We start from the raw sequence: 144,179 nt of genomic DNA on the forward strand, positions 1-144,179 counted from the left end.
AATAATGTGAAAAACAAAATGCAGTCAAGATGTGGTGAGTCAAGGCACAAAGGACAATGATGGTCCCTCAAGACTCATGAAACAGCGCCCCCCACAGGTCAGGTCACGCAAGTTCTATCTGAGGCAGTACCTGCTTCACTTAAGGGGCACCGGCTGCAGGATTTAGGTGTACTGCCCTAGAAAGGGACAAGGCCTGGGGGAAAACTGTACCTTATCTGCCACTTATTCCTGTGACTGTCCCCATTCAGCATGGAATAGAAAATTGGTTGTGGTAACCCCTTAACTATGTGACCCCAAGAAACGGGTAGAGTGAGAACTCCATGTGTAAACATGCCAACGTACATGCACATGCAAGCACACACACTCCAGACAACACGGCCACGCACACATGAAAACATATGTATATTGTGAAACAATCTGAGTTAAGAAACTAGGATTGTATTCACCACCATTTATTTATCTAGTTCATAACTAAGTATAGAACACTATGGCAGTGCTAGAAATGCAATGAAGTCCTTGCCCTTAAGGGGCTTACAATCTTATTAGGGAAATATAACAGGCACATAAAAAGTGGGACTACAAGAAAGCATATGCTAAAGAATGCCACAAAAATTCAGAAGGCAGCATTGTATAAGAACACGGGTTTAGGAGTCACAAAGCCCAGTTCTAGTCCCAACCCAGTAAGTCAGTTAACTTGTCTGGGTTTATAACCCAGGCTGAAAATAAAACTGGTAAGATTTAGAGGCTGTCTGTACTTGTTTGCATCATGAGCTGAGGAATGTTTTTTGGAAGAGGTGGCACCTGAGCTGAACGCAGAAGGAAGACAAGGAAAGCGGTGCTGAGGTAGGCCTAAGCATGGGCTTCAGAGGGGAGAAGAAAGACGAGTGTCACAAGGAGCAATGGGAGTGAGGTCACGGGTGGCTGTGGCTGCCCTCAGGCACCACTGACACAGCAATGAGCTGTATTCCTCACATTTACATCCAGGCGGTTACAGTACATAATTCCGGACAGTGGAATTATCAGAGAACAATGGCAGCATTTTATCAAACATTTCACTCAGTTTCCAGAAAATATAAAATAATTTAACATTATACCTCTACATTTAAAACTGACATCAATAAACTGTTCCAACTGCCAAATGTAAACCAATTCAAACTTTACATTCTTAGTAAACATAACTAAATCTCTTAATTCAAAAAGACATTTGATACAAATTATCCCCACAATTCCAAAGTTTAGTTTCTACTATGTTTCATGCACTGTGGAAATAAAAATTTGTAAGACAAGGTCCCTGCCCCTGAAGTGCCTGCAGCCTGGTGAGACAAACCTCAACTATGTCTACCTAAAGTGTGCTATGATACATGGCATGATCAAGGAATGAACATTGGGCCATGGAGTAGAAAAGGTGGATTCATCCCTTCTTAAGTTTTGGCAAGGGTGCAGCGGAGAGAGGTCAATGAATGGCTTAAGGAGAAATGAGTTTGGCAGGGAGAAAGTATCAAGGAAAAAGAAGGCTTCCAGGCAGAGGTCACATGGCTACAGACAGGAAGTAGTGTAGGAATATGGTGTGGCTAGGGCCTAGCACAGGTACAGTGTAGCTGGAGCAGAGTATACAAGGCAATAGCTAGTGATATGGAAGCCAGGACCTAGTCCTATAAAAACGAGAGCCACTGCTTGCTATGAGTTAATCATCCACTAACCCTGGTGTTTATAAGGTTAGGAAGAGACAGGAAAGAAACTGAGCAGTGAGGTTCTGTCCTTGTCATAAGCAATGGCTGTAAGCTCTTCTCAGCAAATTACACAGTTCAGGAAACTGACCCCCACATCACTTCCTTTCCTGTTTTCTCATGATCTGCAGGTCTTCAAAATGGAGCCGGAACTGGAAAGGCACAGGGGAGGAGCAAACAAACACGACTTGAAATACACATATGGCTAATCAAGTTACTGTAAGGTAATGGTAATTGTACTGTACCCGGTCTGCAGATCAAGAAAAGTAATTCTTTTTCAGGAGTTTTCTAAAAGTGCCTAATTCACATCAAGTGATGGAAAATCTCTTTCAACATGAGAAGTATATAAAACCCCTGCAGAAGACTCCATTTCCTAAACTATTTTCCATTAAATATCAGTGTTACAAACACAATACCATAGGCTTTTAAAGCCTATCTTCACACAATTTAGATCTGACCAAAGCTGCATTGCTTGGCTTAAAAAAATAAAAAGATACAAATATATAATCCAAGTTTCAGGTTCTCAGCTACTACCAAATCATGTCAATACATGAATAAAATGCCTAGTGAGGAACATGCAATAAAAGGTATATGCAAATAAGCCATCCTTGCAGAGTAGACACTAAATTCCAATTTCTTATAATAATAATATAGAACCAATGCTATAAAAGTAACACCTTCTTGAAATTTCATTTTATAATGAAGAAAATAAATCTGTGTATTTTATTCAACATTCATTCATAAGTTACAGTTATGCCAAAACAATCTGCTTCTAATGAAAAAAACCTTGGTATAATCCTAACAACATGCATATATATTTAATAGAATCTTCTGCATTTCTAAATAAATTACATGCATGATATTCATTAACCAATAAAGAATACCGATATAAGAATTCAGGACATTTATTTTTCTGCACAGAGATTTAACTACCGTACAACACACACACAAAACAAACCCATAAAGCAACGATGTGTAATAGGTAGTGAGAGACACTTAAGCATATTTAAAATGCCTACAAATAGGCTTTTTTTTTCCTTTTTTTTTTTAGGCAACAAATTATTTTTCTGTCCTTGACACCTTCTCACACTCACCTAGCACCACAGATGCAAGGACTTACAGTAAACGTGTACTATCTCATGCTTAAAACAAAAAACATGCATTCAACAGAATTCATACATTATTATCTACTGTACTAAGTCTTCAATCCATTCTTTTAATACTTTATACATTAAGTTACCCTGCAGCTTTTTGAAATTTTAATATTTATGCAAAACAACTTTTGAAAGATTTATGAAACAAGTTTTCAAGGATCACCTCTAGGCTATTTACACAGGCATTGGTTTGGTTAAGTGGGGAAATGGCAGCAGCCTCAAGGTTCATACTGAATGAAAATGGTGTGAATGTCAATGTGAATGTCAATTCATGTCAAAAATACACAGATGGCACAAAGGTTTGTGCAGTTGGAATCACCAGTGCAAATGCATGCATTTGAGGTACTTATTTCTCCCATGGTCAGGTATAATTATGCATAGTCATGTTCCTTGAGTGCTAAATATTTCAGACCTGATCAAATGAGAAGCTGTAATAAGTGTAAATATGAGATATTTGTATAGCTAATTTCAAAGTGTTATGTTTTTAATGAATATTTGTTTAACATTATAACTTACATATTTAGTTTAAAATATTTACCAACCAATAAATTTTTTCATTGTAAAGAGACTGACTGGTAATTATACCTGGCCAAGTGATTTAAATAGAATACTTGAAATTCTAGCAAGAACTGTAGTGAAATATTAAAATACTTCATTATTGCTTCACTGGACTGAAAACCTAAAAGGCATAGATAAACAATGCTCAGTGATGAAAAGTGAATACCCAGAACAGCGATGCATGCCCCGAATGGTCTCCGCCCAATAAACACTAAGCATTCTCCACATTATCTATGCCATTGGCATCCACATGGATGTCAGGCTCCCCACAAAAAGACGAGGGGACAAAGCGGCTAACAGTGGGACACAAACAGCTCTTAAGCTCTGGCAATTCTTGCTTCAGACGTTCCAACTGCTCCACTTGGAATATATTTGGCTGTTCAGGCATCCAATCATATATCCTGTGATGAAAAAAACACAAAACATAAAATATGGTAATTTTATGGTTTACTTAGGACCTGACTTAACTTTTTCAGGAGAATATGCTTACCGAATGCCTAAAACACCTATACTACAGAGTCCTCTTATTTTTTCTTTAAAAGATATAAGCATCAGTTCTATTCAAAAATATTTCTCTTCTCCTAGTCTTTCCAATAATCCAGAATAGCATCACTGCCTTTTGTACCCCTGAAGCAAAAGAGCTGATTATAAATTGATAGAATGTGAAATCTGTAGCTTATTAGTGATTCTTCAAGTATCTTTTCTCCAAGTTAATCCATCAGCAATGCCTCATTTGACGGATGGAAAGTTACTACATGGTAGAGCTGGAATTCCTATCCAGTTCTGACTTCAAAGCACTGAAGATCAAGATGAAAAGGACTGCTCGGGACTTCCGTGGAAGTCCCAGTGGTTAACACTCCAAGCTTCCGGATTGGTTCAAGATGGTGGAGGAGAAGGACGTGCACTCACTCTCTCTTGCGACAGCACCAGAAGTACAACTAACTGCTGAACAATTCTCAACAGGAAGACACTGGAACTCACCAAAAAAGACACCCCAAAGACAAAGGAGAAGCTGCAATGAGATGGTAGGAGGGGCTCAATCACAATGAAATCAAATCCCATAATCGCTGGGTGGGCGACTCACAAACTGAACAATTACACCACAGAAGTCCACCCACTGGAGTGAAGGTTCTGAGCCCCATGTCAGGCTTCCCAACCTGGGGGTCTGGCAACGAGAGAAGGAATCCCCTGAGAATCAGACTTTGAAGGCCAGGGGATTTGATTGCAGGACTTCGACAGGACTGGGGAAACAGAGACTCCATTCTTGGGGGGCACACACAAAGTAGTGTGTGCACAAGGACCCAGGGGAAACTAGCAGTGACCTCACAGGAGACTGAATCAGACCCACCTGCTAGAGTTGGGAGGGTGTCCTGCAGAGGCGGTGGGGGGGGCTGGCTGTGGCTCACCACGGGGACAGGATACTGGGAGCAGAAGTTCTGGGAAGTACTCATTGGTGTGAGCCCTCACAGAGCCCACAATTAGCCGCACCAAAGAGCCTGTAGGCTCCAGTGCTGGGTAGACTCAGGCCGAACAACCAACAGAGAGGGAACTCAGCACCACCCATCAGCAAACAAGTGGATTAAAGTTTTACTGAGCTCTGCCCACCAGAGCAAAACCCAGCTCACTAGTCCCTCCGATCAGGAAGCTTGCACAAGCCTCTTAGATAGCCTCACCCACAAGAGGCAGACAGCAGAAGCAAGAAGAACTACAATCCTGCAGCCTGTGGAAGAAAAACCAATATCAAAGAAAGACAGACAAAATGAAAAGGCAGAGGACTATGTCCCAGTTGAAGGAACAAGATAAAACCCCCAAAAAACAATTTAATGAAGTGGAGACAGGCAACTGTCCAGAAAAAGAATTCAGAATAATGATAGTGAAGATGATCCAGGACCTTGGAAAAAGAATGTAGGCAAAGACTGAGAAGATGCAAGAAATGTTTAACAAAGACCTAGAAGAATTAAAGAACAAACAAACAGAGATGAATACAGTAACTGAAATGAAAAATACACTAGAAGGAATCAATACCAGAATAACTAAGGCAGAAGAACAGATAAGTGACCTAGAAGACAGAAGGGTGAAATTCACTGCCGCGGAACAGAATAAAGAATGAGAAGAAATGAAGACAGCCCAAGAAACCTCTGGTACAACATTAAACGCACCAACATTCTTATTATAGGGGTCCCAAAAGGAGAAGAGAGAAAGAAAGGACCTGAGAAAATATCTGAAGAGATTATAGTCGAAAACTTCCCTAACATGGGAAAGGAAACAGCCTCCCAAGTCCAGGAAGCACAGAGAGTCCCAGGCAGGATAAACCCAAGGAGAAACACACCAAGACACATAGTAATCAAATTGACAAAAATTGACAAAATTTAAAAATTTAAAAATTGACAAAAATTAAAGACAAAGACAAATTATTAAAAGCAACAAGGGAAAACTGACAAATAACATACACGGGAACTCCCATAAGGTTAACAGCTGATTTCTCAGCAGAAACTCTGGAAGCCAGACGGGAGTGCCACAATATGTTTAAAGTGATAAAAGGGAAGAACCTACAAGCAAGATTACTCAGCAAGGATCTAATTCAGATTTGACAGAGAAATCAAAAGCTTTACAGACAAGCAAAAGCTAAGAGAATTCAGCACCACCAAACCAGCTCTACACAAAGGCTAAAGGAACTTCTCTAAGTAGGAAACACAAGAGAAGAAAAGGACCTACAAAAACAAACCCATAACAATTAAGAAAATGGTAATAGGAACATACATATCGATAATTACCTTAAATGTAAATGGATTAAATGCTGCAAGCAAAAGACACAGGCTTGCTGAATAGATAAAAAATACAAGACTATATATATGCTGCCTACAGGAGACCCACTTCAGACCTAGGGACACATACAGACTGAAAGTGAGGGGATGGAAAAAGATATTCCATGCAAATGGAAATCAAAAGAAAGCTGGAGGAGCAATACTCGTATCAGATAAAATAGACTTTAAAATAAAGAATGTTACAAGAGACAAGGAAGGACACTACATAATGATCAAGGGATCAATCCAAGATCAATTACAAATATATATGCACGCAACATAGGAGCACCTCAATACATAAGGCAACTGCTAACAGCTATAAAAGAGGAAATCAACAGTAACACAGTAATAGTGGGGGACTTTAACACCTCACTTACACCAATGGATAGATCATCCAGACAGAAAATTAATAAAGAAACACAACAGGCCAGATAGATTTAATTGATATTTATAGGACATTCCATCTGAAAACAGCAGATTACACTTTCATTTCAAGTGCACATGGAACATTCTGAAGGATAGATCACATCTTCGGTCATAAATCACACCTTGGTAAATTTAAGAAAACTGTAATCATATCAAGCATCTTTTCCGACCATAACACTATGAGATTAGAAATCAATTAGAGGGAAAATATGTAAAAGCCATAAACACACAGAGGCTAAATACTAGTAAATAAACAAGAGATCACTGAAGAAATCAAAGAGGAAATCAAAAAATACATACAGACAAATGAAAACAAAAACACGATGATCCAAAACCTATGGGATGCAGCAAAAGCAGTTCTAAGAGGGAAGTTTATGGCAATATATCCTACCTCAAGAAACAAGAAAAATCTCAAATAAACATCTAACGTTTTACCTAGAGGAACTAGAGAAAGAAGAACAAACAAAACCCAGAGTTAGCAGAAGGAAAGAAATCATTAAGATTAGAGCAGAAATAAATGAAATAGAAACAAAACAATAGCAAAGGGCTTCCCTGGCGGTGCAGTGGTTGAGAGTCCACCTGCTGATGCAGGGGACATGGGTTCATGCCCCGGTCTGGGAAGATCCCACATGCCGTGGAGCGGCTGGGCCTGTGAGCCATGGCTGCTGAGCCTGTGCATCCAGAGCCTGTGCTCAACAGGAGAGGTCACAACAATGAGAGGGCCGTGTACCAAAAAAAAAAAAAAAAAAAAAAAAAAAGCAAAGATTAATAAAACTAAAATCTGGTTCTTTGAGAAGATAAAACAACCTTGATAAACCTTTAGCCAGACTCATCAAGAGGGAGAGGACTCAAATCAATAAAATTAGAAATGAAAAAGGAGAAGTTACAATGGACACCACAGAAATAAAAAGCATCATGAGACTACTACAAACAACTATATGCCAATAAAACTGACAACCTGGAGGAAATGGACAAATTCTTAGAAAGGTATAACCTTCCGAGAGTAAACCAGGAAGAAATAGAAAATATGAACAGACCAATCACAAGTAATGAAATTGAAAGTGTGATTAAAAATCTTCCAAGAAACACAAGTCCAGGACCAGATGGCTTCTATCAAACATTTAGAGAAGAGCTAACACCCATCCTTCTCAAACTCTTCCAAAAAACTGCAGAGGAAGGAACACTCCTAAACTCATTCTATGAAGCCACCATCACCCTGATACCAAAACCAGACAAGGGTATTACAAAAAAAGAAAATTACAGACCAATATCACTGATATAGATGCAAAAATCCTCAACAAAATACTAGCAAACAGAATCCAACAAAACATTAAAAGGATCATACACCATGATCAAGTGGGATTTATCCCAGGGATGCAAGGATTCTTCAATATATGCAAATCAATCAATGTGATACACCATATTAACTAATTGAAGGAGAAAAGCCATATGATCATCTCAATAGATGCAGGAAAGGCTTTTGCAAAATTCAACACCCATTTATGATAAAAACTCCAGAAAGTGGGCATAGAGGGAACCTACCTCAACATAATAAAGACCATATATGACAAACCCATAGCAAACATCATTCTCAATGGTCAAAAACTGAAAGCATCTCCTCTAAGATCAGGAACAAGACAAGGATGTCCACTCTTGCTACTTTTATTCAACATAGTTTTGGAATTCCTAGCCATGGCAATCAGAGAAGAAAACGAAATAAAAGGAATCCAAATCGGAAAAGAGAAGTAAAACTGTCACTGTTTGCAGATGACATGATACTACACACAGAAAATCCTAAAGATGTCACCAGAAAACTATCAGGGCTAATCAATGAGTTTGTTAAAGTAGCAGGATACAAAATTAATGTACAGAAATCTCTCGCACTCCTATACACTAATGATGAAAAAATCAGAAAGAAATTAAGGGAACAATCCCATTCACCACTGCAACAAAAAGAATAAAATACCTAGGAATAAATCTACCTAAGGAGGCAAAAGACTTATACTCACAGAACTATATGACAGTGATGAAAGAAATCAAAGACAACACAAACAGATGGTAAGATATACCATGTTCTTGGATTGGAAGAATCAATATTGTCAAAATGACTATAGTACCCAAAAAAATCCACAGATTCAGTACAATCCCTATCAAATTACCAGTGACATTTTCTACAGAACTAGAACAAAGAATCTTAAAATCTGTATGGAGACACAAAAGACCCCGAACAGCCAAAGCAATCTTGAGGGAAAAAAATGGAGGTGGAGGAATCAGACTCCCTGACTTCAGACTATACTACAAAGCTACAGTAATCAAGACAATATGGTACTGGCACCAAAACAGAAATACAGATCAATGGAACAGGACAGAAAGCCCAGAGATAAACCCACACACCTATGGTCAACTAATCTATGACAAAGGAGGCAAGGATATACAATGGAGAAAAGACACAGTGTCTTCAATAAGTGGTGCTGGGAAAACTGGACAGCTGAATGTAAAAGAATGAAATTAGAACAGTCCCTAACACCATACACAAAAATAAACTCAAAAAGGAATAAAGACGTAAATGTAAGGCCAGACACTATCAAACTCTTAAAGGAAAACAGGCAGAACACTCTATGACATAAATCACAGCAAGACCCTTTTTGACCCACCTCCTAGAGAAATGGAAATAAAAACAAAATTAATAAATAGGACTTAATGAAACTTCAAAGCTTTTGCACAGCAAAGGAAACCAGAAACAAGACAAAGAAACAACCATCAGAATGGGAGAAAATATTTGCAAATGAAGCAACTGATAAAGGATTAATCTCCAAGATTTATAAGCAGCTCATGCAGCTCAATAACAAAAAAACAAACAACCCAATCCAAAAATGGGCAGAAGACCTACACAGACATTTCTCCAAAGAAGATATACAGATTGCCAACAAACACATGAAAGGATGCGCAACGTGACTAATAATTAGAGAAATGCAAATCAAAACTACAATGCTGTATCACCTCACACCAGTCAGAATGGTCATCAAAAAATCTACGAACAATAAATGCTGGAGAGGGTGTGGAAGAAAGGGAACCCTCTTGCACTGCTGGTGGGAATGTAAATTGATACAGCCACTATGGAGAACAGTATGGTGGTTCCTTAAAAAAACTAAAAATAGAACTATCATATGACCCAGCAATCCCACTACTGGGCATATACCCAGAGAAAACCATAATTAAAAAAAAACATGCACCCCAATGTTCACTGCAGCTCTATTTACAATAGCCAGGACATAGAAACAACCTAAGTGTCCATCGACAGATGAATGGTTAAAGAAAATGTGGCACAAATATACAATGGAATATTACTCAGAGATAAAAAGGAACGAAATTGGGTCATTTGTAGAGACGTGGATGGACCTTGAGACTGTCATACAGTGTGAAGTTAAGTCAGAAAGAGAAAAACAAATATCATATATTAACGCATATATGTGAAGTCTAGAAAAATGGTACAGATGAACCTGTTTTCAGGGCAGAAATAGAGACACAGATGTAGAGAACAAACATATGGACACCAAGGGGTAAAGCAGGGTGGAGGGGGGTGAATAGGTAGACTGGGATTTACATATATTACTAATATGTATAAAATAGATAATAAGGAAATAAATAAATAAAATACCCACCCCTGCAAAAAAAAGACCCCAAGCTTCCACTGCAGTGGGCACGGGTTTCATCCTTGGTTGGGCAACTAAGACCCTGCATGCCATGCGGTGCCGCCAAAAAAATAATAATAAAATAAAGTAAAATAAAATAAAGGACTTCTCACCAGTATGAAAATTATCCTAAAGCTATGCAGTACTGGCAGATGTACCTAGAGTTGAGAGTCCAGAAAAGGCCCCAAGTGACAATGGCAGCGCTAGCATTGCCTATCAGCAGAGAAAGAAAGGTCTTTCATGCTTTAAATGTGAAAGCCAGACAATTTATGTGAGGAACTAACTCTTTATGACCTCACAGTAGGGAAGAATTTCTTAAACAAGATTTTTAAAGTATTGATTCTATTAAGTATTTGACTATTCTAATATAAAGACTTCCTGTTAAAGACATACATAAGAAAATGAAAAGTTACCTCTGGGTCAAGGTATCAGACGGAACAAAAGCATCTAAGTTCACCCCCTATATTGTGTTAAAAATTAAATAAAGGTATTAAAAGAAAATTCGAACATAAGAACCAAAGAGACGGTACAACAGAATTTTGGAAGCTAGAAAACAGATGGATTAAGTAATAACAAAGTGTTTCAGTTAGCAGAATGGATAGGTCAAACCACAAGCCAGTAGTTGAAAAAATGAAAAGGGCGAGTTAAAAGCAGCCCCAAACTTCTGTAGATCTTGAGGGGGAAGGAAGGGGCTCAAAGAGGAACGATGAGATGAAGGCTTGAGCAGCAGCAAGTGGTTCCCTTCCTCTTACTCCCTGCTGCGGAGGCTGCTCTTACCCCACTTGGTTGAGGTTTATTTCCAGAATTAAACAGGAAATCTGGAATGGAGGACAAGACCAGGTTAGAGAGTTTGGGGCATTTTATAAAATGGCCATCATCATCAGGGATATTAGAGATGGTACAAATACAACACATGCTAAATACAGACATGCCCTCCTTCCCCCATCTCTCTTCCCACACTTGACTCCAAGAAACCAGACCTGTATCCTCTAAGAATATATTATAGCGTCTTCTACGAGGAATCTGACTAGTCAAAAAGCAAAGTTTTTTAATCTACTGACAGATGTATGACCAAACAGGTCACCCAGATCACCCCATAGTAAAACCCCATAAGCCCTATTCACACGCTCAGAGCTTCCAACAAGCTTTTTAGATCTTAATTCCTTATCGTAAGAAGCAGCCAAGAATTTCTAAATATCTGAGGAAAGCTTCTAACAGGTAAGATAGTAAGCAAAAGAAAATTTTTTTAAAAAAAGTTCCTTAATGCCTTCAAATAGTACTTTCATCAAATGAGAACAGGATTTCTTAACTATATATAGAAAAGAGAATCCAGAGAAAAAAGGACAGTTCTTGAAAATTAAAAACACAATAGCAGATATGAAAAACTCAATAGCATGAGTGTAAGATAAGGTTGAGGAAATCTTTGAAAGTGGAAAAGACAAAGATAGAAAATATGAGAAAAGATAAGAATTTTAAGTCTCGTCCAGGAGTGTATAATATACAACAAAAGGATTCTATAAAGAAAAAAAACAAACTCAGAAAAATGGAAGAAATAAAAATCAAAGAAATAATTCACTAACTATTCCACATCTTCAAGGACATATATCAATAGACTAAAAGGGCTACCAAGTGTCCAGCATGATGGGTAAAACCAGACCCACAAGACCATCTCTATGAAAGTTTAGAACACTGGTGATGAGAAAAATCTCCAAACTTCCAGAGAAGAAACAAAGAAATCACATGTGAGCGAGTAGGAATCAACATGGTTTCACATTCCTTAACAGCACAATGGAATTGTAAAGAGGATGGAGAAATGCTTTTAAAAGTCTAAAGGAAAATGATTTCTAACATGGAATTTTATGCCTGGCCACAATACTTCCAGACACACAAGACCTCAAAAACATTTACTTTCCATCCTTTCTCAAGAAGATACTGAAGGATGTGTTCCATAAAAATGACAGTAAAGTAAGAGAAAAAGATTTGGACTACAGGAAACAGAAGGTCTGACACAAGAACTGTAGCTCAGCATGGCAGCTGTGCCCAAAGAAGTCAAACAATATGTACTGGAGGAGCCTGCGTGGGTGGACAGGTATGCTCAGGGCTATCACTCTAGGAGGGCCCCTGCCCACCCTACCAGCTTTGAAACCTACAGAGTGCCCTGAGCCATTTAACATGTGTTGATTCAGTGTCCACTCTACCTGACAGGTTTATTATGGGTGGCCTACTCCTGAGAACTGGTAGGAGGCTCCAATGAGCACAGAACAGCCCACTCCATGTACCTATATTCCTGCTGTACATCCAATGACTGACCCACGGACGGATGTCTTGTCATGCTGAGCTAGAGACCTAGTGGGTCACAAATCAGTTCAGAAAGTTAAGAAAAGCATTGAAATAGGTGTGAGCCAGTGGCACAATCATTTAAAAAGCACACACATATAAATAAAATATTCAAGGGGCATTATCTTTTTAATTTAGTTTCAGGTACACACTTGTAGATATACATATCTAAGTGTGCACTGGGCTGCAACGTGAAATGCATTTCTAACTGGTTTTGCGGTCAAAAGGTTTAAGTCACTGCCCTAAAGAAACTTATACACGTACCATAGGACAGCTGGTCAACGATGTTTACAGCAAACACTGTAATAGCAAAAACCTGAAAAAAAAAAAAAAAAGGCTTCCCTGGTGGCGCAGTGGTTGAGAGTCCATCTGCCGATGCAGGGGACACGGGTTCGTGCCCCAGTCCAGGAAGATCCTACATGCCGCGGAGTGGCTGGGCCCGCGAGCCATGGCTGCTGAGCCTGCGCATCAGGAGCCTGTGCTCCACAATGGGAGAGGCCACAACAGTCAGAGGGCCGTGTACCGCAAAACAAAAACAAACAAACAAAAACCTGGCAACCACCTCAGTGTTCTCCAATAGTAAAATAAATTGTGGTAGAATCATACAGCCAGGAAGATGAATAAAGTACAGCTAAACGTTAACAAATGGATTGATTTTTTAAGAATATAACAAGTAGGAAAAGAGTATAAATAAAGCTTAAAGCCATGAAAAACTAAATGTTATATTGTTTAGCGATAGATATAAGAATTTAAAAACTTTTAAAAGAGTAATTGCTTGCTTATCAGTTATATCTACGGGAGGAGGTAGGGGCATAGAATTAGAGAGGAGAACACAGGGGAGTTCAAATCTAATAATAATGTTCTTTAAATGTGGGTGTCTGTTACTGAATTTTTAAAAATAATTTCAGCAGACACAGTATAGAAAGACGAAACATTGCTCAATTTACTCTACGAGGCAAGTATTATCCTCATGCCAAAATTAGACAACCACCATTTGATAAAGGTAAATTAAAGGCCACCCTTACTCATTACTACAAATGCAGAAATTCCAAATATCAGCAAATCAAGCACAGCAGCTTATATCACAAAACCACGATTAAATGCAACATCTGTGTTAATGCCTTTGTAAAAGAGAACAAATTGGTTTTTGATAAACTAAAACACATCACAATGCTCCCACATGTAAAATGAAACAAAGGTTCTGAATCACTATCATTCAAACCTTCTATAGGTCTAAATTTGATAATGAAAAAATAATAGCATAAGCATCTTAAGTACCAAGAAATAGTTCCAAAAAATATTAGGGCACAGGAATTCAGCTAGAGACAATGGAAGGGATAGGTGTAAGGGACTGCTAGTTTGTTTTTTTTAATTTTTTTTTGGCTGCACCTCGTGGCTTGTGGGGTCTTAGCTTCCCAACCAGGGACTGAACCCGGGCCCTCAGCAGTGAAAGCACAGAGTCCTAACCACAGACCGCCAGGGAATTCCCAGGACTGTTGGTTTTTACTGTTAGTCTTGTAGAACTATTTGAAGTATATACACACACACACAACACACACATAAGTGTGGCTGATTATATATACATATGTAGTTCTTTGACTAAAATTGAAAAAACTTCCAAGGATAATAAAGACTGACTTGACTCTAACACAGTCCGCCTCTCCTCTCACCAGGTCTGAACAGGAGGCCAGTGCTGGGCTGCCTCAACATCCTCCACACCCTCAACACAGTCCTGCCCTGGTGCCTGCTTGCACCTCTGCCTAAAATGCAAATCCTGTCAAAGCTGATTTAAGCCCCCCACCCCACCCCACCCCTGCCCAAATCCATCTCGATCCTTCCTCTTTAAAATTATTCTTGTTGACCCTGAGCCAGGAAGAACTTACTTTCTTTAGGGCCTTTTGTATCACATAGTATCTTCCTGTTCTCCCTGCAAGGTCAGTGTTTGGCTACAACCAAGTAAGGCCCTTTAGTGAAGGATCTAACTAAAATTTGTATACCCTACAACTGCCATACCTGGTATAATCTCACAATATACTTTTCTTGCCTGAAAATATTTGCAATCATCCCTTCCTCCTCCTCCAAGAAAGAAATATTCTCCCAAAATTTGCTAAATAAAGTACTTCCATCAAATTGTAATTTAAAAATTTTAATTTTCCTTTAATAAGTTGGAAACGTCTATTAAAAAGAGCTATGAATCATGCCACTTAAAGCAGTATTAACCAAACACTTTAAAAGGCAGGCATTATCCGGGTGGCAGTTTTAAAACCAGACTAATTCAGACAAAAAAGTTGGGGTGGGGAAAAGCTTTATTAAGAAAGTGATATAACTTTATAGAACAAACAGTAATATAAACTAAATCCAACAACTGTATTTTTTAAAGCAGGCCTGGTAACAATTTCATCACTTACTCTTTGTATGATGCTGCTCAAGCATTAGCAAGCCCACTAATCCCCTCAGCAGAACAAATGACATTCCCTCTAACCCAAAATTTCTTTACGCTGAGCAACCTTTTCATCTCTCTGAGATCTCAGACTTACATCCTAAATACCCAGGGAGTTTATTTAAAAAGAAAAGATTAGTTCAACAAATATTTGAGCTTCTACATCTAACCTCTGGTGATACAGCAGTGCACAAAACAGGCAAAGTCTTGCCCTCATGGAGCTTCTGCTTGTGGGGGGGTGTTGGGGGTGGGATGGGAAAGGAGGTTGGGGAGAAAATAAGTAAAATATAGTATGTATATGGATATATCACGTGGTGGTAAATGTATGGAGAAAAGTCAGGAAGTGCACTGTGAGTAGAGGTTTTGATTTGAATTAGGATATTTGGGGAAGGCCCTACTAAGAAGGTGACATTTTAGTCTTTCCTGACATCTTTATCAGAAGAGAAACAGCAGGAGGCCAATTAGGGGTGGGGTCGGGGATCATCTCACGTAGGGCCTTCTAAGGATGTGGGATTTTACACTAGGAGACACAGAATAGGGGGGGAAGGTTAAGCAGTAACATGATCTGACTTCAGTTTTCTGTCCTGCCCGCCCCCGTAATGGACAGCAGGGTGCATGAGTGGACGCAGTCCCAGTAAGCAGGTTACTTTCATAATCCACCTGAGAAATGATGTGGCTTAGTGGAAAGTGATAACAGTAAAGGATTCAGGATATATATCGAAGACAGAATTAACATGATTCTGATTTTGTCTGACTGGATTTGGGTATGAGATAAAGAACAGAATCATGAAAGACTCCAGGGATCTGGCCTCAGAAACTGGAAAGAAAGTTGTCATTTATACTGAAATCAGGAAGTCTATAGGAAGAATAGGCGTTGATAGATGGATATAAAAGTTTAGAGGTCAGGGGAAAGGCTTGAGTTGGGATATACAAAGGTAGGAAAAGGCACAGAACTGGATGAGATCACCAAGAAAGTTGGTGTAGATAGAGAAGAGGTCTAGGGCGGCCACCTTCACCCGCAAGATGACTCAATACATCTGGCTTAGGGCCCAGTCATCTAAATTTTTAAACAAGCTTCCCAAATGACTGTGGTATAACTTCAAAATTTGAAAAATTCCACTGACAAATGTTAAGATAATTCTACTACTTTTTTTCTAACAATCCATGAAAATTTTTCATGAAAAACAAATACCTATCATAAATTAGACCATTAACTCCAAATTCCTTTAATTTCTTTCTGTTTTCAGGATCATTGGTATCATCACCCCAGCAGAATATGACCAGTCCCTTAGCTTTTGCCTCTTGAATATAGGATGGGTTTCTGAGAAGGTCTTCAGTATGTGCATTTATCCCCTAAAAGAAGAAAGATAAGTTACTCATGAAAGAGAAACTTATTATATGTATAAAATACATAACTAATAAGAACCTGCTGCAAAACAGAAGGGACAGGGAAAGAAAATGTTAGAATTTTTTCTTCCAATTTATGCAATCAAACAAGTTTACAGTCTAACCATTTTAGATGATTCATAAAACCCACTCAGAAAACTAAACTACAAAACGTACTTAACCTAGGCCTGCAAGAAAATCTTTGTTGGTGGTGATCATTTAACTGCTTTTCAGTCTGAGATTTAATATCCTCATTTTAAGTAGAGCTACCTGCTCATTATACATAGGTCAAAACTAACCAAGTAGATGTTAAATTAATATATAACTTTATTTACTAGTGCTCTAAAACATTTTTAAAAAACAAATATTAAAATATTCAACCACAGCTTACCAGTAGATTTTCAAACTGTGCAAAGCTCATTGCAATGGGGGTTGTCCGAGATCTGAGATCCATGAGTTCAGGGTAAATATCAGATTTCCCCTGAGTCAAAAATAATATGGGATATTTGTTCTGCTTTTGCCGAACCCTAAAAAAGACAGTTTAAAAACTACTTTTCATTGGGGAGATAATCATAACATATTGTTTTGAAATTTTAGAAAATACGAAAAATATAAAGAAACAAAATTTTAAAAGCATACTCATTACTGAGATATAACCACCATTAATGTGTATTGCCTTTTAGTCAAAAAAAGAAAAATTTAAATTATTCTATACAAGAGTTAAAATATTCTCAGAAATGGGCAAAAAGAAATCCCTTGAGGGCTTACAATTTGGTAAGGAGGATATTATACATCTGTAAAATGAAACACAAGGCATGAGGTGCTATAACCCAGCGGGTGTGGAGGCCATCCCAGTAGAGAATATATACAATGGAACTGAGAAGACAAATCAAGGGTGGGAACTTGATTTGTCTGGGAACTTCCCCACCTCCAACTACAATCTCTGTGCCCTTTGTCCTAGCTACAGTCTAAGCATATAGGAGAAAAAAACTGAATTACTCACATTGTGCAAATATCTGCATCAAATGAAGAAAATACTATTCTCCTCTTCCCAGAATTTTCTAAGACAGTTTTTAAAATTATATCCAAAAACAGATTCATGTCAAAATATGTTGATAAGTTACCATCCCATATTCCATCCTATATGGAAGAATAGGAAAACAAAAGTCATTAAATACCTTAGAATCACAGTGCTAGGAAAAATTCTCGAGAACATTTAGTCCAGCTCTTATTTTACAGATGAGAAAGCAAAGGCCTGTGTGAATTATTATCATAATTAGGTATAGAGACACTTATATACAAAGCAATTATAACATCAAAAGACCTTTGCTTTAATAAGGTTAACAAAATAAAAACTAAAACTCTGTAAATTTGAAATCTACCATGACTTTAAAATATTTTTATGCAATCTTCATAAACTATAAGTGGACAAAAAGACTCCACTTCATTTGCTAACTCGCTACCCCAAAAACCCTGGTAATTAAGAATTACCAGTTAAAAATCTCATTCTTTGAGTCTTAGGCATATCAAGTGCCCTCAATAAATAATAAAAATAATTTTCTAATTATAGCTAAGATACCAAGAGCCCTGTTGATATTCAAATATTAAAAATTTTAATTATTAGTCATTACAATAATTCTAAAAGTTCTGAAAACTAAAAATCACCTACTAGAAAAAGCATGGTTGTGCACTTGATGTTATATGTTAGCCAGGACCGGCTTATCATAAATAGCTACATAGAAGACATGCTTTAAGGGCAGTTAATAGATTATTCTGACCAGAACAAATACCAGGATTGCCCAATCATGATGCCTGGATTAACTACTTCCAATGTCCCCCCACCCCAATCAGCCCTCTTACCATGCAGACTTATCCATTTACACATATCCCCATCTGATACATCCAAGTTGTTTTCCTCGACTAGAAGACTGTTAAGTTTCAGGAAGGCAAGGCTTTATTCTGTTTTCTTCACTATGTAAGCACAGAACTCAGAAAATGCCTGGCGCATAGCAGCTTTTCAATAATTATTGAACAAAAGAATGACTAAACTTCAGAGTGATTTAAAACATGCCTGCAGAAACTTCTTTTCCTGATTAATTATTACTAGCTACTGCCACTTAACAGAAAACTGCTTAGGCACTTATTTAAAGTATATATTGAGACAGGGGGTTAAAAAAAAAAAAAACCCAAAAACTAATCAGAGTTATAAAGTTCTGACTGGCCACAGTTCTCACTGTTCACTTTATAAGTGTGCCCAGAAACCATCCATATTAATGTGCACATGAGACACATGTAAATTAGAATTTCTACTATAATACATTCATCACTACTTTTAAGAACTTAAATATTAGTGTAAGTGTAAGATATGCTTTACTTCAAAGTTCCAACAAGCACTGTGCTTGCTGGAAGAAGCCACAATTTCAGTTTCATTTATTCCATTGAAACAAAGAGACAGGAATGAATGCATTTAAAGAAACGGGGGAGGGAGGAACGAAGAATGTGCCACATGGAAAATGACTTACCCTTTGTTGGCAGATCCATTTTATTTCTATGTTAAACCCTACATCTTCTGGCAAAGACTCTAAAACCTAGAGTTGTGTTTGTTGGTGGTAAATTTTGTTTCATTTTTGGTGAGATGAATGGTAGAATAAGACGGAAAAAAGAAAAATGGATTAATTACAAAAAGCAAACTATAAGAAAACATATCACTAGTAAGGATAAAGTGTTTTGTGCCTTCAGCAAAAACCACTATCTTTTCTTATACTCAAACTGACAACCTGGTTGATGATTAAGTTGGATAAGAAAGTCAAAAGAAATTAAATAGCAAAGGCAGTAGTCTTTAGCAATATCTGTGATAATCGATCACTACTAACCGCAAAGATGATCCTGACCTAAAATCCTTTTCACCATCACTACTGAACAGCTAAAGTGAGCAGTAATAAGATAGGCAGCCTCATGAATTTAAAAAGACATTTGTCATGTTTTCTGAATTGCATTCAGGTATGTCAGTCTACTTTACTAAGATATGCTTATATGAAAAACCATGATTTCTAGCTTGCTGTGAAGGTGGTGATGCTTAACACCACAGTGATAACCTCCTGGAAAGATGTTAACTCCAAATTAAAGAGGCTCATAAATAAATAAGTCTATATCTATATAAATTAACAAATAATATAGTGTCAATATATCTAAATTATCTAGAAACTTTGGACATCCCTGGTGGCACAGTGGTTAAGAATCCACCTGCCAATGCTGGGGACACGGGTTCGAGTCCTGGTCTGGGAAGATCCCACATGCCACGGAGCAACTAAGCCTGTGCGCCACAACTACTGAGCCTGCGTTCTAGAGCCCATGAGCCACAACTGAGGCCCACGCGCCTAGAGCCTGTGGTCTGCAACAAGAGAAGCCACTGCAATGAGAAGCCCGCGCATTGCAATGAAGAGTAGCCCCCGCTCGCCAGAACTAGAGAAAGCCCACGCACAGCAACGAAGACCCAATGCAGCCAAAAATAAGTAAAATAAATTTATTAAAAAATAAAAACTAAATTATCTACACACTTTGCAATAACACCACTTGGGCAGCATAACTAGAAAATCCAATCTAAAATATGAAGCTTGGGGCTTCCCTGGTGGCGCAGTGGTTGAGAGTCCGCCTGCCGATGCAGGGGACAAGGGTTCGTGCCCCGGTCCGGGAAGATCCCACATGCCGCGGAGCGGCTGGGCCCGTGAGCCATGGCCGCTGAGCCTGCGCGTCCGGAGCCTGTGCTCCGCAACAGGAGAGGCCACAACAGTGAGAGGCCCGTGTACCACAAAAAAAAAAAAAAAAAAAATGAAGCTTGGTTATTAACTTACAATCAGCTGGTTTAGTCAGTATTTCAAAGTATAGAAATCACTTAACATGTATAATATATATGGTATTTAATTTTATAATAGCAAATAAAAGAATGCTAACAGAGTTAAGAACACAGCCGGGGACTCTGGTGACCTGGGATCTAGCCCCTGCTGCATGAAAAGTACAGTACCTAAAACAGGTTGTACTCAATTTCCTATGGGGCTTTTTGAATTTCTCCGATATGTTTAGCCTTATTTAGTTAACATACCTTCCACAATTTTACTGGACTAATGTAAAGTCAGAAAAATAAGGACAATAGTGTATATTAGTGTTGAGATTGGTATACATCAAATTTGCAGGATTCCCCTTTATACTAAGATTGCGTTTGGCCTTTCAACAATTTTTTTAAAGCCTGTTTTTCTGTTCTATGAAATCACAAGTCTAGAAATCATGGAATTTCTAAGAACCAAACTATTTCAGAATTTTGGACTAGAAGGAATGACTTAGCTGGGCTTCATAAATATCTGAAAATTTATACAAATCATGCTCTAAATTCACTAAGACAATGTCTATTTTAGGGGCTCTCTTGTAGCATCCTTTTTGGAGGGTGAATAATCATGATAAACTGAAATTACCTATTTTTGCCTAAGAAGTCTATTGTACCTGACACATCACCAGAAAAAGACAGTGGAGAAGAGAAAAAATTAGGAAATGGAGCCAGCAAGAAAATGAGACTCAGCATGGCCAAAGAAGGTATCTGGTATTCACGCAGGCTTGCCTGACGCTGTCAAAGGAATTCCTCTATGAATTGGGTCTAGTTTTTAAATGTTCATGCCAGTTTTTGTTACACATTTTCAGAGTGAATACTTGAAATCTGTATTTCATTTTAAGTAACCAGGGTACTTACTTTCTTTGGTTGGGGAATTTCTCTCTAAAAGCTAAGGACCAGCCTTACATATTGTAAAAATGCCTCTCCCATCGTCACACTCCCCAACCCCTTTTCTGTGCCCTTTCCTTCCTGTTTATATACAGAAATATGTGAATTTCCTATTCTTACCAAATTAACCCAATGAGGTAGGAATTTTATTCATTTGAGCAAATAAGTTTCTCAAAAAAAAAAAAAAAAGGCACCATAGGCACACTTCACAAGAATGTATCTTCTCTAAAAAGCATCAAACATAAGTTTACATTAATGTTGTCTTTTACACAGCCTTTTTAGTGCCCATTTAAAAGACCAAAATAAATTATTCAGATATAACAGAATGATAGCCTGCCCTAGTTTTCCTAAGGAACTTACCATCTTAAGAGAAGGAAATGGCTGATTTTCAGAAAAGGAATTTTCCTCCTCAACCACAGATTCTGAAAATTTAAATTACAAAAACTCAGTAGATAAATGCCATTTTATCACTAAGACCTTTTCCTAAATTCTGAAGGCAAAAAAAAAAAGATGTAGTTATGAGATCCTTTCATATATAGTATTTTTGAAGGCTCCTGTATTTATTAATTTTAACCATTAAAACCCCCATTTTCAAAATAAGCATCCTTTATGAAGACTGGTTTACAACATTTAGTAGGAACATCACAGTTTATGACCTCAACAGTGATTATTTTCTTATAAAAACTGTAATATAATTTTAAGAAAGGAGTCACAAGCAGTGATTTGTTATTTCTCAGTGAAATTAAGGGCTGTGTAATCTTGCTAATACTTCTACTTGAGATATCAAGTTAGAAACTAAGAGAATCTATAGGTACCATTACCATTTAATCCAAAATTGATTATGTCTCAAGGCGCACAAGAATTTTTTTCCAAAAGAGAAAAATTTTTATATCAAGATTAAAAAAAAAATCACCCAGGAACAAGCAAAACAAAAATTACAACAAAAATAACCAACCCTAGTGCATTACAAATTCAAAAACTAAATCATGTAAAATTTTCCAGTCAAATAAAGGTAAAATTGATTTTACTATTAATAGTTATGAACTATTTACAAGCTTGTAAAGTCATATTTATGCTCTGAGAATAATCTTTGGAGTCTTTGGCACCTCAGTAATTTCTTCATAAAGGCATTCCAACTATGCTGTTATCCTAAATGCAGATTAACATCTAATGAGTACCTACTATAACCAGAGTACTGTAAATGTTTCAGGGAATATAAAAACATTTCCCCCACCCTTGAGAGATTTACATCCTCGAGGAAGAGACAGGACATACAGAAAAATAAAGGGTTAAAAAAAGGACACACCAAGGCTAAAATGAATGTCACAGACTATTAAATTCTGTGGAAGTAGAAAGTAAAGTGGAATTACAAAGGGATTTTGTGGGTAGGACAAGCTTTGAGGAAACTGAGGCACAGAGTGGTTAAATAAAGTAACCGAGGTCACAGTTGGTAAATGCTAGAGCTGGTTTCAAATTCCTGGCTCTGGAGCCAGATTCTATACTTGATACATTCTGTACTTTGTAATGCTTAAGAATGTCTGGAAAGAGGGACCTCCCTGGTGGCACAGTGGCTAAGACTCCGTGCTCCCAATGCAGGGGGCCTGGGTTCGATCCCTGGTCAGGGAACTAGATCCCACATGCATGCTGCAACTAAGAGTTCACATGCCACACTAAGGAGCCTGTGTGCCACAACTAAGGAGCCCACGTGCCACAACTTAGGAGCCCACATGCCACAACTAAGGAGCCGGTGAGCTGCAACTAAGGAGCCCACCAGCTGCAACTAAGACCCAAATTAATTAATTAAAAAAAAAAGAATGGAAGGTACAAAATTATAAAGAATTTTTGATCATCAAGCTAAGAAAATTCATAAAAGTGAAAAATCATGCTTACTATACATGACATGTATGCATTTGGCAATTAATACACATAAAGCCTTCATGTCTATAAAATTACATTTATATAAGCCAGTATTATATTAAAGTCACCAAGAGTAAGTTAAAATGGATAAGGAAATTCATGATGCTAATTATGAAATGAAAACAGTGTTTTCACATTGGTACATACCTTTCAGTTCTTTAGATTTTAGTGCAGTCACATGAGTGAGCTAGAAAACACACACACACACACACACACACACACACAAAATGTAATCAAAAAAAGGCCTTAGTTTATGAAGATATGGTTAATAGAACTATAACTTGAAAAGCTAGCAAGTTAAGAGAAATTATAAAATGTAGAATCATCAGTTTAATAAGAATAAGCACTTACCACTGTACATATTTTATATTTACATACATATGCATAAGATCATGATCAAATACCCAAGTAGGGGAGAATATAAAAATTATTAGGTTAGGAAACTGTTTATACTCAATCAACCAATAATTTAGGTATCTAATGAGAATAAGAAGAGGGATCATGTAAAATTACATAGTAAAATACAGGAGGATCTTAGATAGTAACATAGCTATAAAAATCAACAATAGCACAGAAGGCTAAGTATAAAATAAAAAAGAGCTAAAGCAGACCAGAGACAACCTAAGATTATGGCTAGCCCCTATGGCCTATAAAGACTTATAGCCCATCTCCTTCAAAAAAGCAAAAAAAAGATGGGGTCCATAGAAACTGTTAAAGAAGACAGATGGATGAGCACGAACCCATTCTTCCTAACAGAACAGAAAACCAAAGCACAGACTCAATACCTGCTGTATATATCTAGTCATCCCCATGCACAAAGAGAACATTACTATATACAAACAAATACAAATAGTCCTAAAACTAAAAGATAATTTACGTTTTACATTATTATTACTACCTTTAACAACTGGAGTTGGTCAAAGGTTAATTCTTTTACTGGAATTTCAAATAATTCAACTGGATCAGCATCAAATTTCTAAAAGAGAGAGAAAATTGGGCCCCACGTTATTACTCTATACTGACCTAATATCTCAATTTACTGATGAGAATAACAGCTTGGTGGCCACAGTGAGCCCATGCAGGGGAGCCCTTGCTACAGAACACCACCTCCCAGCTCTTAAATTCTGGCTTTTGTTTTTAACGTAGGTGGGAGTGCCTGGAAGAAAACAGCTGGGAAGAAGCTGTAGCACTAAAGACACACTGAGAACCAAGCCACAAGTCAGTCATTTCCCCTATTTCCTGTCATGCTGTATACATTTTGTTTGACACATATCCATGCTACAGGACTAGGAAATCAACAGGCATGCAGGATCTAACTAAGGATTAGTTTCTATCACTAAGTTTCTAAACCTTTTAAACTGAAGTTTGGTTAAAAATAGCCACAGAAATCAACTGTCATGAAAAAATCGTCTGGTTAGCCCTAAGTAGTAATATTTAATAGGAACCCTAATCTATTATAAATGCTTTCCCAAGGAGCAAATCTGTTTTATTAGATTTTAATATCATATCAAATGTCACACTGTTTAGGCACTTCTATCTTAAGAAAATGAGTTAATGTACCACCAATAAATCATCAATCCAACAAATATATTAAAATCCGTTACATTTATATTCATTCATGTATATATAGTATGAGGCTATATATGTATAAATTTCTTCTGGAAGGACACACAAGAAACTATTAAGAGAAGGGAGTACCACCAAGGAGAAAAAGTAAAGGAAGATTTACTTTTCATTTCATAATCTTCTGAACTACTTATAATTTTATAAATGAACATAAATTGTTTTTTTAAGGAAAATACCAACTTAAAAATTAATACTAAAAAATATATAATTTATTGCTTTCATTCCGCAATTAACTGAACCAGGTTCAACTTAAGAGCAGGACGAGTTCTGGTGAAAACTGGGGATCAGTTATACTCTTCAATTAGCCCTCATGAATTTTTAGAAATTACAGCTAGAGTCATTAATCTCAATCTTGGTTAGTGAGTTCCTTCACCACTCCATTCCTTCTCATTTCGCTTTGCATTAACGTTTCCCCACAGCAAAAACAACCTGCCCCAATTCTATTAAGTAATTCTACTTCTGTCATCTAAATAGGTGCATCTCGGAAATTCCCGGGAGGTCCAGTGGTTAGGACTCAGTGCTCTCCACTGCCAAGAGCCCAGGCTGAATCCCTAGTCAGGGAACTAAGATCCCACAAGCCATGCAGCATGGCCCCCCAAAAATAAATAAATTTAAACAAATAAATAAATAAATTTAAACAAATAGGTACATCACCTTCCTTCCTTCTCCTAATACCCTTTCACAGAAAGGGAAGGGTCCTTTTCTATAAATGATAATAATCCAAACTGATACGACTGTTTAGAATCCACTAGCAGGCAGAGCTAGGTGCCTTGTCATAGGTGCCTTGCATACTACACCATGCAGTGTCTGATACATGTCAGCAAATCAAACTTTATTTATCTTGAAGTATACTTAATTTACAATATTGTGTTACTTTCAGGTGTACAGAAAAGTGATTGTTATACTTTTATATATGTGTGTATACATATATAAGTAATTATATATCTATTCTTTTTCAGATTCTTTTCCATTACAGGTTATAAGATATTGAATATTGTTCCCTATGCTGTACAATAGGACCTTGTTTATCTATTTTATATATAGTAGTTTGTATCTGCTAATTCCAAACTCTTGATTTATACCTCAACCACCCCTTTTCCCCTTTGGTAACCATAACTTTGTTTTCTAAGTCTGTTTCTGTTTTGTAAATAAGTTCATTTGTGTCATATTTTAGATTATACATGTAAGTGATATCATATGGTATTTGTCTTTATTTTTCTAACTTACTTCAATTAGTATGATAATCTCTAGGTCCATTCATGTCACTATAAATGGCATTATTTTATTCTTTTTTATGGCTGAGTAGTATTCCATTGTATGTGTGCATATCTTTACACATTCATCTGTATCCATTCATCTGTCAATGGACATTTAGCCATGTCTTGGCTATTGTGAAGAGTGCTGCAATGAACACTGGGGTGCATGTATTTTTTCGAATTATAGTTTTCTCCAGAAATCCCAGGATTGGGATTGCAGGATCATATAGTAACTTAATTTTTTAGTTTTTTGAGGAACCTCCATACTGGCTGCACCAATTTACTTCCCACCAACAGTGTAGGAAGGTTCCCTTTTCTCCATACCCTCTCCAGCATTTATTATTTTTAGACTTTTTGATGATGGCCATTCTGATTGGTGTGAGGTGATAACCTCATTGCAGTTTTGATTTGCGTTTCTCTAACAATTAGAGATACTGAGCATCTTTTCATGTGCCTGCTGGCCATCTATATGTCTTCTTTGGAGAAATGTCTATTTAGTTCTGCCCACTTTTTGATCGGGATGTTTGTTTTTTTGATATTAAGCTGTATGAGCTCTTTGTATATTTTGGAAATTAATCCCTTGTCAGTAGCATCATTTGCAAATATTTTCTCCCAGTCAGTAGGCTGTCTTTTTGTTTTGTTTATGGTTTCCTTTGCTGTGCAAAAGCTTTAATGTTTAATTGGGTCCCGTTTATTTTTGTTTTTATTTCCATTACTCTAGGATACAGATCTAAAAAAATATTGCTGCAATTTATGTCAAACATTCTGCCTATGTTTTCCTCTAAGAGTTTTATAGTATCTGGTCTTACATTTAGATCTTTAATCCAATTTGAGTTTATTCTTATATATGGTGTTAGAGAATGTTCTAATTCATTCTTCCACACGCAGCTGTCAAGTTTTCCCAGCCTTAACTTTAGATCAACACAACGGAAAATGATACCCAACACAGTTTTAAAGAAAATGCCAAAGAAAAGGGTTTTAAAGGACCCTCCTAGTTTAAGTCCCTGAGAAATCACTTGGTTAACTTGTATACTGAAGTCCAGATGCTATATAATTATTACAATTATTTCCGTACAACAGTAATTATAATTTTAAAGAAATTATATGCTTTTTAAATCTCCTTCTGGACTTTCTCCTCTATCATGCCCTCTTTTCCATTCTCACTGTCTCTACTCCAGTTCTGGCTTGTCTTAAGGTTTGGCCCACATTTCCACTCCCCTTGTCTCTAGTCTCTGTCCTCTTAAGTTGTCCTTATATCAGGTATCAAAATATTCATCTGAAAGTTTACTTCTAAAACATTTCCCTACTTGGTTCAAAAGTCTTTCAAAAGAAGTCCCTAGCTCCTAAGTCTAAACCCCTGAGGCTCTCCACTATCTGGCTCCGAAGCACTTCTCCAATTTTATTTTTCACTGTGGCTCTTCCCACTAGTCAAATCATATAAGCTTATTAACTTGAGAAAAAGCTTGAAGCAAAAAGAGAAAGGAGCCTGAAAACAAACACTCTGATAGCTTCCTTTCCTACCTCAACAGAGGGACAGTGGCAGAAGGACACAGAAACCACGTGTAATAGCCTTTTTGTTAAATAACATTAAAAAAAGAAAATTCAGCCATACAGAGAAAATACTCTAGAAAATTAATTCCTGACTCCTCCCTCTCTCTTGATGTTTTAGGAAGGAGCTTGAGAGAGGAAAGAACTGGCAGTAATTCCCTAAGAAAATGAACTAACCAACTCTATTAAATAAATAATTAAATATATAGTCATCCATCAGTATCTGCAGGGGATTGGTTCCAGGACTCTTCACAGATACCAAAATCTACAGATGCTCATGTCCCTTATGTAAAATGGCATAGTATGTGTATACAAAACTTCCTAGTTTTAAAACCTATTGTCTAACTGTAAGAGTTTAAAATAAAGGAATTTCTACATACCTTTTTCATAGTCAAACAGCAGGTCAGATCATGATACACTACAGGCACAAAATCTTTTGAAAGATGTACATCAAATTCTACAAAGGCTGCACCCTGACAGAAATAAAAGAAACAAGTATTTGAAAAATATTATCTGGCCCACGATACATCTAAAACTATAAGAACATGAGAAATTTATTGTTCACCATAAAATTATAGACTTGTACACACAAAACTTCTTCATGAATCATTTAATGCTATACTTCAAGCTTTTCCTAAAAGGTAATTTCTTCTTTTAAAACAATTATAATTTCTTTTTTGCAATAGCACACCAATTTTTTCCTGGCAAAAAAATGGGTTCTGATCCTACTCGAACACACCCTGGGGCCCTTCTGTGGCAGTGGACAGCCTCCACCAGTGTCACCTCTGCTATTGCTATTAGCAGAAATGGCGCCTGGAGCATGGCTACCTCGCACCTCATTGCCCCTACACACCTCAGATGGACAGGGGAACCTCAACGGTGAGGTGGGAACAAGAATAAGCTTCAGTCTCTTAGCTCTGCTCCTTGGTGCACTTGAGCAGTACACTTTACAACCTTTCTTAATAAAACCTCAATAATCAGATTACAGAGGAAACTGTAACTTCTGCTGAAAAGAAAGAGAAAGCAGAAATGGGCAACAAGAATGATGCATATGCCAAATTTCCTAATAGAAGCCTAAACAGAAGAAAGGTGGACACAAATTAGACTTAAGTCAGATCCATCATGACATATGAATTAATCCAAATAAAGGCTGAGAACATAAACTGACATACAAATTTGTGCATTCACTAAAAGAAAGCCAGCTGGGATCAAATACAAGGTTTGAGGATTCTGTAATGTGTCTATGGCCCAGACAAGTACTGTATAAGAATGGATGGACACGTTTCCATCCCTTACCCTAGCTCTAGGTCAAGGAAGATGCCCAACTTTTCAGTACATATGGATCAGAGACTAGAACAAAAGGAGCCTACTTCCTCAATGACTTCTGAAGCAGGAAATAAGCTTAGCTCCTTCTATTGTCAACAAGACAATGACACAAATCATTTTTACCAAAGAGAACAAACCCTATGTCCCCTAAATAGTTACAATGATTAAAAGAAATTATAGTTTTCCAGTTTAAAAGTTTAATTTTACATGATCACCATCCTTTAGAAAGATAAATTTACTAAGAGGTAGAACTTGATCTCAAAATTCATGTGTAAGGGACTTCCCTGGCAATCCAGTAGTTAAGACTCCACGCTTCCATTGCAGGGGTGCAGGTTCGATCCCTGGTCAGGGAACTAATCCCGCATGCCGTGCAGTGCAGCCAAAAATTAAAAAAAAAAGAAAAAATTCATGTGTGAGCAAGATTTAAGAAATAAGCCAATAATAACCAAAATCTCTTCAAAGATGTCTTTAACATTAAAATCAAACCAGATTTTCATAACTAACATAAGATCCATAAAAGTACAAAGGGTTTCAACAGAAGAAAAGAGCTTAATGAAATCCTCTCTCAAAAAGCAGAGACCCTAGGGCTCCCCTGGTGGTGCAGTGGTTGAAAGTCCGCCTGCCGATGCAGGGGACACGGGTTCGTGCCCCGGTCTGGGAAGATCCCACATGCCGTGGAGCGGCTAGGCCCGTGAGCCATGGCCGCTGGGCCTGCACGTCCGGAGCCTGTGCTCCACAACGGGAGAGGCCACAACAGTGAGAGGTCCGCGTACCGCAAACAAAACAAAATAAAACAAAAAAGCAGAGACCCTAAAAATTCTTTATCAAGGATCTTCATCTGTTGACAGCTAATAAAACCACGCTTAGATTACTTAGCTACAATGAACTAAAACTCGTTCCAAATAATGACCTACAGCACAACATACTCACAGATTTAATATCCTTTCAATACAAAGACAGAACTATCCACTAACATTTTTAAATATCAAAATAATTATGATAATCAATCTAATATGTCATGAAATATAAAATGCACCATTATTTTATATACCACTAAGAGGGAGAAAAACAATGCCAATCAAACCATGACAAGCTAAAACAGCTGTAAAACTATCCCAATTTTAGAGATATTAAAATATGAAAAAAGTATGTCTTAGAATAGATGTTTGCTCATATAAGTGATAAAGTTAAACATATGACAAATCAAATTTATTTGGTGAACTATTTTAAAAAAGGCTAAGTTTAAGGCATGTGGAGGACACTGGAAAAAAAAAAACAAAATAAAATGAGATGTTCCTCCATTTTTCCCTTAGTTTAACTTGAGAACATGAGGCTTAACTTGAGGTACAGTGGAATGTGGGGGGAAATAATGCAGGTTCTTGATTAAAAATGTCAAGTTTCAGGTGCTGAAAAAACTAAAAGCTGAAAGAAGAAAAAAGGACTATCTCTGAATAATTACATAAAAGGAGTTAAGAAATTCAACATAATCAAGTTGGTATACAGGATGCAAACTGACAGACTTCAAAAAGTGTTACATAAAATCACTATCAGGGCTTCCCTGGTGGTGCAGTGGTTGAGGATCCGCCTGCCGATGCAGGGGACACGCGTTTGTGCCCCAGTCCAGGAAGATCCCACATGCCGCGGAGCGGCTGGGCCCATGAGCCATGGCCGCTGAGCCTGCGTGTCCGGAGCCTGTGCTCCGCAACAGGAAAGGCCGCAACAGTGAGAGGCCCGCATACCGCAAAAAAAAAAAAAAAAAAAAAAAATCACTATCAAATCCTTCTGTAAACATTATTTCCAAAGTGAGTATCTAAATAAGCATAGTAATTCAATTGATGAAATGCAGTGCTTAATGGGGAATGTTTTTCATGCCTCAAACACTTAAAATGTTATCTCAAAAAAAAAGGATGCTTAAAAAACAAACAAATGGGACAGAATTAAACTTAAAAGCTTTTGCACAGCAAAGCAAACCATCAATGAAACGAAAAGACAACCTACTGAATGGGAGAAAATATTTGCACGTGATTATGACTCATAAGGAGTTAATATCCAACATATATAAAAAGCTTATGCAACTCAACATCAAAAAAACAAACCACCCAAGTAAAAAACTGGCAGAAGAAATGAACTGACATTTTTCCAAAGAGGAAATGCAGATGGCCAACAGGCACATGAAAAGATGCTCAGGGACTTCCCTGGTGACGCAGTGGATAAGACTCCGTGCTCCCAATGAAGGGGGCCCAGGTTCGATCCCTGGTCAGAGAACTAGATCCCATATGCATGCCACAACTAAGAGTTCGCATGCCACAACTAAGGAGCCTGCCTACTGCAACTAAGACCTGGTGCAACCAAATAAATAATTTTTTTTTTTTTAAAAGATGCTCAGCATCGCTAATCATTAGGGAAATGCAAATCAAAACTACAATGAGTTATCACCTCACAGCTGTCAGAATGGCTATCATCAAAAAGAACACAAATACAAATGTTGGAAAGGATGTAAAGAAAAGGGAGCCCTCCTACACTGTTGATGGGAATGTAAACTGGTGTAGCCACTGTGGCAAACAGTATGGAGGTTTTTCAAAAAATTAAAAAGAGAACTACTATATGATCCGGCAATTCCACTCCAGAGTATACAAAGAAAACAAAAACACTAATTCGAAAAGGCATATGCACTCCAATGTTCACAGCACATTAGTTACAACTGCCAAGATATGGGAGCAACCTAAGTGAATGGATAAAGAAGGGGTGTGTGTGTGTGTGTGTGTGTGCGCACACACACACACACACACAATGGAATACTGCTCAACCATAGAAAAAGGGTGACATTTTGCCATTTTTAATAACATGGATGGACTTGGAGGGTATTATGCTAAGTGAAATAAGTCAGAGAAAGACAAATACTGTATGACATCACTTAGGTGGAATCTAAAGAACATAACAACGAGTGAATATAACAAAAAAGAAACAGACTCACAGATATAGAGAACAAATCAGTGGTTACCAGTGGGGAGAGGGAAGGTGGGAGGAGGGGCAGTAAAGGGGTAGGGGGTTAAGTGGTACAAACAATTAGGTTTAAAATAAGCTACAAGGCTATATTGTACAACATGGGGAATACAGCAAATATTTTATAATAACTATAAATGGAGAATAATCTTTAAAAATTGTGAATTACTATATTGTATAGCTGTAATTTATATAATATACATCAACTATACTTCAAATTAATTAATTAATTAATTTTTTTAAGAGGATGCTTAGGATTCCATTAACTTCAATCTTCACCATGAATCTAAATAAAAATGCCTAGAAATACTTTACCTTCACTTAGAAATATATTCAGAAAAAGCATAAATATTCTCCCTTTTAACCTATTAATGCAGACTGAAGGAGGCTCTCCAGGCCTACATTTCTCTACTTTTCTACCTTTGGACCATCAGTCCAAAGTTGTTTAAAGAAAGAGAGATTCACTTACATGACTAGCAGCATTTCTTAAAGAAGCAATAGTATTTTCCTGAACTTTAGCAAGTCTGCGAGGAAAGAAATATATAGAAATATAGTTATCATTACTATAGAAAAAAAAATTTAGTAAAGAAGTCAACTACATTTTAAACAATGGACATAGTACTTATTCTCTATTTTGAGGCTAACTTTGCCATCCCCAAAATAAGACTGTGACCATGACTTGGTTGGTGTGTGCATTCATTCCATCAATCAAGCTCTAACAATTTTAGGTATTTACAAGCTGAATACAGACATATCCTATACCACCCCATACCTCCCCAAGTGAGGTGACCAGTTAAGGAAAACAATCCTTTGCAATGGGCATGAAGTAGTGGAGAAACTTGCTCCCTGCATTGAAGCCTCAGGTGACTTGATACTGGCAGACCAGGGAAGGGTGGAAAAAGGCAGACACACCAACAGGCTGAAAGAATGGAAACTGTACTGAGAACCGGTGAGGAAACTAAGACCCTGAGAGAACAACATGCTGAAAGTCAGGACCACAACACAGACACACTGATGTCATCAGGGTGACTGCATCAAGCTCTCCCCTCCTGGCTTTCTAGTTTTAATGTCTCTCTCATCAATTCAGCAGAATACTAAAAAGACTGACCAGAATCTTACAAGAGAGTTAGTCTCTAATTAATTTGAACTGGAAACCCCAATTACCAAATTACATTTAAATCCCAGGGTAATAATTAAAAGGATCGTTTGACCTTTTAGTTGGCCAAACCTATTTAACCTTATCAAGCATGAGCTACCAAATGCTAGTACTACTCAAATATTCAACCTACTGAGCAGTTGTTGTAGAATTTCCTGCACCTCGATGTCCAACATCCAATGGTATTCTTGGCTTCCAATACTTGGAAAATGAAGATTTCATGTCACAATTGTATCCTGGTAACGGCTTAATAATTATATAGTCAACTTTCATATGAAAAAAGGGGGAAGGGAAATAAAGACAATTAAAAAGGCTATGATGAGCTCAATTACACTTAAAAACCACTCAAAACAGCTTTATCAATCGATCAAATAGAAAGAAATCAAGTCAAAACACATTCAAATTAAAGCTTCCAGAAAATAAGATATGTCTTTATTGTTATTGTATTTGTTAATATTCTAAAACTACTTATTAATTTAATTCTTTACCATTCTCAAAAGCTCAATTTGAAACTAATTAAAATCCTAACTTAATCTGCTTATTTGTAAAGGGTCACCCTGCTTCTCCAGGCTTACCTCTCACTTTGCCTATTGTTTTTCTGGAATTTCTGCTCATGATGGGAAGAGTAAGGATTCCAGCACTCTTCCCACTCTCTGCAATGGTGGATGATAAGAGGCATGCTGTACCCACATGTCCAGGAAGAGTGTCGCCCTGAACTATGTGTTCACTGAGATCTTCCTGAAAAATGAGGTTAAGAATAACCCAAATTCTTATACTTCAATATTTTCCATTTAAAGATCAAAAGACATCCTTTAAAATCAACTCAGAATCTATGGAGGAAGATCAGTAAGAAACACAACCAAATTTATATTCAGGTAATTTAGACAGCTTTGTTGTAATGAGTAACACATTTTCTTTTAGTATATAAAGATATTTAGTATATAGTATATTTAAGATTTTATGTGTTACTTTATTGATCAAAACTGTTGATTTGCACTTCTGATTCTCTAACATGTATTAGGCGAATATAAAGCTCAGATTGAAAGTTTCTAAGTACTTTTTACATTCCAAGACTAAGATATACCTGTAGTGACTTTTAATGTATATTTTATTCTTTAAAAATGCATCTACACAGATGACACAGAGGGATAGGACACCAAATACTCAACTTTGAGATTATACAGCATATTTCATCCTCAGTCTATGAATAAATTTGTATTTCCAAAACTGCTAACCAAATGAAAGGGAAGTTAGGCTGCTCGAGAGATTATTAAGAGGTAGGTACTAAAAGAACAAGGAAATGTTCAACCAAAACCTCATATTTTTAGAATAAAAGTCTCCCAGATCTTATTAATTAGGCAAGATCTAATTATAAGGTTATAACTTTATTATAAGTGTTACTTACTGGATTCTAATCCATCCTGAATCTTGTTATTTTAAGAAACAGTGGCTAGGTGCTACTGTTGGGCAAGGAATATTCCCTACTCTCAAAAAGCTAAACTCTAATCTAGTGGAAATGAGAGTGGAAACACCAAAGAGCCAGGACCTTAGGGGAGGACCCAGTGTTATTCATGAGGAGCAGCTGAACAGCCCATAAGCAGAGAGCTCTAGTGTAAAGTGGCACAAGCAGCTCTGGAAAGTTGGCAGCACAGATTCTGAATAACCTGGCACAATTTTCATAGCAACTATTTTTTCTTACATATTTATACTATCAAGTAAAGTTGCAAAAATGGGTCCACTGTTACAATGAATTCTTATAAAATGCTTCAATAAACCACAGACTTCAGTCATAAAGGACTCAATCATGCTAGTTACATCAGTTTGCCACCAAAAGTTACACAGCCTGCACTTCACTCTATCCTTGGAAGCTCCTCTGGATACAATTCATTTATATTTAGAATAGACACAGACATCAAGACATATGGTCTTGATTTAAAACATCAATTCTGAATTCTGCAGCCTGTGGAATGAAACCCCATTCACAGAAAGATAGACAAAATGAAAAGGCAGAGGACTATGTACCAGATGAAGGAACAAGATAAAACCCCAGAAAAACAACTAAATGAAGTGGAGACAGGCAACCTTCCAGAAAAAGAATTCAAAATAATGATAGTGAAGATGATCCAGGACCTCAGAAAAAGAATGGAGGCAAAGATCGAGAGGATGCAAGAAATGTTTAATAAAGACCTAGAAGAATTAAAGAGCAAATGCCTAGAAGATTAAAGAACAAACAAACAGAGATGAACAATACAATAACTGAAATGAAAAATACACTACAAGGAATCAATAGCAGAATAACTGAGGCAGAAGAACGGATAAGTGACCTGGAAGACAGAATGGCGGAATTCACTGCCATGGAACAAAATAAAGAAAAAAGAATGAAAAGAAATGAAGACAGCCCAGGAGTCCTCTGGGACAACATTAAATACACCACCATTCACATTATAGGGGTCCCAGAAAGGGAAGAGAAAGAAAGGACCTGAGAAAATATCTGAAGAAATTATAGTGGAAAACCTCCCTAATGTGGGAGAGTAAATAGCCATCCAAGTCCAGGAAGCACAGAGAGTCCCAGGCAGGATAAACCCAAGGAGAAACATGCTGAGACACATAGTAATCAAATTGACAAAAATTAAAGACAAAGAAAAATTATTGAAAACATCAATTCTGAAGTTCTCAATTATAATTTTAATAGTACCTGAATCTGTCAACTCTTGCATTTTTAAAATCTGCTAACATGTATAGAGGAGTAAACATCTAAAAATTTGTATGAATCATGCATTTATACAAATTAACCTATGATAAAAATCAAAGCATATGTAAAAATAAGCTCTTGTCTGCGTTGTCTCTCACCCCCCTCAGTGAAATATACTCACCTCAAAAAAATCAAATATTAGTTCCAGGTTATCTGGTTCCATTGTCTGTATACTATACTCTGTCCAACGATCAGGCTGTAAGCCATACCCACACTCTGGCTGTGAATGCCTGCACTTGAACTCATTGTCGCTTATTAAGGATATCTCCAGACTATTGGACATTTTGTGAAGAACAGTGGGAGATACCCTATCATCGTCATCTTCCTCCAGACCCTCTAGTGTCAGCTTTACCCTACATAAAAGGAAAAAATAATGAAATGCAAAAAGTGAAAAAGAAGGAAAATCCATATAAATGTTACCAAAACATTAAATTTAAAAATGCTCCTTGTATATGCTAAACCCTCAAATAAAAATATTACGCAGACTACACATACTACAGGTTAAGGCATTAGTTATACTTTATAAAATAGTGATTTTATCTCCACACATTTCTGCAAAGTATTAAAATGAGATAAATGCTCATTATGCCTAAGGCTGTTTTCATTAATTCTTTAGGTTTTTTAAAATGAATCTAAAAGGGCATTTACTATTATCCATTTATAATTGGCTATCTCAATTTCTTATGAGAAGTTTCACAAATATATATATAAAACAAGTACATATTTGAACCATATTCTGTTAGTGTGCATTAAAAGACTGTTAGAGTTCATAGTTGTAAATTTTTTAATTTCCTCTTTCTTCTCCTCACCACAGTGAGTCCACGTACTTTGTGAACAGTACATCATTAAAGAAAACTATTGTATTAAATATATATATTTGCATGTATTCATGGTTTTTATGTATGTATATTTATATGTATGTACCTTTTTAATGAAACAAATGAATAAAAAAATAAACCAAGAGTCTAAAACTCTTACAGACTCCACAGCAATGAAAACAAAATACAAGTTACCCAAGCTACTGGGTCACAAAGACTAGTTTACTCCCAATGAGAAGCGATTAGTTGCACAGAGCACTTGTAATGCCAAACAGTCAACTCAATTCTAGAATATTTCTTGCACCAACTGGAATGTACATAGATTAAACAACTTTAATACCAGTGATGTAGAAGCAACGTTATTGTACAGAATACAGCTGCGCTAAGAAAACTTTTCATTCTAGATTTAAATGAGATCCACTTAATAATACAAGTAACAGAACTGTATTAGTGAGGCCTGCTCTGTCCAAATGACGCTGCTGCCTTCAACCACAGTGCAGACTTGCCTCATAGGCACACACTCTGAAACCTTCCAGAGGGGATAGGAACACAGGTTATTCAATTAGTAATAATGTTCCGTAATCATACTGTAAAACCAAAAGCAGCACCACTTTAATAATCCAAACAAAAATAATCATCTCTTCTCTCCAAACTCTTAGGAACAGTTCTGAACAACTGATTTTGTTGGTCAGCCTGAAGGAACAAACATTCTCTACCAGGACATATGAAAAGCGACCACAAGTGGATAGTAATGAACAAGCAAGGAAGGAATGGAAGATTAAAAATGGCTATTCTAGGGACTTCCCTGGTGGTCCAGTGGTTAAGATTCCACGCTCCCAACACAGTGGGCAGGGGTTCGATCCCTGGTAAGGCAACCAGAATCCCGCGTGCCATAGCCCCCCCCCAAAAAAAAGGCTAACCTACAAATAGCAATGTGCATCTATGCCCCCCCCCAAAAAATCAAGTTTAAAGGGATCTATGAAAGAATTTAGTTCTAAAAGAACTAAAACATTAAAGGTTTTACTCAAATAGCTATATAAATGTTATAGTCTATCATAAGTAACATTGCTTTCCAAGTTCTGGTGGAATCAAGCGAAAGAGAAACTTGTGTTGTTGAAAACGTGGTGGTAATGAGATAAAACATCATGTCTAGTGTTTTATTTAAAATTTAAATGCTGTTGCTAAGTTTTTAAAAGTCCTGATAAACCTGCAGATAAATTTATTTTCTAGCCACTGAAGGCTTAACCTATCGATAATATGAATTCTGGGGGAAAAAGATGGTCAAAACAACATCGGTTTCTAGCTACGCACAATTATTTCAGTAGGAATCAGTCACTTAATTTGTAGAGCCCAACTAAGTATGGTTATAAAAATCTTCCAATTTAAGCTTAAGCAATACAATAATATAATCAATCACTATTTACACAAGAACAGTACAGGACTCAGGATGCATGTGCAATGCAATCAGAACCCCATTAATTATCTACTAATTTTTTTTTTTTTTTTTTTGGCCACACCGCAGCATGCAGGATCTTAGTTTCCCAACCAAGGATCGAACCTGTTCTCCCTGCAGTAGAAGCACAGAGTCCTAACCACTGGACTGCCAGGAAATTCCCTCTATTAATTTCTTAATTATAGTCAAAGAAAAAAAAAATCCTAATAAGCCCAACCAACCAAGGCTTTATCTTCTACTGCTACCTTTATTTCAGGGTCTTATGCTAATAAACACTTTACAGCGGTTAACACAATTTATTTGCTTCTTTTAACATGTAAATAAAATATTCAGTTATTTATGACTAACTGGTTAGAGAATCTCTGCGATCAAATGGATCTTGCAGATCAGCCACGTGGTCCAATTACCTAGGTTTTTCAGAAGCAAAGCACAGGCCTAGAAAAGCTAATGAACAGAGGCAAGGTACACCCAACACTATTTACTCACAGAATAGCCAATGGAAAGGGCTGTGAAGTGTTACCCACCCTTTCCCTTATGTATTTTATTACTGGTATAGGTAAGTACTATAATATTTTCAGCAGTTATTGTAAAACATTTATGGATTTACAAACTGCAACATCATTATCAATTTTATTCTGAAGATAATAAGTATTACTATTAATTACTTCAGTTACTGAAAATGGCCCTTTAAACCCAGCCCTGACACATTGTCAGAAAAAGCTGCATAACGTATCAAGACTTAGAACTCTCAGTCCCAAAGTTACAAAAATTCAAATGATAGGGCTGCCTCCGTCGTTGAGAAATCAGTTCACTCAAAGATATAACATGGTAGGGCTTCCCTGGTGGCACAGTGGTTGAGAGTCCACCTGCCGATGCAGGGGACACAGGTTCGTGCCCCGGTCCGGGAAGACCCCACATGCTGCGGAGCGGCTGGGCCTGTGAGCCATGGCTGCTGAACCTGCGCGTCCTGAGCCTGTGCTCCACAACGGGAGAGGTCACAACAGTGAGAAGCCCGTGTACCACAAAAACAAAAAACAAAACAAAAAAAACCACAGATACATGGTGACATTACAGAAAAATTAAGTTACTTACTATTTTGTTATTTATACAAAGCTTGACACCTAAATCTTCTTAAATTAAGATTAAAATTAAACTAACCTGGAACTGCTATGATAACTGTGACCTGCTTAACGGAAAAGTTTCTCGTTTTCAAGCCACCAGAAAATTTAGGACACTGAAGTATATTTCCAACAATCATTTTTCTGTTCATGCCATTCTCCCTTCATTTAGCTCAAAATCATTTCGTTATGTCAATTTTAAAACAAAATATTTATTGCTACACTAAGAAATTTTAAATGGTAGAAACTACAAAGATAATAAGCCTAGAAATCACTTATCTAAGTAAAAACAAAATTTTCTTGTTTCCAATTTGGAGATTAAGACTAACATAAGTACATTTAACTGTAGCAATCTTCAGGCAGGGAAGCAGTTCACTCTCACAAGACACCGCATTTATTAGAAAATGTGACATTATCTGTGTGTTATTTTCTTAGTTTATACACATAAAGGCTATAACCAGATGGATCAGAAATCTACACCATTAGTGAAAATAAATAGGCTAAGTAACAAATACACATGGTCATACCTAAATCTAGATTTTTTTAATTTTTTCTTGGTTATTGAGACAGGAGGTTTCTCAGAATAATGCAAACGTAATCTGATTTCAGTCTGACAAGTCAGCCATCCAGAATCCAGAGTCTCAACACCATCTGGCAAAGTAAATATGAAGAACAGTAATTAATATACATATTTTTAAAGCCAATCCAATAAGTACAATATATATTGACAATTCTAGTTCACATTCCGTTTAATATACTCAGGTTATCTATCACTGGTATTTCTCTCCAAAGCAAATATATAAGTAGTCTTACTTGTCATTGAAAAATAACTTTTATATCAAGTAGGAGGGAAAAGTTAAATGAACATTAACAACTAGCCAAACTTTAGCACTAAAGTAAATTAAAATACTCTTTTTGAATATATTATTGAAGTAATACAAATCTATCTCAGAAAGAATACATATTGCAAGATGGCTTCTAACCTAGCATTTGTTCCACTGGCAGTGGATAACTACTACACTTCCAAAGTTTCACATGAAATATTCAGCTGAAACTAGTTATTCCACTAGTGCTGGCAGCGTAGATATGAGGTGGTAATAACAAATGTATTCTCCATTTACATATTCTGCCATAGATAAACTGTATGACTGTGATAGCACTGTTAGCACTGTTTAACTTGAAGTTTCTTACTAACAAAGGTAATAACATTTTCATAAATACCAGGGAGCTGACAACTGTTTTGGACCTAAGTTCTTCATCAAGAGAACTTAAAAAAAAAAAAAAAAACAAGAAACTTTTCTTCTTCGGTATGATTTCGTAACTATCAAATTTCATACATGAAGAGAAACCACTACCATCTCTTAATTTTAAACTGTTTCCAGAAATGGACAGAGTTGGAGAAATGGCTTTCTATCCTGAAGGCCAACTAACGCTGAATTTAGGAAGATGATGACAACAGCAACAGATGACGAAAGAAATGCCATGCATTTATAACCAGGCATAGTAACTAACATATAATAGAAGGATATAATGTCATCATTACAGTTGAAGAAATGAGAAAACAACTTCTCCATTAAAAAAGCTCTCCAAAACATGTAGCATAAATTTTGTGTAGTCTCTAAAACACTAAATAAAACTATTCGAGTATGTTAGACTACCTTATGATGTGATATAAATAATCCCAAACAAAATCAAGAAAAATAAGTTAAATTCCTGCCCAAATACTGCAAAAGCATGTACATTTCTAAAGTGGATAAACATATGTACTTAGTAAAACCACAACCAAAACATTCAGGCCCTATTCCTTCCTGTACTCAACAGGAATGCAAACTGGTTATGAGCAATTATCTCTGGTTCACAGTCAATGCAAGCACGCATTCTGTCCACCCCCTTTACACCTTTTGACTCCTACAGTATAGTATCTAAAATGAAAATGCAGTTTAGCATGATAATGCTGATACACTGTGAGAATTCCAGTCATTGAAGAAAAAACTTGAATCCTTAGGATAAAGTATTTACTGATGCAGAAAGTATATGACTGTAAATTAATTGTTTAAATACTCAGCCATAATTACTAGAACGTTCTGCTACTTAATCTTGATTTTACTATAAATGCACATACTAACACAAAATGCACAAACGTAGCTTATGAGTAACATTTCACACTTTAAATGTTGAGAACAATTAACATCATTTTCAAACATAGTGTTAAGTGATGATATAGTAACAGTTAAGTAAAATACTTTTAAATTGATTATATTAATTCATATACCTAAAGTCAACAGCCAAATAAAAACTAAAAAATAAATAAAATTTTAAAGCATAAGAAGTATACTAGAGGGAATTCCCTGGCGGTCCAGCGGTTAGGACTGCGCTTCCACTGCAGGGGGTGTGGGTTCAATCCTCCTGGTTCGGGAACTAAGGTCCCACAAGCCACGTGGCATGGCCCATAATAATAATAATAATAATAATAATAATAATAATAATGGAAACTATTATTTAACAGAATGCATTTGTTTTTTGGATCTAGTCTTCTAGTCTCTATTTTCAATATCATACTGTCATATTTCCCTGTGCTGTTTCTAATGAAATGTAAGGTAACATCTCAACCATGTGAATAAAAATTTTCAAAACTCAGTCTCACTTACTGTGGATTCCAAATTGTCCATCGTCAATAATAATTTCACTTTCTAAAATTGAAGGAAAATAGAAAATCTAGTTAAAATTCATGATGTATATACAGAATGAACAATTGAGAAATTACCTACCTTAAGGATTTTTTAAAAAATTTAGAATTTAAAAGCAGCCCAAAGTGAATAAGCATATTTATTGTAGCCCTCAATAAAGAAATCCCTTTTAAGGAGGCTATCAAACTAATGGTTCTTATATTCATGGTGATTATTCACAATGTTGTAAGGAAGAGAAAGAAAACTCCTCAGAGAGGTGCTCTAGAGGCACTGGGACAAATGTTTATACCAACCAATGCATGAGACTGACAAGGTGCTGGAAAACAATATCTCCTGGTTGATTTTTCAAACCAAAGGTCTTGGCACAATTAAAATGCTTATTCTTACGTAGTGCGTATTCTGAACTTACCTAAAATATAATGCTCCTCAAACCCCAACTATTCTCTATAGCCAGCTAAAAGCTTTTTAAAACAGCATAAACTTACCTGTATATATAGAGCTATGAGGAATTACCAAAAAGTAAGTGTTTGCACATTGCCTCCTAACAGAAATTTCAACTAAATGAGAAAAGCTGTTAAGCCCCACCCTCTGAGTAAAATACTAATTATCTTCCCTGCTATTTCCTTTCCCAGTTTACTTTAAACATAAACCTGAATTTGTTAAAATAAGTGTGACAGTTCCCAATAAAGATTCTCTGGTATATTTCACACAGCTCTTAAGTTCAGAAGTTTTATTTTCCAAAAGTATAAAATAGATTAAAAAGACCAGAAACAAAATCATCCTACTTTCTCAAAATAAGAAAATATATTTAACTGCAAGATGCTTCAAAATGCAATTTTTAAAATATTCAATTCCTAATAATTTCCAACCTCAGTATGGCACTCTTTTAATTCTAAAGTACACTACATAAAAATTCTAAATATACTATCAAAAATGTATTACAAAAATGTATATACAAAAAGAAAATCCAATAAAGAGGATGGAATGAGATAGCTGTTTAAACGAGATGTGTCCTTGCTATATATAGGGTAAAGCAGAATCTCTCACTACTTTCTAATCTAAGCTAGTAAATAACAAGCCATTTATTCTTTAAATTCTAATTTTCTCTGGAAACTAAAATAGAGTTTTCAGCACTAAGTCAATTTATAGATGAAACCAAGTAGGTAATTTAATGTATGTGAAAAGAACTTCAAATTTTAATCTCAGTATGGAAAAGGAAATTCAAAAATACTTGTATGAAGAGAAATGCCATTTTTAGGCACAAGAAAACTAAATAACGTTTAAACAAACAAACAAACAAAAATTATCTAAATAGCAACTTTAACATAGCCAGCAGGGTATTGGGGGAAAATGTCTGCTACAACCAAGAAATCTGAATTCATTCATACAAGTTTATTCAAGTATTTACTAGTTTAAAAAACACCCACAAATAGAATAACTTATTCTATTACTATTCAAAGTTAAAAATGTAAGAATCATTGTTTTGGATTAATTCTTTCCTCAAATGTTCTAAGTTCTCTGAGCAAGTAATATCAAAGCCACGGATGGATGCTCAGTTAAAAAAAATGCTATTTTATAAACTTTTGTAACTACTCCAAATATAAATATATATTCCACCATAAACCCATCTAATTCAAGAAATTAAAAATAACTAGGCAAGCATTTCTAATAAAGTTTATGAAGAAAGGCAATTAAGAACTGTTTAGTTTTGAAAGTAAGACCCATGATATGCTCAGTGAAACTTGTAGTACTGACAATGCATTGACCTTAAACTTTAAAATAAATATTTATTAAATCCCACTAAGCCATTGTGCAGCATATTAGTAACTTTATGCATATGCCTCAAACAGATGCAGTTAATGCCCATACCTAAAGGGGTTATTGATCGTGGTTGTAGATGAGTCTCCCACTTGTGAACTATGACTTGACATGGACCACCGATAGTCTGCAATTTAAAAGTTAAACGTCTGCAATAATTTCTTGTATCTTATTTTCTACCCATGACGCCATTAGATGTTTGTGGCCTAAGTCTTATACTAATTATGAAACCAAGAGATTCATCTTGTTAATATCAATATTATATGCGAAAAAATCAGGAATGTACCAGGTCAAAAAACATGATGAATGCTGGAAGAAAATGAGGGTGAGGTAGTAAACAAAAATAAGATGAACTGGCAAATAAAACCATTTTAAACCCATTGTTAAATCTACCTACAATACTCAGTTTTAATCTTTAACTGATACTCTGTCGTAAGTTAAAGTTAACAGCAAATATACTTTATGTTTGGTATGTCGGAAGTCAACGAAGTATTACTGGAAGATTGAAGTAACTCCTCAAGTGTTCAGAAAAAGCCTAAACTCTCTGATAGTAGAAATACTGAGAACGAATACTTCAAGATCAATTATCACAAGTTACTCAAGGAACTAGAGGGCATAATAAAGTTCTTCATTACATATATTTAACTAGTAAGTAGGTAACAGGAAGAATATCAGATTCTCGTATTTTAGTAACCAGTGTTTCTAAGGAGCACAGGAAGCCCTTTCCTTTAGGAAAGGACACATGCATGGCTAAATCTGAAGAACAAGTTTGATTAAAGGGGAATGAACATCCAGTTTTACTCTTACTGCCTTAAAGTTTATAAATTCATACAGTGTGAAAAATTTTAATACTGTCTTCTGTTATCAAATTCTCTTACTAAAAAAGAAAATAAAGCTTTATGTATTGTTGATAATGTCTACAGCAATTTAAACACAAGAATGAACTACCACAAGGATTCTCTTGTGTGTTCCTAAAGTACTGAAGTATATGAAGTGTTTCCTAATTTTCCTTGAAGTATCTAAAACAAAACAAAAAACCCTACACTTGTCTAATTAAACTTATGTGCCAAAATACAATCCTTAAATACATATTTTAAAAGAAAATGTTCAAACTATATCCTTACAAGGTATTTTTTTTCTTCTGAAGAAGAAATTTAGTAAAATACAGAGAAGCAAAAAGAAACAAAAATCACCCATTATCACACTACTTAGGGATAATCACTATCAATATTTTCACGTATCTTTAAACCCTTGTCTAGGCACATATATACTCTTAAGTCTGGAACATATAAGCTTCTCTCTTTATTACATCTGTAGATGACATTAAATACTCTTCTATAACATTTTATAGGATTTCAATATTGATTTTATTTAATAATAAATGATCCAAATGATAACAAATAAGTATGTAACAAATTAGGCAAGAGATAATTCTGTCATTTAAAATAACCAGAGGTTAAAATCTTTTTTTAAAACTTGCAAACTTTTGAAGTTTGAGAACTAAAATTGCATTAGATATACATTCAATTCCTTAATCCTGAGATAATACAGGAACTCATTTTCTCTAGCTGAATACATCCTTGTTATAAGGGTTCACTTGTGAATTGATAATATACTGTGTAGACATTTTAAAAAATGTAAATGTGAAAGTACTAATCTTAAAATATGGTGAATTACACTAAAAAAACAAGAAACATCTGATCCTGCATCTGCTAGATGTTTTTTACTACAACTTTTTGCTGTCACTTTTTTGAATTTGTTTTCACACATCAAACTTTCTAACCCTCAAAAGATACAAATGTATATAATAAAAATAGGAATGCTTCTTAGCAATAATGGGCAACCAGAAATAACTAATCTATTCCCTTCTTCCACCCCTCCCATGTCCCCTGCACTCCCCTCAAAAAAAAAAAAAATCCTCTTTGCTACAAAAGTGGTGTAGATCCATATTCTTATAAAAGTTACTAATCAAATGTGACTTGAAAGGGTGCCATGAACATAATAGTATACATCAGCAGGGATTAAAAGTGGGTAGAAGAAAGGAGAGACTTTGTTTTAATTTTTTGTTTTAATTCAGGTATCAGGGGAATTTCACAAAAAGTGTTGATTACAGTATCTATACTTAATCATGTAAGAATAGTCCTGTGGATTAAACACTTGAGAGGGAACAGTAATTTTTAAAACTCCACTCCTGTTTACAAACCCACTAACCATAGCATAAAGCAAACTAGGCTTGAACAGAATGGAGTCTTGAGGAGCAGTCCAAAGGGTCAATTCAACAGATGGCTTATAATTGTGTCTACTGGAGTTCACACTACAAATTCATGGTTGGTACATAAAATGTGATAATATTGACAAATGAACCAAGTTTTAAAACACACTGAATTTCCAAAATTGTTGTGACTACTTTATTAAACTTTAGTAGGTAATCTTAAATTTTAGCTTACCAATGTTCTTTAAAACAAAAAAAAACCTTAACACCTGAGCATTGGGAAATTAAAGATCTTAGCAACGATTCCAAAACATACAATCCTTTTTAATATGCTAAATGCAGTAAGTCATTCTTCAAGATCTTAGGAAAAAAACAAGAGTTCCATTCTGTAAAAGACTGCCACAATTTTAAGCACTTCAGAGTCAAGCAGAAAATGGCTCTTTGGAGACAAAAGTAACAATATCAGTCCAAGATAGTACTCCACTAACAGGACTGGTAGAGTTATTTCACATTTTAGCATGTATTAAATCAGAAGATTGCTGGAATGTTTCTCATACAAAAAACCTGTTTCTACAAAAAAGTCATAATGACTGCTTTCTTAAACAGTTATTGATTGACATCACTCAGCTGTATCAAGCACTGAGAAAAAGAAACAAGATTATATAAGAGGTAGACTGGGGGTTTTGTTTTTAACAGACCACCAAGCAAAACTATCACTATCATGGAATATCACTGCTTTCAAATATCATAGAAACTGTTAAGCGTAAACTGTAAAAATTTCAGTTTCCTTTCTACGATTTTGAAAAAAATGGAAAAAAAAAATGCCCATGTGAAAGGGGCTCTGAATTTTTAATCTATGTCAGAGGCCAGAACCAGTTAGTTAAAAATCACTATTTTTAACAAGACCAGGAAGAAAAACAGTCACTTAGGAGTGAGTAAAGCAAAGAAGGCTAGGCCAACATACATCTCTCAGATGGTTCAAATTCATAGTTAACAGCTGAGGGTATTTAGCATGCAGAAGAATTTTATTAAGAAACCACTGTACAAAATGACAACCTGGGCTATTATGAAAATAAACAATTGCCTGCCTACCAGATGACTGATTCTTTTGTTAAAGGATTTAAATAAAAATCAAGGGACATTAAGAACAAGGTAAAAGAATTTGTAATGAATCTAATTATGAGTGAATGTTAACACCTGTAAAAATTAAAAGCAGATGTTACTGAAAAATAAGCTATTTCACTGAAATGAATGAAAAATTTCAAAGACAATATAATTAAAAAGTGGCTAACATCTCAGTATGAGACAACAATCCCTAATTCCAGCCACAAATAAAAAGGGGTGAACATGGATTAAAAAATGTTTAAATTACACATTAATTCAAAAATTATCTTTGGTGAAGATGTGAAATTAATGGGTTATCTGCAGACTCACAGCAATGTTTCCATTCCAGGAATATCTACTACTTTTGTTTGCTATGTTTAAATAAGATAATATTTGTCACCTGTAAAAAATTATTTTAGAATTTAATATATTAACACCTTATTCTAATTCTACAAAGCATAAGAACATACAGCTGTGAGAAATTAAAGAGAAAAAGGACTTCAAGAGTCTTTAACTTCTAAACTAAAAGGAATATGCCAGAAAGAGCAAATTACGGAAGAGAAATTATGAATGGTAAAATTTTATTCATAGAAAAATTTTAGCAATCGAAGGGATGTAAGAAATCTATAGTTCAAACCCTTCATTTTATAGATGAGTAAGCTGAATTCTGAAGGTCAAGTGACAAGATCACAAGATTTTTAGCTTAGGTTCTACAACTGCTTGGATAACCTAAAACTTTTGACCCAGTAAAATTAACCTTATTACCCATTTCAGTTTTTCAATGCTTTCATAATCATTTTGCTTTCCAATCATTCTTTATATTCATAAAATATATACTCCAATAATTTACATCATTTCACGATTTAAGATTCCTTGCACATTAGTTCTATCATTTGACAGTGCACAATTGAGACAAAGTTTCTAATTACGTCTATTAAAAATTATGATTCATTTAAAAAGCGCCACCAACTTTAAAAAGAAGTGTCACTTTAAGCTGGCGTGTGGGAAAAAAAAAAACCTCTAGCCATATGCATGGGATTTTATGTGGCTATTTACTCTATTCCATGAAAAACATACTTACCATGGCAGCCCCTGCATCACACGGTACATGTGTACACGATACAGAGCACCTACTTAAAGAAACACACTCACCAACACATACTGTAAACTTTTGCAAGTATTACAAGGGGAAAAACTTGTTTCTTACTGTAAGCAGACTTCGTGCCAATTTTTTGGAAAAGGCATTTTGGAAGGATTTGCTGCTTTTGGTTACATTTTCAATGAAAAGAGAAAATACTGTAGGTTGGCTTAATTTGACCTGTGTTGACAACAGTCTTACTTTAGGAAACTACGCCCAAAGGACTCATGATTTTTCTTGTCCAAACACCCCCGTAAGTAAAATTTAGTTAATTTCACATACCAGGATCCTCAAATATGCTTTCAAACTCACAAGTGCTATGATCTACATAACTCTGTACAAATGGTCACTTTATACTAAAGAACTTTGCCACAAGGTACAACCCCTATGCCAAATAAATGATCTTTTCCTTAGTCATTAAAGTGAGACTATTGTCAAGATAAGCCAACATAATGATCAACTATAATGTAATTTAATTTTAATTACTGAGTATATTCACAATATATTCTTGGAATAAGAAACGTAATAGGTGCAAAAGACAGCTGAAGTGGGTTTGTCAGTTTTTCTCTTTTATATAATGGTGGCTAAGAGACTGAGGTAACAGTGGCTGCTTGCATTTTTTTTTTTTTAACATGTAACAAGTATTCAAGGACCCCAAAGGGAAATAAATTTTTAAAAAGATCTAATCCATGTTTGCTTCCTAGACTCCTGCCTAAGCCCTTGTTCACATGCAGCCCAAAGTGTGCTCAAAGGTAAAAATCTGAAGGAAAATAATCCTTTCAGCAAATAAGTATCTTTAAAATAAAGAATCAACTTTTCTAAATATGAAAATGTTCCCAAAATAATAAATAAATCATTGTGAGCAAGCAGATTTAGATCTAACTGATATTCCAAAGGCCTTCAGAAAAGATCCTGGTCTATCAACACTATCACTGAAAAAAAATCTAAAAGGAATGACTTCAATTTTTGATAGGAGTTAATGCAGCCACTAAGAGATAGCTGCGTTGAAATAATTTTTTCAAAGTTACTCACTTAAAGCTGGCTATATACACCTCTAAATATATCTTTACCACAGATGAATTAAAAAAATGAAACAAAAAGAAAAACCTTTACTACTGGTTACTAACTAGTTTACAAAAGTTATAGAAAATGCACACCTATCAAGAACACTTATCATTAAAACCAATTTCATGATAAGAATATTGCAGAACATACTTACTATTAGTCTTTTAAAAATTCCATTGCACACACTATTTGCCTCTGAAGAGGCTACTTCCTTTCTTTTTGGTGCTAAAATATTATTAATCCAGAGTTCTTTTCTCCTTATTTGATCTAAACAAACTCATTTTACTTTTAATGTTTCCAAACTTAAGTTAGTTGCTTTTGAAAGAAGTCTTCTAAAGAAACTGGAAACTAGATAAAGAAAACATACCTTTGGTTCTAAAAAGCACCCTTTGAAGTAGCGGTACTGAACTGATACTCCTCTACTAAGTACAATGGTTGCTTTCCATAACATGCTGTGAGAAAAAAGAATTAAAGCAGCAGCATCAGTATCAAACTAAAATGCATAAAGTCTTCATTAATTCATAAAACCCCTCAAGTAAGGTCTGTGATCAATACCATTTATTTATTCCTACACAAAATTTTACTCCAGGCCTAATCTGAACCAGGTACTGGGAACACAGTGATGAATAAGGCAGAAAGAGCTCCATCTTCAAGGAGATTGCTTGCTTATGTGGATAGACAAATATATAAGCAAACAGCATACATAGGAAGGGCTAGCTGACCTTTCTGAGGTGACAAGAAGTTTTGGAGCGAGATCTCAACAAGAAAGAACTGTCTGAGCTGAGACCTAAATGATGAGCCATACAAAGAAGCAGGAGAAGTAGTATTCCAACCAGAAAAGGCAAGCAGTGCAGACCTCTGAATCTCCTCTCACTTTCCACTTAGCTAGGGATGTTACATGGCTGCTAACAGGCTTTGAGGCCAAGGTCACAAACTTAAATGCCTGTTCCCAACTATCCCTTATTCTGTCCTGCCCAGCCTCTGGCTATTTCCCTAGCCAAGCAATCAGTGTCTGTATCTTACTTGTACTTGTATCTTACTCAACGTCTTCCTCTGAACTATGTCATTCTACATATTCTAATGCTAATTCTAAAGCTTAGACTCAACAGTGAAAGAATTCACTACAATTCATGATTATAACTGATTTTTAGCTTCAAATCATAGGCCAATGTTATTCAAAGTGTGGTCCCAGGACCATCAGTATCAACTGGGAGCTTGTTAGAAATGCAAAATCTCAGGCCAGGGCTTCCCTGGTTGCGTAGGGGTTAAGAATCCACCTACCAATGCAGGGGACACGGGTTCGAGCCCTGGTCCGGGAAGATCCCACATGCCGCGAAACAACTAAGCCCATGTGCCACAACTACTGAGCCTGCATGCCACAACTACTGAAGCTCACGCACCTAGAGCCCGTGCTCCACAACAAGAGAAGCCACTGCAATAAGAAGCCTGCGCACCGCCATGAAGAGTAGCTCCTGCGCAACGCAACTAAAGAAAGCCTGCATGCAGCAACGAAAACCTAATACAGCCAAACAAAAAAAAAAAATCTCACGCCGCATCTAGACCTATTGAATTTGAAACTCTGGGGGAGGGCCCAAGCACTCTGTAATTTAACAAGTGTCCAGGTGACTCTGATGATGAACACAAGTTTGAGAGCCCATGTCAGAGACCATTACCCAAACGTTAATTCAGCATGAATAGTTCAGTGACTAAAGGGCAGCTCCAAATATTCTTCCATGATACCAGATGGCTAGCACTGCTCCCCACCTGGCTCTGCCAAGACAGACTTAGGGCATTATCCTCACTCTGACTCAATTTTGGTTTCTAACAAAATATCCACAACCAGCTGTCACCCCTGGTCCTAGCTTCAACAATCAGATTAACCTGGTAATAATAAAATACATATGCCCTGGCTCCACCCTGGGAAACTCTGGTTTCATAGGTCTGGGGTGGAGCTTTGTCTCGTGGAGTTTGATAAACTGGACATATGTGATTGGTTGAGAAACACTGCTGCACAACAAGGACAGCCTAAATGCTCGGAACATGTGCCCTGACTACTTCTCCCTGATAAGCCTCAGAATCCTTTTCAACACAGGGCTCCAGGCAGATTCTACCAACTCTGAGATGAAATTTATTTCCCATCTCTGCTACCCAAAAAGAAAAAGGCAAATTTCCAGTATTATTTCACCCATAAAACCAGCCAGAGTATGTGAAACTAGCCCCAGATGTGCACAGTAGAATTAGTGGGAAGCTTTAAAAATGTGCTGGGGCCCCTCTCTCGTGCACTATTTATCAATCTTACAGGAGCAGGGTCTCGGCATTTTTTTAAAAGCCCCCTTTTAAAGTGCTTTAAACCAGTTAAAGTGCTTTTTAAATCATTTTTTAAAGTGATTCCAATGTGCTCCCCTGGTTAAGAACCACCAAATGAAAAGATCAGATGGTGAGAGCAATAAAATCAGTCTTTTTACTTTACTTCCCTAAGCAACTATAGCAAAGTTATAAATGAACCAGAGGGACTTCCCTGGTAGAACAGTGGTTAAGAATCCGCCTGCCAATGCAGGGAACATGGGTTCGATCCCTGGTCCGGGAAGATCCCACGTGCCACGGAGCAACTAAGCCTGTGCACCACAATTACTGAGCCTGCGCTCTAGAGCCCGTGAGCCACAATTGCTGAGCCCATGGGCCTACAGCCCACGCTCCACAACAAGAGAAGCCACCGCACCACAACAAAGAGTAGCCCCGGCTCAGTGCAACTAGAGAGAAAGCCTGAGTGTAGCAACAAAGACCCAACACAGTCATGAATGAATGAATGAATAAATAAATAAATAAAATTACTTAAAAAAAAATGTACCAGAACTGTTCAGTGACGTCAAGAATGAACGTAACCTGATGAAACTCAAGAAAAACCAGGAACGAGGGGCAGTGAGAAGGTTTAGTGCACCTGTCTGATTTTGAATTGCCCTAATATCCTCCCCACAAAAATACCATGAAAATCTCCAAGAAGGGCAAATAAAATCATAAGTGACCCACATTTTCTGCATTATTAGGAAATGACACCACAACCTTCAAATTGTTTGTAAGAAAAAAATTCCAACAGAGCTCTTGTCACCACAAACCTGTAGGTACAGAGAGACTTAAGAGACTGAAAAGGAGGAACAGAGGACTTAAATGCAGAGTACACTGAAATCCCAAAGAAACACAGTTCTAAAACACAAGACTGGGGAATTTCCTGGTGGTCCAGTGGTTAGGACTCTGAGTTTTCACTGCAGCGGGAAGGGTTCAATCCCTGGTCCGGGAACTAAGATCCAGCACGCTGTCAAAAACAAACCAACCAACCAAAAACCCCCATGAGACTGTTGTTTACAGGCAAACAGATTTGTTTACCTTTTGTATCATCTTGTATCAACTACTTTTATCAACTGTGTCATCTACTTCCTTTCTCTTTGTGAAGCACTGTTTATCTGCCATATATGAATCAATTATACTTCATTGTACAGCGATGTCAAAATGGCTGCTTCCTTAAAATTAAGAAGTTAACTGTTCTCATTCTGTTCACATCACTTTGACCAGGTTGGCTAGAATGGACTTAAGACAGGTAACAGGGCAGCTCAAGAGTTCAGAGCAGAGGTAAACAAGTTTAGAAAGACATGAGGTTTCACTTCAGACAGGAGTGACTAATCCACAAATCAAGGAAAAAATAGGCACTAGAAGAGAATAAACATCTCGTTTTTCTGTGATCCCAATATCATTTGTCAACAGAACTTAACTTATAAAAACAGAAGAGAATTGGCTGAGAAAACGTGTCACACTAATGACAAAGAGAGAAACGGGTGTTCTATGTATGTTTTTTGTTTTTTTTTTCCTGAGCTTACATTATGGTATTGTTTTACTTTCCTTGTTATTTCCCTCTGCTTTGCCATCAGTGCTCCTCAAACTGTCTGCTGTGAAGGACCAGTTTCTGTTTACTTATGTTACTCTACTTGTCCCATGACCAATACTTCTGGTCTATGATGTACCCAGTTCAATGAGATAAGTCCATGACATGCATGGGTATCCCAGCAATGTCAAACTGTCATAAACATTTCTAAATGCTTGCTCTCAATCTTTGTATTTCTCACATCGTGCACTGATAAAAAAATGTTTTTTGTCTAGCACTGAGTCCACAGGCCACATTTTTAGTAGCACTGCTTAACAATCATCTAATCTGATGTTTCTCCCTGGGGGCACTGCATGTATTTGTATACTATTTAGAATCTCCTCATCTTTCCTTTACCCCCACGCATACATCTTGACAATCCATAACACTTCAAAATATCCATACAGAGAAGGACCACCTTTGTTGACAACACTGATTCTATCCTAACCCCTTTACCATGCAGATAAAGGAACCAAGGCTTAGAGATATGAGATCTGCCCAAGATCACAGCTAACTGCGGAACTGAAACTGGCACCCAGATCCTCCTTTCCCCACTCCAATGCACCAACACACCCATGCTAAGTTTAGTGCTGTATTTAATGTCAGTAGTAAACTTATTTCACTACATTAGCTAAAATTTCTAAGGATGTGTTCCACCCTCTGCTACTTTTAAAAGAATATATGTCTCAAAAAATTATTTCATAAGCTAAAGCAAAAATTAGATCTTTTATCAAGAATAGTACTGAGAAGCAAAAAAATGCCTTAATTTTTTAAAAATAAGAAATAACAATATAAGCCTGTTTAGAAATATGGTATTAAGCATCAAAAGAACCAGCCAACAGCCAAGAGTTGAAAATGACTTTTTGCGAGGTGGAAATTGAGAAACAGAGGAACTTGTTTTTTCACAGCAAACTCTGTAAAATGACTTCACTCTTTATACATATGTGATAAGTTTGATAAAAATTAAAAGAAAAATATACCAAGGTATCTTAGAAACCCCCAAGTTTATAATCTGAATGTCACAATTATTCAGTATTATGACATGTCCATGCTTACCTTTCACCTGTCTCGTTCTCTGGAAGAAGAGCCACAGCATTTTGAGGATTCCAGTTTCCCAAAGCATCAGAGCTTCCACATATTGCAAAAACCTCTCCTAAAGAAACATAACGAGTTATAGTGGGTTAAGTAGGAACATCTCATTTTAGTTTTAGGAAACTGCACTAATTTAATGGGATGCAGAGTCCCTTTCAGTGGAGATGGAAGAGCTTCAGTGGAGAAATGGGTTTCGACCCAGGTGCCACTCACACTAGCACCTACGTTATTAACCTGACCCACCTCTATAGAACCAAAAGCAGAGAAAAGGAAGGATGTACAGGGACAGACTTTTCTTCATTTTTCAACTACTTACTGAGCCAATAATGAGCACCAAGACAAGGTGATCAAATGGCAATCCTTGCCTTCAAGGCAGCTTCCAATTTAAAGGAGCATATAAGTATCCTACAGAACCAGTACCTGATATTTTCCAGGAACTCAAACAGCAGCTACCAAGAAGCTAAAGATCAAGAAAATTATCAATGGGAAATGAGCAATGTAACAACAACAAAGAAAAAAAAGTCCCCAGAACAAAGACTAGTGAAAAACTAGACAAAAATCTCATATTCCTTACTAAAATAAAAATATCACACTTCATCTGAACACTTGTCATCAACACACAAACCAACATATAGTCATCACCTATATTTGCTAAATTCCATATATTTAGCAAAAGTCTACAGCTTCTTGAATATAAGTATGCAGATATCTTTAACTTATATATCAATACATTCTGAATTACTATAATTAAAATCCATAAAGAAAAAAACAAGGAACTGAGCCCAAGTGAACAAACTTCAGGACAAACTCCTCCGCACTCTGAGAGTAGCTTGGTTTCCAAGCTCTGGGCACTACTATAGTAAGACTCGAGTTCTAATTGGCTTTAGCCACCTGCATGGCATTATATATGCTTGGACTGTCTAAAACTTAACTAAAATCCCAAATGTGGTAGTCGTTCAGGAGTTTTCAGGGTTCTAAACACATGTCTGTAAAAACATAAAGTGGTTATGTATAAAGATTTCATGTTAAAATACTCACCAATCCTTTAAAGTAACCAGATTTTTTTTTTGCAATTAACTTAGGTTATCACTACCTCTTCGCATTAAAAAAAAAAAAAAAGATAAACACTTGCTAAATACAAGGCACAAATATTTATTCTCAAGATCATATATGTTGCTCTGCATATGTACAGCATATGCAGCGGCTCCTAGCTCAAAGTCCAGATTACCATCAAATCACTGATTCAGGCCGGTTACACTTCCTTTGTAAAGGAGAGTCTCATTAACCTTCCTCATGGAGTCAGTTATTTCTTATCCCCATACAAAACAGCAGCTACTCTCTGCTCTGGAAAGAACATGTAACCCACATGGAAAAAGTGAAACTTGGACAATCTGTGGTTACGTTCCTTCTATATAAGTGCTCCTGCATTTTACCAATTCCCTCCTGCAATGTTACTCTGTCTTTCTGCTGATTGCCTTTGAATATGGTTTCTATGAGGAAAAACCGGAAACTTTTTACCAGAACAGACCTATTTCTTTAATTGGATTTCATTTATAGAAGATTATAAAGACCTGAATGCTAACTAAAGGAATCTGCAAACAGCACCCCCACATATTCTTTTTACTTGTTCCCTCTTACTTCACTTCTCTCTGCAGTCTTTCCACTTTCAGCAGAGAACACTTCCTCCTTGCTTTGGGGAGGAAATCAAGGTGACCTGAGATCTGGGGGGGAGGTGAGAATCCACCCCAACATCCCCTCCCTGTCCCTCTACCTCCCTTCCTTCCCACCTACATTCACATCTGCCACTAGTCCTTGAGAAGGCGTTCCACCTTGTCAAGCTGATCCTTCTGTGGCTAACTCTGTGGTCACCACATTTGCCTGATGTGGCCAGCTCCTTCTAGCTTAAACTGCCTATGCACAAAAGTATGATATAGGTCTGCAGTCTTCTCTCCACAGAAGAGGTTACACACAGGACAAGAGGTGAGTACTAGACATAAGGGAGCAACCCCATCAACTGACTAGCAATCTTCAATCTGCAGAATCTTGCCTAGAGGTGGAGCTGTACAAAATCATCCTGGCTAAGAATCTGAACTTGGACAAACACACACCGTCAGGTGCTGTGATGGATGCTGTATCAAAGATGCCTGACATACAGAATGAATCATTTATTCATTGTTCGAACACATACTTACCCCTGCTCTGAGCCAGGTACTGTGCTAGGTACAGGAATTCAGCATGAATAAGATAAAGTCACATTATTTTTCATAGAGCTTACAATCTGTCCACAAGAAAAATTACTCATATGACTCCATAAAACTCATAAGAGGTACTACAAAAAAGAACCTTGAATTTCACAGGGACCTTAACCTAGTTGAATACAGGAAGCTGGGATAAGGAGAGTTAGGCGGGTGGGGGCACAGATCTAAACAAAGGAAACAATTTGAGAAAGCCCCAAAGGAGGAAAGGAATGCAAAAGATTTGAGGAACTGGCCAGCATAGCCAGAGTGTATTAAACAAGGAATTTTTAACCCAGGTGTGATACTGTTTTTTTTTTTGTTTTTGTTTTTTGGGCCGCACTGTGCGGCATGTGGGATCTTCGTTCCCCAACCAGGGATCGAACCCGTGTCCCCTGCAGCAGAAGGGAGGAGTCTTAACCAGGTGAGTAGCAAGGTGTGATACTGTTTTGACATGTTACCTTACACTAAAATTATTTCACACTGCTTCAGTAGACAGTTAAAAAATACAATAAAGCTTAAAAAAATAGATGTACAAGTAAGGAACAAATTTACCTTCACCAAATATTTCACCAACTCCTCAACACTAGAAAAATTTCCTTCATTTTCATGACTTAAAAATCATAGCTCAGAGAATTCCCTGGCGGTCCAATGGTTAGGACTCCACGCTCTCACTGCCAAGGGCCCAGGTTCAATCCCTAGTCAGGGAACTAAGATACCACATAGCTTGCAGGAAGTACAGCCGAAAACAAACAATAAGATACCACAAGCTGCGGTAGTACAGCCGAAAAACAAACAAACAAACAAATTACAGTTCAATTATCTGTCCTGTTTCAAAATTCACAGCTTTCCTGGAACAACATGAGCCTAAGGACACTTACTATTTGGGAAGTTTTTTTTCTTGAATTTGTTATACTCCGAGCACATTTCTGTTATCAGGCATGTCCTAAAGATACTTTCATCTAATAATTAGGCTCATTCTAGTAACAACTCTATATTTAAGATAATCCAGATAAGAAAAACACTCATTTATTTTTTTTTAAATGTTTAAAAGTAAAGTTTTACAATACCTGGTAAAGAGCTCCTCTTATTTCAAAGGTAACCTGAGAAGGTGTCATTCTGATGGATTTATTTTAGGACGTTGTGCTAGAAAGAAAAAGATGTCATTTATAGTACATGAATATCAGCTCTAGATAGCTACCACCAAGAAACAAGTTAAAACACACAAAAACAAAAATGAATCTCAACTGTGAGCAAAAGATTTCAGATACCTTATATATAGAATTATTTAGGAAGTACCTAGCAAAGTTTTAGGACCTAGTGTTACACAACCTATTCTGTAAGAATGTATGGACTAGAAAAATCTGCAAAACAAGTGTGTCCAAACTTTTTTTAAGAATTCAAGATTATCTTGTCATATACCTTCTCCTCTAATAAGCAGCTGTTCTGAACTCAACCTATCTTTCCTGACCAGGCTCATGTTTATAGTGGAGGGAAACACACACAACCAACAACTAGAGACAGAAAAAAACTTGGCTCAAGAGAGCATTTCTACTTTAATTAAGAAGGTTCCAATTTTAATAACAAGAAAACAACCAAAGAACTTAAGTACCACCCACTGAAACAAACTAGTTAAGTTCTGAAACAAGTTTGAGAACCTGCTTCTAAGTGACCTAACCAATGGCTTAAAAAATACAATAACAAAAACCCCTTCCCCCTCAACAATCACTCTTTTTCAAGTTTCTCTTATTAACCACAGGCCCATCATTACTGTAGTTCCTGCAGACTTGAATTAGTCTCAACTCTGCAATCTATTGGGTTGGCCAAAAAGTTCGTTCGTTTTAAGTAGACATTTTTAAAATATATTTATTTTTTGGCTGCACTGGGTCTTCATTGCTGCGGGCGAGCTTTCTCTGGGAGTTGCTGGGAGCGGGGGCTACTCTTCGCTGCAGTGTGCAGGCTTCTCACTGCGGTGGCTTCTCTTGTGCGAAGCACGGGCTCTAGGCATGCGGGCTTCAGTAGTTGTGGCTCAGAGGCTCTAGAGCACTAGGCTCAGTAGTTGTAGCACACAGGCTTAGTGCTCTGCGGCATGTGGGATCTTCCCGGACCAGGGCTCGAACCCATGTCCCCCCACATTGGCAGGTGGATTCTTAACCACTGCGCCAGCAGGAAGTCTTGCCATTTTTCATTTTCACCAAGAACTTTATTGAACAACATATTCATTAACCGAACGAATTTTTGGCCAAGTCAACATTACCAAATCCTGTAGATTTTAATTGATCTTATATACATGCCTTTCTTTCTAAGTTTAAACTTCATTAAAAACCCTAAGTCTCCTACTTATATTTTGGTTTCTCAATCACTTCCCAACAATACATTTTATGTCAATTAGAATATCCCTCACATCCCTGGCTTGGAATCACTTCCATTACTTATAGAAATCTAAATCCCGAAGTCTTTGATGTCCTTTATTCCTTACCCACATTTTCTCTCCAGCTTACTTTTCATTTCTTCACTGTTTTTCCCAGCCTAACCAACCTATTCACCTTATTATCCCTTAATTTAAGTACTTAAGAAAAGACTGGAAATTTAAAATTGTTTTTAGTTTTATTTATTTTTTTATTTATTTATTTTTGGCCACGGCACACGGGAACTTAGTTCTCCGACCAGGGATGGAACCCCATGCCCTCTGCAGTGGAAGCACGGAGTCCTAACCACTAGCCCACCAGGGAAGTCCCAAGATAGGAAATTTTTTTAAAAAATTAATGTACATCAATTCTCATGCAGTTTATAGAATTTAAATATAGAAAGAATATATACTCCACACAAGGTCACATCATATTGTACATAACTTCTCCAACACCTCCAAAAAAACTTTCATACCCCCAATCCATCAATGTTCCTAAAATAATTCCAATGATGTCTTTACATCATTTCCTTTAATTTACCAACTGAAATTGCTTATCTTCATTTACACATTATTTTATTCAAAAAAAAAAATCCTCAAGTACCTTTCCTAGCTATTCTTTCTTCCATTTTCGCTATGTTCCCCTCCCTGTGAACACATGCACAACTCTGCAATGGTCATTTAATGAACACTAATACCCACAGTTAACCACGCTTCCAAGTCAAGGCAGATAGATCGATAGCAGCAGTTGCCACTGGAGGCAATTTTGTCCTCTAAAGGACATTTGGCAATGTCAGGAGACATTTTTCGTTGCCACAACTGTGGGTGATGCTCCTGGCATTTAGTGGGTAGAAGCCAGGAGTGATGCTCAACACCGTACAATGCACAGAACAGCTCTCCACAAATAATTGTCCAGCTCCAAATATCAAGTGGGCTGAGGATGAGGAATCTCTAATATCTAACCACAGGGGGGCTGCAACGAGGATCATAGTTTATAGCCAATGTTAGCTATAAACTATGCATCATCCCACCTACATCAATTACAAAATGTAAATACAGTATATATACTAAGCAAGAACACCAGTCAATGTGGTTTCATGTCACTTGGCTAAAGAATTCCGTATCTGGCCACTCTACCATTTCAGTTAGAAAACCCAAGATTCCACACTGGAGGAAAAAACACCTGTCCTTGATACCTTAATCTACTTTCTGTGTCTAAGAGTAAACATGATCTATTTAAAGCATATACATCCAGTTGTAGCATGGCCAAAGAATGTTCCAAATCTAAAATTAGCTCTAGATTGTTACCTCACCTTTTACCTATTTAACCCAAATATCTTAATAGTTGTCTTTTAATATGACATCTGATATGAATCTGAGTATAACCCTAAGATAATAAGACTATTTCCTTTCCTAATAAATAAAATGATTCATTGAAGCACTGCAATCTTACATTTATCTATATCTTACATTTAATTTATCTGTATCAATCATATCAAGAAGAAACCTTACGGCTAGCAAAAAGGCTTGGTTTTTTAAGTTACTGAATTAATTTTGAGACATAGCAAAAAGCCCTATCATCCAGCAAATTGCTTAATAACCAACCACCATCTCAACATATAACCTGTACTTTCACCCAGTGTTTACTGCCAGTTACTAAGAACAATCTCATCTACATCATTAAAAGCTGGTGTTCAGTTATTTGTTGATCAATTTTAAGTAACTATTTTAACCAATTTTAGGGAAATCAGATGTAATTATTCCTATGTATTAAAATCAACACCTAGTACAAAATTATCTCTAAATTTCTACTGCGTTAAATGTGAAACATGTAAATTTAATGAAAAGGAAATCAACTGATTAAAATTGAGCTTCTCATTCTTAAGGTTGCTTGTAAAAGTGGCTATAGTAACTTGACTGGAACCAGCTGCAGTATCCAGTATTTACTACACCAAAGCTACATACACAAGCACAAAATTACCGCCCTCCCCCCAACCTCTCCAGTCATCAACAAAGCATCATCTCCAACTTGGATTGCCTTAAGTCATATAATCTGGTTAATTTCCATTCCCCCCATTGCCCAAATTTAATACCGTACCAAATAAGAGCGCAGAGCTGCTCCTACAGCAGTTTACTTGATCGTGGACAGAGGCCAAAATTCTGGTGCAGAATTGAAGCATATAATTTTGGCACCCTGCTACCACCAAAGTAAAATACTGTTCTGTTGTGGAACGAAAAATTTATACAACCAACACTTCCTCTTCTTCCAAACAAGCAAAGAAAATCTCAACTTGGACAGGGGAGGTCTTCTAGATATACATACAAGAATAAGATGAAAAATGCTAGTCATTTTTACATACATGAGCTGACTGCCTATGTAATTTAACCAATTCACCTATAACCTCACGTACAGACTTTCTGAGATAGGTTTTTGGTTTGGTCTGGTTCTTAAACATAACCTCCACTTTGTGCTTTTTGAAGATAAGCATTAAACAGCATTCTCATCTGGGACTTTAAATAGCATTTTACACTACTTTAACTTTTTTAAGGACTCACATAATTTGCAAAATGACATTGTAATTTACATTTAAAAAATATTTCAGAGTTTACACTACCTGAAATAAGTTTTATTCTATTCTTTTTGTCAAGTAAACTATCCCAACACATTCCTTTACTGGTTTGCCAGCTTGGGGAACAAAAGGGAGATTTAAGCAAACAAAGGTACAGGAACATTTACTTTAGAGCTAAACTGAAGTCACAGATATTTTCAGCTAAAATGTGTTTTTTTCTAGCCAAAAAATTTCACCGTTTTCCTTCAAATACTTTTTCAAAGAAAAAAGCTGTTTCCAATTCTCCTTGCTCTTTCCTAGGCTCCAACAGCCTAACTGACTATAGGAAAACAATATGTGAAATGCCGGTATTTTCCTGAGTTAATTCCTGCGCATCCTGTTGGAGGATCATTATGACCCCACTATTCAGACCCCAGTATATTTTGAGCCAGTATTTTAATCAAAGGTACACAGACATGAATGGATTTTTATTAAGAAAGCAGTTCTGGAGATTTCACTAAGCCGGTTAATTCTTTAATCACCTTTCTAAACAATGCCATAAAACTATTCCAAATTTTTTCCATTTCATCTTGATATTATTTTCATATGCATTTCGTTTATTTTTCCTGGTTAAGTTATACACAAAGATTTGATTCATCAACTTACTTTTTGTACATTTCAAATTTTACTCACTCTGACACTGAGATTTCCTTTGTGGTCATTATTGGAGTCCAACTTTCCTAATCTTATTTTGTCTAGAATATTGGTTCTCCCTAACGAAGTTGAGAACCACTGAACCATCGTGTAGTTTTACCTGTTTGTTTTATCTTGTGTTATTTGTATCCAGAATGTTAGGAGCTGGAAAAAGGACTGATAATTTGTATTTATTTCTTAGCTAAGTCACAACTGTCAGAAACGTAGCAAGACACACAAGGGGGTAGGGGGGTAGTAGTGGATAGGAACTGGGCAGAAATAGGAAGGGCTAAAGAAGAGTATGAAGAAAACATCAAATCCAAACATCCTGCTTCGTTCTATCAGTTCCTCTATGTGTTACAGACTAGGCAGCTGCCTCAATGGTGAAAGATTTCTCTACAATTCGTGGCTGAATTCACGCCTAATTTCCTTCTAACCGGGCAGTGGGATAAGAGGGGGCCGATGAAGCACCTGATGAAGGCTTTCTCCCAGAAGTCATCAAGGCAATTTGAAGAGCTTTGGAAAAAGAAGAGCTTTATAAGACGGGGAAAACTGTCTTAAATTGTATCAAGGGCACTGATGACTGTCCCTGGAACCTTTTCCTACGAGACTAAGGCACTTCGGTTTCTTGGAATAACTGAATTATACAAGCACACCCTAGACTACTTGGTTAGGCAATTCCAGAAAATAAGCAGTTGTCAAAACACTATGAATTACTTATGGATAAAGCCAGAGAGTGGTGGTGAGCGAGACCTCTTTGAATACTCATGGTGGTCCTACGGTTTATGCATTCTCGTATATCGAAAACGCTGCAAAATTTTCGGAGGGGAACGAAGCACCAGCAGCCCAGCGGAATCGCGGCAGCAAGGATAAATACAGTAAACATGTGTCACCCACCGACTTACCGGGGCGAACGTCCAGGCCGCTGTTTCCCCGACGGGCAGAGCCCGCCCGGGCTGGGGAACCCTGCCCATGCCTCGCCCCCCGCTCCGCCCGCGTACCCCAGCCGGGTCGCCCTGACAACTCAGCCGCCACGTGAGCGGCCACCACGGCCCTCGCACCGCGCGGCCGGCCCCCCGACCTCCCGCCTCACCTGCCGGATCCGCGGGTCCGCGCCGCCACCGACGCCGCGCCCGAGAGGCAGTGCCGCGGGCCAAGGTGCCGGGCGCCCGCTGTCCGCGCCTCGCCAGCGCTCCCCCAGGCGGCCAACCGCGGCGCTCAGCGGCAGGAAACGGCTCCGCTCAAACCGGTTTCAGCTGCTCCAGACCAAACCGCCAGGCCACTCCGCGGGGCGGGGCCGGAGAAGTGGCGGGGCGGGGACTGACGTCACGCCCGGCGCCGTTGGGCCAATGGGCGGCCGCGTGCGGGGGGCGGTCCCGCGCGTTCCTGGAAAGGGCCTGCGTCCGAGGCCGAGGGCGGCCGGGCCTCCCCGCGATACCCGGCGCTGGGTTTTTCTCTTGGCCGGGAGCCGCCGCAGAGACCTGACCTGGGTTCATAGATGCCTACCTTGGTCCCCTAAGCCGTCTTAGGACAACCTAGTTTGGAAGGTGGAGCTGCGATCCTGAACTGCGTTTTTTTCCCATTGGAAAACGAGGGAAATTAACAGGCCTGACGTTCTGTGGAAACTTTCTTTCGTTACAAAATAACAAGCACACTTGGATCAAATCTTTAGCGTTAAGAAGGAGAATTAGGTGACCTAAGATGGTTGAGCGTTTATACCTCTGCTAAGCAAAGTATGGTGTTCGGACCGGCAGTATCATCTGAAGGCTATCAGAATTTGCTCTCTCAGGACCCTCTCAGACCTGTCTATTGGAATTGCGTTTAACAAGATCCCCAGGTTATTTGTACGTAAAGTTTGAAGGAAGCTTTCTGGAAACTAGAAAGAACCTCTCTGCAAAAGTTGTAGTCATTTATTTTCTGGGAAAAAAATTGGCCCTACCAAGTAAAAAAAAAAAAAAAGGCAAGAGTTGTTCTCTCCTTTGACGGTTCCAAAAAAATTAATCAGCATTTGCTACTCACCCAAATTAAACTGTTACTTTCCAGCATCAAGGTTAACCGCTGGTTCACCCGTAATAGAAGATTGTTATCAGATTTCATTTAAATCGAGTGAGATACTAAAAATTTAAAAAGAGATGTTGAAGGACTCTAAGAGATAGCTCGAGCAGCAAGTTGTGGTCCTATTGAAAAGGCATTTGAGTTAGATAAGCTCTAGCTTTTAGACAGCTTCTAGTTTTATAAATCGGATCGTTCATGACGGAATTTGATATTTGAGCTTGGATTAGATCCCAGAGCATGTCTGTTATCCATTCAGTTAATAAATAATTACTAAGTGCCTGCTTTGTGCGAGGCACAGAATGCAATGGTTTCTTGATGGCACTCGTTTTAATCCCAAATTTCTTAAGGAATTAAAAATTCCGTGGCGCAGTGGTTGAGAGTCTGCCTGCCGATGCAGGGGACACGGGTTCGTGCCCCGGTCCGGGAAGATCCCACATGCCGCGGAGCGGCTGGGCCCGTGAGCCATGGCCACTGAGCTTGCGCGTCCAGAACCTGTGCTCCGCAACGGGAGAGGCCACAACAGTGAGAGGCCCGCGTACCACAAAAAAAAAAAAAAATTCCTCCCAATTATGTACTATAAAGTATGCTGTTGTACATTTCATAAGAGCTTGGAGTTGATTTCATTCCTCTGCTGTTAGTCACACTTCAGTGACGAATTTCTTTCATATGAGTTTGCTTCTTTTAAATGTTTATAGTAGATCTTTATTTTCCTATAATCACCATTTAATCAAGCTATTATTTGCCTAATGTTTATAGTCCAAGTTGATGATCTAATCCATGCTCCTTCCCCAAAATCTGTTGAAATAGCAGAAGAATTACACATACTTGAAAGTTGCTATCAGAAGGCCAGAAACTGAGAAATTTCTAGAAGATATAAAACAAGCCAGCAGCATTGGATAATTGAAAAAATGAGAACAGAGAAACCTGGACCCATGCAGGGGAAGAAGGGACTCCTGGAGCTGCCACTTTACACAGCCTTGCTTAAAAACTCTTTAATAATGCAATATATTTTAGATTATATCATGTGTACCCTGTTTGGTTGAGATATTGGAGTAAAATATAAACAATAAATTCCTTCTTCCTACCTCTGTGGAATGTTATAACTATTCCGAGAAATGTTTAATGAGATTAAATTGGATCTTACCTCATTTAAAAATATTTTACATTATCTTATTTGATTAAATAATGAAACATGTTATCTCGTTTGTCTAAAATCAGCTGCATGATCTCACTTTATACCTTCATGTTTTAAAGGTGGCAGTGGCATTGGTGGAAAAACCTCTAAACTTAGGTCCCAGACTTGAACGTAAATCCTACCCCTCACTATCTGTGATTAAATATAAGTCTTTGGAAAAATTTTTACCACTATTGATGAATTTTGAGGCTTTATTCTGGAGAAAACTCTATCAAGCCCATTTACTTTCTTACTTAAATTTTCTAGAAGGTAGAGTTAAGGTGTTGCTAGTTCCATTTTTATTTTATTGAAATTATTTTAATTGGGTTCAGTTTTTGTTTTGGGGGTGTTTTTTGCGGTACACGGGCCTCTCACTGTTGTGGCCTCTCCCGTTGCGGAGCACAGGCTCCGGACGCACTGGCTCAGCGGCCATGGCTCACGGGCCCAGCCGCTCCGCGGCACGTGGAATCTTCCCGGACCGGGGCATGAACCCGTGTCCCATGCATCGGCAGGCAGACTCTGAACCACCACGCCACCAGGGAAGCCCTGGGTTCAGTTTTTTTCATATAAATTTTACTGCAAAAAAAAAAGGTTTATGTTGGTATCATTTTCTTTTTTGTTTTTAACCAGCTATAGCTTCTACCATTGTGAGTTTACTTTTGTGGCCCTTATTTTACCAAGTCTAGTTTTGCAAGCCTATATTTTTGTCACAAAGTATTGGTTCTTCCAACAATATTTACACTAAAGCACATTTTACTTTGGTGATTTTAAACAGCTTTGTTTTGTGCTGAGTCTTTTCCCAGAAATACTCATTATGACTTGGATAAAAGACTGATCAGTTCATTTGTACTTATCTCTTGATCAACCCATGAAAATATTATGAATATTCTCCTGAGATACTTCACAATTGCTGTACTGTCAGAATCTTTTTACAGACTCAAAAGGCTATCAATTTTGTGTTTCATTCACCTCACCGGTGGCCCTGTTCCTCAAAGGTAAGGTCCACGCCTTTCATTCCTTCTACATGAGTCCATGAGCAATTCCCAAGTTATAGGAGGTGCCACTTATTCATCATATAAGTGACACAATTGTTATAGTTCATTTTTGCTGTTAATTTTTCTTTCATATGAGATCAACCCTACATGGAGGAAACCAAGGAAATTGCTGATTTCCAAAGAAATTTAAGTGCTGCAAATGTGAACCTTTAAACCAATTTCAAATTGGCTGCAGCTTTTGTGGTGTATACATTCCAAGCTCTCAACTGTACCATTAGATCAAAATGTCTGTAGTGGGAAAGATTCAAATGGGAAGCTCAAAATGCCTTCTTTGACCTGTTTTTTCATCAATGAAGTGGAAATTTAAGTACCATAGGTTATTTCAAATGAAGTTTGAGAAGGCACCCAGCACACAGTACACAGTACCTGCTGCTACCTAATGCCTGTGTCCCTCCTAGACTTTCCCTGTGCCTCTATTCTATGAAAGAGCTACCAATTTCATCAAACCTAAAAAGTTGATTTGTAAGACAATACTAAGAATCAAAAAGTGCTGCCCTTTAAACTATGCCAAAATACTTATATTTTATAATGTTTCATTTTACTTACTGAAAGTGTTCTTTTATACCTTTTTTTTTTTTTTTTTTTGCCTTTGGCTGCTTTCACATTGCAACAAGATAGTTGGGTACTGTCCTGTCAACAAAGACCTTGGCCCACAGCCACTACCTGGCTCTTTTATACCTGTTTAGACATAAATTTTATTACATATTATTCTTGTGCATATATACGAGAAGGAAAATATAGGTGAAATAAATGGTTTAGGTATTTTTCAAACTTCTTCACATTTATAGTTCAACCATAAATAATATTGTAATGCCCTTGTTTTCTAAACAATATTATCCAATAACATTAGTGACACACATTTTTCTAAGTGCTCAGGTATTATCTCTAGGACGTAAACCACTGATAGCCATTGGGCAAGTTTTGATGCCATTGTTATTTTTGATCCTAAGAGAAGTTATCAACAAAGGTCTACAGATAATAGCCTGGACACCTACTCCATCTACAAATGGTATTCAGGGAAAACAACCGCATTCAAGTGTGTCTAAGGCATGACAACAATGTCAGGGCTGCTGCCTAGCCATCAGTGATTTGAGAGGTTATATTTTAAAAAGGGGATGGTAGAATGGATGAAATAAGGTAATGTCCACCCTAACTCACAGAATTGTGGCAATTAAGCTAATTGTTTAGATAGATACTATTATTTACCCATTAGCTTTCCTTATCCATATTTTATTGTTTTTTTTGTTTGTTTGTTTGTTTGTTTTGCGGTATGTGGGCCTCTCACTGTTGTGGCCTCTCCTGTTGCGGAGCACAGGCTCCGGACGTGCAGGCTCAGCAGCCATGGCTCACGGGCCCATCCGCTCCGCAGCATGTGGGATCTTCCCGACCGGGGCACGAACCCGTGTCCCCTGCATTGGCAGGCGGACTCTCAACCACTGCACCACCAGGGAAGCCCTCCTTATCTGTATTTTAAATGTATGTAATCAAAAAGGGAGAGCTTCAAAAAATCTTTTTTAATTTAATGGAAGAATCATCGAGAAAGATTTGTCAATTACTACATAGAGTCTCCTCCACAAAAAGGGACAGTAGAATAACCATTTTTTCATGAATGACTGGGAAAGTCTTTCATTCGATTTTGACTAAATTAACTTTTCATCCATAAATAAGTCATCTGTGGACCAGCAACCCCATTCAAGGATTAGTTCAAATTTTCATGTTTAGCTACTGTAGCATGCTACAGAAACATCCTGAGGAGTGAAGTACTGTTTGTAAATGACTAGCATATTGGTAAAACTGGATATAATGAAGCAATCTCTAAAGAAAAATTACCATGTGTAACATAATTGTAATTCTGGAAGTCCTCTGTCCTATGGAATCTTCAGGAGGTAATACCTTGTAAAGCTCAGTAGCAAAAGTTATATCATATTGAAACCACAAAACTCCTAGAAGAAAATAGGCAGTACCTCTGACATATGTCTTAGCAATATTTTTTTGATCTATCTCCTCAGTCAAGGGAAACAAAAGCAAGAATAAGCAAACAGGACTACATCAAACTAAAGAGTTTTTGCACAGTGAAGGAAACTATCAACAAAACAAAAAGGCCACCTACTGACTGGAAGAAGATATTTGTAAATGATATATCTGATAAGGGGTTAATATCTGAAATACTTAAAGAACTCATACTACTCAACATCAAAACAAAACAAATAAACAAACAACCCGATTAAATAGCGGGAAGAGGACATGACTAGACATTTTTCCAAAGAAGACATACAGATGGCCAACAGACACATGAAAAGATGTTCAACATCACTAATCATCAGGGAAATGCAAAACTACAGTGAAATAGTGCATCACACCTGTCAGAATGGCTATTATCAAAAAGACAAGAGATAAGTCTTGGCTAGGGTATGGAAAAAGGGAAACCATTGTGCACTATTGGTGGGAATGTAAATTAGTGGAAAACAGTATGGAGGAGTCTCAAAAATTAAAAATAGAGCTACCATATGATCCAGCAATTCCACTTCTAGGTATTTACCTGAAGAAAACAAAAAATACTAATTCAAAAAGATACATGCACTCCTTTGTTCATAGCAGCATTATTTACAATAGCCAAGATATGGAAGCAACCTAAGCATTCTTCAAGAGAGGGACAGATAGGGGCTTCCCTGGTGGCACAGTGGTTAAGAATCTGCCTGCCAATGCAGGAGACACACATTCAAGCCCTGGCCCGGGAAGATCCCACATGCCGTGAAGCAACTAAGCCCATGTGCCACAACTAGTGAGCCTGCTCTCTAGAGCCTGTGAGCCACAACTATGGAGCCTGCATGCCACATCTACTGAAACCCGCACACCTAGAGCCCATGCTTCACAACAAGAGAAGCCACTGCAGTGAGAAGCTTGTGCACCGCAATGAAGAGTAGCCCCCACTCGCCGCAACTAGAGAAAGCCCATGCACAGCAAAGAAGACCCAACACGGCCAAAAATAAAAGTAAATAAATAACATTTTTAAAAAAGAGGAACAGATAAAGATAATGTGGTATATATACATACAACAGAATATTACTCAGCCATTTAAAAACAGAAAAAAGAAATCTTGACATTTGCGGCAACATGGATGGAACTGGAGGGTATTATGCTAAGTGAAATAAGTCAGAGAAAGACAAATACTGTATGATCTCACTTATATGTGGAATCTAAAAAACTAAGGAAACAAAAACAAAAACAGACTCATAGATTCAGAAGGGGAGAGGGTGGGGATGAAATAGGTGAGGGGAGTTAAGAAGTACAAACTTCAAGTTATAAAATAAATATGCCATGGGGATATTAATGTATAGTATAAGGAATATGGTCAATAATATTGTAATAACTTTGTATGGGGATGATGGTTACTAGATTTATCATGGTGATCATTTCATATCATATGCAAATGTCAAATCACTATGTATTACATCTGAACTAACACTGTATTTCAATTTTTTAAAAAAATTATTTATTTCTTTATTTTCTGGCTGCGTTGGGTCTTTGTTGTGGTGTGCGGGCTTCTCATTGCAGTGGCCTCTCCCATTGCGGAGCATGGGCTCTAGGCATGTGGGCCTCAGTAGTCGTGGCATGCGGGCCTAATTCCTCCACAGCATGTGGGATCTTCACAGACCAGGGCTTGAACCCGCGTCCCCTGCGTTGACAGGCAGACTCCTAACCACTGTGCCACCAGAGAAGTCCCTCAATTTTTTTAATACACACAAAAATGTTATATCAGAAAACACTGAACATTTTGTCCTCAGCCTGTTCCACTTATTACTATTTTTTGTCTTTCCAAGTGACTCTCAGTCTTGTGCATTTGGCACTAAAATGAATCCCCCAGAGGAGTTCCCTTTACTGCTCAAATTGTTCCACATTTGACTGGCTATCATCATTTTACCATTTTAGTGAAAATATTGATGACTCTCCACAGAATGAGCTGCTGTTTTCAGGGCATATTCTTACTCTGAACAAAATAACACTAACAGCACTACTACCACACACCAGGCTCACAAGCCCAGCTGCTCACTTCAGGCTGGCAACAGGCCAAAGAATGCTGGAACTGGAGTCAGGAAGGCAGAGGTTCTTGGCATTGGTGGTGCATTTATTATGTGAGTGATTTAGAGTTGATGATTCTACTCTCTGTTATGCTATCTCGCACCATACCTTTGTTATTTTACCTATAAAATGAAAACAAGCCTGAGAACTAACACTTCATTGCTTTTATCTGTTGCATTTCTGTTTTGCCCTCCTGTAATCAGGCCTTCAAGAGCAAGAATTATTGATCCCAGCATAATGCCTGGCACATAGTAGGTATAAACATGCTTGTAGGAATAACCGAAAAGTTCAGGAAAAAATATTAAGTAGTTTGTCAAGGCAGATGTCAATATTTAATAATAAACAATGTCATGTGTACCCATTGGAGAAGTAGGGACTCACTGCTACATGTTCCATACCATGACCTCCCCTTGCACCCATATCACCGTGTCCAGTTACCAATAATGACATTTAGTCATATGATATATTTGACCCACAACTGTAGATATATAGTGATTTTTTTAAATTTAATTTTGAATGCACACCCTAACCCAACACGGAGCCAACTCCCTGTTACTCACCCACTGTACTAATCAGACATGTCATATGTCCTGCCTGGCCCAGATAGGCCTGGAGTCTGGGTTCCAGGACAACAAAACAAACTACTGATTATCCTAGTCCTGCTGGGTTAAAGAGATCCTTATTTTCCTTTTATGAAAAGAGGCGGATGCCATAGCTATGCTCCTTACTGCATTTTCCTGCTAAAAGAACAAATGTAAATCCCAACCCATGGGGCATGGAGAGAGGGTGGAGATCATCCACTTGGAATTCATCAACATGGCCATGCAATCAATTAATGTGATTATACATAAAAATGCTAAGACATCAAGAATAAAAAATAAATCAAAAAACAAGAAGAAAAATAAAAGTAATCAAAATATTTTCCTTAAGGAAAAGAAGAAAACCCCAAGGACCTATGAAAATGATGGTAGAATCCTGAGGCCATCTTTTTTTCACCAGATTTAGTTAACTACCAGGCATTTTTTTAAAAATCTGAATAAATGACCTTTAACACAAATATTATATCTATGATTCATGGTTAGAGGACTCAGTTATAGTGTGTGGAGTCAACCAAAGTCCATCAGAAATGGAAATAATCTCCCAAGTTATTTTATTACCCAGCCAACTAAAGAAATGAGCATTAGTAAATACAACTAATTAGTTGGTTTCAGAGATGTTTATTTTACTGGATTTGGGGAGAGAAGTTCCCAGTTGGGAGATTATTACAGAAAGGTTCTTTAAGAAAATGGCACCATGGTCTCATAAAACTTATTAAAATCAGTGATTATTTTTTTAGATCCCAGATCCCTGTCCAGAGAATCCACTGTCAAGTCACCAATGCATGTTTCAAGTCATAGAATTGAGCAGGACCTTGTGGGGCACTCCCAGGTACAAATCCTTTCCATGTCCCTTTTATTTATTTATTTATTTATTTATTTATTTATTTATTTATTTATTTATGGCTGCATTGGGTCTTCACTGCTATACGTGGGCTTTCTCTAGTTGCAGCGAGTGGGGACTACTCTTCGTTGTGGTGCATGGGCTTGTCATTGCGGTGGCTTCTCTTGTTGCAGAACATGGGCTCTAGGCACATGGGCTTCAGTAGTTGTGGCACGTGGGCTCAGTAGTTGTGGTGCACGGGCTTAGTTGCTCAGTGGCATGTGGGATCTTCCTGGACCAGGGCTTGAACCTGTGTCCCCTGAATTGGCAGGCAGATTCTTAACCACTGCACCACTAGGGAAGTCCCATATCCATTTAAGGGAGGGAGTGCAGGAACAAAGGAAGGGCAATCAAGAAACAATAGTGCAGGGATGGAGCAGGGTCCTGGTTCCTCCTTAAGGAATATACATAACAATATATCTTTGAGTTCTTCTGTAGGAACTAAGGGTCCCACCCAGGTAGAGGATGGTAACTTCCTCTTTCAGTAACATTAATGCCAAAGCAGGCACCCACTGTATAAGGCAAACAGCCAAAATTCCTTTTGTAGGAGATCAAAGCTCATCTTGGAAATGTTAAGGAATTCAGAGACCTAAGAATTCTGTAATAGCCAGAAATTCTGTTTGTCTTCAAGACAGAGGAGCCTTCCTCTTTGCTTGCTTCATGTAATTCTCCACTTTTATGACTTAAATGAAAGATGAGGAGGAAGAGGGGGAGGAGAAGACAAAGAAAGGGAAAGGGTAGGAGATGTATTCTCATACTCTGCCTCTCTGGATTAGATTTCAACACCACCCCCAATTAAGCACTCCTCTTTTTAGTATCCCAATGGCTCTCCACAATTAGCTGGATTCTACCTAACACTAAAGCTTTATCTCTGATACAAGCCACCCCCTTCCCTCCCACTTATACCAAAGGATTTAGGGCTACCTCAGCCTAGAAATTTGCCATTCTAAGTATGGTCCTTGAACCAGCAGCACTGATGTTTCCTGGGAGCATGTTAGAACTGCTGAGTCTCGAGGCCCCACCCCAGACCTGTTGAACCAGAATCTGCATTTTAACAAGATCACTAGGGGTTCACTGAACACAAAGTTTGAGAAGATCTGCTCCAGAGAAACCCTCTCCTCTGCCCATCCCCACCCACTTGAACCACTATAAAATTAGCTTCAAGAAGCCATCAAGTTATCTGCCTTATCTTGGAAGCCTTTCCTTACAAGCCTTTTCTTTCCTCCTGCTTTCATCTTAGTTATTGTTTTTGTGGGTGTGACAAAAATGTATGTGGGTAAATTTGCATAGGCAAATGTCAACCACAACTTGATTGGTATAGCTTTTGGTTTTCAGTCTCCCCCACCCTCCCCAACTAATTTGTAAACTCCTTGAATTTACTGAATCTTACCTTATTCTATTTGGAAGCCCAGTGTCTAGAATGATGCCTATCAAATGGACTTGATAACTTCTGTTGCCTGAGTAAATAAATAATTGACTTCTAAAGCCCACTCTTTCTTGTAATTAGACTCAGCCACCTGAAGGGCCATCTAATCCTTAGTAGAGTTTGAAGGGATTTCAGAATCACATACCTTTAATCTCGCATGACTTTTAAAATTTGGCACTAAATTATTCTTAGAGATGCAACCCCTCCTCATCCTGTTTCTAGTAGAAAGGATGCTGCCCTGAGCCAAAATGAAGGGGTCTGCCATCTTACTATGCCACCACAGGCTTACACTCTGTATAATCCTTTGGTCTAAGGGCAAGCATGAGTCTCTTTCTGCCCAGACCCCAGAATGGCCCTCTTTGACTCTGAAGCCAAAACTCTCCTAGCAGCCAACAGAGCAATCCATTCCACCACATCTAGTTCTGTGACCTTCAGCCTCCTGGGTTTCCAAGAATCCTTAATAAGGAGAAATCACAGGAACTTATCAATAATAGAAGTAAGAATTTATAACACCCAGTTTTGGAAGGATGTGAGAAAATGAATAATCTGGCACATTAATGCTAAGGGTGTTCATTGATAACACTCTTGGAGAGTATTTGAATCATAGCTGTGAAAAATTTGTGTGCATAGCTACCAACCCAGAATTTATATTTCTAGAAATATATATTTACAGGCATATAAAGATATACCAAGAGTATTCATGTAACGTAGCTTGAAATTGCCACACACACACACACACACACACACAAATCCACGAAAACAAACAAACAAAAATTTAAAAAGTAGAAACAAAGTAGACATCCCTCAATGGGATGTTTGACAATGGTTACATAAACAATGCTCATTTATTTACATGAGAAATAAACAGCCATGAAAAGAATTTGATTATTCCTTATGTACCCACTTAAAAAGATGTCCACAGTCTATTGTGGTTTTTTTGTTTATTTATTTATTTACTTGGCTGCGTTTGGGTCTTTGTTGCTGCGTGAGGGCTTTCTCTAGTTGCTGCGAGCAGGGGCTACTCTTTGTTGCGGTGTGTGGGCTTCTCATTGCGGTGGCTTCTCTTGTTGTGGAGCACAGGATTTAGGTGTGCGGGCTTCAGTAGTTGTGGCTTGCAGGCTCTAAAGCACAGGCTCAGTAGTTGTGGCACATGGGCTTAGTTGCTCCATGGCATGTGGGATCTTCCTGGACCAGGGATCGAAACAGTGTCCCCTGCTTTGGCAGGTGGATTCTTAACCACTGCACCACCAGGGAAGTCCCTCATAGTCTATTGTTAAGTAAAAAAATCAAGTGCTAGGTTATATAGTATGAGCCCACTTTTTAATAAAAGTATTTGTTGATGTATGTATATATGTGTTTATAGAAATATATTTTTGGTATACTACTTTTAAAAGGCTGAGTGAATGCACAAAAAAGTAGTGGAAATATGTGAGGTTGTTGCTTTTTTGTGTGTTTCTCAGTTTTTCAAATATTCTATGTGAATATGTGTTAATTTTTTAATCATGCCTGAGAACAATAGAAAAGACATAAACAAGCAAACTAAACTACAAGCTCATCTTCTACTGAATTACAGAAACAAACTGTGGTAACAAAGATAAAATAAGAAATTTGTTTGTTTTGTTTTGTTTTTTGGCCGCACCACATGGCTTGCAGGATCTTAGTTCCCGAAACAGGGATTGAACCCATGCCCTCAGCAGTGACAGCACAGACTCCTAACCACTGGACTGCCAGGGAAGTCCCAAGAAATTTGTTTTGAACACAAAAAAAATTGTGAAACTTTCAGAACAAAAAAAGTATCACTTCCTGGACTTCCCTGGCAGTCCAGTGGTTAAGACTCCACACTTCCACTGCAGTGGGCACAGGTTAGATCTCTGGTTGGGAAGTTCCTCGTGCTGCTGCGGTGCAGCCAAAAAAATCACTTCTTGTTTCCCCTGAAATCCACTGAAAATCCTCAGTCAAATCAGGAAGATAACTGTGATTTGAAAATAGCCCACAGCTCCCCTGCACCCCCTCCCCACCACCCCCAGAGGAGAGGCTCCACTATCCTTTCCAACACAGTGCTCCAGGGAGCTCTTACAAATGACTCGGCTTGGAAGAAACACATTAGCTCTCCTTAACTGTGAATCTGTCTGACTCAGTTCTCTCCCCATCTTTCTTGCAGCATTCACCAGGGATATAATTTACAGCCACATTGTACACCCATGGATGTCCCATCCATGGTTATTACATGGCCTGGACCTTGGCTTCATGTTCTTTCTTAGGACTCCCACTCCAGAGAGAACATCATATCATACTCAGAGTGACAATGACATTATTGTTCTTACTCTAATTTATTTTTAGAAGTAATTTGCATACATTCATATGCAACTTAAGCTTCCATCATGATCCAAACAGAATTGCACTTAATAATTGCTCAAATGTTTCATCATTGAAAAAGTATTTTCTATGCTTGGATTGCCCTTCATAAATCATATTAAGCCAGAACCAAAATTCTGCACCAAGATTGCTAACAGTGAGAAGTATTTTAAATTTTCTTCTTTTTTGCATATTGGTACTTTTTAATGTTCCACACTGAATATTTATTGCATTTGAAATAGAGAATGACTGCACAGCAGGCAATGTGCTAAGAATTTTACATGCATCATCTTAGAAAATCCTCCCAACCGTGTTTGAGGTACTATTATTAACCCACGTTGCAGAAAAGGAAACAAAAACCACTGAGGTTAAATAACTTGCCTAACATCCTTACCTGACTTTATACTCATTCTCTTAGGCTTTCAATTTTATAGCCTATAAAACTAAGATAGTATCTACCTCATCAAGTATAAGAATTTAAAAAGAATGACAACTGTGAAGGAGTTCTTATGTGAGACACCTGGTATAAAGAAAACAAATTCTGGGAGTTTCCTGGTGGTCCAGTGGGTAAGACTCCACACTCCCAATGCAGGGATCCTGGGTTCGATCCCTGGAAAGGGAACTAGATCCAGCATGTATGCCTCAACTAAGAGTCCACATGCCACAAGTAAAAGATCCCGTGTGCTGCAACTAAGACCTGGCGCAGCCAAAATAAACAAATAAATACTTTAAAAAAAAAAAGAAAGAAAACAAATTATTTTAAGTTCTCTAAAGATGTCAGGTACAACTATTAAACAACCCCCTAAGGAATCCTGTGCAGGAGCTAGCTGTGTGTAGGTGGTACACATCTCCCAACTTCAAGTTCACTGTCTTCAGGTTGGTGACTTGAAATCAGCCATGGCGGGAGTCTGAAACCAGCAAATGCTGCAAATCAGGGCCTTTCTCCCAGGAGAACTGGTTTTGGGTTATTTACCAACACACCACAGCTCCCAGATTGAAAGAAAATGGAGTTACTGGTCTGGCTCAAATTCAGGTTTTATTTATTTATGTAGGAGGAATGATTCATAACTTGGATCTGCAAGTCATGAGGCCTATTTTCCCAGCTGCAGTGTGAGGGAATTCCAAGAACGGCAAAAAGTCTCCAGAAAGTGATTTTTCCCATTTCAGCTGTTTCAATCTGATTAGGAAAACACAATATGCCAGACACATCTTTGGGTGTTGGTGTGGGTTTTTTTGGGTTTTTTAAATCTCTATTCTGTTTATTACTACCATAAAGGTCCCAGATTAATAATTTTATGAATAGCCCATTTTGTTTGGCATACTTGTGTCTTGGAGTAGTTAGTAGTAGTCATTAACTAACTAAGTAGTAGTTAGTAGTCATTAACTAACTAAATAGTAGTTAGTAGTCATTAACCAGTGTTCCTTCCTCTGTAGAACCATATCTTGCATGGAGAAACTGAGATATTTTGTCAAAATAAGGCACTATTGGTCAACATTATTTCAGTGGTTGGTGTTCGACCCCAGAAAGTTTCCCTTTCCTCCAGGATAAAATAATGAGACTACTTAATTATGGCTGAAGAAATGAGAAACTTTCTGTTGGAGTTCACTGTGCCCTCCTGAAACTCAAGCTTCAACCCAAGGGGTTACTGAAGGTAAGTCCTGCTTCCCCCTCTACGTCATCCAGGAATGGGCACCTTCACTGGCCTTTCTCCCATGAGTCCTGCCAGCTTTCCTGTATTAGACATGTAGGTCAGAGTGTCCCACTCATAGTTACCTAGGCTGGGAGGCAAAGCTAGGCTGGCCTCTGACTGGACTAGGGTTAGGCACCCAATCAGAGGCAAGCTTCTCTCAGCAACTTCAGTTAGGATGCCACATGTTTCCTAGGTCTTCTGTAACAAAGTACCACAAGCTTAGTGACTTAAAACAACAGAAATTTATTCTGTCACAGTTCTGGAGGTCAGAAGTGCAAAATCAAGGTGCCAGCAGAGCCATGCTCCCTCAAAAGTCACTAGGAGAGAATCTGTTCCATGACTTTCTCTTAGCTTCTGGTGTTGCCAGCAATCCTTGCCATTCTTTTCTTTCCTTTTTTCTTTTTTTGGCTGTGTCGGGTCTTAGTTGTGGCACGGGAGATCTTCATTGCTGCGTGCTGGATCTTCATTGAGGCATGCAGGATCTTTAGAGGCAGCATGCGGGATCTTTGTTTTTTTCAGTTGCAGCATATGGGATCTTTAGTTGCGGCACGTGGGATTTACTTCCCTGACCAGGGATTGAACCCAGGCCCCCTGCGGTGGGAGCATGGAGTCTTAGCCACTGGAACACCAGGGAAGTCCCAATCCTTGGCATTCTTTAACTTGTAGATGCATTACTCCAATCTCTGCTGCCATCATCCTGACCCTGTGTGTCTGTCTTTACATTGTCTTCCCTCAGTGTGCATCTATCTGTTTCTTCTTCTCTTCTAAGGACATCAGTCATATTGGATTTCCCACCCTAATGACCTCAGCTTAGCTTGGTTGTATCTGCAAAGCCCCTATTTCCAAATAAGATCATGTTCAGAGATACAGGAATTGGACTTGAACATATCTTTCTGTGGGACACAGTTTATCCAATAACAGATACTAAGAAGGAAGTCCTCAGTGAGTGATCTGTAGGCCAGGAGTTTGTAAATAACCAGGCCAAGTCGAGATGAGTCAACAGGGGAAGGCAATGGGAAGAGGAAGACACAGGCAGAACAGATATAAAGAGGGAAACAAAGGGAACAATCTCTGAAAGATGGACAGTATGGCCTCCACTGCATCCCTTCCATTAACTCATTCATTCCCTCCTTTGGTTTTTTTTTTTTTTTTAATTTACTTATTTATTTTTGGCTGTGTTGGGTCTTTGTTGCTGCACACTGGCTTTCTCTAGTTGTGGGGAGCAGGGGCTACTCTTCATTGCAGTGCACATGCCTCCCATTGCAGTGGCTTCTCTTGTTGTGGAGCACGGGCTCTAGGCATGCGGGCTTCAGTAGCTGTGGAATGCAGGGTCAGTAGTTGTGGCTCACGGGCTTAGTTGCTCCTTGGCATGTGGGATCTTCCCAGACCAGGGCTTGAACACGTTTCTCCTGCATTGGCAGGCGGATTCTTAACCACTGTGCCACCAGGGAAGTCCCCCCTCCTTTGTTTTTGTTCACTTGAGAGACTTTCTTTTTCTATACTGTAAACCATCAGAACCTTGATGAGAAGAGAGATTTCCCCAAAGTCCATGTGGATTCCTGAAGACATGTTTACCAGCCACAAGAAAAGTGAGAAATGCAAAGGAAATGTCATTAGTTCTTCATGAAGCCAAGTTTATCTCATAAAAACATATCCTATGATGAATGACATTTATTTCTACTTTTTAAAGGTTAAAACATCCTTTGAAAAAACAAGAGTTTGTTTCATTTTATAAAGTTCTCTTTGGAGCAAAATGATAAAATGGCAATCCTCTGTCTAAATCCAGAATTTTTAAAAATTTACTTTGTTAGATCAAAATTTCTAAAAGTCTGATAAGCACTGACCTAAAGCACACTGAAGCCCGTGAAGTTCAAACACAACATCCACAAGCTTTGCTGAGTAGGAGATTCATTCCCTTTCTCTGATGAATTCCACATCAGCTTCTTTTCCCCCAAATGTCTCACTTCATATAAATTTTCACCAGGCTGAGAGTTACTTCAGGTTCCCTTTCAGTGACTATGGGGCTCACGACAGTTCTTTGTTGCTTAGAAACTGCACTCATCTATAAGGGTGGATATTCAATGGCCAGCTCTGTGCTAAGAGGCCAGCCTCCCTGACTATAGCTCATTGTTCCAACAGCAGTGTCAGCTTGGAATCACCTGATTTTTCTTTCCTATTGTTTTAGTTTGCATTTCTCTGAGACAAAGAATTGTGTGCGAATGGCTTATTTGCAAGGTGATCTCAGAAAGTATTGTGAGGGAGGGGGAAGGGGACAGGGGAGGGAGAAAAGCCAATAAAGAATATATAAGTCCGTGCTTTAACAGTTGGCTATCCAAAAAAAATTCCGATTTGTAGCATTTTCCAGTTTCCATGGTACAAATACTTTCACCCACCGTGGCCATTTTCCATCTACCTGTGCAACATGACTGAATGTTGAGTTGGGATGAGATGCATAACTGAGGACATTATACAGTATTTCCACCATGCAAATATAGTAGTATATGCACCCCAAAATATGCCGCTTTATTTTGAATTAAAGGTACTTGAGAAACGGTGGTGCAAGGAGGACACTCTTCTTTGTCCCCCTGAAAGCAAGAGATGAATCTCCGCTGTGAAAGACACCTTCCCTCTATCAGGAGGGTAGATGACATCCTTATCAGCAGAGATAGGGAATTTAGGGATGAAAGCCTATATTAAAAAAATTGTTACTTCTTCACCGATTTACTACCCAAGGCTAAACCCCTTTGTCTTGTCAATTCTTCACAAATTTGTTGTTTCTTTGTCTAAAAGGTAGTCCTGCTCTGATTACTTCTTTGAGTCTTATATCTTTGTGGGGCTCCCATATGTAGTGTTGACAAAAAAATTAATCAGTCCATGTAGGAAAGAAATGAAAAATTTTATTTAAGCCAAATTGAAGAGAATCTCCTTGTTCTTAGGAAATATACACTGAAGTATGAAAGGGTAAGAGGCATGATGGATTCAGCCTGCTAACAAATGGTTCAGATAATAATAATTTGCATATATGTGTATGTGTGTGGAAAGAGAGAGAGCATGCAAATATGGCAAAATGTTAAAAATAGTGAATCTGAATAAAGGATGTATAGGAGTCCTTTGCATCATTTTTGCAATTTTCCTTACGTTTGAAATTATTTCGAAATAAAATGGTAACAAAAGAAAGCAAGGGGGGCAGAGTCACAATGTCTAGCCTCCTCTTCAAAAGCTTCAGTAAGGGCTTCCCTGGTGGCGCAGTGGTTGGGAGTCCGCCTGCCGATGCAGGGGACACGGGTTCGTGCCCCGGTCTGGGAGGATCCCACGTGCCGCGGAGCGGCTGGGCCCGTGAGCCATGGCCGCTGAGCCTGCGCGTCCGGAGCCTGTCCTCCGCAACGGGAGAGGCCACAGCAGTGAGAGGCCCGCGTAACGCATAAAAAAAAAAAAAAAAAAAAAAAAAAAAAAAAAAGCTTCAGTAAGTGATGAGACCTCAGTGACCGACCTCAGGCTGATTTTGGACATATGCAGCAGTAAGCGGCAGCTTGCAAAAAGCAGCAGTGAGCAGTAGCCGGAAGCAAGATCTTAGTTCCTGGACAGGGAGTCCTAACTGCTAGACCACGGAGGCCACCGGCCAGGGCCTAAACCCCCAGTTCTTGCCTGGCTTGTTGGGAAAGAATTCAGGCGAGGAGGCAGAAAGTAATGAGAAAAGTAAAAAGTTTATTGGAAAAGCAGTGTACATGCGGAAAGATGCACAGGCTAACCCTGAGAGAGAGTTGTGCCTTTAGGAAGTTTAAATCCTTTATAAGGAGGCAATTTTCCGGGTCTTTGTCTTCCTTCTGGCCAATCATTTTGTTTCCTCCCCCACACCTCCCCCACCCCCTGGTAATTTGTCTCAGGACCCTCCCCTTAGGTGCGCACCTCTCAGCCAAGATGGATCTTGACATGAAGGCGTCTGGGGGAAGCAAGGCTCACTACGGCCTGGCATTGTCCCCTGACTTTTGATCCCCAAGGAGTCTTTCTGTGCATGTGTAGTGTCTCCCTTGCCTCAAGGAGGGGGGAAGTAGAGATCCCTTGATCCTTTATTCAAACAAGGTTTTGTCCCTCTTTGCTCTTGTCATGATGGCTATCTTAAGGTGTCCATAGGAGACAAAGGCTGGCTATTTACCCTGTTTCTGTTGTTACTTCCATTTCGGAGAGCAAACAGGAGGCTGATTGTAAATGCCTAACCTGGAGTCCACCTATCTTCTGTCTCAGGAAATACAAACAGGAGGCTAGTTGTAGGAGTCCAGCCTGAAGCCCACATTTTTTCTACCTCAGGGCTGGGAAAGAAGGGAGGCAAACCCCACACCTTCTGGCTTCTACCTGTCATTCTCCTTCCTCACTCTGTTGCACTGAAGAGAGAGCATCTCAAACTCAGTGGTAAGAAATATAACCCCACATTCTTCACCACTGTTCCAAGACCCAGTCTCGGCTCCTTTACAGATTCATGTTGCATATAAGCTGAGTTATTTGATTTTGTGAATATGCATATGTATGCGTGAGTTAAAAGTCTCTATTTTCCTAGCATATATTCTATAGATGAGAGAAAGAGGAGAAAGAGGATGGGGGTGGCAGGGGGAAGAGAGAGAAAGAGGGAGGAGGAGAAGAGGGAGGAGGAAGAGAAGAAGGAAGAGGAGGAAAAGAAAATGGAGGAGAAAGAGGTAGAAGAGGAAGAGATGGAGAGAACAAAAGAGAAGTGGGTAGAAGGGAGAGAGAGAGGGTTGTCATGGGTCACTTGAATAATTTGCAGAAATCAAATATAATTATGAAATGCCCTAGAATCTAGGACCTAGAGCAGTGCCTCTCAAACTTTAACTTACCCTTGAATCACTGGAGATCTTGTTAAAGTGCAGATTCTAATTCAGCAGGTCAGGGATCTGAGATTCTGAATTTCTAACAAGCTCCCATGGGATGCTGATGTTACCAGTCTCTTTGAGTAGCAAGTACTCTTTGATCAGCAAGGCTCACCACAGTCTAGACACAGTGGATCAATGCTCAAAGAATACATCATTCTGTAGGCCTTTGGCATCTGTGATCCATCTCTCATCTGATGTTCTTGGGTTAGTTCATATATTTTCAGGAGTTCTATCAATAGATGGTAGAACACTAACCAAACTTGAAGGTGAAACCAAGACAAGTCATCAAAAATTACAGGCACCTAAAATCGTAGGGTCATTTCTTAAACAAAACAATTTGTCACTGCACATGACCTGGTGCTGCAATACTGAGTTTAAATTGCCTCCCAGCAGGCAGAGACTAACTGATAATTCACACCCCACTGTTATGCAGTCACCTTAGCATAATGACTCATGAAAGCAAACAAAATGTGGGAAAATATTTACACAGAAGGTAAATAACAAATATCAGGACTGTATTCAATATCTTTGCTTCCAATTTCATTTACTTTTTCCCCACATTACATTTGTGGAGAACTTAGATAAATCACCTAACTGCTTATGTTATTTCTATAGCTAGTAAGCAGAGATAATGATATTTACAACCCATCAAAGATGTTGGAAGCAAGTGGGTTGTGTGCTCTCCCTCCCCCACCAAAAAAAAAAAAAATTGTAAGAGCTGGATGCAGAAGTCACAAATTCAGAGATAAATTCTAAAAATTTCCCAAGTCAAGTAGAAATTAGGGTGAACTAAATTATACCATGTCATTTTTACCTATACAAATCTTTGATATGAGCTTGCAGATCCCATACATCTTGCTTATTTGGGGAAAATGTCCTCCTATTTACAATCTCAGTTGCTAAAAAGGATAGCTATTTGCATTAAATATATATAATCAAAACACTAATTTGGAAAGATATACGCTACGCAATGTTCATAGCAGCATTATTTACAACAGCCAAGATATGGATGCAATCTAAGTGTCCATTAACAGATGAATGGATAAAGAAGATGTGGTATACATATATACACACAAAATGGAATACTACTCAGCCATAAAAAAGAATGAAAATTTACTATTTGCAACAACACAGATGGACCAGGAAGGCATTATGCTTAGTGAAATAAGTTGGACAGAGAAAGACAAATATTGTATGTGATCACTTATATGCAGAATCTAAAATATAAAACAAATGAGTGAATATAACAAAACAGCAACAGACTCACAGATATAGGGAACAAACTAGTAGTTACCAGTAAAGTGAGGAATGATGGGGGGCAAGATAGGGGTAGAGGATTAAAAGGTACAAACTACTATTATAAAACAAATAAGCTATAAGGAGATATTGTACAGCATAGGGAATATAGCCAATATTTAAAGATAACTTTAAATAGAGTATAATCTATTAAAAATTTCTATGTTATACACTTGAAACAAAGATAATATTGTAAATCAACTGTACTTTAATAAAAAATAAAATATAAGGTTTTATATACAGTAAAAAAATGTATAATCATAGCTTAGAATCTAAACAATTGCAATGTAATGTATTAAAAATATTATTGATCAAACAAATGGAAAGCTAATTAGGTGAAGTTTTATTTGAACATTTAGTTCATAACTATTAAGATTCATTTTAATTAATGAGGATATCTAGCTTCCAGAGGTATTTATCTGATTTGTGCTTATTGCCATTGATGTGGTTCTGGGCAGGCCACTCCAGAATATGCCACTTTGGCATATGGATTGTTTCGATCTGAAGGCAATCAAGGCCCAGCAGACTCAAGAACAGCTTTATACCTTTCCTTAACTGCATAAAAGAATTTAGATAGAGAGCCTGTACCAGGAAGAGTGTTATTACCAAACATAACTTTAAAATTTTTTCATCATAAGGACTTAACTGTAGAGAGCAGCCAAGATGGCAAAGTGGGAAGACCCTGAGCTTCCTTCCTTCCATGAGCACACCAAAATTATAACTATTTATAGAGCAGCTATTGATAAGAAAGACCAGAAGACTAACAGAAAAGATCTTCTAACACTAAAGATTTAAAGAAGGAACCACAATGAGACAGGTAGGACAGCAGAGGCATTGTATAGTCAAGAACCATAACCCTGGGTGGGTGACCCACCAATGGAGGGATAATTATAATTGCAGAGGTTCTCCCCAAGGAGTGAGGGGTCTAAGTCCCACATTGGGCCTGAGAGTCCTGAACAGGAAAGACAAGTCCCCAGAATATTTGGCTTTGAAGACCAGCAGGGCTTACTTTTCAAAGAGCCAGAGGGCTATGGAAATAGAGACTCCATCTTAAAGGCACACACAAAACTCACACACTCTGAAACCCAGGTCAGAAGCAATAATTTGAAAGGACCTAGGTCAGACCCACCTGCTGATCTTGGAGCACATGCCTTCTGGAGTTCACACTGGAACTCACACTGGGGATATGAACACAGGTGGAAGTCATTGTTGGGAACTCTTTCTACCGAAAGGACACTGGTCCTGAGAAGCACCATTTTGGAATCCTCCCTCTAGCTTATTAGTATCTGGACCCAGCCCCACCCATCAGCTTGTCAGCACCAATACTGGGATGCCTTAGGTCAAGCAGAAAGCTGGACAGGGACACAGCACTACCCACCAGTAGGTAGTTGCTTTAAGACCCCCTGAAACCACAGGCACCCCAAGACCTGGCCCTGTGTACCAGAGGACCCAGGACCTAGCTCCACACACCAGTCCTCTGGCACTATCCTTGGGACTCCCCCAGAATCCTGCAGCCAGCCATTGGGACCCTGTCCCATGAACCACTTGGCCAATACCAACTCCTGGACACCCAGGGCCCTAGAGTTTGAGATCTCAGGACCCAGCTCCACTCACCAATGGACCAGAACTAGCCCTGGAACCAGTATCACCCACCAGTGGGCACGCACCAGCCCCATGCCCCATGCACCAGTGAATAAATACATGAATTTCAGGATACCTAGCACCCAGCATCCAGAGATCCTGGAACCCAGCTCTGCCCACCAGTGGGTTGGAACTAGCCCTGAGACCAGACTTATACACCAATGAGCTGGCAGTAGCCCCAGGAGTCCCTGGGACTTGGCCCTGACCACCAGCAGGTTGGCACCAGCTCAAGAACCCCTGGGCCCTCTAGGCAGAGAACCCAGAACCTAGCTGTGCTCACAGTGGGCTGGCACTAGGCCAAGGACCTGTCCACACTCACCATGACAACAGCAGCCCCACGGCCTGCCCTATCAGGACCAAGCCTACCCACTAGCAGGCCAATACCAGCTCTGAGAAAACTTGGACCTCTCAGTCAGTGCCCCCAAGAACCAGCCCTGCCCACCAGCAGGCTGATACTGGATCCAGAAACTCAGCCCCACAACCACCCACCCCAGAACTTGGCTCTGCCCACCAGTGGGCCAGCACTAGCCCCAGGACACGCCCCCACCCCCAGGCTCTGCAACCAGCTGCCTCATAACCCAGCCCTGCCCACCAGTGCTTGGCAGCCCCTGCAGAAGGTGGGACCTGGCAACCAATCAAACCAAGGGCCAGTCACAATTACCAGGTCACCCACAATAGTAAACCCACCCCAACAAAAGGACCTATGCTATCCACATAAGGGGCACCCCTAGAGCATACAGCTCTACTGACTTGAGGGGAGTGTGCTACAGAGATGCATAAGATGTCTCCAAGGATGGGAAATGTAACCAACCTCCCAAATACATAGAAATAAAAACAGCAAATTAGGCAAAATGAGGCAACAGAGGAATATGTTCTAAATGAAGGAACAAGATAAAACGCAAGAAGAAGAACAAAGGGAAGTGGCAATAAGCAATCTACCCAATAAAGAGTTCAATGTAATGATTCTAAAGATGCTGAAAGAATTCAGAAGAAGATTGGATGAACAGAGTGAGAAGTTAGAAGTTTTTAACAAAGAGTTACAAAATATAAAGAAGGTCCAGACAGAGATGAAAAATATAGTAACTGAAATAAAAAATACATTGGAAGGAATCAGCAGTAGATTGGATGATACAGAGGAACAGATCAGTGAGCTGGAAGACAGAGTAGTGGAAACCACTCAAGCTGAACAGAAAACAGAAAAGAGAATAAAAAGAAATAAGGACTGTTTAAAAGACCCCTGGGACAAGATCAAGCATACTAACATTCACATTATAGGGGTCCCAGAAGGAGATGAGAGAGAAAAAATGGCAGAGAACATATCTGAAGACATAATAGCTGAAAACTTTCCTAACCTGAGAAAGGAAACACACATCCAGGTCCAGGGATCACAGAGAGTTCCATACAGGATTAACCCAAATAGGAACACAGCAAGGCACATAGTAATTAAAATGGCAAATTTAAAAATGAAGAGGGAATATTAAAAGCCAGCAAGGGAGGGACTTCCCTGGTGGTGCAGTGGATAAGACTCCATGCTCCCAATGCAGGGGGCCCAGGTTCCCTGGTCAGGGAACTTGCAACAACTAAGAGTTCACATGCCACAACTAAGGAGCCTGTGAGCCACATCTAAGGAGTCCACCTGCTGCAGCTAAGGAGCTCACGTGCTGCAGCTAAGAAGCCAGCAAGCTGCAACTAAGGAGCCTGCCTGCTGCAACTAAGATCTGGCTCAACCAAATAAATAAATAAATAGTTTTTTAAAAATCTAAAAAAAAAACCCCAAAGCACTTGACTTTTCAGCAGAAACTCTCCTGGCCAGAAGGGAGTAGCATGGTATATTTAAATTGATGAAAGGGAAAAACCTACAAGCAAGGCTACTATACTTGGCAAAGATTTCATTCAGATTTGATGGAGAGATCAAAATTTTTACAGACAAGCAAAAACTAAAAGAGTTCAGCACCACCAAACCAGCTTTAAAAGAAAAGTTAAAAGGCCTCTCTAAGCAAAAAAGAAAGGGCTACAGCTAGAAATATGAACGTTATGAAAGGGAAAACATCTCACTGGTAAAGGCAAATATACAGTAAATGTAGTAAATCATACACATATAAAGTTAGTAGGAAGGTTAAAAGACAAAAGGAATAAATCATCTGTATTCTCAATAAGTAGTTAAAGCATACACAAAACAAAAAAATAGAAAATATTAGGTCAAAAACAGTAAGTGTGGAAAGGGAAAGTAAAAATGCAGTCCTGTTAAAATGCATTTAAACTCAGAGATCAGCAACTTAAAATAATCATGTCATAGAGATTGTTATATATAAACCTCATGGTAACCACAAACCAAAAATCTATAATAGATACACACACAAAAAGAGAAAGGAATCCAAACATAACACTAAATATAGTTATCAAGGACTTCCCTGGTAGTCCAGTGGTTAAGACTCCACAATTCCACTACAGGGGGCAAAGGTCTGATCCCTGGTCAAGGAAGTTCCACATGCTGTGCAGTGCAGAAAAAAAAAAAAAAAAAAGATAGTCATCAAATCACAAGGGAAGAGAACAAAAGAAGAAGGAAAAAAAAAAGAATCCCAAAATAGTTAACAGAACAACAATAAGTACATACTTATCAATAATTACTTTAAATGTAATGATGAATTAATGTTCCAATAAGAAGACATATAGAGTATCTGAATGGATAAAAAACAAGACCTGCCTACAAGACTCACTTCAGATCTAAAGACACACAAGAACTGAAAGTGAGAGGATGGAAGACAGTATTCTATGCAAATGGAAATGAAAAGAAAGCTGGGGTAGCAATACTTGTACCAGACAAAATAGACTTTTAAAACAAAGACTGTGACAACAGACAAAGAAGGACACTACACAATGATCAAAGGATCAATCCAAGAAGATTTAACAATTGTAAATATATATGCACCCAACATAGGGGCATCTAAATACATAAAGCAAATATTAACAGACAAAAAGGGAGAAATTGACAGTAACACAATAATAGTAGCTGACTTTAACACCCCACTTACATCAATGAACAGATCATTCAGACAGAAAATCAATAAGGAAACAGTAAAACACTGGCCTAGATGGAGATTTTATATATATGTATATATAATTCTTTTCAAGTGCCCATAGAACATTCTCCAGGATAGATTACATCTTAGGCCACAAAACAAGTCTCGGTAAATTTAAGAAAACTGAAATCATATCAAGCATCATTTCTGACCACAATGCTATGAGACTAGAAATCAACTACAGGAAAAAAACTGCAAAGAACACAAACATGTGGAGGCTAAACAATATGCTACTAAACTACAAAATGGCTCACTGACTAAATCAAAGAAGAAAATTTTAAATATCTGGAGACAAATGAAAATAAAAATACAATTATTCAAAATCAATTGGATGCAACATAAGAGGTTCTAAGAGGGAAGTTTATTGTGATACAAGCCTACCTCAGGAAACAAGAAACATCTCAAATAAACAACCTATCCTTATACCTAAAGGAACTAGAAAAAGAAGAACAAAGAAAACCCAAATTTAGTAAAAGGAAAGAAATCATAAAGATCAGAGCAGAAATAAATGAAATAGAGACTTAAAAAGCAATAGAAAAGAGCAATGAAACAAAGATCTGCTTCTTTGAAAATATAAACAAAATTGATAAACTTTTATCCAGACTCATCAAGAAAAAAAGATAGGGGGCCCAAATCAATAAAATCAACAATGAAAAAGAAGTTACAACTGATACCACAGAAATACAAAGGATCATAAGAGAATACTACAAACAATTGTATGCCAATAAAATAGACAACCTAGAAGAAATAGACAAATTCCTAGAAATGTACAATCTCCCAAGACTGAACCATGAAGAAATAAAAAATATGACTAGTAAAGAAACTGAATTAGAAAAAAAAAGAAAAACCCAGCAAACAAAATTCCAGGACCAGATGACTCTACAGGTGAATTCTACCAAACATTTAGAAAGAGTTAACACCTATCCTTCTCAAACTTCCAAAAAACTGCAGAGGAAGGAATGCTTCTGAACTTGTTCTATAATGCCAGCAGTGCCCTGATATCAAAATCAGACAAAGATATCACAGAAAAAGATAGGCCAATATCACTGATGAATATAGATGCAACAATTTTCAACAAAATATTCCAGATTGAATCCAACAATACATTAAAAGGAGAATAAACCATTATCAAGTGGGATTTATCCTAGGGATGAAAGGATAGTTTAATAACTGCCAATCAATGTGATACGCCACATTAACAAATTGAAGAATAAAAACCATATGATCTTCTCAATAGATGCACAAAAACTTTTGACAAAATTCAACATCCATTTATGATAAAAACCCTCAAGAAAGTGGGTATAGAGGAAACATGCCTCAACACAATAAAGGCCATATATGATAAGCCCAGAGCCAACATCATACTCAATGGTGAAAAGCTAAAAGCATTTCCTCTAAGATCAGGAAAAACACAAGGATGCCCATTCTCACCACTTTTATTCCAACATAGTATTGGAAGTTCTAGACACTGCAGAAAAGAAAAATAAACAAAAGGAATCAAAATTGGAAAGGAAGAAGTAAAACTGCGATTATTTGCAGATGACATTATACTACACATAAAAAACCCTAAAAATGCCATGAAATAACTACTAGAACTTATCATTAAATTTGGTAAAGTTGCAAGACACAAAATTAATACACAGAAATCTCTTGCATTTTTTCTTTTATTAGATTCTGACTGTTTCACTTCTGTACACTAACAGTGAACTATCAGAAAGAGAAATAAAGAAAATAATTCCATTTACTATCACACCAAAAAGAATAAAATACCTAGGAATAAATCTAACTAAGGGGGTAAAAGATCTCTACTCAGAAAACTCTAAGACACTGATGAAAGAAATTGAAGATGACACAAACAGTTGGAAAGATATACTGTGCTCATGGAATGAAAGAATTAATATTGTCAAAATGAACACACTACCCAAGACAATCTACAGATTCAATGCAATTCCTATCAAAATACCAATGACATTTTTCACAGAACTAGAGCAAATAATTTAAAATTTGTATGGAAACACAAAAGATCCAGAATAGCCAAACAATCTTGAGAAAGAAGAAGAAAGCTGGAGATATCACGCTCCCCAACTTGGAACTATACTACAAAGCTACAGCAACTAAAACAGTATGGTACTGGCACAAAAACAGATACATAGATGAATGGAACAGAATAGAGAGCCCAGAAATGAACTCACACTTATTTGGGCAATTAATCTATGACAAAGGAGGCAAGAATATACAATGGGGAAAAGACATCTTATTCAATAAATGTTGTTGGGAAAACTGGACAGCTACATGAAAAAGAATCAAACTGGACTAATCTCTCACACCATGCACAAAAATAAATTTGAAATGGATTAAATACTTAAATATAAGACCTGAAATAATAAAACTTCTAGAAGAAGACATAGGAAGAGCACTCTTTGACATTGGTCTTAGTAATAGTTTTTGGATATATCTCCTCAGGCAAGAGAAACAAAGCAAAAATAAACAAATGGGACTACCTCAAACTGGAAAGCCTTTGTACAGCTAAGGAAACTAAACAAAATGAAGAGGTTGCCTACTGAATGAGAGAAGATATTTGCAAACTTTATGTTTGATTAGTGGTTAATATTCAAAATATATAAGAACTCATACAAATTAAAAAACAAAAAAAATAATTGAGAAAACAACCAACCTGATTAAAAAATGAGCAAAGGATCTGAATAGACATTTTTTCCAAAGAAAACATACAGGCATATGGAAAGATGCTCAGCATCACTTCCTTTCCTTGCATTCAAGGAAATGAAAATTAAAGTCACTATGGGATATCATCTCACACCTGTCAGAATGGCTATTAGCAAAAAGACAAGAGATAACAAGTATTTGCAAGGATATGAAGAAAAGGGTACCCTCATGCACTGTTGGTGGGAATATAAATTAGTGCAGCCACTATGGGAAACAGTATGGAGATTCTTCAAAAAATTAAAACTAGAATTACCATCATGATCCATCAATTCCACTCCTGCGTATTTATCTGAAGAAAATGAAAATTAGAAAAGATAGCTCATTGCAGCATTATTCATAATAGGCAAGATATGGAAGCAACTTAAATGCCCATCAACAGATGAATGGATAAAGAAGATGTGATACACACAGGAATATTACTCAGAGATGAAAAAGAACGAAGTCTTGGCATTTGTGACAATATGGATGGACCTAGAAGGTATTAGGCTAAGTGAAATAAGTCAGACAAAGACAAATAATGTGTGAATGTCACTTACATGTGGAATCTAAAAAATAAAACAAAATAGAAACAGAGTTATAGATACAGAATTCAAACAGGTGGTTGCCAGACAAAAGGGGTGAGAGGAGAAGAAAGAAATAGGTGAGGGAGATTAAGGGTACAAAATTCAAGTTGCAAAATAAGTAAGTCACAAGTATGAAATGTACAGTATGGGGAATATCGTCAATAACTGTGTAAGATCTTTGTATAGTAACAGACATAACTAGACTTACAGTGGTCATCAGTTTGAAATGTATAGAAATACCAAATCACTATGTTGTGTAATACAATGTTTTAAGTCAATTATACTTAAAAAACAAACAAACTCATAGAAAAAGAGATCAGCTTTGTGGTTACCAGAGGTGGGGTTGAGGGAAGAGGGAATTGGATGAAGGCAGTCAAAGGTACAAACTTCCAGTTAGAAGATGAATAAGTACTAGGGATATAATTTACATCATGAAAATATAATTAACACTGCTGTATGTTATATATGAAAGTTAAGAGAGTGAATTCTAAGAGTTCTCATCACAGGAAAATTTTATTTCATTAATTTTTTATCTATATGAGATAATGGGTGTTCACTAAACTTATTGTGATAATCAATTCATGATGTATGTGTGACAAATCATTATGCTGTCCACCTTAAACTTATACAGTGCTGTATGTCAAATATATCTCAATAGAACTGGAAGAAAAAAATTTAAAATAGACTTAAATGCATGGCATGGTGGTTTACCAAACATTAGCTCTTCCCATATTTCTGTGAACTGTTTTCTTCCCATTTGAAGTCCCAGACTCCTACTTCCTTCTCCTTAGCTCACGATGGCATGTAAACCTCAATAGCCTGACTGTCGGAAGGTCTCTTATCTTTGGGCTCCCCCTATGTACAAAGTTAAATTAAATCTGTTTTTCTCCTCTTAAACTCTCTTTTATTACAGGGGATGTCTCAGCCAAGAATGTAGAAGGGTAGAGGGAAAATTATTTTTCCTTCCCCACATGATAAAAATCTACCTGTTTTAATTTCACAATGCCACTTTTTTCAATAACAAAAGGATTAAAAGCTACTAAAAACTACATATGGAAGAGACATATTGGTACATCTTTAAAGTGTTCTTTAAATGACAAAACACAGAGTTTTCCGAGTTGAATGAGAGATTCACAAAATATCCTACACATTTATTTTATCTGAGATTATAGAATTATGGTTGATTTGGTTTTCAAGATAAGTTATCTATAAAAACTTTTTTCAAGGTATGTAGAAAATAACGTTTGTCTTTTACCTTTTTAATGAAATGAAAGCCAGTTTTCCCTACCCCTAAGCTCTTGGTGGATGTGGTAGGGTATTTACATTTGATTGTTTCTGCTCCAAATCTTTTCTGAGTTTCTGGGTATTTAGTGAGATTAAAAACCCAGCTCTGTAGACACCTGTAGTACTTATTTTATGCCCAGTCAACACAGTCATAGGATGAAATCTTGGGCTTGGTCTGCATTTACTTTTCTCACTTTTGTTTTGTGAAATTGTAGCTACTTGCAAGATAGGATGGGTTTAGGCCTGTTTAAATCATTTGGGAGTGGTTGTTGTGGAGTTTGTAACTTATTTGCCAACACAGACTGCTTCTACAGAAACACCAGACAATAAGTCTCACACTTTGTTCTCCAAGTAGAACACCCTCAAAATAGTGGGTGGTACAAGTCAAGAAAATAAACTTCGGTCCTATGGACTCTCTCAATAGCATGTCCGTGCATGTTCTGATAATAACCCCCCTTATTCTTGACTATCCAGTAGAAACCATCCACTTGATAAGCCTAGGGACACTTAGCTCCAAAACTCCTTCACTAACCTCTCAGGTGCCATCCTGTTGCCAGCCAGAGGCCCTGCCAAAGGCTCATATTGATAAAAACCATCCTTCCTTTCCCTACCTCCCTGAAGAATAAGCATTTTCATTATTAAATGGTATACTTAACATCCAAGTCTGAAGTATTTTCCATTAAAAGTCTGCACCAAAGTCAAGAGCTACCTCCAGACTGAGGAGGTTAACCTGCCCAAGAAAAGTCATCATAGTTACCAATGACAGTGATGGAAAGCATATCTTTAGTTGTTTTGAAAGCTTCCAGCACTCCGCTTCATGATCAAGAAAAATATTAATAAGAGCATGTTGATACTTCTTCTTAAAGACCAAATACCTAGCAGCACTACAAACTTTTGTTGAAGACCTGTTTAAAGCATAGGGCATGAAGCTACTATGATGTTCAAAAGAATAAGACAGCCCTTGTCCTATTGGATGTCACCATTTCATAGCTGGGATAACTCAAGTGCCCAAGTAACTATAATAGAAGACACAGAAGTGTGGATGAAACAAGAGTTCAGAAGAGAAATGCTAATGGTCTGTGACTAGCTTTTTTTTTTTCTGTAAATCTTGTAAGATTTTATTTTATTTATTAAAAAATCATTTTACTTTCAGCACAGTTTTATTTATTTTTAAAATATAGCAGTGTGTACTTTTTTTTTTAATAACTTAATTCTTTGGGCAACACTGGCTTTAGACAACAAGTCTTTGGGCACCACAGCTCCATTTTCTGGATTCCTTTTCTCCTTTTAAAATCAAACCGAGTCTTGTTATGTGCCCATTTATCACTCCTTCGGTGTTTAATGTCTCTTCATGCCATTGGCAAAATAATAGTCTTGCAAAGCCTTGCAGCTTCTGCCTGTGTCTCATAGAATGTTTGCTCTGAGGGATGCTAGCTGCTATGTAAGAAATCTGAGTACCCTGAAACACTATGCTGTGAAGAAGCCCAAGCTAGCCATGTGGAGAGATTGGGTAGAAAAAGAAGCCCTCTGACTGCCACCATCTGAGACACTCCAAGTAAGAACTGCCCTGTTGAGCACATCAGGCCCAAAATTCTAGAAGATAATAATAAACTGTTGTTTTAGCTACTAAATCATCATCATCTTTACCATCATTATCATCATCATCTTGCATAAGTGCTACTATCAATTCCCTCTTCCTGAAACTAAGAAGCGAGCTAGAGAAAGTAAGACACAGCCAGACAAATGGCATCATTATAAACTAATGATCACCAGAATAAACAGGCATTCCTAGTGTTCTCTGATCAATTTCCTCTTTCAGTGTTCTAATTATTTTTGCTGCAGAACAAACCATTCCAAAATTTGGTGGCTTAAAACAACCATTGTATTATCTCTCTAGTTCTGTCGGCTGACTGGGAGTTTCTTGCTCAGTTTCTCATGCAGTTGCAGTCAGTTGGCAGCTGGGGCTGGAGTTGGCTGAAAGGCTGACTGGACCAGATACCCAAGATGGCTTCTCCACTCGCGTGCCTGGCACCTTAGCTGGGATGACTGAAAAGCTCAGGCACCTCTCTCTTTTCAAGTACTTCTCCAGATAGATAGTTTGAGCTTCCTCCCAGCATGGTGGTCTAAGGGTAGTCAGACACCTTACATGGTGGCTGACTTCCCTAGAAAAGACTATGTTTAATCTGCCATGATAATCTACTTCAATGAAATATTTTTTTAAAGGGAAGGAAGGAAAGAAGCTCTGACAAGAAGTACAGGTTTTATTAGAGGTTTGATCTAAAAGCAGGTTATCAGGACCTAATTAACTATATATTAGTATCTTCTGCCCTCTCCTATTTCCCAAAACATACATATGCCCAGAAAATTTATCTTCTCTCCTTTTTCCTTGCCTTAAATCTTTCATTGTACTTTTTCTGTTGTCTGAAAGTGGATTCAGTAATTCAGTTTCAGTATGCATTAGTTATCTATTCCTATGTAAACTCAAAACTTAGTGTTGTAAAACAATTTTATACCAGTTTTGTGGGTGGGTAACTTAGAAGCAACTTAGCTAAGTGGTTCTGACTCCAGGTCTCATAGGAGGCTGCAGCAAGGTGTTGTCTGGGGCTGTAGTCTTCTGAAGGCTTGGCTGGGGCTGAAAGATCCATTTCCAAGATGGCACATTCGAATAGCTCTGCTTATAGGCAGGAACTTTTAGATCCTCCCAATGGGCACATCTCCATGAATTGCTTTACTGTTCTCATTACGTGGTGGCTGCCTTCTCCCCGAGTAAGCAGTCCAAGAGAAAGGAAGGGTGGAGGCCACAATATTTGTTGTGACCTAGCCTTGGAAGTCATCCTCTGTTGTTCCCATAATATTCTGTTGGTTACAGAGGTCAGCCTTATTAGTGAGAGAGGAGACTACACACAAGTATGAATACTAGGAGGTGGGGTATCATTTGGGGTCATCTTAGAAACTGAGCTCAGTTAAGCAAAGGAAAAGATAAGGTTCAAAGGAGAAAAGAAGAGACAAAGGAGATATGTAATATTGGAACCAAGAGCATTTTAAGGAAATGTCAAGTAATAATTGGGTCCTGGAGCTGGGAATGGGGTAAGGAGTCTTGAGAGCTTATAGTCCCTGACACATCTTGCTGAACAGAAGCTAGAAGAATGACCAATTTCTTCTCTTCCAAAGTTATTCCTGCACAAACAACAGGAGACAAACTGCTCCATGACCCTAAAAGGTCATTTTCAATTTCTTGGCTGAACTATAAGGGGAATATTTCTTCTGAATAATTAATTGGTTTTCTGAGACAGAAAGATATTTTAAGCTTCTAACAAGAAATCAGGGTTGCCTAAATGACATCTTTATTCAGCAAGGACACAGTCTTTCAGGAAGTTTACTTTTGCCAGTGTAATTAGTAGTTACTTTACAGGACAATAATGTCCAGGTTTCATGCTGTGATGAAAGGAGGTGATTTTCCAGTTAGTGCTAATTGAAAATTGAAGCAAAGAGAACTTTGCAATCAAAACAGGAAGGGAAAAGCAGATTGTAATGTGGCAAGAACCTTAGAGCTTTGTTCTTTCATAATATGTAGGGAAGCAAAGAGTTTTTAAACTACTTTCAACAGAGTCAAATTTCTTGGAAAAATGCCCACTACATGCTGTTTCTACTTCTTCACCTCCCCCATTCCCTCTGACCTGGCTTTTGCCCCCACCATTTCATCAAACCTACCTCCTTGTTGCCCAACTTGATGGACATTTTTCTGTTTTTGTACTTACTGATCTCTAAGCAACATAACCCAGTTGACCACCCTACTGTTTCTGGAAATACTCTCCTCCTGGTTTCTAAGATATCATTTTCTCCTTGTTTCCCATCTCATTGCCATCTATGTAAGTTCTTTTTCCAATATCCAACCTCTAAATTTTGGAGTTCCTGATTATTTCTCTTGTTTTTCTGAACTCTTTGTGCATAATCTTATCCAGTACCATGGCTCCAATACCATCTAGATGCCAACATTAATATCTCCAGCAATGATCTCTTCCTGGAACTCAAGATTCCTATATCCAACTGCCTTCTTGGTATTTCCACTAGAGAATTTCAGAGATATCACAATGTATCTCCTGGTGCTTTTGGTTCCTCACCTACCAACTTGTTGCCCCAACCTAAGCCTTACCTGTCTTGTAAATTGCATCGTCTCTCATTTAGACACCCTGGTGAGAAACTTCAGTGTATCTTGATGCATCCTTCTCCTCGCTCTCTATATTCGGTTCACCGGAAGTGCTGTTGATTTTATCAACCTGTCCTTCATTACCACCCAATCTCCTTGCCCTAGCCAACCCATTCTCTACATAGACAATAGGTGCATCTTGAAATAAAAATTTGTTCATGTCATGGTCTATTTAACCTCCCTCAATGGATTCCTACTACACCCGGAATTAAATATAAACTTGCAGTGCCCTCCAATCTGCTACAGGACCTGGCTCCCACCCACCTTCCCAAGCTTATTTCAAACCACTCTCTCTTTGGCTCATCACACCAGCCTGTCCAGCCTCAGGATCTTTGCATATGCTGTCTTTTCTTCCTAGAAGCTCTTCCCATACTTTTCTTATTCTGGCTTTCTCTTCCTTTAGGTATTAACTGAATATTGTCCACTCAGAGAGGCTTCCCCTGACTATCCTACCTGAAGTATGCCTCTTTGTTCCCTTTATTCTCTTTTTAGCGGCTTTTTCCTTTCCACCATCACAGTTATTCCCATAGTTATAATGCCAGCCCAATTTTTCCAAAAGGAGGACATTGGAAGACTTTTATGCAACTTGTTGGATTTGAAACAAATCAGAGGCCACATAAACAATGAACTACTTCTCTCCTAACTGGGGATCCTGCTGGATGTGACCAAGCCCACACAATAGCACCCACATCTGAAAATGGATAAAGTGACTCCACATCTGAAACCAAAAGTAAAGACATTTGGGGGACCTCTTCAGTGGAAAGTGTTTAGCAAAACAGTTCCTGTTTTGCTGTGGTCATGGTCCTCTGTGACACAGCTGCAGTCAACCTAACATGCAGGGACTGGAAGGATTTTCTCACGACATCTCATTTCCTGTGTTTCTCATTGGAGTTTATTATTGTTCTCTTTTTTCCTCCTCTAAGACCAAAATCCCATGAGATGGACATTGTCTTGAAGGAGTAGGAAAAGAAAGTTTGAACTCAAATTCTTCTGTATGAGCACATGAACAAAACTCCAGATTAGATCTTGGCACTTTAAAATTCTTACTTTCATAGAAAATATCAACATTAAGAAACTATAGTCTTTAGAGTAAAACTTCTCACTTTTATGTCTACGGCAAAACTTTGTGTCATCATATACACTGAGCTGAAAATAGATCTTCTAATAATTGTGCAATTGAAGTTATCATTTACTTGGCTAAAACTTAACCAGGAATTTGAATTCTGTTCTAATACCTTAAACATCTTCTCTTTTATTTTGTTAATAAATCACAAATCACCAGCAAGTTTTCAGTAGAATTTAATCCACTGAAGCTCCTACTTTCCAACATTCATAAAAGCCATAAATCACTTTTACTGAGTTACAGATCCTGACATTCTAGCTCACAAAGGGGCCTGTATTCTGTTAAGTGAATTCAAATCATCCCCCAAGGAACCAAAACTGTTTCAAGTCCTTCAAAATAAATCATAAAACAGTGAGTGGATAGATAAAATTCTCTGGGAAGAAATCTATTTTGCAGGGAATAGACCTGTATTGGAAAATCTTCTTCAGACAACTAAAATGTTTTTTGAATATAAAGAGTGAGTCACAAGATACCACAAGGGTCGAAGATCCCAGGTTCATCTGTTCCTGAGGAAACTATGAGGAGGAAATGTTCTCAGTTGTTCACATTTGTTTCTATGAGGAATAAAGCTTGTTTTAGAGCTAAAATACCTTTTATATTTTCTCCTGACAGTTTACTAGTCTCTATTCAAGACTCAATTAAAAAATTTATATGATATCAAGAGAAGCAGTTTTGTTTGGTTTTTTAACTATAAGGATCTAAGAGATTGTCCTAAACAATCCAAGCATGCTGTATCTGTTAAGACCATATTCTTGGCTGCTTCTAAAGGGAGCTGTTTATATTGAGCCCTGCATTGAGTTGCCCAGCTTAACTTCTATGTAGAAAATTACATCAGTTCCATCTCTAATTCACAGTGTCTGCTGAACTTCTGGAAGAAATTATGAGATGCTACTAATTATAAGACATAGCTCTCCTTTTATTGCTCAAAAAATTCAGAGAGGGTGCATTTCTGCTCTTGATGAGTCAGCCAAATTGGCCAGCCCTGAGCTTGGTGCCTTTTCCTTTAACTGGGTCCTGTGGTCATGACCTCCTTCAAACAACTTCACTTTCATGAAGTAAGGCATGACACACAACCAAAATATTTCAGAACTGGAAGAGACCTAAAGGATTACATCCTCAATGCTCTTTTTGGCGGGGGCGGGGGGCTGCACTGGGTCTTCATGGCTGCGCATGGGCTTTTCTCTAGTTGCAGCGAGCAGGGGCTTCTCTTCGTTGCAGTGCGCAGGCTTCTCATTGCGGTGGCTTCTCTTGTTGCAGAGCATGGCGTCTAGGGGCACAGGCTTCAGTAGTTGCAGTATGCAGGCTCAGTAGTTGTGGCACATGGGCTCTAAAGTGCATGGGCTTCAGTAGTTGTGGTGTACAGGCTCAGTAGTTGTTGCTCACAGGCTCTAGAATGCAGGCTCAGTAGCTGTGGCACATGGGCTTAGTTGCTCCGTGGCATATGGGATCTTCCTGGACCAGGGACTAACCCCATGTCCCCTGCACTGGCAGGCGAATTCTTAACCACTGCACCACCAGGGAAGTCCTCTCACTTTTAAAAAAAAAAATCATTGGCCAATCTTTTACTTTGGAGTTGATAAAACACTGTAGAACTTTCTTACATTCTCAATAAATGACTTAATTAGAAAATGATCATCAGACATACATTTTAAAGGGGAAATCTGAAAGAAAGGAATTAATTTTCCTACTCTGAAGCATAACTGGCAATCACACCACAACCCAGGAAGAAACCCAAGGATGATAATTTTGTATTCCGGGATTTTAATCAGCACAGCTAGCAATTGCTTTTCAGTGGGACAAATATTTAGTAAAACTCAACTCTTACTGTGGTGACATGTATTCCCTCTTACCTTGACAAGGTAACACTGTCAAAACTCTTCATTTTTTTTTCCCTCTTAGCTGATTAGTTCTAATGAAAAATGTATGTTGGCTTGACCGTCCTCCTCTTTCTGTGCTCTTTCTCCACATCACTAACCCTTTCCAAAGCCTGTTCTTGAATAAATTCACTTTACCATAAATACCTGATAGTGGTTTCTGACAACACTCATAGGAGTATGTGTATTTTAGCAGGAAGAAACACTTTAGGCCAAAATAATGAATCTCTAATGGTGGAATTTTCAAAGCTCATTTTAAAGAGAAATCTGAGGCTCCAAGAGGCCAAGGAGATATGCCCAAGAGTACCCTGCTGGCTGGTGGTGGGTTGAAGTTGTAGCTCTTGGCTTCCTATCCCACATCACTTCTCTTTCTTGTTACCTAAACGCCCAGGCACGCAACAACATCTACCAAAAAATATACTTGGATTTCATTGAACTGGTACATAAAGAACGCTTCCAGATAGTGATGTTGGACCCGTGTGTAGTAAATTTCTCTCTTTAAGAAATACACAGTTCCCACAACTTCTATGATCAACCGCTAAAATCATTTCACATTTTCACCACAGGAAATATTGAACAAATATTTTCAGTTCTGTATAGCAATATTTAGAATGGACCCTTAATTACTCTCTGCTAAAAAAAAAGTTTAACCAAACCTACTTATAACTCAAGGTCAGTGTTTTGGACCCTTAAGGGCAACCACTTTTGTTTTAGGACCCTCAAGAAGTTCCTGGCATCCAGATCACTGGAGCCCAGCAGCCTGCTAAGTCTGAGAGGCCTGCTCTTCTTTTCTCTGCCTTTGACCACCACATGCTTTTTCTGTCTCTCTCCCACATCTTGTGCCCCCATATCACTACCACTCTCAAGGTTTGTAGGTATATCAGATTTTATTACACTGTTGAGGAAAATTTAGACCACATAAGAAGGAAGCCATTTATAATGAGGCTAAGAATTTTCCTCTAGCTCATAGAAAATCTTTCCGAAAAGTTTAATTCTTCAATGGGATTTCTTGTTGGCACACCCCAGTTCCTAAATCCATCCCACCAACTCATATGCTACTCTTTGTAAAAGATTCTCTTTTGCTGCCATGCATAGCTCTTCTGCTTGTTCAAAACCCCAGGCCCTGCCCCTAGGACTTATTTTTGGGTCATCATCAGTGTTCTTCCCTGAGTGGTACATGGTCCAGAGGATGATTTATTTGGCCTGGGTCAACATCTTTGGGGCATGAGTGTCAGCTCAGTTCTTGGAGGTTTTGGTATTCTAGGTCTCTTTGAAGAGTCCAGAATGGCCATGGATCCCTAAGTCCTAACCCTGAACTCCAATCTCCCTACCAGTGTAGTTGCAGATAAAATCTCTTAATTTCCTAGCTGCCCATTAGGGAACTGAAAGCTCACACACACAAACAGAAATACACAGTCTCCCAATGACAGACATTAACTGTCCCTACAGTCTAAACCCAAAAGGAGGAAGTAAACCATTTTCCTAACACACCCTGTAATTCTCTCTCCGATGAACACAAAATTTCATGTTTTTGTGTAAAGTAGTATGCATTCCTTTCCTTAATCTTCCTTCCCCTTCCCCTTTCAAATTGCTTTCTCAGGACTATTTGGAATATGAAAGAATGGTTGCATTTCTCAACAACTGTTCTCAGCTACACAGCTAAAGCTTCAAATGAATATGTTTGTGTGTGTGTGTGTGTGTGTGTGGTTATTACTTTAGATTATTTGTGCTACATATATTCTATTTACTGCTTTTTAAAAAATATCTTGTGACCCAAAGCTGCATTCAAAGTATCCATTATTCAGAGAAAATAGTCATAGTCATCAAATTCCACCATCTTTTGTACTATTGTGAATGCACTGGAGAGGTTTTTTGCAAGAAGTACAAGAGATGATAGTAGTGTATGCATCACAGGGTTGTTGGGAAGTTTCAGTGAATTCATTATTGCACAAGCATGCACATATATCCTAAAAGTAAAGTGCTAATCATGGTACCTGGCACATAGCAAGTGCCCTATACTTTTTATTTATTATTATTATTATGTGTATACATATCTATGGTTTCCACATGAGATTTTAGTTTTTAAAAATGCCACTGCTGGGCTTCCCTGGTGGCGCAGTGGTTGGGGGTCCGCCTGCCGGTGCGGGGGACGCGGGTTCATGCCCCGGTCCAAGAGGATCCCACATGCCGCGGAGCGGCTGGGCCCGTGAGCCGTGGCCGCTGGGCCTGCACATCCAGAGCCTGTACTCCATGACGGGAGAGGCCGCAGCGGTGAGAGGCCAGTGTACCGCAAAAAAAAAAAAAAAAAATTCCACTGCTTACAAATTGAAAATCTCAGCTCTGGATCAAACTTCAAACTACAGGTTGAAGGACAGTCCCGGATATTGTCCAATAAAGACCTTTGTACTTCTGAGGAACCCATGCTTAAGGGAAATGCAATGCCTTCCATCATGTAAATCAGCCAAGGATTTTGAAAGCCATGTGAATCGCTAATATCCATGGTGTACTTCTGATGTGCTGGATACGCTGATAATATATTCTCCAAAACATCTTTATGAGAAAGGTTCTAGTATTATCAGTGCTAGATGGGTGAACCTTCAGAGGGGTCTGGAGTTGGAGCAAGGTGGGTGGGAGTGAGGGACCCAGGCTTTCATAGCACCCCTTCTCCCCATTGCCCTCCCGTGAACCAGATGTTTGTGAGATACCCAGGAAGGAAGCATGGCCCTGAGGGGTTCGCTCTTTTTAGGAGAAGGCAATTTCTGGAGAGGGTCCCGGCTGTTAGCTGTAAACACTTCCAGCAGCTGGGAGTCCTTTTGGTCTGAAGAGGAATCTGGGCAGTGCCTCCCAGTAATTCTGAAGCAGTTGTGCAAAGGAAGCAAATCACCCAGCTTCTAAGCAGCAAAGCCCAGGTCTGCACACAGCCTTTTAGAAAGCACTGCCCCAGCTCCCAGCTATTTGCTACTGTTCAGTGTGTGCTGATTTCCGCACACTGACTGCTGTAGAGTGTTTCTGGAAAGAATCCCGGATACATAGTATCTGTCAGCTTCCTATCCATGTGTGTCATGTGAGTAACTAAGGGAGCTGAATATGAGGAGAAAAGCAATGTTGCTACACCTCATTAGGTGGTTGGGGAGACGAGATGTCTGGCCAGACTCTCACCAGAAAACTGCCGATTTAAACAAATGAGAGATGTGGAGATCTTGGAAAGGTAACTACAATGTCACTACACTGATGAATGTTTTTCTGAACCAGCCCAGTCCAGAAAGAAAACACTGCAAATCAGTGATGGCCTTAGTGATCTTACAAAGTGAGATGATCCCTTTTACATTGTGATGCAAAATTCAGCGTGCACACATGTAAAATTTACAACTACAGCCTCCTTCTGGCAAATACACTAAATTATTTTATTTCTGACAAAATAACCAAAATCCTACAAATATTAGGTTCATGAATTTTAGCCATTTTATCTCAGATGTTTTGGGTGTACATTGATAGTGAAATAAACACACCTGTTGGAAGAAAATACCTTGGTACCTTCGGAACACCTAAAGTGAGGGTGAAACCCTGACCCAGATTTAGAACATCAGTCCATGGAAGCTGCATCCAATAAACTACTTAATCATGTCTGGTTCCCATGGCAACAGCCACTGAAGCAGCTTCACTGAATAAGACTGAATGTGATCAACTGCCAACATGGAAACATAAATCCTCCCCTATTCTCTCTGTTTTTCAGCATTTCTCTCTCCAGCACATTCTGTGTACCAAGCTGGACTTGGTACACTGCCTGTACCTCCCTCCTACACTCACCAAATTTCATTGGCAAAGCCCCCTCTCCACTGTGTTTCAATGTAGAACACAGAAATGGGGGGAGGGGAGCATTCTGTACATTCTAAAACACAAGGACAATAAATAGTAAATAGTTCAGATAGTTCCTTACCCATCCATGTCCCTCAATAAGATCTCTGTTTTTCTTTTGGTCAGTAATGCCTTTTTATGTTGGAATCAAATCAAAGCATATTTGTGTTCAGGAGCAAGACAGATTTCCTAAGTAATAGAGAAGCTATTTTTAGAGGATTTCGGGAGGGGAAAGAATTTGGAATCCACCTAAACTTAGATTCAGCTTTTGGAACAGTAAGTATCACGGGGTGCATTGCACAAACATTTCATCTGGCTTATTATAAACTTTCTGATAGTAAATGTCCTCAAAGCCTGTGCTGGTAGAACCTAGAGCTGCCAAATGGAGCATCACACATCCTTTCCTTTCTTTTCCTTTAGAGCATATTGTCAATTTTCTAGTTCTTGAAGAACCCTACAGTGAAGTCAGGTTGTGCTGAAAATGACATATTGGAGATATATCTGGGCTGTCTCTTAATTTGAGTGAGTTAGCTTTGTGAGGATAATGTCAGTAGTAGTTTGTGGTTAGGGGTTAGCTCTGTAGATATGAATGTGAACTGGAATGTTTCATCCCAGGTAGGTGGCCTGGGGGTGTGTGTTCAGAGGCAGGTAATAACTTGTGGTTCAACCAATGTGGTAAGGGATGGGCAAAGGATAAATATTATATATGTAATAATTCAGTGGAATAACTTTATTATTTGCAAAGTGTGAACTTTGTATCTTGATTCATACAAATAAACTATTAAAATTATTAATGAGATGATTAAGGGAATTTGAACACTGGCAGAATATTTGATGATATTCCATTACCAAATGCAGATGATGACAGGTGTTCGAGGGTTCATGATGCTGTCCTCTCTGAGGTTTTCTGAGGAAGCGTCCTCTAAACTGAGACCTCAAGGATGAGGGGAGCTGGCAGGTACAAAATGATATGAGAGGATGAGATGTGAGATGTTGGGTGGATGTCTTCCGGGTAGAGAGAACTACATGGGCACAGTCCTAAAGGTGAAGGAGAGTTACTTGGGACTGAAAGCAGCTCAGTGGTATTGCATCAGAGGGTGGCAAGAGAAGAGGCTAAGAGGTAGAACTGGGGGGTTGGAAGGCAGGGCTAAAAGAGTCTGGACATTTTCTTTACAGCAATGGAAGCCATTGAGCAAGGGAATCCTGACTGAATTCAGGGTTTAGAAAATCTGCAAGTAAGCTTGAAGGTCCCAAGGGAGTCTCAGGTTTAGAAAGTCTTCTTTGAGTACTCCAGCCCTCCTCTTTCTGAGCTTTGGATTCTACCTTCCTTACTCACTGTTATTGCTTCATGCATTACCGGCTCTCTGGTGACTAAATTGAAAGTTCCATGCAGAGAAGAGAGAGGGGCTGCTTACGTTTTGCTTTGGACTAAACTGTGTCCTCTGCAAGTTCCTATGTTGAAGCCCCAACTCCTAATGTGACTGTGTTTGGAGATGGGGCTTTTAGGAGGCAACTAAGGTTAAATGAGGTCATAAGGATGGAAGTCCTTGCCTAATAAAATTGGTGGCCTCATAAGAAGTAGAAGAGAGAGAGGGCAGACAGCAGAAGCAAGAAGAACTACAATCCTGGAGCCTGTGGAACAAAAATCACATTCACAGAAAGATAGACAAGATGAAAAGGCAGAGGGCTATGTACCAGATGAAGGAACAAGATAAAACCCCCCAGAAAAACAACTAAATGAAATGGAGACAGGCAATCTTCAAGAAAAGGAATTCAGAAAAATGATAGTGAACATGATCTAGGACCTCGGAAAAAGAATGGAGGCAAAGATCAAGAAGATGCAAGAAATGTTTAACAAAAAGACCTAGAAGAATTAAAGAACAAACAAACAGCAATGAACAATACAATAACTGAAATGAAAAAATACACTAGAAGGAATCAATAGCAGAATACCTGAGGCAGAAGAATGGTTAAGTGACCTGGAAGACAGAATGGTGGAATTCACTGCTGTGGAACAAAATAAAGAAAAAAGAATGAAAAGAAATGAAGACAGCCTAAGAGACCTCTGGGACAACATGAAACCCAACAACATTCACATTATAGGGGTCCCAGAAGGAGAAGAGAGAGAGAAAGTACCCGAGAAAATATTTGAAAAGATTATAGTTGAAAACTTCCCTAACACGAGAAAGGAAATAGCCACCCAAGTCCAGGAAGTGCAGAGAGTCCCATAAAGGATAAAACCAAGGAGAAACACGCCAAGACACATAGTAATCAAACTGGCAAAAATTAAAGACAAAGAAAAATTATCGAAAGCAGCAAGGGAAAAATGACAAATAATATACAAGGGAACTCCCATAAGGTTAACAGCTGATTTCTCAGCAGAAACTCGACAATCCAGAAGGGAGTGGTGTGATATACTTAAAGTGATGAAAGGGAAGAACCTACAACCAAGATTATTCTACCAGGCAAGGATCTCATTCAGATTCGATGGAGAAATCAAAAGCTTTACAGACAAGCAAAAGCTAAGAGAATTCAGCACCACCAAACCAGCTCTACAACAAATGCTAAAGGAACTTCTCTAAGTGGGAAACACAAGAGAAGAAAAGGACCTACAGAAACAAACCCCCAAAATTAAGAAACTGGTAATATGAACATACATATTGATAATTACCTTAAATATGAATGGATTAAATGCTCCAACCAAAAGACACAAGCTTGCTGAATGTATACAAAAACAAGACCCATATATATGCTGTCTACAAGAGACCCACTTCAGACCTAGGGAAACATACAGATTGAAAGTGAGGGGATGGAAAAAGATATTCCATGCAAATGGAAATCAAAAGAAAGCTGGAGTAGCAATACTCATATCATATAAAATAGACTTTAAAATAAAGAATTTTACAAGAGACAATGAAGGACACTATGTAATGATAAGGGATCAACCCAAGAAGAAGATATAACAATTATAAAAATATATGCACCCAATATAGGAACACTTCAATACATAAGGCAACTGCTAACAGCTCTAAAAGAGGAAATCAAGAGTAACACAATAATAGTGGGGGACTTTAACACCTCACTTATATCAATGGACAGATCATCCAAACAGAAAATTAATAAGGAAACACAAGCTTTAAATGACACAATAAACAAGATAGAATTAATGGATATTTATATGACATTCCATCTAAAAACAGCAGATTAGACTTTCTTCTCAAGTGCGCATGGAACATTTTCCAGGATAGATCACATCTTGGGCCACAAATCAAGCCTCAGTAAATTAAAAAAAATTGAAATCATATCAAGCATCTTTTCTGACAACAACGCCATGAGATTAGAAATCAATTACAGGGGAAAAAATGTAAAAACCACAAACACAAGGAGGCTAAACAATATGTTACTAAATAACCAAGAGAATACTAAAGAAATCGAAGAGGAAATAGAAAATACCTAGAGACAAATGACAATGAAAACACGACAATCCAAAACCTATGGGATGCAGCAAAAGCAGTTCTAAGAGGGAAGTTTATAGCTATACAAGCCTACCTCAAGAAACAAGAAAAATCTCAAATAAACAATCTAACCTTACACCTAAAGGAACTAGAGAAAGAAGAACAAACAAAACCCAAAGTTAGCAGAAGGAAAGAAATCACAAAGATCAGAGCAGAAATAAATAAAATAGAAACAAAGAAAAAAATAGCAAAGATCAATAAAACTAAAAGCTGGTTCTTTGAGAAGATAAACAAAATCAATAAACCCTTAGCCAAACTCATCAAGAAAAAGAGCGAGAGGACTCAAATCAATAAAATTAGAAATGAAAAAGGAGAAGTTACAACAGATACCACAGAAATACAAAGCATCCTAAGAGATGACTACAAGCAACTCTATGCCAATAAAATGGACAACCTGGAAAAAATGAACAAAGTCTTAGAAAGGTATAAACTTCCAAGACTGAACCAGGAAGAAATAGAAACTATGAACAGACCAATCACAAGTAATGAAATTGAAACTGTGATTAAAAATCTTCCAACAAACAAAAGTCCAGGACCACATGGCTTCACAGGTGAATTCTATCAAACATTTGGAGAAGAGCTAACACCCATCCTTCTCAAACTCTTCCAAAAAATGGCAGATGAAGGAACACTCCCAAACTCATTCTATGAGACCATCATCACCCTGATACCAAAACCACACAAAGATACTACAAAAAAAAGAAAATTACAGACCAATATCACTGATGAATATAGATGCAAAAATCCTCAAGAAAATACTAGCAAGCAGAATCCAACAACACATTACAAGGATCATACACCATGATCAAGTGGGATTTATCCCAGAGATGCAAGGATTCTTCAATATAGGCAAATCGATCAATGTGATATACCATATTAACAAATTGAAGAATAAAAACCATACGATCATCTCAATAGATGCAAAAAAAGCTTTTGACAAATTCAACAACTTTATGTTAAAAACTCTCCAGAAAGTGGGCATAGAGGGAACCTACCTCAACCTAATAAAGGCCATATATGAAAAACCCACAGCAAACATCATTCTCAATGGTGAAAAACTGAAAGCATTTCCTCTAAGATCAGGAACAAGACAAGGGTGTCCACTCTCAGCACTATTATTCAATATAGTTTTGGAAGTCCTTGCCACAGCAATCAGAGAAAGAAAAGAAATAAAAGGAAAACAAATTGGAAAAAAAGAAGTAAAACTGTCACTGTTTGAAGATGGCATGATACTATACATAGAGAATCCTAAAGATGCCACCAGAAAACTACTAGAGCTAACCAATGAATTTGGTAAAATTGCAGGATACAAAATTAATGTACAGAAGTCTCTCGCATTCCTATACACTAACAATGAATGATCAAAAAGAGAAATTAAGGGGAAAATCCATTCACCATTGCAACAAAAAGAAAAAATACATAGGAATAAACCTACCTAAGGATATAAAAGACCTATGCTCAGAAAACTATAAGACACTGATGAAAGAAATCAAAGATGATACAAACAGATGGAGAGATATTCCATGTTCTTGGATTGGAAGAATCAATATTGTGAAAATGACTATACTACCCAAAGCAATATATAGATTCAATGCAATTTCTATCAAATTACCAATGGCATTTTTTACAGAACTAGAACAAAAAATCTTAACATTTGTATGGAGACACAAAAGACCTCAAATAGCCAAAGCAGTCTTGAGGGAAAAAAATGGAGCTGGAGGAATCAGACTCCCTGACTTCAGAGTATACTACAAAGCTACAGTAATCAAGACAATATGGTACTGGCACAAGAAGAGAAATATAGATCAATGGAACAGGATAGAAAGCCCAGAGATAAACCCACACACCTATGGTCAACTAATCTATGACAAGGGAAGCAAGGATATACAATGGAGAAAAGACAGTCTCTTCAATAAGTGGTGCTGGAAAACTGGACAGCTATATGTAAAAGAATGAAATTAGAACACTCCCTAACACCATACACAAAAATAAACTCAAAATGGATTAGAGTCCTAAATGTAAGACTGGGCACTATAAAGCTCTTAGAGGAAAACATAGGAAGAACACTCTTTGACATAAATCACAGCAAGATAGTTTTTGATCCACCTCCTAGAGTAATGGAAATAAAACCAAAAATAAACAAATGGGACCTAATGAAACTTAAAAGCTTTTGTACAGCACCGGAAACCATAAACAAGACGAAAAGGCAGCCCTCAGAATGGGAGAAAATATTTGCAAGTGAATCATCGGACAAAGAATTGATCTCCAAAATATATAAACAGGTCATGCAGCTCAATGTTAAAAAAACAAACAACCCAATCAAAAAATGTTAAAAAAAACAAACAACCCAACCAAAAAATGGGCAGAAGACCTAAATAGATATTTCTCTATAGAAGACATACAGATGGCCAAGAAGCACATTAAAAGCTGCTCAACATCACTACTTATTAGAGAAATGCAAATCAAAAGTACAGTGAGGTACCACCTCACACCAGTTAGAATGGGCATCATCAGAAAATCTACAAACAACAAATGCTGGAGAGGGTGTGGAGAAAAGGGAACCCTCTTGCATTGTTGCTGGGAATGTAAATTGATACAGCCACTATAGAGAACAGTAGAGAGGTTCCTTAACTAACTAAAAATAGAATTACCATATGACCCAGCAATCCCACTACTGGGGACATATACCCAGAGAAAACCATAATTCAAAAAGACACATGCACCCCAATGTTCATTGCTGCACTATTTTTAATAGCCAGGTCATGGAAGCAACCTAAATGTCCATCGACAGACAAATCATAAAGAAGATGTGGTACATATATACAATGGAATATTACTCAGCCATAAAAAGGAACGATATTTGGTCATTTGTAGAGACGTGGATGCATCTAGAGACTGTCATACAGAGTGAAGTATGTCAGAAAGAGAAAAACAAATATTGTATATTAATGCATATATGTTGAACCTAAAAAATGGTACAGATGAACCAGTTTGCAGAGCAGAAATTGAGACACAGAGGTAGAGAACAAACATATGAACACCAAGCAGGGAAAGCGTTGGGGGTTTGGGGTTGTGGTGTGATGAATTGGGAGATTGGGATTGACATGTATACACTGAGGTGTATAAAATGGATGACTAATAAGAAAATAAATAAATAAATAAACAAAAAATAAAAGGAAAGGAGATCCAGGCAATGCCTCACAGTATACACCTATTCCACACACCCATATGCATACCTAGTGCTGTCAGTGTTTTTCATTTTAGTTATTCTGGTGGGTGTGTAGTGATATGCCATTGTGGATTTTACTTTGCATTTCTCTAAGGTCAATAACATTCATATGCTTATTGGCCGTTGGTTATCCTCTTTTGTGATGTACCTGTTCATGTCTTTTGCCCATTGTTTAAATGGGTTGTTTGTCTTTTTCTTGTATATAAATATTAGTGCTTTATATTTTCTGGATGTATATTTGTAAATATACTATCCCAGTAAAAAAAAAAAAAAAAAGAAGTAGAAGAGAGAGAGGTCACTCTTTCTCCACATGTAAGCACTGAGGAAAGGCCATGTGAGGACACAGCAAGAAGGCAACCACGTGTAAGCCAGAAGAAACCTCTCACTAAAACTGGACTATTCTGGTACCCTGATCTCAAGCTTCCAGCCTCTACAACGATAACAAAATAACTTCCTGTGGTTTAAGACACACAGTCTATGGTGTTTTGTTATGGCAGCCCAAGCAGATGAAGACATTCTTCCAGGCCCCACTCCATCCAGTAATTCTGGTCTGGGACAAACCTTAGACATTACAAAATCTCTTAAGTCACTGATCTTGATCAATCATTAAAGACTGTCAATATTATACTCCCATCATAATCACAGTTTCATATTTATATACACAAGTCCTTTTCTCAACCATTATGAAGCCAAGATAATGTGTGAGGAAATGGTTCTCCTGCAGCAATAAATATGTATAATAATCTGATGTTAACATAATCACCCATCTCTCCAGTTTACTGTGAAAAGACATGTCTTAGGTCTGTTGGGTTTTTCCTACTTGAAAACTCTCGATCATTACATCAACATGTAATTGCTAACTCCCAAGGTTGGGTGAACTGCATGTGGTATCTTGGGCACGTGTTTATAAGAAGATAGCCTTTGTTTATGTTGATAGTACAATGTTATCTTCTGCTGGCTGCCTTTCATAGATAAGGCAACTGTTCAAAACAAATTGCTTGGCAAATGCAAATTGTTTTGAACAAATTTTGCAAATTTGGATATGATGCTTAAGTTGACTTTCAATTTCCTACATAACAGACTATTAAAGTATGTTTCTTTGCAAGGTCTCTAAGCCCAAGTAAGTGAGTCTTTCAAGAAAGCAGGGTGAGAAGTACCAGCTTCTCTGGCAAGATCCCAGGGGAACGAGGAGCCCTGTTGCTGCCAAAGGTTTGTCTCACCACTTCTGTCAGTGCCAAAACCACCTTTAGTGTCCTTTTCTCTGGCTATTACATCTTCTCTAACATCCCTCTATTAATATGATTTTATGCTCACACACATGAATCTCTATGAATTTGTTCCATGAGAATCAAACACAAGAAGTGTCAACTTATTTTATATTATTTTTAAAAATTTTTTTAAATTTATTTATTTTCGGCAGCATTGGGTCTCCGTTGCTGTGTGTGGGCTTTCTCTAGTTGCGTCGAGTGGGGGCTACTCTCTGTTGTGGTGTGTAGGCTTCTCATTGCAGTGGCTTCTTATGTTGCAGAGCACGGGCTCTAGGCGTATGGGCTTCAGTAGTTGTGGCACACAGGCTCAGTAATTGTGGCATGTGGGCTCTAGAGCACAGGCTCAGTAGTTGTGGTGCACAGGCTTAGCTGCTCTACAGCATGTGGGATCTTCCCAGACCAGGGATCGAACCTGTGTCCCCTGCATTGGCAGGTGGGTTCTTAACCACTGTGCCACCAGGGAAGTCTCTTACTTTATATTCTTAAATGAAACTAAATCTGGCTCAACCTCTGTTGGCTTTAGTAGTAAAGAAATCCAATCCCAGATTTTTGGTGAAAAGTTTCCTCCCAGTCCATTCAGATCATACCATCACCCAGGGTTTACTCAATCCAGGTATTTTGCCATTTGATTTGGAAGAAGTGGAGTTGCACTTTCCTCCTCCATCATATCCTCCCCTCATTTGGGTGAGGGCTCTTTGCCAAAGCCCCTGAGTAGCAGCCAGGATCCCAAACTCTTTGCATACTTATAGTCAGCCCATTCCAGAGTCCCTGTCTCTGCAGATCTGTAAAGAGTTCCTAATATCCTCCATTCCAAGTCTACCCCTCATCCTTGTGCAATATACCTCCACTTTTTAACACAGAGTTCCCTTCCCTGACCCCAAGCCTCAATCAACTACTGACTGATTTTCTGTCTAGGATATACTATGCTATCCATTCACCAGTTGGTCAACAGTTAGATTGCTTCCAATTTTTAGCTGTTATGAATAATGTTTATAACATTTCCATATAGCTTTTGTATGAACACGTCTTTATTCTCTTGATGAGATGTTTAGGAGTGAAATTAGAGATTATGGATAATTGTATAGGTATATGTTTCACTATAGTAAAATTTTGTTTAACTATAAAAAAGCTGCCCAACTATTCTCTAAAGTGGCTGTACCATTTTGTAATCCTACCAGCAATGTATGAAATTTTCCTTTGGTTCACACCCTTGCCAACAACTGATATTGTCAGCCTTTGTATTCTTAGCCATTCTAGGGAGTGTGTATTATATAAAATTTTAATACATTTCTGGGCTTCCCTGGTGGCACAGTGGTTGGGAGTCCGCCTGCCGATGCGGGGGACGCGGGTTCGTGCCCTGGTCCGGGAGGATCCCACATGCCGCAGAACGGCTGGGCCCGTGAGCCATGGCCGCTGGGCCCGCACATCCGGAGCCTGTGCTCCGCGGCGGGAGAGGCCACAGCAGTGAGAGACCCGCATACAGCAAAAAAAAAAAAAAATTTAATACATTTCTGTTCTAAATATACATAGAAATAACTCCATATAATAATACTAATGCCTTTGAGAGGGATATCAGTCATCACAGGTTATCACTCAGTGTTCTGTGATAACCTGTCAATTAGTTTAAGATGATATAAGCTAACATCTTAGCTAGTACTTGTTCATACAATCATTTCAACTTGGGGTCTTTGAAACTCAGTGACTTCCTAGAGGCCAAAGCAATGGTTCTTAAATTTTCATTCAAAAAATTTAATGTTATTTTATAGGAATGGGATGGCAGGAAATGGGAAATGAATTATTGCTATTACTAGAGAAGACAGACTCTTTTCAAACATAGGAAACCAGTTAAAGAGATTCTTTGTTGGGAATGTTAGGAAAACCATTAGAGATAATTAAGGTGAGAACTAGTAGAGAGCAAAATCTGGAGGAAAATGTTGTTTATTCTTATCGCTACTTTGGAATTACTGTAGTTAGGTCTGCCTAGGTCTTGTCGAATGAGTTCATGTAGAAGCAACAAATATTTTATCACAAACTTGTTTTAATATTTTAATTTCTCTCTTCCACTATAAGTGAATTCCATTGTAAATGTAGGGTTTTTTCTTATTTTATGCCTTTTAAAAATGTTATTCTGAGGAGGAGTCTATAGGCTTCATCAGATGGCAACAATGTCCATGGCAGATAAAAAATTCCAGTGCATGGGCCCATCCCTAGAGATTCTAATTGACCTTGAGTGATACCAGGAAGTCTGTATATTTGTTTAAACCTACTGTCATGCCAGGGTGAAACTCTTTGGGGTTAACACATGTTATACATGGGGTAGGGACCAGTCCTACAATGTCATACAGAATGGGTTAATGTGATATTGTGATTTATAATAAATATATATTTGTGGTACAACTACTATAGAGAACAGTATTGCGGTTCCTTAAAAAACTAAAGATAGAACTACCATATGATCCAGCAATCCCACTCCTGGGCATATGTCTGGAGAAAACCATAGGTTATCCCGTGTACCGCAACTAAGACCTGGCACAGCCAAAATAAATAAAAATAAATAAATAAATATTTTTTAAAAAGAGTGAATATATGTATATGTATAACTGAATCACTTTGCTGTACACCTGAATCTAACACAGCATTGTAAATCAATTATACTCCAATAAAAATTTTTAAATGTATATATTAATATATATATATGTGTAAATATATATATTTAGTCTTCATCTCCACTTCTGGCACAGCTCCTGAAACTCCTGGATTTTCTGAAATAATAAGAGTGACAAATGTATCTTTTGTTATTCTGATAAGGTAACTTTTAGACTACACCTAAGGCTGGGGGCTGGTTGCCAGTTAAACCAACCATGTGACTGGAAAGATGGAATTTTGAGTCCCTCCTCCCTCACCTCCAGAGAGGGGAGAGGGGCTAGAGGTTGAATCAATCACCAGTCATCTGTGTAATGAAGCCTCCATAAAAACCCAAAAGAACAGGGTTTGGAGAGCTTCCATGTTGGTGAACACGTGGTGATTGGGGAATGTGGCTCTCTTGGAGAGGGCATGGAACTTCAGGCCCTTTTCCCATACTTTGCCCTACACACCTCTTCTGCCTGGCTGTTCCTGAGTTCTATCCTTTTATAATAAACCAGTGATCTAGTAAGTAAAATGTTTCTCTGACTTATGTCAGCTACTCTAGCAAATCAAACCTGAAGAGGGGGTCCTGGGGACCTCTGATTCATATCCAGTCAGCCAGCAGTACAGGTGATAACCTGGGCTTGCGATTGGTGTCTGAAGTTGGTGAGGAAAGGTAGTCTTGTAGGACTTCACTCTTAACCTGTCAGAATTGAGTTGAATTGTAGGATACCCAGCTGGCGTCTGGAGCATTGCTTGTTCGTGGTATGCCCCCCACCATGACCACCTCCCTTACCATGAATCAGAATTGGAGGCAGAACCCAATTAGTTAAGGAAGCATCTTGATTAGGGAAAGGAAAAACAAGTAAACAGAGAAGTAGGCAGTCCTACCTTCTTTCATACCTCAAAGAAGGTATGCCAAGACCAGGGCTTTGGTGGACATGCTGTGAGTTTTATTCTAGTGGAAAAACTTCCCACCGTCTCATGGCACAGACTAGTGCCGAAAGGTCTGGATTTGAGATGTCAGCTGTTGAATGAAGTTGTCTGGGAATGCCAAATGCTTTGCAGCTAGGGCAGGTGGGGACCTTGTAGTATGAGAGCTATTGTGTTCTTCTCATGGCCAAATATCCTGGTCCAAATAGCACTAGAGCTTGGGTGCTTTCCTTTTGCTGAAGTGGGTCCACGATGTGTCCAGCTGCTGTCCTGCCTCTGGCAGATTGCTCCTTGATTTAATGAGAAACTAAAGACCATGCATCTGTCTTCCTCACCCTGGTCTTGTGGATTTTGCCTTTTCACAATAAAGACTTTTTCTCAACTGATGCTGTGTGGTGTAGTAAAATGTGTCCAACCCTTTGCAGGACAAGTGGCAACACTAAAAGGACCCATCTGGCACCACAGCTGATTTTCAACAAGCAGCCAGGAGTGAGATAACCAGGAAAGCATGGAAAGCAGGCATACATTTAATGATCACTTGGGTCCAACTTTACATTTTACTGATAATATACTTTGAGAATCCGTTGGATTCCCAAGACTTATCACTCATTTCTCGTTTGGGGTGGCAGTTTAGCAGCAAGAAGATTGTGTCAAGGCTCTGAGCCCAGAGAACTTTGTCTCTGAGAGTTTTCAAGGTTTGAGGGACTGCTTTGGAATTTTGAGAACATATTCCAAAGGCTTTTTCTTTTGGCTGTTTGTGATCTGATATTGTCTGTTTGTGATCTGATATTCTTGTGTACAGGATGTATCAGTTCATTATTGCCCCATTAGCAAACTACCCATTTTACTTGCTGATGATTCTGTGGGTCAGCCTTTGAGATGGGCTTAGGTGTGTGGTTCTTCTGATGCTCTCGTCTGGGGACACTGTGGTAAGTAGAATAATGTCCCTCCTCCAAAGATGTCTATGCCCTAATCCCTGGTGTTAGGCCTGTGTATTTTACATGGTCAAAGGGACTTTGTAAATGTAATTAAGTTTATGGACCTTTGGATAAGAAGATTATCTTGGATTGTCTGGGTGGGTCCAATGTAGTCACATGGGCCTTTAAAAGTGTAAGAAGAAGGCAGAAGAGTTAGTCAGAGAGATGCTATGGAAGAGGAGTCAGGAGAGATTTGAAGTATGAAAGGGACCTGGCCCATCATTGATGACTTTGAATATTGAGGAAGGGGTCCATGAGCCAAGGAATATAGGAACAGCTCTCACTAATGGGCAACAAACAGGGGACCTCAGTCCCACAGCTTCAAGGGACTGAATTCTGCCAACAATCTGAATGAGCAAAAAAAAAAAAAAAAGTTTCTCCCCCTAAAACCTCCAAAAAGGAATGCAGCCCTACTGACAGCTTGATTTTAGCCTGGTGAGACCTGTTTTGGACTTCCAGAACTGTGAGGTGATAAATGTGTGTTGTTTTAAGCGACAAGGTTGTTAACTTGTTCTACAGCAATAGAAAACCAATACAGTCTCTCACATTGCTACAACAGGCATGATGGGCGGGGTGACCCTACCGTCCCATTTGCATGTCTGGTGGTTGGTGCCAACTGTTGACTGGACCACTCTCTCCATGGTCTCTCATGCTCAAGGAGATGAGGCTGGCCTACTTCACCTGGCAAGAAGGTGAGAGCAGCAGCTGCAAGTGTTCTTGAGGCTTTGCTCAGAACTCCCCACAATGTCACTCCTGCCACATTTTATTGATCACAGCAAGGTCTGTCCAGATTCAACAGGGTAGAGAAATTGTTTCCACTCTTTGAAAGGAGGAAATGCAAAGGCACAGTGGGAAGGGGCAGGTAATAGGAGGAATATGAGGCCATTTTTCACAATCTGCCAGACAGGAAACTCTTGTGTGACAACATCTTTTTTGTTTTTGTTTTTTGTTTTTTGTTTTGTGGGACGCGGGCCTCTCACTGCTGCGGCCTCTCCTGTTGCGGAGCACAGGCTCCGGACGCGCAGGCCCAGCGGCCGTGGCTCACGGGCCCAGCCGCTCCACGGCATGTGGGATCCTCCTGGACCAGGGCACGAACCCACGTCCCCCGCATTGGCAGGCAGACTCTCAACCACTGCACCACCAAGGAAACCCGCGACAACATCTTATAAGAGAGATTTCTTATGTTGCCACCCTGTTGGCATTAGGGGGCACAACTGAAAACAACAAACGCAAGCACCTCATGTTCTAAGGAGAGCTGTCAACCTCTGGGGCTGGATGCTTCCCTCTGGTGAGTGGTGTTGGTAGGAACTGGCTTAGTGGGGAGTGGAGAGGAGAAGGGATGCTTGCCCCCTGTCCCTAAATCAAATGATTGGGGAGGCTCCTAAGAAATCACTTAAACAAAATGATGGATTTGCAGGAAGTAGAGACCAACATCTTAATCCTGGCCACCTAGATTAGGAATCTGTAGAGGAGACTGATGATGGGAGCTCATCCATTTCTTAAGCAAATGTTTCTTGGGCACTGTAATGATTAATTTTATGTCAACTTGGGGGGGTCATGGGTTGCCAAGATATATACTTAAACATTATTCTGTGTGTGTCTGTCAGGCTGTTTCTGGATGAAATTAAACTTGAATTTGTAGACTGAGTGAAGACCGAACAACTTAATCTGGATGGGCCTCATCTAATCCATTGAAGGTCTGAATAGAACAAGCAGCCTGAGTAGGAAGAATTTGCTCTCTCTCTGCCTGACTGTCTTTGAGCTGGGACATTGGTCTTCTCCTGCTCCTGAACTCAGATTTTGACTGGAACTTACAACATCAGCTCTCCTTTTTCTCCAGGTCTTGGATCTCAGACTGGAACCATTGGCTCTCCTTGGTCTCTAACTTGCTGACTGCAGATCTTGATACTTCTCAGCCTCCATAATCATGTTGAAACAGGAGGGAAGGGGGCAGGGCACTACCTTTAAAAGAATGACATTGCCTGAGGACATGACATAAACTGATTAGAACTAAATAGGTCCAAGATGGCGGGCGAGTCAACTTCCACTAGACCTTAAATCTCAGGATACTCTCATTATAACACATCAGCAAGCTAAATGACACACCCACAAGCATCATGACAGTTCCAAAGCCAACCATAAAGGTCAAAAAGTAGGCGGTGGGGCTTCCCTGGTGACGCAGTGGTTGAGAGTCCCCCTGCCAATGCAGGGGACACGGGTTCGTGCCCCAGTCCGGGAGGATCCCATATGCCGCCGAGCAGCTGGGCCCGTGAGCCATGGCCGCTGGGCCTGCGCGTCCGGAGCCTGTGCTCTGCAATGGGAGCAGTGAGAGGCCCGTGTACCGTAAAAAAAAAAAAAAAAAAGTAGGCGGTGCCTCAATTTCTGGAAATCCCCACCCCTTCCCAAAAATAGCTGGAATGCTCCTCCCACTCTTTAGCCTATGAAATTACCCACCCCTATAAAAACTGACAACCCCATACCGTGGTGCCACTCTCGCCTTCTGAGATGGCCCACACTCTGTCTGTGGAGTATGTTTCTCTCTAAATAAATCCACTTCTTACCTATCACTTTGTCTCTCAGTGAATTCTTTCTGAGATGAGACATCAAGACCCTGAGCTTCATTAAGTCCTGAGACCAGGTGTGCAATCTCAGTTAAAAGGCCATGGGTTCAAGTCTCAATCTGGGTTTTGGCTGGGTTCAAGTCCCAGCACATTGGTTCAAGTCCCAATCTGAGATGCACGGTTTCAATGTGAGTCAACTTCTTATAATACATCTCTTTATATATGTTATGGACTGAATGTTTGTATCACCCCCCACCCCAATTCATATGTTGAATTGCTAAACCTCAATGTGATGGTATGGGGGAGTGGAGCCTTTGGGAGGTGATTAGGTCATGAGGGTGGAGTCCTCATGAATGGAATTAGTGTCTTTACAAAAGAGACCCCAGAGAGCTCATTCACCTCTTCTGCCATGTGAGGAGATGGTGAGAGGACAGCTGTCTGTGTACTCGGACGGGTCTCTTACCAGATCTCTTACCTACTCTGCCTTTACCTTGGGTTTCCCAGCCTCCAGAACTGTGAGAAATAAAATTTCTGTTGTTTATAATCCTCCCAGTCTAGGATAGTTTGTTATAGCAGTCTAAATGGACTAAAATATATATGTCCCAATATATATATCATAATCTCATTCTATGTATATATACACACACATATTCGTTGACACTTTAACAATGCAGGGATTAGGGTCATAGACCATTTTCTCAGTCAAAAATTCAGATATAACTTTACAGTCAGCCCTCTGTATCTGAGGTTCTGCATCTGTGGATTCAACCAACCATGGACCATGGATTGTGTAGTACTGTGTTACATATTTAGTGAAAGAAATCTTAATATAAGTGGAACTGTGCAATTCAAACTCGTGTTGTTCAAGGGTCAACTGTATATATAATTGACGTTATTTCTCTGGCGAACCTGACTAATACAGGTTCTTACTGTGCATCACATACTGTTTTAAGTTCTGGGGATTCAGCAGTAAATAAAACAGACAATAATTCCTGTCCTCATGGAGGTTACATTCTACTGGGGAAAACAACAACAAAACCACAACAATACAAATAAGTAAAATGTATGGAATGTTAGAGACAAAAGTTAAGGGGAAGGCTTCTGGGAAGATGGTGGAAGAGTAAGATGCGGAGATCACCTTCCTCCCCACAGATATACCAGAAATACATCTACACGTGGAACAACTCCTACAGAACACCTACTGAATGCTGGCAGAAGACCTCAGACCTCCCAAAAGGCAAGAAACCCCCCCACGTACCTGGGTACGGCAAAAGAAAAAAGAATAAACAGAGACAAAAGGATAGGGACGGGACCGGCACCAGTGGGAGGGAGCTGTGAAGGAGGAAAGGTTTCCACACACTAGCAAGCCCCTTCGCGGTAGGAGACTGCGAGTGGTGGAGGAGGAAAGCTTCAGGGCCGTGGAGGAGAGCACAGCAACAGGGGTGCGGGGGCAAAGCGGGGAGATTCCCGCACAGAGGATCGGTGCCGACTGGCACTCACCAGCCAGAGAGGCTTGTCTGCTCCCCCGCCAGGGCGGGCGGGCCTGGGAGCTGAGGCTCGGGCTTCGGTCAGAGTGTAGGGAGAGGACTGGGGTTGGCGGTGTGAACACAGCCTGCAGGGGGTTAGTGCACCATGGCTGGCTGGGAGGGAGTCCGGGGAAAAGTCTGGACCTGCCGAAGAGGCAGGAGACTTTTTCTTCCCTCTGTTTCCTGGTGCGCGAGGAGAGGGGATTAAGAACGCTGCTTAAAGGAGCTCCAGAGACAGGCGCGAACCGCGGCTAAAAGCGCGGACCCCAGAGACAGGCATGAGACGCTAAGGCTGCTGCTGCGGCCACCAAAAAGCCTGTGTGTGAGCACAGGTCACAATCCACACCCCCCTTCCGGGGAGTCTGTGCAGCCAGCCACTGCCAGGGTCCCGGGATCCAGGGCAACTCCCCTGGGAGAGCGCATGGCGCGCCTCAGGCTGGTGCAACGTCACGCCAGCCTCTGCCGCCTCAGGCTCTTCCCGCACTCTGTGCCCCTCCCTCCCACGGCTTGAGTGAGCCAGAGCCACCAGATCAGCGGCTCCTTTAACCCCGTCCTGTCTGAGCAAAGAACAGACGCCCTCCGGAGAGCTACAAGCAGAGGCAGGGCCAAATCCAAAGCTGAGCCCCTGGGAACTGTGAGAACAAAGAAGAGAAAGGGAAATCTCTCCCAGCAGCCTCAGAAGCAGCGGATTAAAGCTCCACAATTAACTTGATGTACGCTGCATCTGTGGAATACATGAATAGACAACAAATCATCCCAAATTGACGAGGTGGACTTTGAGAGCAAGATTTATGATTTTTTCCCCTTTTCCTCTTTTTGTGAGTGTGTATGTGTATGCTTCTGTGTGAGATTTTGTCTGTATAGCTTTGCTTCCACCATATGTCCGAGGGTTTTATCCGTCCGTTTTTTTGTTTGTTTGTTTTTTCGGTTTTTTAAAAAATTTTTTTCTTAATAATTACTTTTTATTTTAATAACTTTATTTTATTTTACTTTATCTTCGTTCTTTCTTTCCTTCCTTCCCTCCTTTAGACAATGAATCATCCCAAATTGAGGAGGTGGACTTTGAGAGCAAGATTTATGATTTTTCCCCCTTTTCCTCTTTTTGTGAGTGTATATGTGTATGCTTCTGTGTGAGATTTTGTCTGCATAGCTTTGCTTCCACCATTTGTCCTAGGGTTTTATCCATCCGTTTTTTTTTTTTCTCTCTCTTAATAATTTTTTTATTTTAATAACTTTATTATATTTTATATTACTTTATTTTATTTTACTTTATCTTCTTTCTTTCTTTTTTCCTTCCTTCCCTCCTTCTTTCCTTCCTCATCCCTCCCTCCCTCCTTTCTTTCTTTTTTTCTTTCTACTTCTACTAATTCTTTCTTTCTACCTTTTCTCCCTTTTATTCTGAGCCGTGTGGATGAAAGTCTCTTGGTGCTGCAGCCAGGAGTCAGTGCTGTGCCTCTGAGGTGGGAGAGCCAACTACAGGACACTGGTCCACAAGAGACCTCCCAGCTCCACATAATATCAAATGGCAAAAATCTCCCAGAGATCTCCATCTCAACACCAGCACCCAGCTTCACTTAACGACCAGCAAGCTACGGTGCTGGACATCCTTTGCCAAACAACTAGCAAGACAGGAACACAAACCCACCCATTAACAGAGAGGCTGCCTAAAATCATAATAAGGCCACAGACACCCCAAAACACACCCCCAGACGTGGACCTGCCCACCAGAAAGACAAGATCCAGCCTCATCCACCAGAACACAGGCACTAGTCCCCTCCACCAGGAAGCCTACACAACACACTGAACCAACCTTAGCCCCTGGGGACAGATATCAAGAACAACGGGAACTAGGAACGTGCAGCCTGCAAAAAGGAGACCCCAAACACAGTAAGATAAGCAAAATGAGAAGACAGAAAAACACACAGCAGATGAAGGAGCAAGATAAAAACCCACCAGACCTAAAAAATGAAGAGGAAATAGGCAGTCTACCTGAAAAAGAATTCAGAATAATGTTAGTAAAGGTGATCCAAAATCTTGGAAATAGAATAGAGAACATGCAAGAAATATTTAACAAGGACCTAGAAGAACTAAAGATGAAACAAACAACAATGAACAGCACAATAAATGAAATGAAAAATACTCTAGATGGGATCAATAGTAGAATAACTGAGGCAGAAGAACGGATAAGTGACGTGGAAGATAAAATAGTGGAAATAACTACTGCAGAGCAGAATAAAGAAAAAAGAATGAAAAGAACTGAGGACAGTCTCAGAGACCTCTGGGACAACATTAAATGCACCAACATTCGAATTATAGGGGTTCCAGAGGAAGAAGAGAAAAAGAAAGGGACTGAGAAAATATTTAAAGAGATTATGGTTGAAAACTTCCTTAATATGGGAAAGGAAATAGTTAATCAAGTTGAGGAAGCACAGAGAGTCCCATAAAAGATAAATCCAAAGTGAAATACACCAAGGCACATATTAATCAAACTGTCAAAAATTAAATACAAAGAAAACATATTAAAAGCAGCAAGGGAAAAACAACAAATAACACACAAGGGAATCCCCATAAGCTTAACAGCTGATCTTTCAGCAGAAACTCTGCAAGCCAGAAGGGACTGGCAGGACATAGTTAAATTGATGGAGAAAAACCTGCAACCAAGATTACTCTACCCAGCAAGGATCTCATTCAGATTTGATGGAGAAATTAAAACCTTTACAGACAAGCAAAAGCTGAGAGAGTTCAGCACCACCAAACCAGCTTTACAACAACTGCTAAAGGAAATTCTCTAGGCAAGAAACACAAGAGAAGGAAAAGACGTACAATAACGAACCCAAAACAATTAAGAAAATGGGAATAGGAACATACATATCGATAAGTACCTTAAATGTAAATGGACTAAATGCTCCCACCAAAAGACACAGATTTGCTGAATGGATAAAAAACAAGATCCATATATATGCTGTCTTCAAGAGACCCACTTCAGATCTAGAGACACATACAGACTGAAAGTAAGGGGATGGAAAAAGATATTCCATGCAAATGGAAACCAAAAGAAAGCTGGAGTAGCAATTCTCATATCAGACAAAATAGACTTAAAAATAAAGACTATTAGAAGAGACAAAGAAGGACTCTACATAATGATCAAGGGATCAATCCAAGAAGAAGATATAACAATTGTAAATATTTATGCACCCAACATAGGAACACCTCAATACATAAGGCAAATACTAACAGCCATAAAAGGGGAAATCGACAGTGACACATTCATAGTAGGGCACTTTAACATCCCACTTTCACCAATGGACAGATCATCCAAATTTAAAATAAATAAGGAATCACAAGCTTTAAATGATACATTAAACAAGATGGACTTAATTGATATTTATAGGACACTCCATCCAAAAACAACAGAATACACACCTTTGTCAAGTGCTCATGGAACATTCTCGAGGATACATTATATCTTGGGTCACAAATCAAGCCTTGGTAAATTTAAGAAAATTGAAATTGTATCAATTATCTTTTCCGACCACAATGCTATGATACTAGATATCAATTACAGGAAAAGATCTATAAAAAATACAAACACATGAAGGCTAAACAATACACTACTTAATAACGAAGTGATCACTGAAGAAATCAAAAAATACCTAGAAACAAATGACAATGGAGACACGACGACCCAAAATCTATGGGATGCAGCAAAGGCAGTTCTAAGAGGGAAGTTTATAGCAATACAATCCTACCTTAAGAAACAGGAAACATCTCGAATAAACAACCTAAACTTGCACCTAAAGCAATTAGAGAAAGAAGAACAAAAACCCCTGAAGTTAGCAGAAGTAAAGAAATCATAAAAATCAAATCAGAAATAAATGAAAAAGAAATGAAGGAAACGATAGCAAAGATCAATAAAACTAAAAGCTGGTTCTTTGAGAACATAAACAAAATTGATAAACCATTAGCCAGACTCATCAAAAAAAACGGAAGAAGATTCAAATCAATAGAATTAGAAAAGAAAAAGGAGAAGTAACAACTGACACTGCAGAATAAAAAAGATCATGAGAGATTACTACAAGCAACTCGATGGCAATAAAATGGACAACCTGGAAGAAATGGACAAATTCTTAGAAATGCACAACCTGCCAAGACTGAATCAGGAAGAAATAGAAAATATGAACAGACCAATCACAAGCACTGAAATTGAAACTGTGATTAAAAATCTTCCAACAAACAAAAGCCCAGGACAAGATGGCTTCACAGGCGAATGCTAGCAAACATTTAGAGAAGAGCTAACACCTATCCTTCTCAAACTCTTCCAAAATATAACAGAGGGAAGAACACCCCCAAACTCATTCTACGAGGCCACCATCACCTTGATACCAAAACCAGACAAGGATGTCACAAAGAAAGAAAACTACAGGCCAATATCACTGATGAACATAGATGCAAAAATCCTCAACAAAATACTAGCAAACAGAATCCAACAGCACATTAAACGGATCATACACCATGATCAAGTGGGGTTTATTCCAGGAATGCAAGGATTCTTCAATATATGCAAATCAATCAACGTGATACACCATATTAACAAATTGAAGGAGAAAAACCATATGGTCATCTCAATAGATGCAGAGAAAGCCTTTGACAAAATTCATCACCCATTTATGATTAAAAACCCTGCAGAAAGTGGGCATAGAGGGAACTTTCCTCAACATAATAAAGGCCATATATGACAAACCCACAGCCAACATCGTCATCAATAGTGAAAAACTGAAAGCATTTCCACTAAGATCAGGAACAAGACAAGGTTGCCCACCCTCACCACTCTTATTCAACATAGTTTTGGAAGTTTTAGCCACAGCAATCAGAGAAGAAAAGGAAATAAAAGGAATCCAAATCGGAAAAGAAGAAGTAAAGCTGTCACTCTTTGCAGATGACATGATACTATACATAGAGAATCCTAAAGATGCTACCAGAAAACTACTAGAGCTAATCAATGAATTTGGTAAAGTAGCAGGATACAAAATTAATGCACATAAATCTCTGGCATTCCTATACACTATTGATGAAAAATCTGAAAGTGAAATCAAGAAAACACTCCCATTTACCATTGCAACAAAAAGAATAAAATATCTAGGAATAAACCTACCTAAGGAGACAAAAGCCCTGCATGCAGAACATTATAAGACACTGATGAAATAAATTAAAGGTGATACAAATAGATGGAGAGATATACCATGTTCCTGGATTGGAAGAATCAGCATTGTGAAAATGACTGTACTACCTAAAGCAACCTACAGATTCAGTGCAATCCCTATCAAACTACCACTGGCATTTTTCACAGAACTAGAACAAAAAATTTCACAATTTGTATGGAAACACAAAAGACCCTGAATAGCCAAAACTATCTTGAGAACGAAAAGCGGAGCTGGAGGAATCAGGCTCCCTGACTTCAGACTATTCTACAAAGCTACAGTAATCAAGACAGTATTGTACTGGAACAAAAACAGAAAGATAGATCAATGGAACACGATAGAAAGCCCAGAGATAAACCCACACACATATGGTCACCTTATCTTTGATAAAGGAGGCAGGAATGTACAGTGGAGAAAGGACAGCCTCTTCAACAAGTGGTGCTGGGAAAACTGGACAGGTACATGTATAAGTATGAGATTAGATCACTCCCTAACACCATACACAAAAATAAGCTCAAAATGGATTAAAGACCTAAATGTAAGGCCAGCAACTATCAAACTCTTAGAGGAAAATATAGGCAGGACACTCTATGACATAAATCACAGCAAGATCCTTTTTGACCCACCTCTTAGAGAAATGGAAATAAAAACAAAAATAAACAAATGAGACCTAATGAAACTTCAAAGCTTTTGCACAGCAAAGGAAACCATAAACAAGACCAAAAGACAACCCTCAGAGTGGGAGAAAATATTTGCAAGTGAAGCAACTGACAAAGGATTAATCTCCAAAATTTATAAGCAGCTCATGAAGCTTAATAACAAAAAAACAAACAACCCAATCCAAAAATGGGCAGAAGACCTAATTAGACATTTCTCCAAAGAAGATATACAGACTGCCAACAAACACATGAAAGAATGCTCAACATCACTAATCATTAGAGAAATGCAAATCAAAACTACAATGAGATATCATCTCACACCAGTCAGAATGGCCATCATCAAAAAAATGTAGAAACAATAAATGCTGGAGAGGGTGTGGAGAAAAGGGAACCCTCTTGCACTGTTGGTGGGAATGTAAATTGATACAGCCACTGTGGAGAACAGTATGGAGGTTCCTTAAAAACTACAAATAGAAGTACCATATGACCCAGCAATCCCACTACTGGGCATATACCCTGAGAAAACCATAATTCAAAAAGGGTCATGTACCAAAATGTTCATTGCAGCTCTATTTACAATAGCCAGGAGATGGAAACAACCTAAGTGTCTATCACCGGATGAATGGATAAAGAAGATGTGGCACATATATACAATGGAATATTACTCAGCCATAAAATTAAATGAAATTGAACTATTTGTAATGAGGTGGATAGACCTAGAGTCTGTCATACAGAGTGAAGTAAGTCAGAAAGAGAGAGACAAATACCGTATGCTAACACATATATATGGAATTTAAGTGAAAAAAATGTCATGAAGAACCTAGGGGCAAGACAGGAATGAAGACACAGACCTACTAGAGAATGGACTTGAGGGTATGGGGACGGGGAAGGGTAAGATGTGACAAAGCGAGAGAGAGGCATGGACATATATACACTAGCAAACGTAAGGTAGATAGCTAGTCAGAAGCAGCCGCATAGCACAGGGAGATCAGCTCGGTGCGTGTGACCGCCTGGAGGGGTGGGATAGGGAGGGTGGGAGGAAGAGAGACGCAAGAGGGAAGACATATGGGAACATATGTTTATATATAACGGATTCATTTTGTTTTAAAGCAGAAACTAACAGACCATTGTAAAGCAATTATACTCCAATAAAGATGTTAAAAATAATGTTAAGGGGAAACAACAAAAGCAGGGCAAGCGAGGGGCTGACAATTTTAGATAAAGTAGTCCAGGTAGGACCTCAATGCCAAGGTGACATTTGAGAAGACATTTGGACATTTGCAATTCTTGGGAGAGTTGACATATTTCCCCTGAAATTTGGGGATGCTCATGAACTTAGAGATTGACAATGTTTCTTAAATTTTCTAATTTTGAAACAGGGAGGCCCTGATGAAGCAGCCTCTGCTAGGTGAGCAGTGACCACACTATAGCATGCCCCAAGAGGAGAGGATGGGGAGCCTTTTCCTCACCTTGTTTCTCTTAGCCTGAGGACATGAAAGAGAACATCAAGCGGTCCCCAGGCTCCTTATGAAGGAGCACAGGGTAGACTAGAAGCCAACGCCAAGGAGCTGCCCTAGTTGTCCAGCAAGGAGATGCTTCACCTTGCAGAGGGCCTGCAGCCTGGAGGCTGGCAGAGGCTGAGGGGACACATGACTGTCCCTGCCTGAAGGGGGTCTTCAGTGGAAAAAATGTTCTAGATGAGGTTATGTAGCACTTCAAAAGTATTACATATACCATCTCAGCAGAGCCCAGCAGAGTGCCCACCAGCTGAAGGAGTCCTCCCAGGAGGCCAGTCACAGGAGGAGGTCATAAGTCAGAGCCTCATCTCCTCATGGGAAATGTACAGGGGTGGGGAGGGGAAGAATCTTGGAACATAAATTTCCAGCTCTCTGAGAGGGTGAGTCTAACTTCTGTGTTATCTCATTGTTTGGTAGTATGTAACAAGTTAATCTAGTTTAAGAGAAAGAGGGGAATTTATGACACTTATATTGGCATAACTCACAGACTAGGAACCAGATGTAGGAGGGCTTCAGGAAGGAAGGGAGCCTGGAATAGCTGTCTCTCATCTCTGATTCTCTTGTCCATTCTTTTCTCTCTCTTTCCCTTTCTCCATCCCTTTATCTCCCTTCCTTCCTCCATCCCTCTCCCTCCCTGCAAACTGACTTTTTCTGCTTCTCCTACCCATTAGTACACTATAACCCCACAAGTCTCCTTAGTTCACATGAGAGAGCCTCCAGCTTCCTGCAGACAACAAGCAGCATGTTCTCTCTCCCAATACAAGATTCCAGGGAGAAAAAATGTGATCGGAGCAGGCAGGTGCCCAGCTTGGGTCCAGCCAGCTACAGCCAGATGTTGGGAACGGATTGTATGAGCATTGCTGCAGGCTTCCCATAGAAGCAGACCAGAAGACAAGGATGTGCATGCAAGTAGTTTATTTGGGAAATGATCCCTAGGAAGCACCTGTAGGGGTGCTTAACATATGGATATGTTAGTAAAGGGTGGACAACTGTGCCTTAATTCCACAAGGATCTCTGGGAGAGTATGAAGAGCACACCTCAGAGTGTGCGGTGAGGGAACTGGGGTATTTATCCACCACCTCTCATCAGTTACTGGTTGAGGGCTGCTCCCAGAGGTATTAATTCCCTGCCCTCCCTGGAATTAGCTCAGGTGGAAAATCCAAGCACTGGCATCCAGAAGCACTCGGTGTAAATGGTGAGAGCCATATGGTCAAGGCACCAATAGCATCTGCTACAGATAACATTCAGGAATGGGAAGGGAGTCTCAAAAGAGCGTTGTTGAGAATGTGATCAGAGAAAATAAAAATTTTAATACCTCTCTGCCTTAGATTTCCTGATGAATTGACAGTACTGTGAGGGACTTACTGGCCAGAGAGAGGTCACATGTGTAGTAGAAATGGACAGAAGAGAGACAGAGAATCTGTCCTGTACTATGAGTGATTTGAAGTGAGAAGGAGGGAATTGAATTTTTCTTTTAAACATACTGCTTTTGCTGGAAGGTATAAAAATGTGAAAACAGGGCTTCCCTGGTGGCGCAGTGGTTGAGAGTCCGCCTGCTGATGCAGGGGACACGGGTTCGTGCCCCGGTCCGGGAAGATCCCACATGCCGCGGAGTGGCTGGGCTCGTGAGCCATGGCCGCTGAGCCTGCGCATCCGGAGCCTGTGCTCCGCAACGGGAGAGGCTGCAACAGTAAGAGGCCCGCGTACCGAAAAAAAAAAAAGTGAAAACAGATGGTAGTGGAGCAATGAATGATTATTTTCTTTCCTTTACATTGTCTTAATGATGTTTGTGTAGTAATTGGACTTGAGAGTAAAACAGTGCTCCTAAAATGCTTTTTTGTTTTTTCTTTTAACTAAAACATGCCTCCCATCTTTAAGTTTAGAAGCTCAAAGTCACATATTTTTCTAATGGCCTCAGGAGCTCAGTTTGTGCAAAATCTCCTTTGAAAACAATGGAAACTTTGTGCTCAGCCTCCTTAGTGTCTGGAGCAAGACAGCAAATGGGACCCATGAGAATTTAGGGCTTAAAGTTTAGATAAAATGGCTTAAGTGCTCAGATGGGGCCTGTGATGGAGCGAGGAAGGGTTGCACCCGAGGGGTCTTGGTTACCTGTTTACAACACAAGTGTAACTAGAGATATCTGGGGATAGAGGGTCCTGGTGGGAGCAGAGGCATCTCCCTAACAAATGGCGCTGCTTGTGCTCCTCTGAATATCCTCTCCTCATCTTGAAATAAAACTGGTAAATTCTACCAACAGCTTGGAAATATTCCCTCTGCATTTCTCCAGCCCAGATTGTAAGAACACAGAACTTTCCTTTGTATATAATAATTACCCTACCATCTTGAAAGTGTCTTAAAACAGGTCACAGACATTAAAAAATAGTTACATCAGAACCTTCTTTTAAAAATGGCCCTTAAAAAAAATAGTGTAGGGACTTCCTTGATGACACAGTGGTTAAGAATCTGCCTGCCAATGCGGAGGACACAGGTTCGATCCCTGGTCCGGGAAGATCCCACACGCCGTGGAGCAAATAAGCCTGTGCACCACAACTACTGAGCCTGTGCTCTAGAGCCCACAAGCCACAACTACTGAGCCCACATGCCACAACTACTGAAGACTGCATGCCTACAGGCTGTGCTCCACAACAAGAGAAGCCACTGCAATGAGAAGCCCACGTACTACACCAAAGAGTAGCTCCTACTCACTGCAACTAAAGAAAGCCCGTGCACAGCAATGAAGACCCAACACAGCCAACAATAAATAAATAAATAAATAAATTTAAAAAATAGTGTAACTATATCTGTTCTCCTGTTTGAAATATTAATGGGAAATACCCAAAACATTAACAATTTTTATTTGTATCTGAGGGATAGAATTATACTTGATTTTTACTTTTTATCTGTAGTGCCTATATTTTCTACAATAAACATGTATTATATGCTTATACATATTTTTCTAGAGGTGTGCAGTAAGAAAGATTCAACTTCAAAAACCAAAAAGAAGACTGATGAATTTGTCTTTATAAATATTAAATACTTCTTGAATCAGAAGACACCAAAAATAAATTTGCAAGACAAGGGATAGACTGAGGGAAAATATTTGCAATATGTATAGTAGAAAAAAGAATTTTAATAATTATATACATATATATCATACAAATCAAAAAGAAAAAGAAAAGCAGTCTGATAAAAAATTAGACAAAACATAAAAGCAATTTATAGAAGTTGAAATTAAAATTTCCAATAAACAAATAAAAAGGTCTCAACTTCACTAAATATCAAGAAAATAGAAGTTACAACCACTAAGAAGTATCATTTTTGCCTATCAGCTTAGGAAACACTTTAAAAATTGGTATCTAGAACTTGTGAGAATGTGAATTCTCCTAGAAAATTTAAAAGGCTAATAGTACCCATTAGGATACGTACTATTAAAAATTCTCCTCCCGAAGAGAACTTAGTGTTATATGTCAACACTTTAAGTGTGCATACCTTACATTCCAATTTTAGGTACCTAGCCCAGAGAAATAGTTATCCTTGTGCGCAAAGAGTTATGTACAAGAAGAGGCATGAGTCACAAAACACTGGAAACAATACAAATGCCCAGCATGTGAGAATGGTTATGTAAATGATGATTCATCCATGCTATTGAAAGCCATGCAGGATCTAAAAAAATTTAGGAAGATTTATATGTAGTGACATGACAAGATCTTAAAGATGAGGGCAATATAGCACAGAGGTAACCAATGATGGTTCTGACACTAGCCTGCCTGGATTCAGATCTTGGTGCTGGCATTTCCTGCCTGTCTACACTCAGAGAAGCATTCCAGTCTTCCACTTTCCCATTTGTGAATGGCAAAAATAATAGTATTTTCTTCCCAGCATTTTCCTTTTTCTAACTTTTTTTTTTTTTGAGAATTAAATGCAGGTCAATGCATGTAAAGAATTTTAAATTATACCTGTCTCATAGAAATTTAATCAATACTTTTAGCTGTCATATATTATTAGTTGAGAAAAGCAAGTGGTAGAAAACCAAGAATGATATCAAAGCTTTAATAATAAAGATAATATTTCTATAGCACATGCCTATACTCGCATAAATAACTGTCTAGGAGAAAACACACATTAAATAGCAATGTTTATTTCCGGGAAAAGGAGGGGCTCGGGTGGGGCTGAGACAGCCAAGGACTTCATTCTGTCAACTCTACACTTTGTACTGCTTACTTTTATTTTTTTTTTTTTTGCAGTATGCGGGCCTCTCACTGTTGTGGCCTCTCCCGTTGCGGAGCACAGGCTCCGGACGCGCAGGTTCAGCGGCCATGGCTCACGGGCCTAGCCGCTCCGCGGCATGTGGGATCTTCCTGGACCGGGACACGAACCCGTGTCCCCTGCATTGGCAGGCGGACTCTCATCCACTGTGCCACCAGGGAAGCCCTGTATTGCTTACTTTTTTACAGCAATAAATGTAACTTGTGAAAATACCATAGACAGCAATTAAAATATTTTAAAATCTTAAAACCACAACCTTGCACATGAACACACACACACACACACACACACACACACACACACACAAAGCTGTACCTAAGGCAAGGCAATACAGGCTTTGACTCTAAGCTCTAAGATTTAGAGTTACAGATGTTTTACTCAAGGAAGTACAGGGATTGTGCAACTTTCAGTACTGTTTTGTGTCTACTTTGGCTATACAAGTAACTTCCTTAGTGATATGAAAACAAATGCACTGAGGCCTTGGTTAACAATAAGTTACCATCCTCTAACTGGGTGGAGGCCTTAGTTTCTGCAGAAGAACTCAAATATATTGTTATATGTATTCCTTGAGGAAGAACCAGGACTCTGCTTTATCTCTGCAGTAGTTTTTCTTGACTGCTCCTCCTTGTTTCCATATTCCCTCCCTTCTGTGATAAGAAGCTGTTTGAATCTGCCCTTTGGAACTCAGGAAAGGTCAAAGAGGCTGAATGAAGCCTATTTCCTACAAATAATAAACAGGGGACATGGAAAGGGTCTGTACCCTGGAGGACCCCACAGGGCCCTGCTCCGTTTCAGTATCTTAGTTTAAATTGCACCTCTGCACTTTCCCACAACTTCCAGGCAAAGAGGGTGGGACAGCCTCATCCAATTGTGCATAATTTATGTCTTTGGAAGAAGTGCTGGTGAAGAGAGGATCTAGGGTGAGGGAGAAGAACTTTCCATCAGGTGCAATGTGCCTTGGGCCTCATGTGACACTCTTGTATCATCCAGAATAAGGAAGCATTTCACTTTCTAAAGCTTGCTATTAAAAGAAAACGTTTTTAGAAATATCTCAATCAAAACACTCTACAACACCCATATATATTAACCTCCCAGATTTAACTGAATTAAATATTTTTATATAATAGTTTCTGATGTGATTTCTTAAAATTTATTTTTTTTAAAGTGCAAATATAGCTGAGCTAGGAGGAAAGGGGGTAGGGCACAACCCTTAAAGAATGACAAAGCTGTTGAAAAAACAGAATCCTACAAAAACTGGTTAGAACAGATTAGGCCCAAGATGGCAGAAGATTCAACTTCCAGTAGACCTTGAGCCTCATTATACACTCATTGTCATACATTAGCAACTAAATGACACACCCACCAGTGTCATGACAGTTCTGAGGCCAACCATAAAAGGCCAAAAAGTGGTCTGTGGCCCAATTCCTGGAAATGGCCAAACCCTCCCCAGAATAGTTGGAATAATCCTTCCACTCATTAGCATGTGCAATTACCCAGCCCATAAAAACCAACCACCTATTTTGGGCCCACTCTCAGCTTTTGAGATGGATCACATTCTGTCTATGGAATGTGCACCTCTGCCTTAACTTTACTATGGCTCTCTTTTGAATTCTCTCCCACAAGAAGTCATGGACCCTCACTTGGCAACCTGTTCCAGGAACACACCTGAGATCTGGGATGTGATCATCCTCTCATGTCCCATTTTCCTGCAACCTCTTTACAAAGGATATTAATAAATCTACTTCTTACCTATCACTTTGCCTCTCACTGAATTCTTGCTGCGCCAAGACATAAAGAACCTGAGTTACATTAAGTCCTGAGATGAGTTGTGCAGTTTCACAGCTAAAGCTCTCCTCTCCCCTTCTCCCCATCTTTAATTCCACTTCCTTTCACAGCAGTCACCAGTCTCCTAAGCTGAGTGTATAAACTTTGCAGGCATAGTTTTAAATCTCCCCACATTGCTCAGGACCTTAGCAGACACTTGCAAATGGGCTGATTGTAGTAGATTCTATTTGTAAATGTGTAGGCTGTGAGAAGGGAACTCAGAGAACGATGGAGAAGCACCTTGGGGATAGCAACTGAAGGGAGTCATTGTCAGGCCTAGGCTTGAAGGAACAAGGGAGGTACCTGTAAGACCCAGAAAGGCCTATAGCTGCAGGATGGGACCACAGCAGCTGTAGTCTTCAGGGAATAAATGCAGGTTTGCAGACCCCCAGCCTGCCCAAGAAGGAGGGAGTGGGTAGGGAGGGGGGCAGAGTTAATACCCATCCTCCCTCCCTCCTCCTCTCAGACTACTACTGGTGCCTCGCATTGGATGAACTCAACTAAAGCCAGAACAAAGGGAGCTTGTGGGTGAAGTCCCTCAAGCCTCCCAGGGCCTCAGTGTGGTAGAGAAGGCTTGGTGGTGGATCTGACAACTGGGGAGTATATGTTCACAACAAAACCCAGACAAAACACAAACATTGTTTGTATGTTTCACAAATTTACTTAAATGGTATATTTTTACAGCTTTTATAGCTTGCTTTTTTGTTCACCATTATGTTTTTTATATTTATCCATGCTGAAAAAGATGGAGCTCTAATCCACACATTCATTGTAACTGCTCTACAGTACTCCATTACTTCACTATCACAAGTAATTTTATAATGAACAGGCTTATGTCCACATGGCCTGACCCATACATGCAAAAACCCTGCTTGTGTTACTGAGTCCAAGCCCACTCTGCTTGCCACATGACAGGCCAATAAATCGGGAGTTGTGGTGCTGAGGCAAGGAATAGCGACTTTATTTGGAAAGTCAGGCATCCAAGAAGATGGCAGACTAACGTCCCAGAGTACCATCTTATTGGGGTCTGGATGCTAGTTTCTTTTATAGAACAGAGAGCGGGAGGAGGTGAGGAAGTAAAATAAAAAGGCCATAAGTCTTGCCAAATACCTCCTGGTTTGGCCAGCCTCAGGGAGGGGATATATTAATTTCTTCTTTCTTGCAGCCATCCACAGGTGGGCAGTGTCAGAATGTTTCCCCTGTGAGCTGAACAAAGGCAATTTAGTTTAACATTTAGGCAGAGGGGCAGGGTTCCCTGAGGGAGGCCATTGTGTATGCCAATAGCTACAGACAACATCATTTTAGTGATTATAGTAACAAAAAGCTATGGAGAACAAAGGTTAAAATAAAAGAAACAGATCCAACATGGAGTCAGATTTTGTCCTTCCCTATTACAATTCCCCACTGTCAATGTCCATTCCACAATCTTGTGGGAAAAAGGTCGATGACCACTCTAACTGTTTCCTGATGTGTAAGGGCAATAGGGGGTGATTGTGGACTGGAATTGATCAGCTTTGGGCAGGTAATAATTCTTAGAATTTTTAGTAAATAGTACAACACTTGATTATTTGAACCTGATGCTGTGTCATTCAGTAGAACAGGATTAAACAAGTAGATTGACCCACTCTTGTCCAGCTTTAAGGAAGTGGCAATCTCAACTTAAGGAATTTAGTGCTTTTCTATGTATGGAAATATGCAAGAGTCTGGGCTCACTGAAATGATCCTTTTGATATGCACCTCACTTATCTGGGCCCAGTATCCTGTGTTTTCACATCCTGAGTTTCCTCAAGGCTCACTGTAGGGAGTGGCTGCAGTCTGATGGCTGCTAGATGGCAGTCATTCTTTCCTTCCTGAGTTCAGTCAGGGCTCACCAGCTCACCATAGGTCTTGGTTGCAATCACTGATGACTGTGACAGGAAATTTTCCATTTCTCAGATCCTCCTCTTGGTCTGGAATTTGACCAATATTTGGGAGGCATTTCATGATCAAATTTGTCCCATGGTGCTGGGAGGCTCATCCCAGATCAGGTGAAAATTCTTGTTGATATGCCACTCCAGGTGCTAATTTCTCGATTAGTTCCTGTTGATAATTAAATATTCTCTGGATCCTCTGTCTTTCTAGTATATTATGATCCATGAAATGTTTTCCCTTATTGCTTCTTCCCATACTTAGAATCACACTATTACAATTATTCATGAGTCATAAATGTGATCTATTTCCTCAAGATGTTTGACTATCATTAATTTTGTTGGAAGCCTGGTTACACACTGGGTACTGTAACAGACAACAATCTTATAAATTAGACAGGATATAAGTAATGCAGCTAGTAACATTGACAAAGTCATAGTGCAGCAGAGAGATACAAGGCATAAACAGTTTGGAAACAAAGAACAAATTAAAACAATGCTTAGTATAACTAGTTGTAATCCAGTTACAATAAACCATCAAGTCCACAGGAGATCCAACTGGAGAAGCCAAATTCTGGTAGGATCAGGTAGAGAGAAAAAGATAAATGTTTCATCTTTGTTTACAAGGGTATAATTTATCAACCTGTTTACAAGGGTCACAGCATAAGAGAAAATGTTTTTTCTGGAAAACAAAGATTAAGACTAGTATATTTCCCAAAGTCATAAAGTTATAAATCATATTCATCAGTTTATTCAGTCCCATGTAATTAACTCCTGTTGATATGGATGAAGTAATCAGGTTTACCATTAGTTTTATTTATTACCCAGTCCAGTGGTATTATCTAAAGGTTATCAGAAACTTATATTTGTTAGAAAAGTTCCTTTTTACGAGCCTTCTTGAAGATGTGGCAGTTTTGCAAAGCATCACCTTAGCTGCCTATGAATGATAAAGGTCTTAAAAAGGCAAAGTTAAAGACCTGATTACAATTCTTCTTGGCAAAGAAGCTTATCCAAGTTGTTGTGACATACAGCATTTTAAAATAACAACTAAAACTATAACATTATACCAGGACATATGCAAATTTCAGAAACTTTATATAATTTTTAGAATGTCTATATTAATAACATTTATTTATACCATATAATCTGAGGAGGTTTATCACTCATTTGACAATGCTTTCCATGTAATTTAGCAGACCAACCAATTCTAGTTATATATATATATATATATATATATATATATATATATATATATATATATATATATATTCCCCCACCCCGAGGTGCCTCAGTGTCACAGTTCCCTAGTCACAAAAAGGAAGATTCCCAACCAAAGTCCCATCAGTCTAAAAGGGGAGAACCCCAACCAATGTCCCATTGGAAATGCAGCTGAATGAATGAAAAAGGCTAGTTCAAAAGGGAAAATCCCAACCAATGCTCCACTTCAGGCAAAACCTATGCAATAGGGCAGGCTCTCAGGGGTCCTCTGAAGCATCCCAAAGCTAGCTGAAGTCAAAAGAACTTTAATTAGAATTTGATAGGAAATTCATAAAAAATATCAAAAAAAAATTTTTTAAACATTTGGTCAAATAGAATATTTAAGAAAAAATATAGGCTCTTGGAGGTTCCAAGATGGAGGAGGAGTAAGAGGATGTGGAGTTCATCTCTATCCACAGATACATCAAGAATACATCTACAGATGCAACAATTCTCACAGAACACTAGCTAAACACTAGCAGAAAACCTTGGACACCAGAAAGGACTATAAAGATCCCCACATAACTGGGTAGGATGAAAGAAAGAAGGGAGAAGGAGGAGGAGCGGAAGCAGGACAGGACCTGCACCCTGAGTGGGGAGCTGAAGCAGAGGAGAGACTCCCGCAACTGGGGAAGCCCCCTCACTGACAGGGAAATCAGTTGGGACAGAAAAGAAGCATTTGGGGCTGTTGGAGGAGGGTGAAGGGACCAATATGTTGCAGAGAAGACAGAGTGAAAACTACACAGATGGTCTGTACCATGGTCCTATGTGCCCTGGATAGGGAGGTGTGTCCACTGGTGCACACAGGGACTGGGACCTGGAGCACGGGGATTAGAGAGCAAACCTGGAGCAAGGACTGCTGTTGGCTGTGGGGAGATGGCTTGAGGGAATGGGAGGGAGGAAATCCACAACAGGGAATGCTTATGGAGGAAAACTGGACTGCCATGGAAGAAGGGTTCTACTGCTGAGTCACATGCAGAGGGTGGAGCCACCATTGTAGCCTCTCTTTCCTCACATGACAGCGCCTGCCACTGGGCAATAGAAAAAGCCCACCCAGAGCTGGCATTCGTGCATCTGCTGCCAGGTGCTAGAAAAGGCTCCCACTAGGAACATATCTCTTGTGCCTGTGGTTGCTGGCTTCCCTGCACACCTGCTGTCACCAGGGCTCCTGTGATTCAAGCAGCCATGCCACCTCTGTGCCCTGTCCTCACTGGGACAGACCCAAGTGTTCCAGGGCAGCCTTGGGAACAGATTTCTGTGGGTGGCCCAAATGGAGAGGTGGGGATAAAACCACAGTTGGGTCCCAGGGGCAGGGCAAATAAGGAAGAAGATCAAAAACCTTTCCATCACTTGCATAAGCTGCAGATTAAATCACTGCAATTAGCTGGGTAGACCCTGCATCTAAGGAATATCTGCTCAGACAATGAGTGTTCCCACAAAAGAAAACAGTCTAGCTCTGGCAGCTGTGGACTTTGGGGACAAGAACATGCGGGAGTGGGGCCAGATCAGTCTGAGCTGTCACCACAGGAACCACAGCAGGTCCAGAACAACATAGAGGTGTTGGAGGGCCTCCTAGTGAGGCAGAGATGAGCTGTGCCTCACAGCAGGGGCAAGGACACTGACAGCTGAGACCCCAGGAAACACTACTATTATTATTTTTATTATGTTTTGATTTGTTCTCTTCTTGGTTCTGAATTTTTTCTTTGTTGTTGTTGCTGTTTTGTATTATTTTTTAAATTTTTATTTAGTCTTCTGGGAGTTTTTTTAACACATTTTTTATCTTTTCATATTTCTATTTTTATTTGCTTTTCTGTTGTTCTATGTTTTTTAAATATATATATATATATATATATATATTTTTTTTTTTTTGCAGTACGCGGGCCTCTCACTGTTGTGGCCTCTCCCATTGTGGAGCACAGGCTCTGGACACGCAGGCTCAGCAGCCATGGCTCACGGGCCTAGCTGCTCTGTGGCATGTGGGATCTTCCCAGACCGGGGCACGAACCCGTGTCCCCTGCATCAGCAGGCGGACTCTCGACCACTGCACCACCAGGGAAGCCCCTTAAATATATTTTTTATATTTTATTTTTACTTTACTCTTCTGGTGTTCTATGTTTTCTTTCCTTTTTCTTTTAATCATTTTTGTCTGTTTGTTTTGTTTTCTTGGATTTATTCTTCAGTTGGCACTCTGCTTTGGTTTTGTTGTGTTTTGTTAGTTTTCTTTTTTTTATATAATTGTTTGATTTTGTTTTGGTTTTCCTTTTTTTGGTCTGTTTGTCCTCTTGTTTTTTGTTTTCTTAGGTTCTGTTTTTGTTTCTTTTGTGTGTGTGTGTGTGTTTGTTCTTGCCTGTTTGATTTTGCTTTTAACATTTGTCTGGGGTTTTGCTTGTCTGTTTTTTTTTTCTTTAATCCCCTTTATTTCTATGACAAGTGGCCTGTGGGGTCTTGGCTCCCCAGCTGGAAGTTGGGCCTGAGCCTCTGGGGTGGGAGCACTGAGTCCAGACACTGGACCGCCAGAGAATTCCCAGCCCCAGGGAATGTTAACCGGTGAGAGCTCTCACAGAGGCCTCCATCAGAATCCAAGACCCAGCTCCACCCAAATGTCTGCAGTCCCCATCACTAGATGTCTCACACCCAACAATAACATAGAGGAACGCAAACCCACCTATCAGTAGACATGCTGCCTACAGTTGTACTAAGCTCATAAACATCCCCAAACACACCACCTGACATGACCCTGCCCATCAGAGGGAAAAGACTCAGGTCCACCCACCAGAACGCAGGCAGCAGTCCCTCCTACAATGAAGCCTACACAAGCCACTGGACCAAACTCACACATTGTGGGCAGAGACCAGAAGCAAGAGGAACTAAAACCCTGCAGCCTGGGGAAAGGAGACCTCAAACACAGTAAGTTAGAAAAAATGAGAAGACAGAGAAATATCTCGCAGATGAAGGAACAAGGTAAAAACCCACAAGACCAAATAAAGAGGAAATAGGCAATCTACCTGAGAAAGAATTCAGAGTAATGATAGTAAAGATGATCCAAAATCTCGGAAATAGAATAGAGGCATGGATCAAGAAGATGAAAGAAATGTTTAACAAGGACCTAGAAGAACTAAAGAACAAACAATCAGTGATGAACAACTCAATAACTGAAATGAAAAATAAACTAGAAAGAATCAATAGGAGAATAGCTGAGGCAGGAAAATGGATAAGTGAGCTGGAAGATAGAATGGTGGAAATAACTGCCACAGAGCAGAATAAAGAAAAAAGAATGAAAAGAAGTGAGAGTTTCAGAGACCTCTGGGACAACATTAAGTGCACCAACATTCAAATTATAGGGGTCCCAGAAAAAGAAGAGAAAGACAATATGTCTGAGAAAATATTTGAGGAGATTATAGTCAAAAACTTTCCTAACATGGGAGAGGAAGTAGTCAATCATGTCCAAGAAGCATGGAGAGTCCCATACAGGATAAACCCAAGGAGAAACATGCCAAAACACATATTAATCAAACTATCAAAAGAATAAATACAAAGAAAAAATATTAAAAGTAGCAAGGGGAAAGCAGCAAACAACATACAAGGGAATCCCCAGAAGGTTAACAGGTGATCTTTCAGCAAAAGCTCTGCAGGCCAGAAGGGAGTGGCAGGATATATTTAATGTGATAAAGGGAAAAAACCTACAGCCAAAATTACTCTACCCAGCAAGGATCTCATTCAGATTTGATGGAGAAATCAAAAGCTTTACAGACAAGCAAAAGCTAAGAGAATTCAGCACCACCAAAACAGCTTTACAACAAATGCTAAAAGGACTTCTCTAGAAAAGAAACACAAGAGAAGTAAAAGACTAACAAACACAAAACAATTAGGAATATGATAATAGGAACATACATATCAATAATTACCTTAAATGTAAATGGATTAAATGCTCCAGTCAAAAGACACAGACTGGCTGAATGGTTACAAAAACAAGACCCATATATATACTGTCTACAAGAGACCCACTTCAGACCTAGGGACACATACAGTCTGAAAGTGATGAGATGGAAAAAGATATTCCATGCAAATGGAAATCAAAAGAAAGCCAGAGGAAAAATACTCATATCAGAAAAAAATAGACTTTAAAATAAAGACTATTTGGACCTCATTGGTGGTGCAGTGATTAAGAATCTGCCTGCCAATGCAGGGAACACGGGTTTTATCCTTGGTCTGGGAAGATCCCACATGCCCCAGAGCAACTAAGCCCACATGCTACAACTACGGAAGCCCTCACGCCTAGAGCCCACGCTCCACAACAAGACAAGCCACCGCAATGAGAAGCCTGTGTGCTGCAATGAAGAGTAACCCCCATTCAATGCAACTAGAAAAAGCCCACGAACAGCAATGAAGACCAAACACAGCCAAAAATAAACAAATAAAATAATGACTATTACAAGAGACAAGGAAGGGCACTGCATAATGATTAAGGGCTCAATCCAAGAGGAAGTTATAACAATTGTAAATATTTATGCACCCAAAATAGGACCACCTCAATACATAAGGCAATGCTAAAGCCAAAAAAGGAAAAGCAACAGTAACACAATAATAGTGGGGGACTTTAACACAGCACTTACACCAATGGACAGATCATCCAGACAGAAAATTAATAAGAAAACACAAGCCTTAAATGACACATTAGACCAGATAGAGTTAATTGATATCTTCAGGACATTCCATCCAAAAGCAGCAAAGGGACTTCCCTGCTGGTGCAGTGGTTAAAAATCTGCCTGCCAATGCAGAGGACATGAGTTTGAGCCCTGGTCCAGAAAGATCCCACATGCCGAGGAGCAACTAAGCCTGTGCACCATAACTCCTGAGCCGGCACTCTAGAGCCCATGAGCCACAACTACTGAGCCTGCATGCCATACTACTGAAGCCTGCATGCCTAGACCCTGTGCTCTGCAACAAAAGAATCCACTGCAATGAGAAGCCCATGAACCACAATGAAGAGTAGACCTTGCTCACTGCAAACAGAGAAAGCCCACACACAGCAATGAAAACACAATGCAGTCAAAAATTTAAAAATGAAATAAATAAATGTTTAAAAAAATTTTTAAAGCATCAGAATACACTTTCTTCTCAATTACACACAGCACATTCTGCCGGATAGATCACATCTTGGGTCACAATTCAAGCCTTGGTAAATTTAAGAAAATAGAAATCATACCAAGCAACTTTTCCAATGGCAACTCTATGAGATTAGAAATCAATTACAGGACAAAAACGGTAAAAAACACAAACACATAGAGGATAAACAATACATTACTAAATAACCAAGAGATCACTGGAGAAATCAGAAAATACCTACAAACAAATCACAACAGAAAAATAATGACCCAAACCTATGGGATGCAGCAAAAGCAGTTCTAAGAGGGAACTTTATAGCAATACAAGCCTACTTCAAGAAACAAGAAAAATCTCAGCTAAAACAACCTAACCTTACACCTAAATAAACTAGAGAAAGAAGAACAAAACCCAAAGATAGTAGAAGGAAAGAAATCATAAAGACCAGAGCAAAAATGAATGAAAAAGAAATGAAGAAAACAATAGCAAAGATCAATAAAACTAAAAGTTGGTTTTTCAAGAAGATAAACGAAATTGATAAACCATTAGTCAGACTCATCAAGAAAAAAAGGGAGAAGACTCAAATCAATAAAATTAAAATGAAAAGAAGTTACAACTGACACTACAGAAATAAAAAGGATCATAGGAGACTACTACAAGCAACTATATGCCAATAAAATGGATAACCTGGAAGAAATGGACAAATTCTTAGAAATGTTCAGCATTCCAAGACTGAACCAGGAAGAAACAGAAAATATGAACAGACCAATCATGAGCATTGAAATTGAAGCTGTGATTAAAAATCTTCCAACAAACAAAAGCCCAGGGCCAGATGGCTTCACAGGCGAATTCTACCAAACATTTAGAGAAGAGCTAACAACTATCCTTCTCAAACTTTTCCAAAAACTTGCAGAGGGAAGAACACTTCCAAACTCATTCTACAAGGCCACCATCACCCTCATACCAAAACTAGACAAAGATATCACAAAAAAAAGAAAGAAAGAAAAGTACAGGCCAATATCATTGATGAACATAGATGCAAAAATCCTCAACAAAATAGTAGCAAACTGAACCCAACAACACATTAAAATGTTCATACACCATGATCAAGTCAGATTTATCCCAGGGATGCAAGGATTCTTCAATATACACAAATCAATCAATGTGATATACAATATTAACAAACTGAAGAATAAAAACCATATGATCATTTCAATAGATGCAAGAAAAGTTTTGACAAAATTCAACACCCATTTATGATAAAATCTCTCCAGAAAGTGGGCATAGAGGGAACCTACCTCAACATAATAAAGGCTATATATGACAAACCCACAGCAAATGTCATTCTCAATGGTGAAAGAATTTCCTCTAACCAGGAACAAGACAAGGATGTCCACTCTGGCCACTTTTATTCAACATAGTTTTGGAAGTCCTAGCCATGGCAATCAGAGAAGAAAAAGAAATAAAGGAATCCAACTTGGAAAAGAAGAAGTAAAACTGTCACTGTTTGAAGATGACATGACACTATACATAGAAAATCCTAAAGATGCCACCAAAAAGCTGCTAGAGCTAATCAAGGAATTTGGTAAAATAGCAGGATACAAAAGTAATGCACAGAAATCTCTTGCATTCCTATACATTAACAACAAAAGATCAGAAAGAGAAATTAAGGAAACAATCCCATTTATCATTGCAAAAAAAGAATAAAATACCTAGGAATAAACCTACCAAAGGAGGCAAAAGACCTGTATTCAGAAAACTATAAGATACTGACAAAAGAAATTAAAGACGA

The 144,179-nt window shown here is 38.8% G+C and overlaps 1 protein-coding gene across 6 annotated transcripts; it reads right to left on the bottom strand.

Moving 5' to 3' along the window:
• Positions 1–436: 436 nt before the first annotated feature.
• Positions 437–63,453, bottom strand: GPCPD1 (glycerophosphocholine phosphodiesterase 1). 6 transcript variants are annotated; one of them, XM_032605772.1, is made up of 21 exons: positions 63,271–63,410; positions 57,599–57,674; positions 56,066–56,069; positions 54,259–54,352; positions 49,657–49,741; positions 43,822–43,897; positions 41,914–41,955; positions 39,793–39,916; positions 35,998–36,229; positions 33,700–33,862; positions 33,258–33,390; positions 32,438–32,492; positions 28,020–28,112; positions 24,108–24,185; positions 23,357–23,396; positions 21,653–21,714; positions 19,047–19,112; positions 17,528–17,664; positions 16,916–17,051; positions 16,331–16,491; positions 437–3,840 (listed from the first exon to the last, which is right to left on the bottom strand). In XM_032605772.1, the coding sequence occupies exons 2-21, from the start codon at positions 57,644–57,646 to the stop codon at positions 3,651–3,653; spliced, it is 2,019 nt and encodes a 672-aa protein (XP_032461663.1). In that variant the 5' UTR covers positions 57,647–57,674; positions 63,271–63,410; the 3' UTR covers positions 437–3,650. The 6 variants fall into 6 exon arrangements, 5 of the variants coding, with proteins under 5 accessions (XP_032461663.1, XP_032461659.1, XP_032461660.1 ...); XR_004345854.1 differs by lacking the exon at positions 56,066–56,069 and adding an exon at positions 10,332–11,179 and having other exon boundaries at positions 3,703–3,840; positions 54,259–54,355; positions 63,271–63,453; XM_032605771.1 differs by lacking the exon at positions 56,066–56,069 and adding an exon at positions 12,641–12,707 and having other exon boundaries at positions 3,725–3,840; positions 54,259–54,355; positions 63,271–63,453.
• Positions 63,454–144,179: the final 80,726 nt, after the last annotated feature.

Source organism: Phocoena sinus, chromosome 15 (assembly GCF_008692025.1).
Source record: "Phocoena sinus isolate mPhoSin1 chromosome 15, mPhoSin1.pri, whole genome shotgun sequence".
Taxonomy (NCBI): Eukaryota; Metazoa; Chordata; class Mammalia; order Artiodactyla; family Phocoenidae; genus Phocoena; species Phocoena sinus.

What these genes read in the sequence shown, in the direction of transcription:
- GPCPD1 (XM_032605772.1), bottom strand. Translation starts at nt 57,646, where the DNA reads ATGACACCTTCTCAGGTTACCTTTGAAATAAGAGGAGCTCTTTACCAG. An exon ending in TTAAAAAAATCTAGATTTAG is followed by an intron (nt 36,230 to 39,792) that starts GTATGACCATGT and finishes CCTTTTATGTAG; the next exon opens with GGTAAAGCTGACACTAGAGG. An exon ending in CACAGTTTGAAAATCTACTG is followed by an intron (nt 16,492 to 16,915) that starts GTAAGCTGTGGT and finishes TTCTTCTTTTAG; the next exon opens with GGGATAAATGCACATACTGA.